This window comes from Cynocephalus volans, chromosome 1, assembly GCF_027409185.1.
Source record: "Cynocephalus volans isolate mCynVol1 chromosome 1, mCynVol1.pri, whole genome shotgun sequence".
NCBI lineage: Eukaryota > Metazoa > Chordata > Mammalia > Dermoptera > Cynocephalidae > Cynocephalus > Cynocephalus volans.
The window spans coordinates 63643125-63745305 of NC_084460.1; the positions used below are offsets into that span (position 1 = coordinate 63643125).

The 102181-nt window shown below is 38.6% G+C and overlaps 1 protein-coding gene across 1 annotated transcript; it reads right to left on the reverse strand.

The window, feature by feature from the left end:
* Window positions 1-9714: 9714 nt before the first annotated feature.
* LOC134379817 (zinc finger protein ZFP2-like) lies at window positions 9715-71619 on the reverse strand. The gene is made up of 6 exons (XM_063099071.1): window positions 71559-71619; window positions 59987-60272; window positions 56890-56947; window positions 13836-13962; window positions 13496-13588; window positions 9715-12158 (listed from the first exon to the last, which is right to left on the reverse strand). Exons 1-6 carry the CDS (start codon window positions 71617-71619, stop codon window positions 10405-10407), a joined length of 2379 nt encoding a protein of 792 aa, XP_062955141.1. The 3' UTR covers window positions 9715-10404.
* Window positions 71620-102181: the final 30562 nt, after the last annotated feature.

Consider the following 102181-nt stretch of genomic DNA (forward strand, 5'->3'; position numbering starts at 1 on the left):
ACATTTCCTCTATTCCTTTCTTTCTTCTGCTTTTGGTATTCTTATTAGGAGTACAGATGATCCCTGACTTATGATGGTTTGACACAATTTTTTTAACTTTACAATAGGTATATTGAGACATAACCCCATCATAAGTTGAGGAACATCTGTATGCTACACCTATTGTAATTGTCCCATGGTTTTTGGATATTCTGCCTTTTTATTCCTTTTTTCTCTTTGCATTTCAGTTTGGGAAGTTTCTATTGATATTTCTTCCAGATCACTGATTATTTCCTCAGTTCTGTCCTGTCTAATGATAAACCTATCAAAGGCATTGTTCACATTTTTTTTTCTTATTTCTAGAATGTCTTTTTGATTTTTTTGTTTCCATCTCTGCTTACATGATTCATCTGTTCTTGCACTGTCCACTTTTTCCACTAGAGCCCTTCACATATTAATCACAGTTGTTTTAAATTCTTCATCTGATAATTGCAACATCTCTTTCATATCTGAATCTGGTTCATATGCTTGTTTTGTCTCTTCAAACTGTGTTGTCTTTTAATATGTCTTGTCATTTTTTTGTGGAAAACCAGACACAAAGTATATGGTAAAAGATACTGAGATAGGCCTTTAGCATGAGGGGTTTTTTGGAGTTATCCTGTGTTTACTATTTGCTGTAGCAATAGGTGTCAGAGGATAAAGTTTTCTCTAATGTCCTTGTTTTTGTCTCCCGTTGTCTTTGGTTTTTTCTAGGGACTCTTTAAATAGGATCTGACTTGCTATTCTTTTATCTGCAATCCCGTTATTAAACAGAGTCCCTATGGATGTAGTGGTAAGTTGTATGTGTAGAAGTATTCTATAGAAAGATTACTATTAGGTTTCAGTCTTTTAGTGAGCCTGTCCCCCTTGGCTGTGACCTTCACAAGTGATTCCTTTTCCTCACACCCCACTTTAGGTGATGCAAAAGGCTAGAGGGGGCTGGTGTTGGGTTTTCCTCTCTTAACCCAGGTTGGTTAGGCCCTGGTAGTAAAAGCCCAGTTAGGCTATGGTACAATAGTTTTCACTGAGTGTAGTTCCTTTAAGAATAGAATGTACTGAGTATATTTTTAAATGACTGCCTTTCCCCTCCTTATCCAATCTTTACTGTGAGAACCTAGTAAGTCTCCTGGAAGTAAAACTCACAAAGGTGTTCCACACCTCCCCTGCCCCCCAAGACTAAGCTTCCCCTGGAGGTATTCACTCTCTTACCCTGGAGGTATGAGCCTCCAACAGTTCAGCAATTACATTTAAAGTTTTCCTACCCTGGTACTGGCTCTTGTGGAGATTTCTGCTCTGGTAAGATGTGTATCCACTTGTTTCTGTCTCCAATTTTGAGGGCAGCAGTTTGCCCAGTGATCTTAATTCTCTGATAGATATAAGGAGAGTTGTTGATTTTGTTTGTTCAGCTTCTGTCTTGAGTGGACGAGAGTGAACAACTTCCAACTTCTTTACATGCTGGACTGGAAACCAGAAGTTCTACTTTTAAATTTATAGTTTTTGAAAGTTGTTAGCCATCCATCCTTCTCCTACTGATTTAAAATGCCAACATTATCAAAGGAAATGTTCTTTCACTCTTTTTTTTCTTAATATATGTGTGGTTAAGAAATTGGCAATTTTCCTCATGGCCATAGATGCCAAAATCCTAAACAGGATATTAGCGAATGAAATCTAGCACTGTCTTAGAAAATAACTTGTGATTAAGTATGTTTATGCTAAGGCAAGAGTAATTCAATATAGAGTAGTTGTTTATGAAATTCACTAAATTATCATAGATATCTCAATATGCTTTAAAAATATTTGATAAAATTCAACACTTATTTCTAAGTTCATAGCAAACCAAGAACAGGAGAAAGCTTTAACTTGACCCTTCTGCAGCTATCTATTCAAAACTTCCTGCAAGGCTTACCAACCAATGAGAAGATGTGCCAAATGCAGGGAACTACAGGAAAAAAGGAACAGAAATCAGCCTAGTGCTGAACAACTTTTACAACTTTTACTATGTCTCACATTTCTTGACACATCAAAAGAAAGATATAGGGAAATCTGAATAATGTAATAAATAAGGTCAATCTATATATGGAACTTGGTGCACTACGACCAGAAAGCACACTTCTATTCAAGGCTCTCTAGGACATTTATAAGATTGACCATCTTGTAGAATACATTCATGAAAAGAGAAGAACTCTGGATCATATATATTTTTTTTTACTTTTCTTTATTTCACTGTTTTTCTTTCAGTGGTTTGGGAGCTATCTTGCCTATTTTTAATCTTTGAGCGATTTCCTTGGGTGGTGTTGCTTTTTTGTTATTAATGCCTCTCCTTGGTTTTCTTGGTGATTCTAGGCGGTTGGTTTCTTTTTGTAGGTAAACTTTCCCATTTGCCTGTCTGTGGATGCAATTTCTATTTCTATAATGTTATTCCATTTACTGATCCTAAAACATTTCTCCATGGATTTTTTTCTTTTTCTTTTTCTTTCTTTTTTTTTTTTTTGTGACCGGTAAGGGGATTGTAACCCTTGGCTTGGTGTCGTCCGCACCACACTCAGCCAGTGAGTGCACCGGCCATCCCTATATAGGATCCGCTGCGCTCCCAGCGCCGCACTCTCCCGAGTGAGCCACGAGGTCGGCCTTCTCCATGGATTTTTATTTTTTTATTTTTTTGCCATCAATGTATTTTAATGCTATGTTTATTTTATTAGAAAAGTGGTTCTTTGTATTGAGGTAAGCCTGCCATATTAGAAAAAGACCACGTTTTTACTTGGTGTGGTCATCTACATTCCCCAGCTCCCACCCAGATATCTCTGGCAAAAGGCAGCAAAAATGGCTCAAAGTATATCATGGATGAAGTCGTCTCTCCTCTCTTGCCCACCCCTGTCCACCATCTCCTCCAGCCCACACACTCTAGATGAGAGGCATACTCCAACACTAAGATGCCAAAGCTCTCTGTTGCATGCTGAAATTTTTCTTCTTCAGGTAGATTAATGTGCCATCCTAATTATGTGACAATTTTGTTTGCAAGCCCTGTCCAATTCCCTCCAGTTCCATCCACCCTTTAATGTGTCCCTATCTCTAAGATAAAGTGTTATTGTCTATTATCCCACTGGACTGCTACTTTTCTTATGGAAGCATTAAGAAAAAAGCAAAATATATTTTGAACCCATATCTCTATCTAAAGTGAAAGATAAAAGCCACTTTTGGGGGCTTCATCCAATTGCTAGTGAGGAAGCTGCACAGGGAGATGAAGAGAGTGAGTCATTGGCTACGTGAGTCCAAGTGGCCATGGCCCTGCAGACCCTTCAGGCATTTGTATCTGTGGATCCAGTATGACACAGAAAGCCAGGACCCCCAAGAGCCCACCCTTCATTTTATGAGGCTTTCCCTGGCAGCCCTGGATAGTCTGGGAATAGCAGAGGATTCTGCTAATGCTCAGTGTATGAATCAAATTCTGAGTCTCCACACATGAGACCAGGATATTAAGAAAAGACTTTCAGTTCTTAGTAAGGAAAACAAATGATCCTACATGTTCAACTCGTACATTTGGAAGTGATAATTGCAAATCTATTTGTTTAAAGAAATTCTTTAAAAATATTCCCTGAGGTATCTTGTAAGGCTACCAACTCCCACAGGAATGAGCTTCAGGGCGTTTTTTCTTTGGCTGGTAGTTGGGAACAAAAGGTGCTGAAGAAAGTATAGGTGGCCAGGGTGGACCCCTGGTTGATCTTGGAATTGTGGACAAATGATCAATGAACAGATTTCAGCAGGAGGATGGTGTCCCGGAGGCTCCTGAATTTGGCATGGAATTGCCAATCCACAGGGAAGTGAGTGCTGTGTTGGTAACATAGAAGGTGGCTTACAAAGGCCTCCCCACCCACTGGCACTTCTATGTGCTGAGAATCCAACCAGCCCTGCTGTGAGGAGGCTGAGTAACTAGTTTGTTGCCATAAAGCGAGTAAGTGGCAGAGCTGGGATTCCCACTCAGGTGGTCTAGGCCTCAAAGTCTGTGCTCGCTCTCTCTCCATATCATTCAGCTGCCACTGCTGCCCACAGAATAGTTCCCTGAAGTCCTGAGGAGGCCGAGGGGGCTTAAGACCCAGCCCCATTGCATGTGTGTGGGTGTGTATTTGTCTGTGTGTCCCTGTATGGGTTTGTGCTCCTCTCTGATGCCCATATGTGAAGAATCCACACTGCAGCTGAGACAGATGGAAAAGGAAGTGAACAAGCTGACTCGCTAAATGCCCCACCCGCCTTCACTGGGGGAGGGAGGGTGTTCATGATTGCCAAGGGAACAGCCGTCTCCAGCTGCCAAACTGGGGCCATGAAGAGGAGCCTGTGGAGAAGACCATGAGAAGCTGCTGGCTCTGCTTAGACATTTATGCAGTCCATGGTTGAGGATCTGGCGGTGGCCTGGGCTGCTGTTGGTCAGCAGGGCTGGTGTCACAGGTGGATGGGAGGGCAGTCTGAATCCATTGCGCACCTCAATAGCTGCCCTTCACCGTGTCCACCCTGTGGACCTTCAGAGGGGGATGGCTACTACTTCATTTCTCCCACACCACTAACCTGGCACCCAGGGAAGGGACTCTAGGGAGCAGGGGTGCAGCTTAATTCAGTTGATGATAGAACAATTCTGCACAGCAACCTCTCAGAGCCTTCCAAATAGTGCACTCAAGCAATGGTTATTTTAGAAGGTATGTCCTGAGCCGTGGATTGATGACATGGCCACATCACATGCAGGTGTCATTGCCTAGAAGTTCTGGGGTTCAAGGGATTTGTGGCTGATCAAGGAAAAAACTATGATCACAAGAAGCTTTATGAGGTGGCACTTGGACAGGGTTGCAGGAGAGGGAAAGTTCCCTCATGGCATGAGACCCTCTATAGGCTGCAGTGCAGTGATGAGGGGTGGGGGTGGGGGGTGTGAGGAAAATGGAGAGACTGGTCAGGCTCCCTTATCCAGCTGAACATGACTCAGCATGTGTTGTAAATATGTAAAAGTAGTATAACTGCACACCTACGCCCATATACTTCTTGGCTATTTGCCACTATTGTGTTCTCTGGTATAAAAGACAACAGCTCTGATCTACTGGCTGGCTGAGCTCATGTCTGAATAAAGCATGCCAACCTTACTAATGGCTCCCAGAATCTATTTCCAATGACCTAGCTCACGATCTGCACAGGACAGGTATGAAGGGTCTGTGACCCAGCCTGAAAGGGGGTTGGAAGTGGGGTTTACTATGTTGCTCAGTAGCACAATGGAGAGCCTCTGGGTCTGAGGGCTTGAAAGGCAACAACAGCTTGCACTTTATAACTGCAAGGCCCCATCTTATCAATGGGCAGCAGCTGTCAGTGAGGTTCCTCACAGTATGCAAAGCAGGCAGGCTCTAAATGGCTAAAAATTTGCTTGTTTGGGCTACTTTAAAAATAATCGGTGTGTGAAAATTTGAGTTTGGTGCCACAGGCTTTAGAGCTAATGGGTCTCATTTATTTAACAGGGAGTAAGACTGTCTGTCCTTATAGCTGATAGGGCCCCACTCCTTTATTGCCATGAGATGGCTTTACTATTTAGTATATAACTTTTCTCAGAGTGATTAATGCATTTGCACTTCTTACTGAGAGTGACCACCGGCATGTCACTGTTTCTGAGGCACCAGCGTGGCCCTGATAATTTGCTTGTGCTCACTCAAACATGAGCCGAGTGCTTTCCATGTGTCCAGTGGCATGCTGGGTGCTGGAGACAGGAGAGCAGGAAGCCAGGTACTGCCCCTGCCCCTGTGGAGATTAGATTCTAGTGCGACAGGCAAATAGTGATTAATCACCCAGGTGAATATCTACTACAAACCGTGGAGGGGTTTGAAGAAAGGCAGGGGATGATATTTGGAGACATGATGGGGAGATATGATTTGTATAGGGTTGGGTGGAGGTTAGGGTTGGCTTCCTGGAGGATGTGACACTTGAGTCCGTGTCTGAAAGAGATGCAGGTCAGGAGAAATGAGAATGTGCAGCGAGTCCAGACATGCAACTTGACTCCCAAAGGTCCTGAGACAAGGGTCCTGACTTACCTGAGCACCTGGAATGGAAGAGGCCAATGTGAGGAGATTTGTCACAGGGGCAGTCACCACAGAGAGCCTCCACTAGAGCAATGACAAGCAGAAATTTGGGGTAGGAGTTGCAACAGGGAACCCCCACCAGGGTGGCCCTGGGCAGTGAACCCATGAAGGTTGTCTTGGACCTGTTCCCTGAAACTATTCTGTCTACCTAGGCCTCTGGGTCTATGATGGGACGGGGAAGCCTCAAAGATCTCTGAAATGCCTTTGGGGTCTTTCTTCCATTCTCTTGATTCCTTCCTGTTGCACTAATTTTTTAGGAGACAGTTGCTGGACTACACCCTTGGTTTCCTCTCCCAAGGACACCTTTTCACTCTCTACAAGGCCAGACTGACAGTTTTCCAATTTTTTACCCTCTGCTTCCCTTTTAATTATAAATTCTGCATTCATATCATGCCTTTGCTACCACAATTTAATGTAGACTGTTAGCAGTAGACACACAGTTGCTTGAATGCTTTGCTGTTTAGAAATTTCTGGAACCAAATACAGTGGTTCATCAATTTTAAGTTCCACATTCCATAAAACCCTCCAGCACGAACACAATTCAGCCAAGTCCTTTGCCAGTTGATAACAAGGGTGACCTTTGCTCCAGTTTCCAATAAGCTCATTTGCATCTGAGCCCTCCTCAGAATGTTCTTTACAATTCATATTTCTATCAGCATTTAATCAATCTCGAAGTTCCAAAGTTTCCCTGGTCTTCTTGTCTTCTAAGCCTTCACCATAATATAGGCTGTTTCTAGGCTGCTCCTCCAAATTCTTCCAGCCTCAGCTCATCACTCAGTTCCAAAGCCATTTCCACATTTTCAGTATTGATTACTAGCAATGCCCCATTCCTGGTACCAATTTTCTGATTAGTCCATTTCTTGTTGGTTATAACAGAATACTTGAACTGCATAATTTATAAATAAATGAAATTTATTTCTTACAGTTTTAGAGGCTAGGAAGTCCATGGTCCAGGGGGCACAGCTGGCGAGGGCATTCTTCTGGGTGGGAACTCTCTTCAGGGTTCAGTGGCAACACAGGCAATCACATAGGGAGAATGGCGTGAGCAAGAGCTCTCCTTACAAAGCCACCAGCATCACTCTCTGATATCCCATTAAGCCATTGACCTATTACTCCATGAATGGATTAACCCATTCACAAAGGCATAATCATGATGATCCAACCACCTCTTAAAGACCCCACCTTTCAACACTGCCACAATCTGATTTCCCACCCTCTTAGCAGTGTTACAATGGTGATCAGTTTTGGGGGGACATTCACTCCACCACAGGGGCTAATATCCAAATATATAAAGGACTCAAACTACTCATTAAGAAAAAACCCAAATAACCCTGTGAATAATGGGCAAAGACCTGGATAGATATTTCTCAAAAGAAAACATACAAGTTGCCAGCAGATATTTTTTAAAATGCTCAATATCACTCATCATCAAGGAAATGCAAATTAAAACCACAATGAGATATCACCTCATACCTGTTAGAATGACTATAATCAAACAATGAAAGACAAGTGTCTACAGCAATGTGGAAAAAAGGGTACACTTGTACACTGTTGGTGGAAATGTAAATTAGTATGGCATTACTGGAAAATAGTTTGAAGATTCCACAAAACATGAAAAATAAAACTACAATATGACTCAGCAATCCCACTTCTGGATATATGTCCAAAGGAACTGAAATCAACATGCCTAAGAGATGTCTGCACTCCCATGTTCACTGCAGCATTATTCACAATAGCCAAGACAGGTAAACAACTGAAGTGCCCATCAACAAATAAATAGATAAAATATAATAAAAGTCTGTCACTTAAAGTCAACTCTGTCTTGAATAAGTATAGCTATTTTGGCTTTGTTTTGGTTAGTCCCCCCCCCATTAAAATTAACATAACCATCTATTTTTCTTTAAATATGTATTTACCCTGGTATTTAAGATATCTCATAATTAGCATTTGGTAGATGCCCAGGGGACATGACCAGGGCTACTGGAGCTGTCTCCAGTAGGGACCAGTATAGGCGGTAGGGGTGACATGCGGGGCTGTCACCAGGATGGGAAGTCAGGAGCACCTGCAGCCTGAACTCCCATCACTGCACTTGTAGCTTGGTCTCCTAGGAATGGCCCATATCTATGTGAAGTGTTCCATCCTGAGTGGGTAGCATGCTGAGATCTAAGCTAAACCCAAGAACAATCAGAATTCAGAAAGGACTTCATGGATGTGGAAAGGAAGTTACACAGATTTTAAATAAAACTAAGAATCTATGTGAGGGTAAATAAAATAGGCAGGTTCTATTATGACTCCCTTTTTGAATATAAGGAAACAGAATCTAAGAGAGGTTTCTATAGTCTAAAGTCATACACAATTGAAGCTGGAATTGACCGTATTGCCCCTATTAGTGGCAAAGCACACACATAGCACTCCATCAAAGGAAATAAAAATGTAGATATTCCTCAGTTACACAGCACTTGGTACATACTCATACCTATGGTGCTGCCCCATATAAGGAATAGGAATAAAGGAAATAATTTTCCTTCCAGAGACTGCTTTTCACTGAGTAGAATAAAATGGGTAGTATGATTCACAGCTGTTTAAGTTGATGCAGACTTAAGCTGTTAACAATTATGTGACTAATTTGTGCATTTCTATTTAATGTTTCTATTAGACCCACTGGCTGGCTCTGTGTTAGCTTCAAACATTAGAAAAAATTCTTCATTACTCAAGTTTTGTTATAATGGTCATGCAAATTTACATCCAATAGGAGAGTAGGAAAAATGTATGTAGTAAAACACTTTAGACTTAATATATTTAACAAGATATAAAGAGGCTAGAATGACATTTAATGTGGAAAATCCTAATGTAAGCCACAATATTTATTAGGCTAAGTGTACATATTCCTTATCCACAGTTATGCAGTTCTCCACTAAATAAAATTTCTGTTAACATAGAACACTCATCTGCTGTACACTTGAAAGGGCTGTTCTGTGCTCTGTAGGCTGTTCTGTGTTCTGTTCAGCAGCATCCCTGGCTTTTACCCACTACCACTAGATGCCAGTAGCTCCTACCAGCCTCCAGTAATGACAACTAAAACTGTCTCCAGACACAGTCAAATGTTCCTTTGCAGGCAATATCACCATTCATATGTAACAGTTGATCTATTAGTCAAATTTTTTTTTTAATTTTGATACTATATTTGACATTTCTATTTGAAAATTTACATACATATTACATAGTTTTTCTTCATCACTAATACTCTGATATATATAAGAAAGTTGAAATTTTTGTTGAAAGTTGTGACACACTAAAGATATTTATGAAGATTTACCTAATTATCAATGTTCAATGAGATGTACCAGCCTGATAAAGCATTCCCGATTTGTTGTGTTATTTCTCCCTTTGATTTCTTTGATTTTTCCATAAACTGACTTGGGGTAAAAGGTGACAACAGGTTTCTCTCCTGCGTAAATTTTCTGATAAACAACAACTGGTAACTTCTCTCAGAAAGTGCATATAGTGGGTTGGCAAGAATGGGCTGGTTGTGTTGTAATGCAAAAAGATCACACATACAGTGACTCAGCAAAGTATTTATTTCTCATTCATGTAAAGTACAATTGAATGGGATTGGGATAAACGTGAGAAGATCTCTGGTTTCTTTAATCAATTCCTTCTGTCTTAAATCACAGTGGTCTTCCTTCTCCCACCTATGGCTCCTGCTGTAGATCAGATGCCCACCCCCCAACCTCACTGAAGTTTAACCCTCACTATAACTGTTGAGGGTGGTAAAACCCATTATGGTAATTGAAAGGTGGGGCCTTGAAGAGGTGATTAGATTGTAGGACCATGCTATAGTGAATGGATTAATTATGGTGGTCAGGAGCATGGTTCTGAGGTCTTTAAAAGGATAGCATATGAGTCTCTCTGCTCCACCATTTTCTGCAATGTGAGACTTCTGCATTGCTGTAAAGTAACCAAGGAAGACCCTTACCAGATGTTTTCTGGACTTTAGACTTCTTAGCCTCTGAACTGTAAGCAATAAATTTCATTTTCTTTATAAATTACCCAGTTCCAGGTATTTTGTTATAAGCAATAGAAATGGACTAATACAGCTCCCAAGGCCACCATGGGGGTCATCTGCACTTCAGTCCCAGAGGGGATGAAAAATCAGAGAAGACTATGTGGGCATTTTTCTGTTTCCAGGCATGAAAGTAATGCTCATCACCTGTGTCCACACTCTACTGAACAGAGCTCAGTTATATGGTACTGCACAAAATAATGGGAGGCAGATAAATGCAGGCTAAGTATGTGTCCCAGAGAAAAGAGAATGATTTTTGGAGAACACATAGCCAGTTTCTGTTACACAGGAGTTTTTGCCTGTGTGAGTTCTCTGATGCCTGCTGAGGTGTGATTTCTGAGAAAAGGTTTTCAAACATTTATTACATTCAGAAGGATTTCCCCCTGTGTGAGTTCTCTGATGTTTAGTAAGGACTGACTTCAGACAAAATGTTTTCTCGCATTCATTACATTCATAGGCTTTCTCCTCTGTGTAAGTTCTCTGATGTCTGCTGAGGTGTGACTTTTGACGAAAGGTTTTTCCACATTTATTACATTCATAAGGTTTTTCCCCTGTATGAGTTCTCTGATGTTTAGTGAGGAGTGACTTCAGACAAAACATTTTTCCACAGTCACTGCATTCATAAGGTTTCTCCCCTGTATGAGTTCTGTGATGTACAATGAGGTCTGACTTGTGGTAGAAAGTTTTCCTACATTCTTTACATTCATATGGCTTCTCACCTGTGTGAGTTTTCTGGTGTGAGCTGAGATTTGACTTCACACAAAAAGTTTTTCCACATTCATTACATTCATAGGGTTTCTCCCCAGTGTGAATTCTCTCATGCCTAGCAAGGTATGACTTCTGGAAGAAGGCTTTCCCACATTCATTACATTTGTAGGGCTTCTCACCTGTGTGAGTACCCTGATGCATCCTGAGGTTTGACTTCTGGCGAAACGTTTTCCCACATTCATTACATTCATAGGGTTTTTCCCCTGTGTGAGTTCTCTGATGTATAGTGAGGTCTGACTTAAGGCAGAACAGTTTTCCACATTCATTACACTCATAGGGTTTCTCTCCTGTGTGAATTCTGTGATGTACAATAAGTGTTGACTTTTGGCAGAATGCTTTCCCACACTGATTACATTCATAGGGTTTCTCTCCTGTGTGAATTCTGTGATGTATAATAAGAGCTGACTTTTGACAGAAGGTTTTTCCACATTCACAACATTTATAGGGTTTTTCACCTCTGTGGATTCTCTGATGCATAGTAAGGCCTGACTTCTGACAGTAGGTTTTCCCACATTCATTACATGCATAGGGCTTCTCTCCTGTATGTATTCTCTGATGTACAGCAAGGACTGATTTCATGAAGAAGGATTTCTCACATTCACTACATTTATAGGGTTTCTCTCCTGTGTGTATTTTCTGATGGTTAGTGAGGTTAGACTTTTTAGAGAAAGTTTTCCCACATACATTACATTCAAATGTTTTCCTCCCTACCTGAGTTATCCCTTGGGCAATGAGAGCTGACTTATCACAGGCTTTCTCACATTCATTATATTTACAGAAGGTCTCTCCCATTTGAATCCTCTTACATGTCAATAACATGGCCCTTGTGTTGGAGGTATTCCCTTGTCCACTATATTCAAAATGCTTCTGCCCAGACTCATTCCTGTGATGCTCACTAAGATGTTCACAACACCTCAGGGACTTACCAGTTACATTACTAACATCAGGCTTCTCTCCAGTATGCATCTCATCAGGCTCTCTAGGGAAAAGAGCATGCTGACATACATTAAACTCCACAGGCCTCATTTCTGAAAACTTCCCATTATGTACAATCAAATTTGAAATATGCTTTAAGCTCACATTAAATGTTTTTCCTAATTTAACTCTTTCCTCAATTGAAGTGTCGCTGTTGGTGATTGCAACTTGCCGCAAATGTCTACCATGACTTTCTTGGCTCCTCTCAATGACGTTATTGACTATCCGGACATCTGAAAAGAGAAATAAATAATCATATCCATGAACCACACATGAGCATTTCTTACAGAATGCTCATGTAAAGAAGTTTCTTCCTATCCTAGTGGCATAAAAGTTTATAAACATCAATAGGGATATTGGTTTTACAAGTATGTTTTTTTCTCCCTGCTGACTTAAGGTAACAAATTACATTAACAGCTTTTTAAGTATTAAATCATGCTTTTCGTTGCTTCTTTAATTTTTTTTTAAATTTATGAAGAAATATGTGGCAAAAATACTCACCTACCGCCTAGTTGTAGTTTTCAACTAAGCGCTTATCACCTGCCATTTGTATTCTCTATTCTTTTTCTCCATCTAATTCTAACAACAGTGGTGCATCGTGCTAGTATTTGTCTCATTATTCTGCTTTGAAGATGGCAAGGTATGCCTGGATCAGCTACTTGCAGGGGCAATAGCCAGCCATTTTTCTGTCACTTAAGCAGAAACATGGCTTAGGATCAGGATTTTGTACCTAGGTAAGTTTAGTTTTTATTTTTCCCTGGAGCATGGCTATAGGTATCTGGGAATTTTTCAAATAAAAAAAAATAATTCTCCTTTTCGCCACAGTAAATGAAAACAATTTTCTCCAAATTCCTCATTAACGTGATTTCCACTGCTTCTCAGAAGCATAACAGGTACAGGAAAGTCCCCCACCCAGAGCATCCCCTCCCTTCTGGTCTAAAGGATTTGCTTTTGCAATCTAGGCTGTGCTCACCATCTTTGAAAAATGGTTTTCTAGTTCCTTCTGAGATCAGCTTGCATTCCCTCCCCTACTCCCATTCCTGATGCATGCATTCTTGCTTGACAATTCACTACCGCTCAAGGCTTCTGTTTTGTGCAGTGGAGTTTCAGCTACCTCCCAGCTTCATAGAAAATGGAGTCTCTTGTGCATTTCACATTCTCTTTATTGTTTTAGAATAATTTCCACAAAGAGTAGGAGAAAATGCTAACTTGAAACTCCATTCCCTAACAGAAATATGAGTCCTTTAACATGAAACCCTTGGTTCACCTGGCCTTAGGACTCAGAATATCTAGGTTGTCCTCTTAAATCCAGGACTATCCCTTTCCACTTCCTATGCTGGGTCCTTCTCAGCTTCATGATTCCTGATTTCATAGTACACAAGGCTTACTCCTGGACCTCTTTGATCATTTGCTTATCAACTCCCCAGGTAACCTCCTCTATAAGTATGGCATAAACACCACCTTTACACCACAAATTTCCAAGTATGTATCTCCAATAGTGATGTCCACTCTCAAATACAAATTTTATAGTCACTTTCCCAGCCTCCCTGCCCAGTATGTGCTGACTGACCTGGTAGGCTCTGGTTTGGGAGTTCTTCTAACGCCCATGGGTCTGTTCCTTGCTCCAACTTGAAAATCACCTCAGGTTTGGTAAGGCAGTACCCTGTTAATGGGAAATAATGTAGGACTCTGCCAAACTCCTACGTCAGGTCCTTTGAAGAATGACAACAGCTTGGCTTCAGGAGCTGGGCAATGAAGGGGCCAATGTGAACCTTTTATAGAGAAGGGTGATACACTCTTCATGGACTAGAATCTTATACTTAAATAGCATTAAGCCTTATAAATCATTCCTATATTTGTCACCAAAAATAAAGTGATGTTCCTGGGCATTAACAGGAAATTTCACTCACCCAAGGACACCAGGCAGCTATAAGTCTCCAGCATCACGTCCCTGTACATGGTCCTCTGAGCATCATCCAGGTCCTGCCACTCCTCCCAGGTAAAGTCCACAGCCACGTCCTCAAATGACACCAACTCCTGTAACAGCACATTTCTCCTCAATTCCAGTCACCAGCCCTGGGTCACAAGAACAGGAATCTAGAAATTTGTTTTTCTGTGTATTTACCTATTTTATATGTATCTTACATAAGATGTGGCTTGCATATGGTGGAAGAAAGAAAAAAAATCACAGTAGAAATAAACTGCCATTGTAATAATTTATTAATATTACTAATAATATTATTACAAAGTTTACCTTATAGATCTAGAACCATCCTTGTTGCTAGGGACTAAAGTATGAATAAAATTTTGCTCCTCCAAGGAGGTTATGATCTGGTATGAAGCCTTAAGTATAAATACACACCCGAAATAATGTGTTAGATTAACTAATTTAGGCACAAGTTCAATGTAGACTGGGGTAATAAAGAAAAAGAACATACGGTTATCTTTTGTATTATGAGGCTGCATTTCATGAAAAACCAAAGATGTTTACCCCTCCATGTGAAAGACTTGAAAGAAAAATCACATGATTTTATCAATAAATGCAGAAAAAAACATTTGACAAAATGCAGTTCCCATTCATTATAAAATTCTCAGTAAAAACATAATAGAGGGAATTTTCTCAACTTGATAAAGATTATCTCCACAAAACTACAGCTAATATGATTTTTAATGGTAAGAAACTCAAAGCTTTCCCACTAAGATCAGGTACAAAGTCAGGTTATCCCCCTTTCCCACTCCTTTTCAACATCGTACTGGTAGTACTATCTAACACATTAAGACAAGAAAATAAAATAAAAGATATACAGACTAAGAAGGAAGAGACAAAACATCTTTGTTCACAGATGACATGATCCTCTATGTTGAAAATCCAAAAGAACTGACAAAAAAATTCCTGGAACTTTTAAGTGATTATAGCAAGACTGCATAGTAAAAGGTGTATTAGCCTGTTTCATGTTGCTTATAAGATAAGACTTAAAACTGAGTAATTTATAAAGAAACAATTTATTTCTTATAGTTTTGGAGGCTCAGAAGTCCACAGTGCAGGGGGCATATCTCTGGTAAGGGCCTTCTTGGTGGTGACTCTACAGGGTGTCATATGGCAAAAATGGCCTGAGCAAGGGAACTAACCTTCTTATTTGCCCTCCCTATAAAGCCATCAAAACCATGCCCATGAGGTCACAGTCCTCAAGACCCAATCATCTCTCAAAGGCCCTACATTTGAAAAACATAATTGGATTTCCCACCCTCTTAATACTGTTACATGGAAATTAAATTTCTAACACATGAACATTTGAGGGACAAATCTGACTCAAAGCATAAGAGTAATATACAAAAGTTAATCACCTTCCTATATACAAGCAATAACCAAATGAATTTCAAAAGAAAAAAGCAGAGCAGCTCTGATCTGGCAGCCCCCACAGGATCCAGGCCAGGTGAAACCCCACCCCCGAAAGGCCCAAGTAGCAACAAGCAGCTGACCATCAGCAAAACTCCCTGCCACTGCTGCAGACACCAGAGTGGAACAAGTGGACCATGAAAGCCGCCGCCACAATGACTAAACACCAACAGAGAGATACTAGAAATATGAAAAACCAAGAAAGTACACCACCGTCAAAGGAATATAACTCTCAAGTTCTAGATTCTATAGAACAGGAAGTCTGTGAAATGAGTGACAGGGAATTTTGAGTAACAATTCTAAGGAAACTAAATGAAATATAAGAAGACTCAGTTAGACAACACAACGAAATGAGAAAAAGTATACAGGATCTGAAAGAGGAAATGTACAAAGAAATCAATGCCCTGAAAAAGAATGTAGCAGAGCTTGTGGAGCTGAAGGATTCATTCAATGAAATAAAAAACACAACAGAGAGTTTAACCAGCAGGCTAGAACAAGCAGAAGAGAGAATTTCTGACCTTGAAGATCACCTATTTGAAATCACACAGGCAGACAAAAAAAAGAGAAAAGAATTTTAAAAATTGAAGAAAATCTGAAAGAGGTAGCAGACAACCTTAAGCACTCAAATATCCAAATCATGGGTATTCCAGAAGGGGAGGAAAAAGAAAATGGCATTGAAAACACGTTCAATGAAATAACAGCAGAAAACTTCCCAGGTATAGGGAGAGATACAGATCTTCAGATTCAGGAGGTTCGAAGATCCCCAAACACATTCAACCCAAAAAGGTCTTCTCCAAGACATGTTATATAGTCAAATTGGCAAAACTCAAAGATAAAGAAAGAATCTTAAAAGCTGCAAGAGAGAAGCATCAAGTCACCTATAAGGGAGCCCCTATCGGACTAATATCAGACTTTTCATTGGAAACCCTACACACCAGAAGAGAATAGGATGATATATGCAACATACTAAAAGACAAAAATTGCCAGCCAAGAATACTTTACCCAGCAAGGCTATCCTTCCAAAATGAAGGTCAAGTACAAACAAAACTGCAGGAGTTCACTACCACACAACCAGCCTTACGAGAAATTCTCAAGGGAGTACTGGGTCTGGTACCTGAAAAACAACCACCACCACCATGAATACTCAAGAAAGAACAAAACCCAGCAGTAAAATAAAAATGCTAAAAATAAAGAGAAAAAAAAGTTTATCTACCATCCCAAGGAACCAGCAAATACAGAAGACAAACAGTAAATCAGAAAAAAAGCAACAAAAGATATTTAAAACATCCAAACAAAAATCAATAAAACACCAAGAGTAAATCAACACGTTACAATAAAAACTCTTAATGTAAAAGGATTGAATTCCCCACTCAAAAGACACTCACTGACTGATTGGATTAAAAAGATGGACCCAACAATATGCTGTCTTCAAGAGATTTACCTCACCTGAAAAGAAAAAAATACCAATTACATTAGCACCCCTAAAAATCAAAGCCTTTGGTATAAATCTAACAAAATATGTACAAGACCTATATGAAGAAAACTAAAAAACTCTGATGAACAGAATCAAAGAAAACTAAATAAACAGATATTCCATACTCATGGATTTAAAACATGCAACACTGTCAATATGTCACTTTTCCCCACTTATCTACAGATTCAATGCAATCCCAATCAAAATCCCAGCTCATATCAACAAAATAAATTAGACTGTAAAGTCCATATGGAAAGGCAAAAAAGACCCAGAATAGCCAACATAATATTGGAGGAGAACAACAAAAGTCTAAGGACTGACACTACTGAACTTTAAGACTTACTATAAAGCCACAGTAATCAAGACTGTGTATACTATGGTATGCGTCCAATCCAAAATTCAGGACTGCCGACATGACAGTATTAAGAGGTGGGGCCTCCAAAAGTTGATTAGGCCATGAAGGCTCCCCTTGCTAATAGGATTAAAGCCCTTATCAAAGAGGCTTCAGGCAGCAGTTGGTGAGCTTGCTCTTCTGCCCTCCACTATGTGAGAATAGAAGAAGGACTACAGGAGACACCAAATATGGGCACTTTGATCTTGAACTTCCCAGCCTCCAGAACTGTCAGATAATAAACTACTATTCTTTATAAATTACCTGGTGTTGGGTATTTTGTTGTAGCATCATAAGCAGAATAAGACAGTATTTATTGGCAAAAGAGTATACCAACAGGTTAATGGAATGGAATAGAGAGCCCAGGAAAGACCCTCGTAGATACAGTCAACTCATCTTTGAGAAAAGCGCAAAAAAAAACTACACACAAATCTTGCTCCCTTCATAAAAATTAACTGAAAATGAATCAAAGACCTAAAGGTAAAAGCCCAAAACTATAAATCTCCTAGAAGGTAACTTGAAAAAAAACCTAAATGACCTTGGGTATGGTGATGACTTTTTAGATACAACACAAAAGTCAAGATCCACAAAAGACATGATTGATAATCTGAACTTCATTAAAATTAAAAACTTCTGTTCTGTAAAAGACAATGTCAAAATAATAACACAAACCATTGACTGGGAAAAAATATAACCAAAAGACCTATCTGATAAAGGACGATTATCCAAAATCTACAAAAGTATTCTTAAAATTCAACAATAAGAAACAAATGTTATGAAATTTAAAAAATGAGCTGAAGACCTTAACACATACCTAACAAAAGAAGATACACAGACAGCAAGTAAACATATAAAAAGATACACTATATCATAATTATCAGGGAAATGCATATTAAAACAATGAGCTATGACTACACACTTAGTAGTATGGCCAAAATCTGGAACACTGAAAATAACAAATTCTGGTGAGGATATGGAGCAACAGGAACTCTCATTCATTGCTAGTAGAAATGCAAAATGGTACAGTCACTTTGGAAGACAGTCAGTGGATTCTTACAAAACTAAACATATTCTTACTTACCATATGATTCAGCAATCACACTCCTTGGTATTCGCCCAAAGGAGTTAAAATACTATTGACTGTATGAAAACTCATAAAGGTATTTATAGCTGCTTCATTTAAAACTGCCCAAATTTGGAAACAATGGAGATGTCCTTCAATAGGTGAATGGATAAATAAACTAAAGTACCTCCGGGCAATGGAATAATATTCAGTGCTAAAAGAAAATGAGCAATGAAAAGACACAGAGAGACCTTACATTCATATTACTAAGTGAAAGAAGCAGTCTAAAGAAAGGCTATACGATACTCTTGAACTAACAAAACTATGGAGACAATAAAAAGATCAGTAGCTTCCAGGGTTGGGAGATGGGAGGGGAAGAATAGGCAAAGCACACAGGATTTTTAGGCAGTGAAAATACTGGAATTTGGTGATATGATGCTAGATATATGTCATTTACATTTGCCTAGACACCAAGAGTGAATCCTTATGTAAAATATGAACTTATGGGTGATTACGAAGTTTCAATGTTGGTTCCTCAATTGTAAATAATGTACCACACTGGTGGGGACTGTTGACAATTGGGGAGGCTATGCATGTGTGTTGGGGAGATGGGGTATAAGGGAAATCTCTATAGCTTCCTCTTAATTCTGCTATAAATAAATTAAAACTTATCAAAAAAGTTTTAATACACCTTTCTAAAAATTAGTTTTTAATAACAAAAATAAAACCAACATTAAAATACACCATTCCATTTGTAATAAAAATTCAATAAATGAAAATTCTGTGAATTTTCTTAATATAATAAAATATATATATTTTACTCCAAAAGCAAGTAAAAACAATTAATGGGGAAACAATGGAGAAGGGTGATTCATCATCACTATTATTTAATAATGCCACTGAGAAGTGATAAACAGAGGTTAAAATGATCATGATTTGGAGATAATTCACAACTGTAAAAACCAAGAATAGCACCCATGTAACAGCTTGAACAGAAGTGACTCCGTTTTTATTAAACCTCTGAATTTAAAAGTTTGTCTTTTTCTGTAAGCAAAACCACATATCTTGCAGCTGGTTGCTAGAACACAGTGAGTCTTGTTCATATGATTGCCAAAACACAACGACTGCTGCTCACATTGTACACAAAATAATTAGAGAAAAATTATTAATCCAGATGGCCATTCTTTACTAGTTTACTAACTTGATCTTTTTTGAGATTAACAGGAACTGAACCCATGGAGAACAATGACGCTGGTCAATTCCCACCTGGGAAGTTCCTTGATGATTATCTGCAACACTCATGCATGCCTGCATGTCCCCACTTGGTCATCATGAATCAGCTTCCCACCACACATTCCTATAAAACCCTTTGGCAAACTTGAGAGAGGAGGAGATGGTCTTTGAGACATAAGTCCACCATTTCCCCAGGCTTCTGGCTTCCTGATTAAAGGCTATCTTTCCTTACACCAACTCTTGTCTCTTGATTATTGGCTACTGAGTGGAAAGCAAATGGACCTTTGGGGTCTAGGTAACAAATCTGGCAAGCCAGCCAGTGGACACAATCCAGGCAGCCTAGTCACCTCAGCTGCTGCTGACAGGCTGTGGCAGCTCGGATGCGCATGTTGCTCGTGTCTAGCTAACCCTGCGAATGTGATCTTAGGGCCTTTCCCAGTGGCTGACAGTGGGTTTTTTCCCATGGAAACACTCTCTGTTCTCCCAACCAAAGTCCCAGCTGCCTTTTTTGCTTTTAGTTGGTGAAGGAAACAAAGCCATCTGGACAAGCTGACAAGCCTTTCTGACCAGTAAGTTGCATCAGAGTGTGTGCTGAGAGCACTCTGCCCCACCATCTGAACCCTTTTTGGGTTCTCTGGACTTGGTTGGGTCATCTGCAGTACTGATTGGCTGGGGAGGAAGGGACTCAAGGACTGTAATCTGGTTCCCAGGGACGGGGAGTCTGTTTGCTAGGTGCCTGTTTCTGCTTGTCACTCCAGCTAACCAAATTCTGTGTCATGACCTATTGGGAGAGAACTCAGGGTTTTTCTACTTGTCCTGTTATACGGCAGCTGGTTCACTGTACTAAGAGTGATAAAGCTTGTCCACCTGAGTTGGCAGGAACACCTTGGGAGAATTTTGCTGTTTTAGTTAAGTGCCAGAGGACTAGCCAATCAGCGCCCCTTCTTTTCTCTTCAATAGGGGGATCTATTGGCTCTCAGTCACTGACCAAGAGTCACTGTGGCTCGACTTCTTTGAGGCAAACGAATGAAAAGAAACTTGTGTGGATGAGGGTCCTGGTTACAATACCAGACCTAGATTTCAACTCCTCAGGGCACTCACTGGGCTCTTAATTACATTGGTTACAACAGTGTGTGCCAGTCCCGAGTGCTTCCACATTTCTTTTGGGAGTTCTGTTTATTGAAGGAAGTGCAATTGTAGGGTGCAGAGACATGACCCAGTGCTGGTGGGACTCACATTTTCAAGAAATGAATAATTGGCACATGGGAAATATCCAAACTCAGAAAACATGACACCAGCATTTGTGTATTCAGTGTCTAGCTACTGCTGATCCTTTGGGAAGAGACCCCTGAATCCCCTCACTCTGTGGGTGATATTTCAGACCATCAGGATAGATAATTATATCTGGGTAAAATCTTGTAAAGTGTGTGTCCCTACTAATCATCACAATTCTCCACTATGAAGCTGGAGGCAAATTCTCTATCCTCATTCTAGGGTTTGGTGCTGCTTCTACCTCAGAAGATATGGGTGGGGGTACCTTCAATCCTGGCTAAAAGTCCCTTGGGAAGAATCTTAGCTAAATGATCCAGTTATAGTTGTAATCCGATGGCAAAAAAAGAAAATGACTTTTTACTGTAATATTACTTGGCCCATATATATTTTGGATTCAGAAGAATGCTGGCCTTTAAATGGTTCCTTTAATTACTATACTATCCTCCAATTGGAGTTGTTTTGTCAGAGGTCAGAGAAACGAGGTTGAATTCCTTATGTACAAGCTTTTATGTTGTTACAAAATTAAGACTTCTCACAGGCAGGCTCAAGGGCTATCAGAGAAAGGGAAAAGAAGAAGCTTTCAAGCCCCTCCCAGATAGCTGTTGTGCAAAAGAGGAGGAGGATGAGGAGCAGAACTTGCTAGCAACATTAAACCCTCCAGACCTACAGGGTTATCAGAATAAAGCACAAGCCACAGGGTTTTTTCCCACAGCAGCTTTGCCTTCACCACCTCCTCCCGAAAACTTTCCAGATGACTTGGAACCTTGCTGGTCTTAATGCCCCACACCAACATGATTCAGGCTATGGAATGGTTTCCCCCTCTAAGACCCAACAGGGCACCCATTTCAGTTCAGATGTTTCCCTCTATAGGGCAGGGAAATTTCCATTAGGCAATACCTGGTTGGAGGTGTTAATGCCCAAGGACAGCTGGTTGGCTACTATTGGACATATAGTCCTTTCTCCACCTCTAATTTGTTGAATTGGAAGAGATCAAATCCTGTGTATGGAGATGACCCCCGAGAGATGACAGAATTGTTTACGACTATTTTTGATACCCACTGCCCTACCTGGGTAGACATTCAGGTTCTCCTTAATATCCTCCTGATGGCAGATGAAAGGTTAGCTCCAGATAAAGCTGATGATAAGGCTAGGTGCTTCCATCAAGTAGACCCCCAGGGTACTCCTGACCCCAGTCATGCCATCCCATTAATAGAGCCCAATGGGAACCCCAATGATGGTGGCATGGATAGGCTTAATCACTACAAATGATGCATTCTGTCTGACTTAAAGCATGGGGTTCCAAAATAAAGGAGCTTAAACAAAATACAGGAAATACAACAAAGACCTAATGGAAATTCCTCAGAATGGTTAGAGAGAGTCTATCAGGCATACCAACAGTACTCAGATGCTAATCCTGAAGCTCTAGAAAATATACGAATCTTTAACATGACTTTTATCAGGCAAAGCACACCTGACATCAAAAGAATATTGCAGCAGCTAGATGGCCCTATTGGAACGAATCCATACAGCCAGTGGACTTAGCTTACAAAGTACTTAATGCCAGAGAAACAAGAAAGGCAAGACAGACCATGATTTTTCTAGAAACAGTAGGAAAGAAAGATGAAAAAAGAGTCAAAGGTGAAGGCCTAAAAAAGGACAGAAATCCCCAGGGGGAAAAAAAATGTGCCTATTATAAGGAATACAGACACTGGAAAAAGGACCGTTTAAAGCAAAACAAGGAGAGGGAGAAAAAGACTGGAAAAAAGGAAGAAGGGAGACCCAAGAGGCAGATGACAGAATAAGATGAAAACTCTGATGATGAATGAGGAGGCCCAGGAGCTCCCTTGAATATACTTGGACCTATAGTTATCTTCCCACAGAACATTTGGTTCCCCTGGTGAAATTGACAGTGGGGAACCAAATGATTGACTTCTTGGTTGATACTGCAGTGACTTTCTCAGTATTGAATATCCAAATGACTAAAAGTACAGAAAGAATGGTCCCCGTGGCTGAAGTCATAGAAAATATGCAGCAAAAATCTTTTCTCTAACCTCTAGAATGCAAACTGGATGATATGAAACTGAAGCATAGCTTCCTCTATATGTCAGAATGTCCAATCCCTCTGCTGGGCCAAGACTTTTTTTTTTTTTTTTGTGGTTTTTTCATGACCGGCACTCAGCCAGTGAGTGCACCGGTCAGTCCTATATAGGACCCGAACCCGCGGCGGGAGCGTCGCCGCGCTCCCAGCGCAGCACTCTACCGAGTGCGCCACGGGCTCGGCCCGGGCCAAGATTTTTTATGTAAATTGAATGCCCAAGTAACATTTTTCTCCTGAAAAGCAGCAACTCTATGACCAGGTGCCCCCAGAGCAAGCCCTATGGTTGCTGACACTACTCATCCAATTGAAAGAACTCATCCCACCAGAGATGTACAAAAGAGTGAGTAAGCTTGTCCGGACAGATAGGGTACCTGGTTGTGCCAAAACTGTGGAATCAGTAGCCAATGAATGAAGAAAGGGGCACATGTTCCACATTAGAGACAATACCCTCTAAACAAGGAGGCCTTAAAAGGCATCCAACCAGTCTTACAATGATTCATAAAATATGGGTTAATCCTGCCTTGCTGATCTTCCTACAATACCCCTATATTTTGCCTGTGAAAAAGCCACATTCAGATGAATATAGGTTCATTCAAGACCTCAGGGCACATCCCACTGTGACTAATCCATATACCTTGCTGACTGCAATTCCAGGGGATTACAGATGGTTTACTGTCCGGGTTTTAAAAGATGCCTTCTTCTGTATACCGATAGCAGAGAAGGCTCAGTTATTGTATACTCTTGAATGGCAAGATCCTGAATCAAAGCCTATTTTTCAGTACTGATGGACTGTGGTACCACAAGGGTTCAAAAATTCATCCACCATTTTTGGACAATTGGATGAAGGGGTATATGAAAATCAACTACAATGTATATTGAGAAGTAAAATAAAAATAAAATAATAAAATAATAAAATATATGGATGACTTGCTTACTGCCAGCCACACACAGTAAATGTCTGGATACTACTGCACTGGTTTTGAAATACGTGGCACACTGAATATAAAGTATCTCCACATAAAGCTCAAATTTGTAAGGAGGAAGTAACTTATCTTGGGTTCAGGCTATGACAAAGGTGGCAAAGCCTTCTGTGAAACATAAAACAGCCTATAGCTACTATCAAAAACTCCAGGGAATCGGAGACAGCTGAGAGGCTTCTTGGGCACGGTGGGATTTTGTCAAATCTGGGGCTAGATTCAGAGACCTTGCACTGGACAACAGAATGCCAACAAGTCTTTGAAACCATAATAGAAAAACTGGTTTCTGCACTGGCCATGGGACTTCCTAATCCCCGAAAGCCTTTTAGGCTATATGTGCATGAAAGACAAGGGCTAGGGCTGGGAGTACTAATTCTAATGGCTGGTGATACAAAGAGTGGGTAAAATGGTCAGGGGGTGGAAAAGTTTCCAGACTCCTTGATACAGGAGCCTCATGCTCTGTGGTACCAAAACACATACAGTTAGATTGAGAAACCACAAAAAAAATAAGGGTTGACTGGATTGACAGCTGAAATGTTTAAACAAAGTTTATGTAAAGAAGTTGCATTTCCTTTACCTGAATGTTTTATGGGAATAGATATTATGTATGGCTGAAAGAACACTTCCATTACCTAGTATTATAAAACTAAAATCTTGTTAATAAAGCCCTAATGGAGGTCAGAGTTAGAAAAAAAAAGTAAGGGTTGATGGAATTAAGATGTTGGTAGAAGTGGTGTATTTGAATTGGCTTTATGTGAAATGGTCACATCTCTTTCTCCTGTTTGTATTATTGCCTCTTTGTGTTATGGGGATGGACACTGTATCTCACTGGAGAATGTTTCCCTTACCTTAGTATTGTAAAATAAAAGACATGTAAATCGACCCTTCAGGATTACTAATTGGACATGACAAATGGGAACCAATATGATATATACATATTTTTAATTCAACAGTATTTTTTATCGGTTATGAATATTCATGAGGTACAAAGCTGACCAACACCACTCATGCCCAGTATGTGATGGCCAGATCAATACTGGCAGCATGCCCATTACCACAAATTGTGATTATACCCCATGTCCTCCACCCAATTAATCCCTGAACTCCCTCCCCATCCCCCTTTCCCCCAGCTCCACTTTGTATCCCTAGGTATGCTCTCTCCCTCTCCGAGTCCAACACAGCACTGTGCTGTTTGTTCCCTTCTGTTTCTCTTACTTAGCTCCCACTTATGAGTGAGGATGTGTGATATTTTTCCCTCGGTGCTTTGCTTATTTCACTCAACGTAAGTTTCTCCAAGCTCATCCATGTTGTTGCAAATGGCAGAATTTCATTCTTTTTTTTATGGCAGAGTAGTATTCCATGGTGTGTATATACCATATTTTCCTTATCCAATTTTCCATCAATGAACATTTAGGTTGATTCCATATCTTAGCTATTGTAAATAGTGCTGTGATGAACATAGGAGTGCAGGTATCCCTTTGACATGGTGATGGGAACCTATATATGATTGCCTGAGCCCACACAGTATAAAATAGAAGCTAGAATGCTAGTAGGGACAAATTCTCTGCACAACAGCCCTGTGTGAAGCATAGACTAGAACTTACTGCAAAAGCTTGTAAGCACCTCCCATTGACAATTACTGGAACTTCAGAGTGGAGAATTTCCACTTAATGTGGCATTTACTAACTTGCTATTGGGAATTAATTGAAGTGACCCCTGTGACTGAAGGAATGACATAAATAATTAAATAATTAAAAAATAATTTTGAAACTTGAAAAACCCAGGAAGTCTTGGGTGATGTCAAAGAAACACTCTAATGGGGATGGCATTAACCAGAAGAGTTCCAAAATAAAGTGAAAATGGTTTATACAGGATGACTCATGCTACCTATGGAATGCAAGGAGATACTCAGGAACAGGGAGCCTCTTTCCCCTAGCACTGAGTCTGAAAATGCATGAGCTGCTGCCAGATTCTGCCATCACTTGAACAATGCTCCGTAAACAGCTCTTCACTGACTGACAAAGAGCTCCTTGGTTTACAGAGGGCAGTTCCAAGGCACATGAACAACATTCTGTTTTAGAAGGCCATCGCTTGGACTGAACGAAGTACAAACAAATCAGCTTGGTGAGTTAAACTGCATACTGCTTGTTACCATATTTCAGTTTCACCAACTCATGGGTGAATCCAGTGGCCCAACCATATGGTCAAGCAAGCAAGAGGGCAATGGAAAACTGGTCTAACCTGAAAACCTGGAAAAGAGATGGCCTTATAGAGCATAGCCCCATGGAAATCACTATAAGAATTTGAGGGTTGCATTAAAGTAGGACATGTCAATGCCCATCAGAACACCTCTTTTCAAGGTTGAGAATGTGACTGAAGTCAACAGTCAGATATTCCCATGTGCTCACTCAAGGTGTCCACGTGCATCTGTGAAATGATGAACATGGGGGTACTACAGCAATGCAGAGATGAGCTGAATCTAGATATGTTTGTCCTGCACTATCTGAGGCACAAAATGCCAATAAGACATGTTCTGTCTGCAGCAAAGAGACAGACACTGCAGATGGCTACATGGCACATTCACAGAGGGGAAGGCCCCGAATACAGCTGGCAAGCTGGACAGATGCTAGCAGCCCTCGGGGGCTACAAATGGGTCCTGACAGGAATAGACGCTCTGGGCTGGGTTTTGCTTACCCAGCGGTTGATGCAAATGCTCAGTGTGCTATAATAGAACTAGAACAGAAGACACTGCACAAATCTGGATGGCAGACCATCATTTCTTCAGACCATGGAACACAATTTCAGACCAAGGCCCATAATGTCCAATAATGGGTACAGAGCTATGCTCCTCAGAATAATAGTTTGATTGAGAATTGAAATGAGCAATTGAAACACTGGTTGTCTAGAATGGTGGTGGTGGGGGAGATAAAAGGGCTGGCTAACACACCTTCACAAGTGTATGCTCACACCTAACATTAGGGGGACTAAGGAAAGTTCCCCACTAGATAGATTCCTCTGTTTTTCGGGTGGATCTGGAGAAGAAGTAGGGAAAGATGCTGATATACTTTTCTTTTTCCCTCAGATCATCTCACCTTTCTTCTTCCTACTTGATATAGTGGTCACAGGACCAAGGCTACAACCACAAGTCCCGGAATCAAGTATAATTTCAAAGCAAAAAACTGTAACTATATTTTAAAACCTTTGTGTCATAATCCCTAAGGGCATGATGAAACAGGTTATTCAATCTATCTGGCAAAACTGAGGTTAAAAATTAATGCAGCTACATTGCCTGGTGGTAAAAACAGCCCACTGGTTCTATACCAATGTAACCTACCTTGTATGAATGGGAGTGGACTGAGGGGGTGGCATTTGTTAAACTAATACTGCTGCCTGCAATCTAGACCAGCACAATGGACACACCTAATGTCCTTTTCAAAAGTGGTAAAGTTCGGGCATAAATGGAGAAAAAGAAGAACAGTAGCTGAAAATAAGAGAATTAATTCATGAGATATGTAATAAGGTAAATCCAATATTACATCAACACCTTGAAAGAGGCTCAGAGCAAGAGACAATATTGTCTTTTAGCTTAATTACAGCAAATGCCTGAAAGGGGGAAGCCATATATTGCTGAGATCACTCCTGCTTTTGGAACCTGACAAGATACAATGGAAGCCTGCAAACTTGAGTGGGGCTGTAGGATAAGTTAAATCACCAATGGATAATGATTTCATTAATCATGCCTATGTAAGGAAACCTCCCTAAATACCTCTAAGGGTGGGGTTCAGGCAGCTTCTGGGTTGGTGAACAAAATGAGTAGCTGGGAGGGTGGCATAACTGGAGACAGCCTGATGCATCTCTTCAGTTTGACTGCTCCTGAGTTGTATGCTTTATAATACACCAGTAATAAGATAATAGTAAGTAAGGTGCCATCCTGAGTTCTGTGAGACATTCTAGTAAATTACGAAACATGAGAGGGAGTTGTGGGGACCCCTGATTTATAGCAAAGCCAAAAAGAAGTGTGGATTACCTAAGGACCCATTTCTTACTATGGGTGTCTGAAGTCGGGAGGCAGTGTTGTGGGACCAAGCCCTTAACCTGTAGGGTCTGAGTTAATTTCAAGTAGTTAGGGTCGTAATTAAACTGAATTGAAGCACACCCAGTCAGTATCCACAGAAAACTAGAAAACTACGTGGTGAGGAAAATCTCACACATACGGTGTCAGAAGTGTTTTGGAATTGTGGATAACAAACACTTTTTATACATTTTTAAAAACTTTTTTAAAAAACCAAAAAACTAGAGTCTAAGGTATGTCTCAAAATACTGACAGATAGCAGAAACAAAAAAGATATAAATTTACCTACAATTTTGAGAGAATTATAGTATCAAAAACCAAACTGATCTAAAAAGTACTGACGGTTTAAAATTGAAACAGTGTTTGAGGGTATACACAAGAAGCATGTCAAAAGAAATGCCTAGCCCCTGCAGAGGGCATACTTTGAAGGCACTTCATCAAAAGAGGCCAACATGGATAACAGAAAAGGGAGAACAATCCAGAGGGCACAGGCAGATGCCTCCAAGAGCAACCGACTGAGGAGCTACCACAGTGCAGAATCTAGGGCCAATCAAGACGGATTTATCTTCCTAAAAGGAAAGTGGAGGAGAAAACTGGAAGTATACTCTTTAAAGGTTCTTATGGCATATGCAGTGGGTTGAATTGTGTCCCCCCAAAACTCACTCATGCTTGAATTGTGTCCCCTAAGTTTTATGTATTAGAAACTTGGTCCCCATGTGACTGTTAGGAGGGTGGAAAATCCTGTTATGGTGATTGAAGGGTGGAGCCTTGAAGAGGTGATTAGATTGTAGGACCCTGCAGTAATGAATGGATTAAAAATGGTGATCAGGTGTGTGATTCTGAGGCCTTTAAAAGAAGAGAGAAGAGAATTTGTCTTGCTGTCTCTGCTCCACCATTTCAAAATGTGATATCCTGATGTCACTGTCACCACCACCAAGACCCTCACAGGCTGTGTTCCCTAGACTTTGGACTTCCCAGCCTCAGAAACTGTAAGCAATAAATTTTGTTTTCTTATAAAATACTCAGTTCTGTGTATTTTGTTATAAGCAACAGAAACAGACTAATACAATATACATGAAGTTATACATGAAGTGGTATTATATACATGAAGTAATGATTATACATGAAATGCCATAATATCACCAAAACATAGAGTATAATAAGCTAAAGGTGCATACTATGAACCATAAACCAACCATAAAAACAATTACAGCTAATAAACTCTGGGGCCATAGAAAAGCACGCAGTGTGATGAATTTGGCCCAAAGGACATAATTTGCCAACTTCTATTTGTATGAATTACTATAATGGAAGGAAGAGTTGACTTGGGGTAGTAAAATATTAGAAGACATAATAAATATGAACAGCAGTACAGGGTAGAAAAAATGAACCTCTGATAAAGAGAGCACAGATTAAGTAGAAAAGACAGATTTTAAAATATAAATAACCTAAAAGTAGCAAGGCTTGTGTGGTAATGACAAAGTGCATGGCAAGACTAACCCTCCAAAGAAAACAACTATAAAATTGGAACAACATTCATAACATAACCATCCAAGGTACTGAAAAACAACCAAAAGCAGGCAGAAACGAATTCAGTACAAAATGCTTTATAAGTTTATGGCATTCTACTGCTGTGCACCCTCCAATGTACACACAGATCAAAGTGTTGAAAACTGCAGCTTTACCGGCTCAAGATGTCAAAGGGTGCAATTCTAGACTGGCAAGATAACCAGAAAGTTAGGGGGATTATTCATAGAAGAGAGGAAGACAAAGAATGGAAGCCCCCAGATTTACATATAAAACTCACCAAAGTTGCTGGCTAACTACTAAAATATACATATGTGGGAGATGACAGAAGGACAAATAAAAAAGCAGCCCCTAGAAGTTGACAAAAATGAATGGAGACTTCAGTTACTGATCACTGCAGGTGAGATGGAATTGGGAGTCTGAATCCACATATAACAACTGTCTTGTAACTGGGTAATATAAAAGGATCTCTATACTTGCAAGATATGATTCACAACATCCAAGATACAATTCAGACTCATCATCCAGATGAAGAAACAGGAAAATGAGACTTATAATCATTGGGGGAAAAAAAGTCAATTGAAACTGATGTCCCCAGTGACCTAAATGCTGCAATTAGCTGACGAGATTAAGCCATTTACAAATATGACCACTACTTAAAAGAAGATGATATATTAACACAATACAGATGGAGACTATGAGGGTACTTCAAAAAGTTCATGGAAAGATCCTCACTATCTTTTAATTCTATTTTTCCACAACCTTTCTGAAGTACCCTTGTACTAGAATAAAAAAAACAAAAATTTAAAAAGAGCCAAATATGAATACTAGAATTGTAAAATACATTCAAATAGTAACTGGTACAAAACATTTACTGGACAGGCTTAACAGCAGAATGGAAATGAAAAAAAAAAAATTCAGTCAGCTTGACAATGTATTAATACTCATAAATATTTTCTGATCTTTATGAAATACAGAAAAAAACAGGAAGAAAAAATGGACAGTACCTGGAACTTCCGGGAAAATATAGCAAGCTGACTAAATTATGTTGTAATTGGAATTCCAGAGGGAGCAGAGGGAGAAAGAATATAACACTAAAAAATATTATTTAAGACAATGGCTAAAATATTCCCATATTTTATGAAAGGTATCAACTTACAGACCACAAAGGTCAATGACCCCTAATCGGGGATAGACACACAAAAAAAGTACAGTACACACATCATACTCAAACTGCTGAAATACCAAGCTAAAGAAAGAATCTTGAAAGCCAACAGAGAAAAAACAGAAATGAATCTGTGGTGTTCAATCATATATGAATGATGGCTGACTTCTCATCAGAAACAAGGAAATGACATCTTTAAAGTGCTGATATAAGATATCTTCCTTCTCTTGATTCTATAGCCAGTGAATGTGAAATAAAGAAATTTTCAGATAAACAGAAAGAGAAAATTGATTACCAGTAAATCTGCACTACAAAAATGCTAAAGAAAATTCTCTAGACCGAAATAAAATGACACCAGATAGTAACTATGATCTACAGAAAAATATCATGGTCCCCAGACATGGTAAATGTGTAGGTAAATATAAAGAACTTTATATATAAGAGTATACTTTAAAAGATTCCTGGAAAAACAGAATTGAAAGATCATATAAATCTTTCCACAAACTTTTTGAAGTATCCTCATATATATGCAGGGTACTTCAAAAATATACATGCTTGTTTAAAGCAAAAATTATAGCACCACATGTGGGATTCATAACATATACAGATGGACATGTAAATATATATATATATGCACATAACAAAAACATTACAAGGAATAAAGGTCTTAAATATAACTACAGTATTGAAAAGTTCTTATATTCTGTGTGAAGCAGTACAATACCAGGTTTAAGAATACTGTGATAAATTAAGGATTCATATTGTAACTCCTTACAGCAACCATAAGAAATTAATACAAAGAGGTGTACCTAAAAAGATAACAGATAAGGCAATAATATCAGCAAAATGGTGGACTAGGAAGTTCCAGACCTTTGTACCCACATCAAGATAAGAGTTAACAGCAACACATGAACCAAAAAAATAGCTTTGTAAAAAAGTCTAGAAACACATTAAGAAGTTGTAGGACCCAAAAAAATGGAGTAGCAAGGCACCAATCTGGAGGACAACCTCCCAATTTCTGGCTCCTTCCTCAGTATGCAAAAATAGTAGAACAAGCATCATCTGTGTTGTCCGGGGCTGTTCGAGGGATTGGTTTCTGTTTTTCCTGCTTTAGAATGCTGACGGGAAGAGCTATACAGGTGAGTTACTAGGTTGGAGGCAGCTGAAAACAAAGGCAAATGCTGCAATGAGTGAGATGCATCCCTAGAAAAGGTTTGATAGGGCCCAGAATCTAAAGCCTGACAGAAGTGGCTGTTTTCCCAAAAGCCCGAGTATCAACAAAAGATCAGAAGGTATACAAAGAAACAGGAAAATACAACAAAGAAAAGAAACAAAATAAATTTCCAGAAAAAATGTCTCTATAGAAATGCATATCTCTGTCTTAAATATACTTGATTAGCTAAAAGGGGAACACAGATAGACAAGTAAACAAAATAAGGAAAAAAACGCACAAAATGAGAAGGGTATCAACAAAAAATAGAAAGTATAAAAAAGAACAAAAATTCTAGAGCTAAAAAATGCCACACAACTGAATCAAAAACTACACAAGAGGGGTTCAATACCTGACTTGATCAGATGGAAGACTCAAAAAACACGAAGTCAGGTCATCTGAAGTTATCTAGTAAGAGAAGCACTGAACCAAAAAATGAAAAAAATTGAAGAAAGTGTAAAGAACTAATGGGACACCAAGTGGACCAACAGATGCATTATGGTAGTTCCAGAGGGAATTAAAGAGAGAGAGAAGAGAGTGTATTTGAAGAAACAATGGCTTAAAATCTCCAATATTTGATGAAATGGACACACAAATTCAAGAAACTCAACAAACTACAACTAGGATAAACCCAAAGAGACCCACCTAAGACCAACCAAACCGTCCAAAGTTAAAAACAAAGAGAAAACCTTGAAAACAGCAAGAAAAAAGTGACTCCTATATATAAGGGAGCTTCTACATGATTACAAACAGGTATCTCAGCAGAAACTTTGCAGGCTGGAAGGTAATAGGATGATAATATTAAAAGTGCTGAAAGGAAAAAGAAAAAAGAAAAAAAAAAATACTCAACCAAGAATATTATATTGGCAAAAATGTCCTCCAAAAATAAAGGCAAAATCAAGACTTTTCTCAAAAACAAAAGCAGGAGTTTGTTATCCCTAAAATTGGCCCATAAGAAATGCTAAAGGTAACCAACCCTTCAATCTGAAAAGAAGGACATCAGACAGCAGCAAGAGGCCACACGAAAACATAAAGTTCTCAGATAAAGGTTAATGTATGAACAAATATGGAAACGTGGATTATTGTCATTTTGGTTAATAAATTCTCTTAAGTCGTGTGTAGAATTTTAAAAAGAAAACAAAAAACCAATAAATCTATGGTAATGCATACACAATATATAAAGATGTAATCGGGGACATCAGTAACAAAGTGCGGGCAGAGCTCTTATACGTGATTGAATTAAGTAATTTTCAGTTTAAAACAAATGGTTATACTTTTAAGGTATTTTATACAATACCCATGGTAATCCACAAAGAAAATAGCTATAGAGTACACACAAAAGCAAATGAGAAGGGAATCAAAACACCACTAAAAAAATCAACTAGCAGTTAGAGAGGAAAGGAGGGACACAAAAGTTGCAAGATGTACAGAAAAACCACAAATGGCAACAGTTATCCCTATCAGTCCCTACCAATACTACTTCATACATAAATGAATAAAACTCCCCCTATTGAAAGGATATAGATTAGCTAATTGGATAAAAAACCAAGATCCAACTATAGTAATGAGCCACAAAATGCCATTTCAGTCAGTGATGGACCAATAGTCTCGTAAGTGGTCTCGTATGGGTGCTAAAAAAAATTCCTGTTGCCTAGAAATGTAGCCATCGTAACGTCATAGTGCAACACATTATTCATGTGCTTGTAGTGATGCTGGTGTAAACAAATCTACTGCACTGCCAGTCACAGAAAAGTATAGCACATACAATTATGTACAGTTCACAACACTTAATAATAATATATGAATATGTTATTGGTTTATATATTTACTATACTATACTTTTTATTGTTAGAGTCTACTCTGTCTATTTGTGAAAATATACGTTAACTGCAAAACAGCCTCAGGCAGGTTCTTCAGGAGGTATTCCAGAAAGCATTGTTATCACAGCAGATGACAGCTCCGTGTGTCCCTGAAGACCTTAGTGGAACAAGATGTAGATGTGGAAGACAGTAATATTGATGATCCTGACCCCATGTGGACCTAAGCTAACGTGTGTATTTGTATGTTAGTTTTAAATGAAGAAGATTAAAAAGTTTTTAAAAAAATTTTAAAATGGAAAAAAGCTTATAAAACAAGGATATAAAGAATATTTTGTATAGCTGTTTTAGCTACGTGTTATTCCAAGAGTCAAAAAGTTTAAAAAAATCAAAAAGTTTATAAAGTAAAAACTTTACTTCAGCATACTGAACTTAGTTTACAGAAAGCTAAGGTTAATTTCTTATTGGAGAAAGCAATTTATAAATTTAATATAGCCTAAGTGTACAGTGCTTATAAAGTCTACAGTACATCATACAGTAATGTCCTAAGCCTTCACTTTTACTCACCACTAGTTCACTGACTCACCCATAGCAACTTCCAGTCCTGCAAGCTCCATTTACCATAAGTACCCTATACAGGAGTATCATTTTTTATCTTTATACCATATTTTTACTGTACCTTTTCTATGTTTGGATATATTTAGGTACACAAATACCATTGTGCTACAATTGCCTATAGTATTCAGTACTTTAACATGCCATCCAGGCTTGTAGCCCGGGGGCAATAAGCTATAACGTATAGACTAGGTTGTGTGTAAGTACACTCTATGATGTGTACACAATGAAATCACCTAACAATGCATTTCTCAGAACGTATTGTAAGACTAGCGCGAAGGCGCAAATCTCACTTGTTGGGATGGCTTATCTCACAAAGACCAGGAGACAGAGATCATTGCAATCAAGCAAGAGTAAGTCGCTCAGTCTCCAGGACAGAAGCGGCCCCGAGCTCTTAACTCAAGCATTTTTTATACAGTTTGGTAGGCAGACTTTGGTAACAGGATGAGTTGCACACAGCTTATTGGTCATCCGAGGTGACCTTTAATTTTATTGGTGGCACACAGACGAGGAACTGGGAGAATGGCCCATCCCTTTTGCAGTCAGGCCCTTCCTGGAACTGAGTGTACTTTGGGCTCTTTTGGAAAGTCCCTTCCCCCTGGCAACGGAAAGTCCCAAGCATCTGGTGACGGGAAGTCCCAAGCACCTGGTATTTTTTTTTTTTTACCCAAAGGTTGGGGGTCATTTTTGCCTCTACAGTATCCCCATCATTAAATGATGCATGACTATATACGCTGCAAGAGACTCACTTCAGATCTAAGGCTAAAGGTGAAAAAATGAGAAAAGAAATTCCATGCTAATAGTAACTAAAAGAGACCACTGGTGACTATATTAGTATCAGACAAAACAAACTTTAAGTCAAAACCTACTATAAGAAACAAAAAAGAACATTACATAAAGATAAAAGGGTCAATTCACCAGGAAGATAAAGCTCTTAACCATATGACATGAACATTGACAGAAATGAAAGGAGAAACAAACAGCAAGGGAAACAATCAGCAATGTGGAAAGTCAACACTATGGAATGGGAGAAAATACTGGTGGACTGTGTATCTGATAAAGGACTAACCTCCAAAATATTTACTTCTACATTTTGTTGGAAAAAAAAAATTAAAAAGTGGGTTAAAGAACAAAATAGACATTTCTCCAAATAACATGTACAAACAGCCAACAGTTAGCTATATGAAAAGGTTCTTTCACATTACTCATCAGAGAAATGCAAATCACAACCAAAATGAGATTTCTCATCAAATCTCTTAGGATGGCCATTATCAAAAAGACAATAAATAACAAGTGTCAACGAGTGTGTAGAGAAAAGAGAACCCTTGTACTCTGCTGGTGGGAAAGTAAATTGGTATAGACACTATGGAAAACAGTATGGAGATTCTTCAAAAAATTTAAAAAATAGAAATACCTAGAAGCAATGCCACTTGTAGGTATATATCAAAGGAACTGGCATCAGGATCTCAGGGGCATATGTTCATTCCTATCGCTGCAGCTTTATTGCCAAAGTCCAAAACATAGAAACAACCTAAATGTCCACCAACCAGATAAATGGATAAAACATAGTATATATATGCAAAGGCATTTTACTTAGCCTTAAAAAGTAAGAAAAATCATGCCATTGTAACAACATGAAAGTAACTGGAGAACATTACACTAAGTGAAATGAGTCAAACAGAGGAGATACTACATGATCCCACTTATATCATGAATCTAATAGAGGAGAATGGTGGTTACCAGGGGCTGAGAAAAAAAGGAATCGGGGAGTGTTAGTCAAAGGGTACATAGCTTCAATTATGCAATACAAGTAGGTCCCAGATATCTATCCTACAGCATACTGCATGAAATTAAGTACGTGTATGATACACTTTATTTGTTAAGATGATAGACTTTAAGTGAAATGGTCTTATCACAAAACGGGGGAGAGGGGAAACTTCTGGAGGTGATGTTTGTGTTTATGGCATTGTTTATGGTGATAGTTACATGGGTGTATACTTACGTCCAAAGTCATCAACATGTATACATTACCCCTTGTATTTATTAAATATGTACAATTTTTATATGTCAATCATACCTCAATTAAAAAAAAAATTATATAAGACACACCTCCCAGTATAGTAAACTTGACAGCCCAGAATCTCTCCTCTAGAAATTGCTCTTCCCCAATGGCAAGCATCACCCCATCAGGTCAATCAGAAGGTGCCTACATGTACTGATGACTGCCAAGGCTCCCTGGGAGATATGCTACCTACACTGACCATATTTGCTCCTGACCCTGGAACCTGCATTCCTCTCCCTACCAGCTGCCTTTGGTGAGGGTTCAGAGTAGAGCCACTCAGCCCATATCACAGTGCCCTTGCTCCCACCTGGGCTGGAAGGATGTGTGTGATTCTTCCCTCGTCCCAAAATAAAGAGCAAATTTCATAGGAAAAAAGTATATAATTTTTAAATTTTTAAAAAATAATTTTTACAAGTTTCTGACTCAGTACATGCTTATATTATTATTTAACATTTATCTTTCATTCTAGGCTGCTGTGTCAATACACTGAACCATATTTTCTGAACCAAAATACATATAAAGTTGTCTAGAATTTTTTCTTAAGTTTAAATTTATGTGTGGAGATATTTCCAATATTACAAATACTGAACTACATTTTTTTTTTTTTTTTTTTTAAAAGATGACTGGTAAGGGGATCTTAACCCTTGACTTGGTGTTGTCAGCACCACACTCTCCAAGTGAGCTAACCGGCCATCCCTATATAGGGATCCGAACCCGTGGCCTTGGTGTTATCAGCACCACACTCTGCCGAGTGAGCCACGGGCCGGCCCCAGAACTACAATTCTTTATGTGCTTCATTAATCAACTTTATGGAAAACAATACAATTACACTGCACTAGGAGAAAAACAGTATCTTGAGACAAATGAAAATACAACATACCAAAACTCATGGAATACAGTGAAAGCAGTACCAAGAGGGAAACTTACAGCTGTAGATGCCTACACTAAAAAAAAGAAAGATTTCAAATCAATAACCTAACATTACACTTTAAGGAACTAGAAAAACGAAGTAGTTACAACCAAGCGGAAGGAAGAAAATAATAAAAATTAAAGTACAGATAAACAAAATAGAGAGAATAGAAAACTAACCAACAAGTTGCTTTTTTAGAGGTCAATAAAACTAAGAAAAAAAAGAAGATTCAAATACTAAATCATCAGTGAAAGAGGTGACATTACATCCAATGCCGCAGAAGTAAAAAGGAATATAAAAGAATGATATGAGAAATTACAGGGCCAAAATTGGATAACCTCGATAAAACTGATACATTCTTAGAAACAAACAAGGTATCACACAATATTCATCAGTTTTCCATTGGTTGTAACAGAACCTGAAAAACTGGATAATTTATAAAAAAAATAAAATTTCTTAGTTTTGGAGGCTGGAAAGTCTAAGGTCAAGGGATACACCTGGTGAGGACATTCTTCTTGGGGGAGAATCTGCAGACTCCCAAGGTGGCACAAGGCAAGAGCACACCCTTAACATGCTTACTTGCTCTCCTTATAAAGTCACATGTGCCACTCCCATGATAACCTGCTCATCCATTAACCCATCAATGAATTAATCCATTGATGAGTGAATAGCCCTCATGATCCAAACACCTCCCAAAGGTCCCACCTCTGAACACTGCCACATGACCTTTGGAGGAGACAAACATCAGACCACAGCACATACTGAACTATAAAGGAGTAAAAAATATGAACAGAATTTTAACTGTAAGGAGACTGAACCAGTAATCAAAAACAAACCAACAAAGAAAATCCCAGATTCAGATGACTTCACTGAAGAATTCTACATAACATTTCAAAAAGAATTAACACCAATCCTCCTCAAACTATTCAAAAGAACTGAAGAGAAAGAAACACACTTCCACACTCATTCTATCAGGCCAGCATTACCTTGATATCAAAGCTAGATGAACACTTTTGATAATAAAAACACTCAACAAACTAAGAAGAGATGGAAATACCTCAAAATAATAAAGGTCACTATGAGAAGTCCACAGCTATCATCATACTCAACTGTGAAAGACTAAAACTATTCCTCTAAGATCAGGAACAAGATAAGGATGCCCACTCTTGCCACTTCTATTAACCATAGTACTGGATGTCCTAATCAGAGCAATTAGGGAAGAAAAAGAAATAAAAGGCATCCAGATTGGAAAGAAGGAAGAAAAATTACCTCTGTTCAAAGACAACGTGATCTTACATATAAATCCTGAAGATTCCACAAAAAGTAACTGATGGGACACCAGATAATAAATTAGAAAGAACACAGATCTAAATGAGAAAATCTTGGCCTAACTGATATTTATAAAATACAATGTGGAGCATTCACTAAGACAGACCAAATGTTGAGCCATAAAACATGTCTCAAGACTGAAATCTTACAAAGTATGTTCTCTGACTAGAAGAGAAAAACCAACAACAAGAAACTAACCAGAAAAGCCTCAAAGACTTGAAAATTAAATAATATACTTTGAAATAACCCATGAGTCAAAAAAGTATTCACAAAGGAAACTGGAATATATTTTGAACAAACATATTGTAACAATGACATTTCTGGCAGATTAAAGGTGGACATAACTTCATTCCTATTCCTTCTACTGTGGCGGAATCTAATTCTCCTTGAACTTCACTCAAACTTAGCAGCTTGTTTGGCCAATGGAACACAGCAAAAGTGGCATTTAAAAACTTCAGAGCCAAGGCTGCAAGAAGTCATGTAGCTTCACTGTGTCTCTTAAGACACTAATTTAGAGGGAAGTTAGGCAACATGTAGGAAACCCAACTACCCTGAGAACACTATGGTGGAGAACCACATGGAAAGGCCGTGATTAAGTATGCGCATTGATAGACCCCAAGGAGTCTCCAGCAGCACCCACTGCTAGCCACCAGTGAGTCTTCTTGGACACCATCCCAGTTGTGCTTTAGATAATCCATCCCAGTTGCTACCTTACTGCACCTGTGTGTGAGAAAAGCCAGGAGGCCAAGAACCCACAGAACCAGAGATGGTAATAATTTGATTTAAGCTGCCAGTATGAATTTTCAAGCAGAATAGATAAACAGAACAAAATTTAGTACCTGGAAATAGGGTGCTGCAGTAATAGAAAGCTACAACACATGGCACTGGTTGTGAGACTGAGAAGTTGGGCCTCAAGGAGGAAGGCATCAAGATTGCTTGTGAGGGCCTGAAGAACACTGAGAAAAAATCTCATTGGAAACTGAGGAAAAGGCATGTGCATGTGAGCTTAGCAATATTCCAGGCTTGACATCAGTGACTCCATCTCGGGCTGCTCACTCCATGTTGACCTGTTAATGAACTTTGAGACCCACAAAAGAAATATGAGAAACAAGTTCTTTCACAAACATCTGCACTCCCAACAATGCATAATACAAGAAACTAACCTAACCTTTAAGGACACTCCATATATAGCTTTTCCTTGAACACTGACCAGATGCCCTGTTTTACTAATGATTAAAGACTTCTTTGCTTAACCAATAATCTAACAATAAATTTATGTAATCTAAATAAATTTCCAATAAATGTCAGCCCCCTTACTACTCTCAGGTGGTACAATCTCTGATTGCTACCTGGGTTGGAATCCCTATTCCTAATTAAATGCTTTATTTTGCCTCTGACCTGTTTTCTCTTTTTATTTATTTTTGTTTGTTTTTTAATTTTTATTGAATAATAGTTGATTTACATATATTTGGGGTTCAACATTGACATATATTGATCAAATCAATATTACTAGCATATATAGTTACAAATCATACTTATTTTTTATGCCCCTTGTTCAATCTGTCCTTATGTCCCTCTCCCTCCCCCCTCACCCCTCTGATAACCCTAGATTTTGTCTTTCCTTCTGAAAGAGCAATGATTACTCTGTTGATTTGTTGCCTAAGATGATCTGTCCAATGCTGAGAAGTGTGTTCAGGTCCCCCAATATTATTGTAGAGCAGATGCTTCGTCTGTCACTCTGGAATGGCCTTTGTGGTGAGAGACATCCTCTTCCTTTCTTTGGTCTCTGCTGGTAACTCTCCTTGCTGTCAATGCACTCCAGTGGCTAGAGGACCATCTGTGTGGTAGTTGTGGCATCTAGCCACTTTCACGGCAGCTGTAGTTATTGAGGTGGCTGTGGTGGGCCACCCACATGGAGGTGATGTTTTGGGCATGCTCCTTGGTGCTGATGGTGTGCCTGGTTGTGTGGGGGGGATCTGGTCCCCAGATCCATGCCTCAGGACCCCAGTTGGGCCCCAAGGCACTGGCAGTGTGCCTGGTTGTGGAAGGGAGGTCCGGTCCCCAACTCCATACCTCAGGCCCCCAGGCGGGCCCTGAGGCACTGGTGGTGTGACGGGGCTAAAACTAATTTTTTGTCCTTTGCTTACTTTTAAAATGGGGGAACTTCCTGTGGGGACCAGTACTTGAACTGTGTGGTTTAGCTAAACTGCTGCTGTGTGGCCGTTTCCCTAGGGAAGGCTTTTTGTGTAGCTCAGGTTTTAATGGTTGACCTTATAGGCACTTCCAGCTCTCCAGAGACCTGGTGCACCTGGGTTGTAGAGAAACTCTGATCAGGACCTGAGTCTTTTCATCAAACTGCACCCCATGCAATTCTATATTCCTGAAGTCTCCTCTGAGTGTTCCTTTGCTGATCGGGGTGCCAATCAGCTGTCCTTGCCATGCTCCAGTGTTTCTCCAGTGGGCCTATCTCCCCCACTGCCCGTGCTGCAAACACTTCCCATGGGATGGGCCATGCACCAGTTCCTTGCATGACTCACCAGCCTCTGAGTGGCTTTTTTTCAGTTGTCTGTGGCTCCTCAGTCCTATGTGGGTCCACGGCAACCCTATTAGTGGTCTTACTGGCCTGGGGTCCACCAAGGCCCTCTTCTCCCCTGCTGCCTCCATGCAACTTCATCCAAAGGGCACAGCGGTGGCTTTTGCCAGCTCCTGTTCCGTGCACTCAGCAGCTGCAGCCTTAAAGCAGCTACAGCATGAAATGGTCGGAGCGGTTTTTTCTTTCTCTCATCATGGCTTCTCCCATCTTCATGCACTCCATAGGTCTCCCCTCCTCTTCCCCTGAGCCCCAGCAGTCCTAGCTTGGCAGTTGTTGCTTTTTTATAATTGTAAATCTGTTGATTTGTGGGCGAGAGTGATGTTGAGGACCGTCTATTCCGCCATCTTGACCGGAAGCCCCGTTTACTCTTTTAGTGTTAACATGGGTTATGTATTAGAGAGTAGTCAGCAACACTACAGCCTGTAACAACATGGAAACTTGAAAGGGTATCTTACCATCTCATAGGTCTGCCTAAAGAGATTTCTGGGAAGAATGTGAAAAGTGCTATCTGGCCTCCTCTCTGCTTTTAAGACAATATGAGAGGAAAGAAATGAATTAAAGAAAGATGTTCAGTTTTCAAAAAGAATTTAGAGAGTATACAAAGGAGTCAGATTTTGCTGGGTTTGAAATAAAAGTGTTTCTCATCCTCAGTTTTTCCCACCAAAACCTTCTCAAAATAAGAAATGGCTTGGCTCAAAGGATCAAACCAGGGTTTTAGTTAAAAAGGCAAAAGATCAAAAAGATTTTCAGCATTCTAAGAGCCCTAGGGTGTGCCTCATAGATAGTTCCAGTTACACAGCAGAGCTTCTAAAGGCATAGTTCCCAAGCAGCCTTCTTTGGAAGAGGAAGTCAGAGAACAAAGGACCTGTCTCAAAGAGTGTAGGACGGTGGTTTTAGTATACTGGAAACCTACACTTTCTAAGGAAGTGATTAAATGGAATCATTTCTTATATTAAAAGGCCTGAGTGAGAAAAAAAATGAAAAACAAGCCATTGGATCCCCAACTTCCAATAAGCAAGAAACAAGTGGAGAAAGTTGATTAAGTGCAAACCCAGGCATCTCTTTAGGAAAAACTCAGAGAATTTCAAGAGTCCAGAGGGCAGAATGAAGAGGCATGAAGCATTTTTGCAGGGACCAGGACTGGGTCTTAATCAAAGAATGGGAGCAAGCTCCCAGTGGGAATTCCTAACAGCTTAGACCAATCCCTGCAGGGTATCTCCTGCATCCCAACTGAAGGAAAGTGCCCACCATGTTCATAACAGTTTCCTCACAGTGTGCTGGGTGTATGTGGAGGAGCAGATGACAGGCCACCAGACCTTATTTAGTTGTGCTTTCTGCCAGTACCATAAGAGGAAAAGATTTCTGGGGTTCTTGAGAGAAAAGCAAAGTGTAATTTGCATGTGGGAGAAATGTAAATGATTTGTGGCTAAAGGGCAAACTGTGGTTCATTAAAGATTTCTACAAATTCCTACTATTCCACTTACTGAGAGGTGGAATCTAACTGCCCTCTTAAATTGGTCTTGTCTTAGTGATATGCTTAACTAAGAGAATGTGGTGGAAGAGATACTTTGGAACTTCTGAGGAGAGATAATAAGAAACCTTGCAGCTTCTGCCTGAGCCTCTTGGACACTTGCTCTAGAATAAGCCAGCAAGTCTGACTACCCTGAGACTGCCAGACTGTGAGGAAGTCCCACATGGGCACAAAGAGAGGGCTAACCACCTTGCACAATGACCCCAGCCATTAGTGTCCTTCCAGCTGAGACCAGAGACATCATGTAGCAGATCACACTGCCCTGAAGCAGACCAGAGACATCATGAAGCAGCCAACCCACACTGCCCTGTCCAGTGTACTCAACCCACAAAATTGTGAAATGTAGTAAATCCTGTTTTAAACCAACATGTTTTGTGGTACTTTATTATGCAGCAGATAACTGGAACACCAAAAAAGTCATTAGAGATCCCAGGTAAACATGGAGTGTGTAGGTTTAGACTGAATGTTGGGTTCAAAATAAACAAATAAAGAACATGTCATATTTTATGTTAGATCTCAAAATATAATTGTGAATGTAAAATGTTCAGTTGTCACCTTTTGTTCTTAACCAACTATTAACTACAGTTCTAGTCCATAAACATAGTTATAACTGATGGACATATCCATTTTTCCCTATTCATTTTTAAGTGGTTACCTGAAATAGGAGAACTAAATATATACAGTCTTTAAGAGACATGACAGGTCTTTTTGAACTACAAACTTACAATTGTATTTTAATAAAATCTAGAGCTAGAAATCACTGACATAAATATATATAAGCAAAGAACAGAAATTATGAAACTCTGTGCTTATTTTTATTCTTTCCATATCTTTTTACTCTATCTTATTTAATTTATTTTTTTCTCTTTCCATTTTTATTTATTTATTTTTTTTGGCAGTTGTCCAGTACAGGGATCCAAACCCTTGACCTTGGTGTTATAACAGCACACTCTAACCAACTGAGCAACCAGCCAGCCCCATATCTTCTTATTGACCCTTGTTTAAACGTGTCCCATTAACTCCTAAATTCTTTCTCGCAGTGGACTCCTAAGAATGTCACCATACATGCTGGATAAATGCATAGTCTAAGAGGGACTGAAGCTCATACTGAGCAAACAACCCTTCAGGTTTTGCCAAGAATGACATTTTCAATATAACAAAGTTACTGTGTGTATTAGTCTGTTTCTGTTGCTTACAACAAAATACATGGAACTGGGTAATTTACAAGAAAGTGAAATTTACTGCTTACATCTGAGGCCGGAAAGCCCAAAGTCCATCTGGTGGTGGTGATGACAGTGACCCAGGGGTCACACACTGCAAGATGGTAGGAGCAGAAAGACAGACTCTCCTCTTCTTTTAATGCCCTCAGAACCACACCCTGACCACCATTTTTAATCCATTCACTACAGCATGGTCCGACAATCCAATCAGCTCTTCAAGGCTCCACCTTTCAATTACCATAATAGGTAATTCACCCTCTTAACAGTCACAGTGGGGGCTAAGTTTCTAATACATAAAACTTGGGGGACAAAATTCAACCTTCAATGAGTTTGGAGTCACTGGCTGGATGGTAGTGATAGTATATGTAAGAGAAGAGAGGAGGATGAGGCTTTCATTTTGGATTTGTTGAGCTGGAGGTGCTCTTTGGATAGCTACAAAGAAGCCCTGAACAAAGAGTTCAACCAATGGTCTAACGTCTGGGGAAGTGGTGCAAGATGAGGAGAAATAGCAGTGCATACCACAGAGGACTGAATGAGTCAAGGAGAACTGCAGAGTGAGAAGAATGGCACCAGGATTAAGTACTTAGTGTAGCTATGTTAAGGAGCAAAAGAAAGCAGAACTCAGGAAAACAGAAAAGAGGCCATCAGAGAGGCCAATGCAGAAACTACCAGAGAAGAATTTCCAGAAGAGGTCACGAACAGTAGTTTCAAATATGGCAGAAGGTTCTGATTCAAAGATAATAGTCACTAAATTTAATTATTTAGGTTACTGGTGAGCTTTTGAAAAACCAAACTAAGACTACATTGCGTGGGTTAAAATGTAAATAAGCAATGAGAATATTTGCCAGAAAATATAACTTTGAGCAGTCTACTGCACAACCTGGATGTATAGATGAGATGAGAGAAATGTAAGGACCTGTAATCGACTCAATCCTCCAGATGTTCCAGGTTTTATCCATAAATCAAATATGGCCTTCAAAATCTGCCTGGGGGGCCGGCCCCATGGCGCACTCGGGAGAGTGCGGCGCTCCTGCCGCGCGCGTTCGGATCCTATATAGGAATGGCCGGTGCGCTCACTGGCTGAGCGCAGTGCGGGCGACACCAAGCCAAGGGTTGCGATCACCTTACCAGTCACAAACAGACAAAAAAAAAAATCTGCCTGGGACCACACTATTTTAGCAACTCCAGAATAATCTTATTATTTGATAATTTTGCTTTAGCACTAGGTAACTGTTTCTACTGCTGAATGCTGAAAGTGTTTGTTTCCAGACTGGCAGTGAAAAACTTTCCACTACATATAATCTATGTGACCAACAAAGACAGTGTTGCAAACTTTGGTGTCAGCAAGTTATGATGTCCCATGAGAATTTAGCATGTTCTTTTCCTAGACTGCATTCTAATCATGTAACAAATGTGTCTGCCTTCTTGCCATGACATCAGAAAGACCAGAGACAAATTTGTACTCAACTTATACTTTAAGGTTTTACAACATGTTTACATCTACATGCCAACTTTATCTTATTGACATACATTTTCCTAAAGTTTAGTTTTACTTATTTCTACTTTTCCATTTTAACTCATGGATCCCACAAAGATCATAAAAAAACACCGTAAAACAAAGTAAAGAATAAATAATTGACCAAAGATTTACTCATTTTTTGCTGCGCTTGAAAGTACAGAGGAGTGAAGTTGGAAGCATAGCTGGTAGGGAAGGCCAATGGAGTTCGTCATGAGAGAACTGGCGTGGCTCGGTCCTGGATTCTCCTGCTCAAAAAACTCTACACATCATCTGGAAAAGATGACAAACAACAACAACAACATATGGCCTCCCTATGGTAGAACAGTCTCTTAAGCAAGAAAGGGCTACAAAGACCCCATTGAAGATGTACCCACAAATATATCAATTGGTAGAGATTAAACACAATTTATTACTGGGTTACTAAAAACATACATTTCCTACTAATGTAGCAAGAATGTTCTCTAAATAAACAATTTAATAATTTAAGCCAAAGAAAAAAACATTATGTCTTCACTCTAAGCTTTAATTTTATAAAAATGAACTTGGTCTATATGAACTGTTTTCCCATCAGTATGAGAATACCACAAAGGATTCCATGTAAACACCTCTTGCTTTTATATACTTAAATTTCCTGGAAAGTATGCATGTTGCAACCCAATGTTTTTCATCCACAATTACCTAGGAAAAAAAACATGCATAATATATTCCAAATGACAAGCCTCAATGTATCCACATCCTCATATAGTCCCTCCCTCTGACAATAACCTGGGCTTTGCCAATTAATTTGCTTTGGCCATCAGTAAATGTAATGCAAACATAGTTTTGAACAATACTTCCTCACTGGCGCTTGCTTTCTTGGACAGGATCATATCTGGATGAAGCCTGGGCTACCCTGTTGCTCTGTGCAGGGCCTGGCCAGGACCCAGCACAAATCACCAGACATGTGATCAACCAGCCAAGGTACCAAGTGACTATAGCCTCATTTGTGATCCCTGGCAACACCAGCATAATAATTTCCCAAGTGATCTCAGCCCAAATGCTGATGAACAGAAACATGATCAAATCAAACGGTTCTTTTTATAAGGCAATAGATTTTTGTTGATTTATTATACAGCAGTCCAACTGACACATCTAAGAACCTGAAATTCAATGTTTTTAACAAGTTGGGGAGTGTGAGAGACAGCCTTCAACTGCATGCCAAATAGCAATAAATAAAACTTCATAACCACATTTTAAGGTTTGAAAAGCACAATAAATGTCAATGGAATGGACTTCAGTATGGTTGAAGCAATGTAACTCAAAGCAACTGTCTGCACATTAAAAGACTGTATTTTTAATTTTCCACATCATAACATAATTCTGTTATTTATATGCAAGCATTGTACTGTTTTACTGACACTTTATTGGGTTGGAGCAGAAATGTAATGCAGTTTAATTTTCCCACTTAAAATAATTTAAATAATTTAATTTAAATAATTTAAATAGGCTCATATTGTTTTCCTATAGAATTTATGGTTATTAGGATGAGATTATTGACAGTAAGTGGGAAATACTTGTATTATTAATCTGCTGAATTCACAGAATCCACAGAAAGTGTTGCAGTAAAAGAGAGGGGCGTGTTTAAAACAAGATATTTTAAAGCAATGTTTATTCTAAATCGACTTCACTCAAAAATGATCTCGAAAATAAACAAGCACTTGTTTTAACTGTGGCAAAACAGATAATACTAGTGAAAAGCAGAAATACCTTAGAATAGAGGAATTATTGGCATATTTCTAGATGCCAAACTGGTGATAGACCAGGTTTAAGAGAGCTCAGACTCTGGAAACAATCAATGAGGGGAGACTAAAAGAATGGGCATGTGTTTAAAGAACACTGTAGAGTAATCCTCTCAGGTGTGAGAGGGTACCCCTCCACCACAAACCATACCTTCAGACCCCTCCAATAAGTAATATTTCCTAGGCCCTTCTCAGCCTAACTCATCTTTCTCCTCTGAAAATTGGTCCAAACCTCCCTCTAGCTCCCAGTCACTGATAGCTTCCAGAAGAGGAGTATCACTCACACCTTGTTCGCTCTACACAGTAGAATCAATACTTGCATGGGGCATGCAAAGTTAGGATCTTCCTCTTTCTGGGTTTGCCTCTGCTCTGAAGCACTAGTGAAAGGGTTCAGGCCATAGGGATGTTCTTTCGGGTGGGAATCCTATTCTCAGGGTGCCCTCCTTCAAACTTTGTAACACCTGCTTTATTCTAAAGAAAACTGGACCATCACCCAGTACCCCAATCTCCCTTCTAAAACTGCCCCTGGAAACAAGGCCTTGTATAAAATTCTGTAAACTCAAACCAGGAGGACTAGGCAGGCTATAAAGTATAGGAGTAGACTAGAAACTTCACTTGCCGAAGAGGAACCAAGAAACCCCACAGACACAACCGCCACATGGTAACACTCGGTCTGCATACTCATCACAATTATTTCTCTACGAATTTAGGGGCATTTCACTAGTATTGTTAACGTGCACAACTTATAGATAGGTAAGCTGAATTTCATACAGGTTACTAACATTGCCTACATCCTCAGTGTCAGATGTATAATGTGAACTCATACCACAGACCTCCCATACACACACACATTGTCTGTAAGACCCCACGTCCCCATTCCTGGAGCTTCTGGAACCAGCTTTTGTACACCTGGCAGGACACACCCAGCCTTCTGGTAGCACCCAGTCTTCTGATAAAACAATCATGGAAAGCATAGCCTGAGTTCCCTCTTCACCAGCCCTGTACCTGCAGATCCTAACACTAGTGTCCTCCTCTTGGACCCAGCTGAGGTCCAAGGCTTGCACTTACATGTCAGGTCCTACCCACCTGAAATCTACCAATGTTTCTGCTCCCACAAGTGGTGTGACACACGTCTCGCTACCCAGGGTCCCTCAAGGACCCCAGAACTCTTCCTTCACCCTCATATTTACCTCCAGGGACAAAGAACCCAACCCTAGAGCTTGTGGAACAGCACTGGGAGTGCTGGCAGGGTCAGAATTTCCGGGCAAAAAGTGGTGGTGGTAGAGGAAATGGCACATGTGCAGAAGAAACCCAGAAATTCCTTTTTCATGGTCCTGTACTGGTGACTTCATTAAAGGGCTAGACTACACTTCCCATAAGTCTCTGCAACAAGTAAAGAAGTTTCATTTACTTGCTGGGGGATTCAGTCCTGCTGCAGGTAGACCAGGATCAGACATATCAGTATTGACCCCTACCCACATGACAGTGATGTGAAGTTCTACTTCTTTACTAAATATACTTTGACAACCTGACACATTGTGATCAAATGGGGAAATTAAAAGGTGGGCAAAGCAGTCGATATTAACAATTAGCTTTAAGTTTCTTAGTTCACTTAAAATCGTGTGGTAATACAACACATCTATTTTCTACAATGTGTTCTAAAGCATGAAAAATCAAGTCTCTAGTTTACCTTAAATTTGTTAACAATTGAGAAATTAATATGGTAACTCTCTTCAAACCCACTAAAAAGATGTCTGGTCTAACTCACTAATTTGTGTGTATTCAATGGATATTAACTCAGTTGGAAAAACTGCTATAGTGTACACTGTAAGTGGAATAAAATACCAGAGTCATAGGTTAGGCACACTCCATAATCCTTACTCTAATTTACACTCCAATGTCTAATTATTTGCCCAGACTCCCAAGTTCCATCCACAATCTATCGAACCTTCAGTTATTTGCTTTTATTTGTCTAATTATTTGCCCAGACTCCCAAGTTCCATCCACAATCTATCGAACCTTCAGTTATTTGCTTTTATTTGTGACATAGACCTAAACTTTACTTTTCCTTCCCTGATTTCTGCCTCAAACTAGGCAAAAAGTTTCAAAGGGGTTTCCCAGAGCTCCCACTACTAACACTGTTCCTCCTCAAAGAGAAAAATGCCCTGCTTGAGTCATCCAGGCACCCAGGTTGATGTGTGCTTAAGTGTGTGTGTTGGGGGGGAGGGTGGGTGTGAAAGCAAGGGGAAGCTTGGGGGGGGTGTGAATGGAGGGCGTATCAGAGGCTTGACTCTTGCCCAAGACCTATCACTGGTTTTCTCTTTTCCTAATTTATGTCCTGCCTTCTTCAAATTTCTGTATGTTCTCTGTTCCTACAATTGCTCCTTAGTAACTCTACGCTGCAGATTCAAAGAACTCAGCCTTGTTCTTCCCAGCGCCCTCTTGCCTCGGACTTTAGAATCCCCATCCTCCTCTCCTAAGACTCCTGGATCCCAGGCCTCTGCCTTAAACATCTATTTGTATGGTACCTGGGGATCCTTTAAATACAGGATGATTAGCAGGGTTTGGGTGGAGAGAATCAGTGCCTGATACTGTTCCCTCTGAGATATGGATTGCCATTCCTTCTCTTTGTGGGCCTTGATCTTCTATTCATAGACATCACCCTGAGCCCACCTCTAATAAACATGAAGGCCAAGAATGCAATCCCTTTCCTTTCTCTGTTAAGGTAAAGTCCTCAGAGCCAAGAAGAGGAGGCTCAATGATGATACAACACCTACATGTTTCCAACACTACCCATGTGTTACAGTTTTCAGTGCTCAAATTCATACTTCTTTTGTTAAAGTTATTCCTAAATATTTTGCTTTTTATACTGTCAAGAGCCATCTTGCTATAGGGAATGGCATAGGAGCCTAAGGAGCGACACCCCTTGCTCAGCTAGGCCGCAGGGGGATCCCACGTGTGTGGCACAGCTCCGTGGAATTTCCTGTCTGTACACCTTTTGTTGCTTGACAAAGCTGTCCAGAATTAAAAAGCCCAACCTTTTGGCTTGGCATGGCTTTGGGAAATTCCAAGGGCCCTGGAGTTTCTCAAAGGATGTGTTAAATATTTATCAGAATTAATTGGTTTATTTAAAGGGCATTGTCAGTACTAAAGGTGTTTTTGATGCATGTTCCCAGTATGGTTTGGCTTGATTTAATTTTGTTATTGATCTTTCCCATTAGTGATGTGTGCATTGATCCATTACAGCTGTAATCATGCTCTCGTACATGTGGAATGAAGATTGTGTTAAAAATTCTATCCACGTCCCCTGGGGAGACAGTGAGTGTGAGTGCAATTGTGTTTACAACTAATTGATCACAACCAGTTGCAGATTTCTTTGTTCCTTCTCCACTCCACTGCTTCATTTGACTCACCAAGAATATATCATTCCATAGTAATAATAAGAATGACGCAGTGTACTTTTATAAACTTGGGAAGGGCCATTTAACTTTTCACCTCGTTCCCTGTGCTGTTCCTGGAGTCAGTTGTCAGAGATATGAAACATTTTGTAATAGAGATAAATAAGTAAGATAGTACAAGAATATAAACAAGTTTTGATATTAACAGGTTTGTTTTAGATTAGTTTATAATTTAGAATCACTTAATAATAGAGATTTATTGTTATTTTATTATATAGAATCATGATATAAGTAATATGGTTTTAGTTAGTTAAGAATTAGCATAGCTGATATAAACATAAACATTATTAAATTGTTAAACATAAGTAAGATTAAATAAAAATTTAGAATGTAAGTTTACATATAAGTTAAGAAGGTTAAGAATTATGGTTCAAACTAAAAGTCTGATGCTTTTTAAAGCCAAGCATGCTGTTATTGTATAGTTTCCTGGCCACAAGCCACGGACTTTGGGGTGAACTATTGATGCATGAGTGGGTGTTTTTGTCAAAGTATGAGTGCTCTGGAACATTTTGACCTTTCTTTTTCAATAGAAATGAAATAAGAAATGTTTTGATTAAAAGATAAATCATTATGTAAAAGATTAAGTAAAAACATATAAATAAAGCAAGATTCATGTGGTTGACATCTGTGGTCCGCCTTTCTCTTTTTTCCTCACCGACTCCACGCCACCTATTCAGGTCCAAAGAATCTTAGGGAGCTGGACTCTGGCATTATACTTCTGTAACTAGGATTGTTTCCTTAATTTCTCTTCTAGATTGTCCATTTCTTGTGTACAAAAATACAATTGATTTTTGCATATTGATCTTGTAACTGTTACTTTCCTGAACTCGCTTATTAGGCTAATAATTTTTAGTGAATTCTTGTGATTTTTCTAAATAAAGGACTATGTCATCTGTGAATAAAATGATTGAACTTCTTCCCTTCTAATCTCGAGGCCTTTTATTTATTTCTGTTGCCAACTTGTCCAGGACAGCACCTACAGTACAAAGATGAACAGGCGTGGTAAAGACTGAATATATTGTGTCCTGATCTTAGAAAATAAGTATACAAGCCTTCACCATTAAGGATGATGTTATCTGTGGGTTGAGTATGTCCCCTTCTATTCCTACTTTGTTAAATGTTTTCCTACTGAAAGGATGTTGAATTTTGTCAAAATCATTTTTTGTATCTACTGAGATGGCCATGTGGTTTTTTTATATTATTGTATTGATATGGTATAATATATTAAATGATTTTTGGTTGTTAACCAACCTTGCATTCTTGGTATGAATCCACCTTGGTCATGGAGTATAATTATTTTTATATGTTGCTGGATTTTGTTGAAGATTTTTACATCTATATTCATAAGATACATTGGTCAGAATTTTTCTTTTCTTGTGATGTCTTTGTATAGTTTTGTAATCATGGCAACATTCGCCTCTATGTTAGTTCTTCTTCTGTTGCTTATAACAGAATACCTGAAAGAAAATGAAATTTATTTCATAGAGTTTTGAAGGCTGGGAAGTCCATGGTCCAGGGGTGCATCTGGTGAGGGTCTTCTTCTGGGTGGGAATTCTCTAGAGGGTCCTGTGGTGAGGCAGGCAATCACACAGCAAGAATGGCAAGAGCTCCCTCATGTGTTCTCCTTGTAAAGCCACTAGTCTACACCCATGATAACTCATTACTCCATGAATTGATTAATCCATTCATGAGAGTACAGTCGTCAAAGACTCAATCACCTCTCAAATGCCCAACCTTTCAAATATCATAATCGGATTTCCCACCCTCTAAACACCCTTCAATGGGGATCAATTTTCCAACACATGAACTTTTGGGGGACACATTTAAACCACCGTAGCCTTGTAGAATAAGTCTAAGTTATTTTTTGGAGAGCTTGAGAAAAATACTAAATCTTCTCTAAATGTTTGTTAGAATGCATCTTTGAAATTTGTAAACACAGGCTTCTCTTGGTGTCTTGGCAGTCCTAAATTCAACCATATTAATAGTTTAATGTAAACAGAGTGAATACCTAAGTGAAGGCAGAGACTGTCAGACTTGATAAAAACAGACTCAACAATATGCCATTCACAGAGACATACTTTAAATACAAAGACACTGACTGAAAGTAAGAGGATGGAAAAAGATATACGTTGCTAACACAAATAATAAAAAACCTCAAGTGGAGGGCTGGGCTGGCTGGTTAGCTCAGTTGGTTAGAGTGCAGCCTTGTAACACCAAGGTCGTGTGTTTGGATCCCTGTACCAGCCAGAGCCACCTCCCCCCACCCAAAAAACACGCTCAAGTGGAGATCTTACTGCCAGATGAAATAAACTTCAACACAAAATGTATTACCACAGATAAAGATAGACCTTTCATAATAATAAAAGGATTATACATCAGGATAATACCAGATATAAATAACATATGTGCCTAAAAACAAAGTCTCAAAAGATAAAAAAACAAAAAACAAAAAAAACCCCACAGAACTAAATGGGTAACTCAAAAAATTACAATTAAAAATGCAAAAAAAACATAATTACACACTCAGACAATTAAAATTCTTCTCTAGTAACAGGTGGGACAACCAGACAAAACATCAGTAAGAATAGAGACATGAATGCCACTATCTCGACCTGACTGATATTTATAAAGAACCACATGGAACACACACCAAGACAGAATACATGCTGAGTGATAAAACATGTCTGGAGTCTGAAATCCTTTAATGTGTTTTATGACCACAATGTAACTAAATTAGAAATCAACAAGAATAAGAAATCCCAGAACAGTCTCAAAGATTTAAAAATTAAATAACACACTTCTAAATAATCTGTGAGTGAAAAAAGTAAAGTCAAAGGAAATTAGAATATATGTTGATGAAAATATATTATAACAATGACATTTTTTGGTAGATTAAAGGCAACCACAACTTCTTTTCCACTCTCTCCTTTGAGACGAAAACTAATTCCCCTCGAACGCTGGCTGGCCCTAGCAACTTGCTTAACCAACAGAACCTGGCAATTCAGAATACTAATAAGGTCATTAGAGACCAAAGCGAATATCTTACTTGGAAACATGGAATGCTGAAATTTAAACTGAATATTAGTTTCTAAACAAATAAATAACAATCATCTCATATTTTGTTATGATACTAAACTGTAATTGTGAATTTAAAATGTTCAGTTAAGAAAAAACATAGGGAAGAAACTGCATAATACTGGGGTTGGCAGTAACTTATTTGATATGACACCAAAAGTACAAACAACAAAAGAAAAAAAGAGATAAGCTGAACTGTATAAAATTAAAAACTTTTGTGCATCAAACAGCACTATCAACAGAATGAAAAGGCAACACATGGAGTGGGAGAAAACATTTGCAACACATATATTTAATATATTAAAAGATTAATACCCACAATATATATTTAAAAATCTTACGGGCCGGCCCATGGCTCATTCGGGAGAGTGTTGCTGATAACACCAAGGCCATGGGTTCGGATCCCATATAGGGACGGCCGGTTAGCTCACCGGGTGGGCATGGTGCTGATAATACCAAGTCAAGGGTTAAGACCCCCTTACGGGTCACCTTTTAAAAAAATAAATAAATAAAAAATAAAAATCTTATAACTCAAAGACAAAACAAAAAACCAGATTAAAAACTGGACAAAGGATGAAGATATACAAATAACTAAATATAAACACATAAAAAACCCTCAAAATCGCTAGTCATTAGGGAAATGCAAATCAAAACCACAATGAAATATCACTTTACACTCATTACAATGGCCATTATGGAAAAAAAATAAAAACTAGAAAATAGCAAGTATTGCCAAGGATGCGGAGAAACTGCATCCCTAACGCATTGCTGGTGGGAATGTAAAATGATGGAATGTGCATGGAAGATATTACAGAGATTCCTGAAAAAACTAAACAGAGAATTATCATATAATCCATCAGTTCCATTCCTGGGTATATACCCCAAAAAAGTGAAAGCAGGAACTAAAATAGATATTTGCATTTGTGTTCATAGCAGCATTATTCACAATAGCCAAAAGGTGGAAACAACCTAAGCTTCTACTGAAAAATAAATGGATAAACAAAACGTGATATATACATATAATGAAATATTACTGACCCCTAAAAACTAAGAAAATTTTGACAAATGCTACAACATAAATGAACCTTGAAGACATTATGCCATGTGAAAGAAGCCAGTCACAAGAGAACAAATATTGTATGATTCCACTTAGATGAGGTTCCTAGAATAGATAAATTCAGGAAGATAGAAAGTAGAATACTGCTTGCCAGGGCCTGGGGAAGAGGGGAAGAAGGATTTAGTGTTTGATGAGCACAGAGTTTCATTTGGGGAAGATGAAAAATTCTGTAGATGAATGGTGGTGATGGTTGCAAATTAAAGTAACTTCCTGCCACTGAACTGTACACTTAGAAATGGATAAAAGCATCACATCTTAGGTTATGTATATTTTATCTTAAAAAGGTTTTTTTCCTCCCCTCCCCCTTAAAAGTTTTTTTTAAGCAACTATTAACCACAGTTCTAGTACATAATCATAGATATGACTGATGCACACATCTATTTTTCCCTAGTAATTTTTAAGTGAGTAGCTGAAATAAAAGAATTAAACACAATCTTTAAAAAAAGTTTAAAAACATGACAAGTCATTTTTTGAGCTAGAAATGTACAATCTTGAATGATTACAAGCTACAGTAGGACCAATGACATAAACATATATAAGCAAAAGGTACAATTATTAAAAATCTGTGCTCCCTGTTTTTATTCTTTGTGTATCTGTCTGTTGACTCTTGTTCAAACACATCCAACTCCTGAATGCTTTCTCCCACTGACTCATAAGGATGGCAACACACCTGCTGGCTAATAGCACAGCTCAAGAGAGATCATCAAACTTCATCACTGAGCAAACACACCCTTCAGGTTTTACCAAAAGTGATATTTCCAATATAAAAAAGAGAAAGTTACTGTACTTGTTTTTAAGCACCAATAGTTCCTCCACCCTTACAGGCACTGTGTGAAGGCATTAGAATGCAAATTTAAAAACAAAGAAACAAAAGTAGCAACACATGACTCCAGAAAAGATCAGACCTGAGAGAGAGGGAAGAGTTCAGAAAAAAATCCCTTTTGGTTCTTTAAGTCAAGACTAGTCAGTAATAATATCATACAAAAAAGGAGAATGGAGAATGTGGTTTTCATTTTGGATTTGTTGAGTTTGAGGTGCTTTTGGACAATTACAAAGAAGCATTCAACAGCAAGTTGAACCTATTGTCCAAAGGCTGGGAAAAGGTCCAACCTGGAGAGAAAGGACTGTCAAACCACAGAAGGCCAAATCAGCCAAGGAGAACTGCAGGGTGGGACGAATGCAGAACAAGATGAAATACTGGGATGAGCTATGTCAAGAAGGAGAAAAAAGTAGATGAATAGAGGGGATAAAGAGAAGAAACTATCAGCAAGAACATGTTAGAAATTAACAGAGAAGAATTTCCAAGACAGACAGTAGTTTAAATTCAGCAGATTAAAGTGAGGCAAAGCCTAAAAAACAGTCTTTGGATTAGACGATAAATTAAGTTACTGGTGAACTTCTGCTGAACTGAAGTAAGACTACATTAAGGGGATTGAAGTGTAAATGAGGAACAGAAATATGTGTCAACAAATATAACTTTGGACAGTCTGTGGTATAACCTGCATATACAGACTAGCTGAGAGAAATGTATGTAAAGTTATTTAAGGGCCTGCAGTAGAGTCTATCCTCCACACAGTCCAGGTTTTATACATGCATTAAACAAGTGAAGACTTCCAAAAGCTTTCTGGGTCCACACCATTTTAGTTATTTCAGAAAAAACTTAACTGATTTGTGTTTTAGCACTAGGTAATTGTTGCCACTGCAGAACGCTGTGTTTATGTCTAGGTGTGTAATGAAATACTGTACACTACATTATCTATGTGACCAGTAAAGACACTGCTTCTAACTTCATATTCCATGAGAATCCATTAAAATCACGTAACAAATGTCTTTTTGCCATGGTATCAGAAAGATCAGAGATTAGCACTCAATTTACACGGCTCTAAGGACTTGTAATCTGCCTATATCAACATGCCAATTTATCTTGTTTATGTATATTTCTCTGATGCTAAATTTTATGCATTTTTACTTTCCCATTTTAATTAATGAGCCCTCATAAAGCTCCTAAAATACTACAATGTAAAACAAGCTGAGGAATGAATAAATATATAAACAACTTACTGGAGATGTATCCATCTTCTCTGATCTGGAAAACATGTAGAGGACTCTGGAATTATAGCTAGAAGAGAAAGTGAATGGAGTTGGTCATGAGAGAAATGGTATAGCTTGATCCTAGATTCCACTGTGCAAAGCTCTCTACGTATTAGTTAGAAAAAAACAAACAAAACAACAAAAAAAGCCTCCTTTTGGGGGAATAGTCCACTACACATGAAAATGGACAGGAAAGACCTCGTTTGAAGGAGCACCCAGAGTTCTATTCATTGGTATAGATTAAACACACAATTGATTCTCGGGTTATTAAAAAACTCTTATTTTCTAGTGACTCAGTAAAAATTAATGTTACTACAAAAAATTTTAAGAATGGTTGTTTAAACAAATTACAGTACATCGAACCACTCGTGCCCTCACTAAAATTTACATTATAACAAAGTACTTGAGCAGTATTAAGTACTTTCCTATTAATACAGACCTACCACACAGAACTCCATAGTATTGTTTCCACTAGAATAACTCTTGCTTTTATATATCTAAACTTCATAGAAAGCATGCATCTCGCAACCTAACATTTTTGGCCCATGATTGTACAAGAAAAAATGTACGTAACATATATTTATTGTAGTACACTTTTCCAGTAATGATTCCCAATGACACGCTTCCTTGTATCCATGCATTCACATAGTTCCCTCCCACAATGACACCGGGCTTTGCCATTTCTCTAGATTTCACCAACAGGACATTAGTAAATGTAATACAAACATAGTTTTGAAAAACATTTGCCCGACAGTTTGCCTTCTTGGAATCCTGTCATCTCATGAAGAGGCCTGGTGCTTGCCTGTTGTATACACATGGCCTAGCCAAGAGCCAGCACAGATCACCTGACATGTGAGTGAAGTCATCTTCAAGGAACCAGCCTCAATCAGGCACCAGACAACTATAGCCTCACTTGTGATCCCAGGTAACAACAACATAAGTATTGCCCAATTGAGCCCAGCCCAAAATGCTGACTCATAGAATCATGAACAAACAAAATGGGTGTTTTCTAAACCGTTAAGTTTTTTTGATTGCTACACATCAAATGCTGATATCTCTAATCCCCCAGAATTCAACATATTTTTAACATATTGGTGAGGAGGGGGACAAAGAATTGAATTACATGCAAAATACAGTCAAGAGAACCTCACAATCACATGTAGAAGTTTTCAAAAGCACAACAAATGTCAACTAGTTGGAACTCAAGAGAAGTTGCTGACATTAAAGAAACGCCATGTGAATCATATAAAGAAATTGTCTCAAAATCACAAGACTATTTTGAATGTTTACATCATCAGTCTTCCTTACATGTGGGCACTGTATTGTGTTTCATTTATATTTTAAGAAACTAATTAGGAGTAAAAGCATGATTCAGTCTAATTTTCCCACTTCAGATAATGAAACACAGGCTCCTATTAATTTGCTGTAGAATTTATGATTTTCAGGAACAGATTACTAAGATTAAGTGGGAAAAACTTGTATTACTAACTCCATGAGCTCACACAACCAACAAAAAGCATTGAGGGAAAAAGGACAGGCAGGTTCAAAGCGAAATTTCCAAAAATGTTTATTCTAAGTTAATTGCAGTTCATGAAACTGATCTCAAAAACAAACATGAGCTTTGACTATATTGCGGCAAAACACTTAACACTAATCAAAAAGTCAGGATGCCTGACATCTACAAATTATGTGATCCTGGGCAACTCACTTACCTTTGCAAATTCAATTTTTTTCATCTTTCTTACACAGCAGGGAGATCCTGGCAAACCCTCCATGACCTACCGGGAATAACTATCGGGACAGAGGAAGCATAAATATATTTCCAGATACCAAATATGGTGACAGGCTAAGTTTGAGAGAGTTCCAATTCTGGAAAAAATGAGGGTAAAATGAAGTAACGAGTGTGTTAGGGAGCACTGTAGACTAAAATTCTCAACTATGACAGGTTATGCCTCTACTCCAAACTACACCCTGAGGACCTTTTCAACATTTAACAATTTCCTAGGCCCTTGCCTATCCCTCACCCCACTCGCATCTCCCTTCTCAAAGTTGGTCCAAGCTTTCTAGTATCACCCAGTCTTTGATAGATTCTGGAGAAGATGGTATCAATTAAGTCTTGTGCACTCTGGGCAATAGTTTCAATAATTGCTTGGGCCATGCAAAGATAACATCTTCACCCTTCTGTGAGTCTTCTTTCTCTGCTCTGAAGCACTAGAGAGACGGTTCAGGTCAGAGCGTGTTCTTTCAAGTGGAATTCCTATTCTTGAAGCCCCTTCCTTCATACTGCATAAGAACTACTTTGTTCCAAGGAAAACGGTACCATCATTCAGTACCTCAATCTCCCTCTTACGTCTTGTATAGACTTCTTTTTTTTTTTTTTTTTTTTTTGTCTTTTTCGTGGCCGGCACTCAGCCAGTGAGTGCACTGGCCATTCCTATATAGGATCCGAACCCGCGGCGGGAGCCTCGCCGCGCTCCCAGCGCCCACTCTCCCGAGTGCGCCACGGGCTCAGCCCTTGAACAGACTTCTGTAAGCTCAGTTCAGGAGTTCTAGGCAGGTTACAGAGTGCAGGGGGAAAAAACCCAGAAAATTCCCTTGTGAAAGGACACCAAAACACCCCACAAACACAAATGCCACAGTTACACCCAGTCTGCACACACTTCACAATTATTTTTCAGGAAATGGGGAATTTCACCACTATTATTAATACGTTCATCTTACAGATGGGTAAAGTGAATGTCTTACAGGTTAGCAACAGTATCTTTCAGCGGCAGAGCTGAAATGTGAACTCACACCGCACACTTTCGATGGTCAGGATGTCTGCAGCCAACCCCACCCCGTCGCCATCTTGGACTCAATCATCCCGTTCGCGGAGCTTTTGGAAGCGGCTTTTGTATACCTAAAAGCACAAACGCGGCCTTCTATGAGCGCACCATCTTCTGACAAAGCAATCGCTGAAAGCACAGTCCGAGTCGCCCTTTCCGCAACCCCGGACCTGCGAATCCCCACATGCTACTGTCGCCCTACCGGACCCGGCCCAGGCCCCGCCAGTCTAAGGCGTACCCACATTTCTGCTCCATCAGGTGGTGGGACACTTGTCCCGCTCCCCAGGCTCCCCCGAGGCCTGTGGGTCTCCTCTTTCACCCTGGCACCAACCTTTAGGAACGCAAGACCCAAACCCAGACTGGCTGAGCAGCGTGGGAGAAGCCGCAGTCCGGAAGTTCCAGGAGGAAAATAGCAGAAGTGGGCAGAGCAGCACATGCTCAGAAGAAACCAGACAGAGATCTTCCCATAGTGCTGTGCGGGTGACCTCTTGGAGGGCGAGACTACATTTCCCACAAACCTCTGCGGCCCTCCGTTAGGAACCAAAGGAGGAATCTTTGTTTATTTTCACAGCAATGAGTCCTGTTACCAGGAGAACAGGATCTGATGGATAAAGACTGGTCTCTGTCCACGTAACAGCAATGTGGAATTATGGTTCTTTCTTAAATTGTGATTTGACAACCTGGAACATTGTGGGAATAATGGGGTGATTCGAACATGGGCCAATTAGTCAATGACATTAATAAGTAACTTTATTTTGTTTAGTGCTGATAGAGGTATTGCTGTTATAGAACCCAAGTCTATTTTTCGCAGGTGCATTCTAAGCGTGAAAAAAAATCATGTCTCTATTTTACTTTAAATTAGTTAACAAACAAAGAATTAATATGGTTACTCTCCTCCAACCCGAGGATTATATTAAACAGATGAAAAACCTGCACTTATGTATATAGTGGAATAAAATAGCAGGGTCATAGGGTAGTTGTGCTCCATAATTCTTGGGAAAATTTACACTTCCAGTGTCTGAAAGTTATTTGCTCAGAAACTCCCAAGTTTCATTCATTCATTCATGTATCTATGAATCATATCTTTAGGGGGTGTGTGTGTGAGAGAGAGAGAGTGTGATGAATCTGAACTTTGCCTTTCCTTCTCTGCTTTCTGCCACAAACTAGACAAGGAGTTCTGTAAAGGGGTTTCTCAGAGCACCTGCTGCCACTGAAGTTCCTCCTCAAACAGGGAAATGCCTGCCATGAGTGATCAGTGTTGATGTGGACTTGCTAGTGGGATGGGCATTGGAATGAAAGGGGAGATGAATGGATGGGGGGGGTGCGACAGGCTTGACTCTTGCCAGAGACCCATCACTAGTTTTTTTTTTTTTTTTTCTGATGTTTTCCCTGCCTTGTTCAAATTCCTGTATCTTTTCTGATGCTACAATTCCTCCTCAGTAACTCTATGCTGCAGATCCAAGGAACTCAGTCTTGTTTTTCCCAGCACTCTCTTGCCTCAGACTTTAGAATCCCTAGCCTCTCTTCCTGGATCCCAGGCCTATCCCTTAAACACCTATTGGTATGATATCTGGGGATCCTTTATTTTGTTTTTTAATTTTTAAAAAGGATTTAGGAGCTTTTGATGCTTAGACTGAAAAATCACAGGCTGGGTCTTTCATAAATTCATTGGTCCATTTCTGGCAAGGCGAGAATTTGCACCTCACCCAGGCCACAGGTAAAGGCCCATACTCCCCCTCAGCAAGTCTTCAGAGTGGAGTGAGGCTTCCCTTGTAGTGCAGTGACTCTGGAACCCAGAGGCAAGAAAATAAAGAGAAGAGTATGTAATGAGCATATATGTGTCAGGCCTGTGCAAGGCACTTCCAAGTGTTATCTTAGTTAATACTCACACCAACCCCATGAGGTAGGCATCCCCATTTTACAGATGTGCATCCTGAGGCTCACAGAGGTTAGTCAATTTGTCCATCACAGAGTTCACAAGTTTCAAAGCTGGGTTGAAAATCCAGGTCTTCTGACTTTCCCACTTTGTCATACAGAATTCTCTCTGATCCAGCCTCACTTCCCCATAAGAAGTTCACTCTTATATCATGTTCTATGCTTTGTCCTGGCCCCTGCAAGGAAAGGGATCAACTGAAGGAAGTTGTTCTATAAGGATGAGTGGAGATCCTGGCAAGATATTTACTCTGAAACAGCAAATATGACCTTAGAAGTCATTGTCTAGGTCACTCTCAGCTGAACAGAGGCTCCCAAGGAAACAATGACGTAGAACAGTCTGCAGGTGCAACAAAGCCCACCTTCTGCTGATTCTCTGTGAAGTCAGGTATCACAAAACAAATGGGGCAATGCTCAAAGGAAGGTGAAGAAAGGGCAAACAAGAGCAGTGTCAAAACTGCCACGGCAAGTGGGAAGACAGTTCAGCCGATCAAAGAGCATGTTTCCCAGTGACCAGGGAGACTGGGAGGACATTGTTGCTCCAGTCCAGGAGGTGTATAGTCATCTGCTCATCCCAGAATGTCTTGGGGGCCTTGAATGTGTCCTGTGCTAGGCCTCTGGGGATCCTTTAAATACAGGATGATTAGCAGGTTTTGGGTGGAGAGAATCAGTGCCTGATATTTTGCCCTCTGAGACATGGATTGCCATTCCTTCTCTTTGTGGGTCTCAACCTTTTATTCATAGAAATGGAGACAGAAATCACATTTGATGTGCAGAGCTCACCCTATGGCCACCTGCAATCACATGAAGGCCAAGAATGCAATCCCTTTCCTTTCTCTGTTAAGATAAAGTCCTCAGATCCAAGGAAATGAGGCTTGGGGTGCTCAAGTTTATACTTCTTTTGTTAAGGTTATTCCTAAATATTTTGATTTTGATACTATTGTAACTAGAATTGTTTCTTTAATTTCACTTCTGGGTTGTTCATTTCTGTGTACAGAAATAAAATTGATTTTTGCATATTGATCTCGTACCTGTTACTTTCCTGAACTTATTTTTTAGTTCTGACAATATTTAGTCCTTATGATTTTCTAAATACAAGATTATGTCATCTGTGAATAAAACAATCTAACTTCTTCCTTTCTAATCTAGATCGCTTTTATTTATTCCTGTTGCCAACTTTTTCAGGTTCGCATCTATGGTACAAAGATGAATAGGCGTAGTGAAGAGGGGATATATTTGTGTTCCTGACCTAAGGAAATAAATCTACAGGCCTTCACTATTAAGCATGATGTTAGCTGTGGGTTTTTGATTTGCCTTTATTAGTTTGAGTATGTTCCCTTCTATTCCTAGTTTGTTGAATGTTTTAATTATAAATTGATGTTGGATTTTGTCAAATTCATTTTCTGCTTCTATTGAGAGAGCCATGTGGTATTGTTTGTTAGCATATTGATATGGTGCATTATGTTACATTATTTTTAGCTGTTAACCCACCTTGTATTCCTGGAATGAATTCAACTCAGGCGTGGGGTACAATTATTTTTATATGTTGCTAAATTATGTTTTCTTGTATTTTTTGAAGATTTTTGTGCCTATATTTACAAGATACATTGGTCTAAATTTTCCTTTTCTTGTGATATCTTTGTTCAGTTTTGGTATCATGGTAATACTGCCTCATAGAATGAGTTGGGAATTATCTCTACTGTGCTTCTGTTCTTTAGAGAATCTGAGAATTGATACTAAATATTCTCCAAATGTTTGGTAGAATTCAGCGGTGAAGTTTCTGGACATAAACTTTTCATGGTGTGTAGTTGATTTTTATTGTTAACGCAGTCTCTTCACTTGTGACCAGGGAGTCAAAATTCTCTTGCGAGCCAAAATTTCCGATTTTGGCTATTTGAGTCTTCTCTCTTTTTTTCTTGGTCTAACTAAAGATTTGTCAATTTTGTTGATCTTTTATGAAGCTACTTATGATTTCATTGTATTCTTTATTGTTTTTCCATTCTCTATTATATTGATTTCTGTTGTCATCTTTATTATTTCCTTCCTTCTGCCTATTTCAGGTTCTGTTTTCTCTTCTTTTTCCAGTATCTTCATGTGGAAGCTTAGATTATTGATTTGAGATCATTTTTCTTTCTTAATATGGATATTTACATCTATAAGTTTCCCTCTAATCACTGCTTTAGCTGCCTTCTAAAAAATATGGTTCTTTCTTGCTGATAGATTACCCTTTCATCACTATAAAATGTACCACATTATAGCTAATAACTTCTTTTGTTTTAAAATCTATTTTGTCATGTTTTCCAGAAGACCTGATCACTGCTGATGGATACCACTTAATGTCACCTACATCTGCTTCATACAAATGGAAGATTTAAACTGCAAGGGACTTTTTGCTACTATAAGGAATCATCACAAACATGACTTCAAACAACACAAATTTATTTTCTCACAGCTCTGGAGGACAGAAGTCCATAATTAGTCACTGGACTAACATCAAAGTGTTGGCAGGGCCACGCTCCCTCCAGAGGCTGTAGGTGAGAACTGTTCCTTGCATTTTCTAGCTTTGGATAAGCTTCTCTTCTCTATGTGTTGATGCAGCCCCAAATAGTAAGAAGGCTAACAAGTCCCTTCGCACGGAAAATGATGGAAGCCTCAGCAGAAAGCCACCTCACACCTCACAGGATGTGGCCCTCATAGCACAGGTGACGACAAATCCCTAGGGAGCTTGACCTTCCAGGAATTGGTTGATAGGACTTGAGAGAAGGCAGCTACACCCACAGGAGAGTTAGGGAGAGGAGAGGGCCTCCAGACCTGCAGAGTGGAGCAGGTGGTGAAGGAACCCCAAGAAGAAGAGAGATGGGGAGAGAAAAGCAGTGTATAGTGCCTCCAAAATGCTGCATAAAGGGTATTTGGAGACCACTAAATCCCAATGGAGCTCAGTGGAGAGGGCTGAATCCAGATGGAGAGCCTTGCCTGCATTTTCAACTAGGCCTCCTGAGTCATTTCCAAGGCCAATGGAGCCCTGGATTGTCCCAGTTCTGCTCTCTTCATCCCTTGCACATGCTTATGGTCTTCCCCCCACCCCACCCCCTCCCACCCCTGCAATGTGTGTGGGTGCTGTATTCATCCATACATTCCAGGGTATGTGCACATGTAAAGTGTTCTCTCTCTCCCTCCCTCTCTCTCTCTCTCTCTCTCTCTCTCTCTCTCTCCCCCCTCCCTCCCTCTCCCTCCCTCTCTCTCTCTCTTTCTTTGTGTGTGTGTGTGTGTGTGTGTGTGTGTGTGTGTGTGTGTGTGTGCATTGCTTCTTCCTTTCCAGGAATTTCTCCTGTAAATTCCTGTGGACTCATCTTTCCAAATTCCCACTTCTGTCATTTCAAATCAGCTCATCTCCCATGCTCCCTTCCCTGTGGTATGGAAAGCACAGGCAGATCATAAGACCCACACAATTTGACTTCACTGTTTTCTATTAAAAAAATAACCTCCTTATCTCAATGGTTGCAGAGAAGAGAACGTATTTCTTGCCAAGGGGTGCTTGATGCTCCACAGAGTGACTCAGGGACTTAAGCTGGTAGTGGCACTGCCATCTTACAGCTGCTCCACTTGAAGCATGTTCCAAGTTAGACACTGGTATTTCTGTGCTTTGCTTGGAAGTGATGCATTGGCCATGACTGATTCTCTGACCCTGCCTAACTACAAGGGAGCTTGGAAATGTGAGGATAAGACAGAGTGTTTAGCAACTTGTTTCAGCATATTAGAATGGACCCAGGCCATGAATGGAGATGTCTGCATTTCCAAAGAATGCCAATAGCCCCTTCTCCAGCCTCTAAACAGGTGGCAAAGAAAGCTCCTGTGAAAGATAAAGCTGGTCATCAGATACATTGGTAAGGACAGATTTTCATCACTAAAATCTGATAAAAATTTTATCTCCTATTTTACTAGGAGAAAGTGTGAAGTGAACTCAACTTCAATTTGTGCAGAGGTGACTGGACATTTTAAAGAGAGAGTGAAAGAAACAAGCAAGTGACCAAGGGCTCAGTAAAGTCAAGGTCATGAAAAACTACAAATCAGAAAGCGTGTTCCATGTAAAACCCATCTATAGTGGATTGAATTATGTTCCCCCAAAACTCCCTGAAGCTTGAATTGTGTCCCCCAAGTTTTATGTATTGGAAACTTAGCCCCCACTATGACTGTTAAGAGGGTGGGAAATCCTATTATGGTAATTGAAAGGTGGAGCCTTGAAGAAGTGATTGGATTGTAGGACTGTACAGTAGTGAATGGATTAAAAATGGTGGCCGAGGGTGTGGTTCTGAGGGCTTTAAAAGAAGAGTCTGTCTTTCTCTCTGCTCTCTCTGCTCCCAATGTGACAACCCTGGGTTACTGTCACCACCACCAGATGGACGTTGGACTTCTCAGCCTCAGAAACTGTAAGCAATAAATTTTATTTTTCTTTATAAATCACCTAGTTTCAGGTATTTTGTTATAAGCAGCATAAATGGACTAATACACCATCTAAGTTAACTAACTGCTACTTATGGAAGTTAGGCTCCTGCCCTTACACAGAAGCTGAAAGACAGGGGCCTATCATTAGTTGTTGGCTGCGACAAACAGGAGAATCATTCTCAGACTTCAGCTTGCTCAAGTGGGCACTTTACTGTGTGCTAGGATCATCCCTGATAGTAGATTCCTGGGTTGTTAGAAACTATGTTAATGTTTATTTTCAAGCCTTTATAGGTCACAGTTGGGGCCTAGTCCATAAGAAGGCTCAGAGGAATGAGGCTAGAGTTTGGTAAAGGAGGGATCCTTGTCACCCACAGGATAGACAACGCATACACAATTTGTTTACACAAAGTGACAGCCAAACCACTTATCTTAAACAAAAATACACACTTTTCCAAAACAGTGCTTACTCCAAACTTGAAAAGGTAGACAGGGCAATCCTAACCTCTGCTTACCAGGTTAGTGACACCTCTACTGTGCCCTCAGTTAATCTTCAGTGTCTCATTCAGCCACCAGCCTGAGAGTCACATTATGAGGAGGAGTAGGAGGAATAACTGAGTGTGGGAAGGAAGCAGATGAGAGAGATCCAAGAACCCAAAAGCAAGGAGGTAGAGACAGTGACAGGGCAACAAATAGCCGACCTCAGTGTCTGTCACTGAATCTGCAGGCTCTTTTCAGTAGTCATGGTTAATGCTGAGCAGCACACTTAGCTCTTGGCATCTCATTTTCCTTATTTCTAAATTAGAAATAAGTACTCGTACTTTACAAAGCTGTGAAGACAGAATGAGATGTGTGCATAAAACTCCCAACATGTGGTAGGTCATGCATATATTTGTGTGTTTTTTCCCTTTTTTACATCATTTGCCTCTTAGGGGAGATGGTGAATGTTTTCATTACACATGTAAATGAGTTCTTTCTTTATGTGGATATACATATAGACAGCAGGTGCTCTTCTACCTGTTGTCTGTCATGTTTGAAACAGTTAAATATATTCCCCAGTCCTTCCTTTTATTTGATTTTATTTCAAAACCTGGGTGGAAGAGCGGTCAAGTGGGGCTGTTTCTACTCCCTCACCCCCATGTGTTCCTCAGTCTACTCTAGTCTTTCACCTCCCTCACTCCATTCAACCTGCTCTGGCAAAGATCACTAATTTTTACCATATTGCTAAAGCAGCATCCTTTATCCTCACTGATTTGACTTCCCTGAGATATTCAAATGAGAAAGTGTCTCAGAGGAAAATCCCAACACATTCCAGGGGAAAAGGTGGCCTGGCTCAGTGATATCATGATCGAGAATTGTGGCAGGTGGAAGTAGAGGAAGAAGTGTCCCAGCCGTTAAATACATTATTCCTCTAACTCAATGATCCCAATACAATATCAGATTCAGCAGGGAAGTCAAATCCGGGAATAAGAGGCTGCTGCTTTAGCAGTGTGGTAAAAGTAGCAGTTTTTGTTTGTGCATTCATTGTTTGACTTTTGTTTTGTTTCTTGGCAGCTGGCCAGTATGGGGATCTAAACTCTTGACTTTGGCATTGTCAGCACTAAGCTCTAATCAACTGAGCTACCTGGCCAGCCCGCCTTGTTTGACTTTGGAGTATTGCACCCCAATAAGAATAAAACTTTTGTGTCCAAAGCCAAGTATGGAAAGGGATTAGCAGTGATGACTTTTCTTTCTGCTTGTTGGTCTGTGAGAGAAGTCCTTCTGGTTGTCATAAAGCACACTGTCTTTACACCAGGTTATAGTCTAGCCCCTGCCCCAAATAATACAGGACACCACTCTGTCCATGGGGTTGTTGAATCTCTGGCTCCTAAGTGATAGGGTCTCTTCAGGACCATCTATGGGTGGGTCAACCAACACATGTTTTCACCAATACTTGCTTTTATTGTACTTAAAACAAATTTTAATTTAATGGGTGTTTTATAAACTGTCATTATTGTTTTAATTTGCATTTTTTAGTTAGAGTATCTTTTCATACACCTATTGACCAAACAGGTATCCTATTCTGTAAACATCTTGCTTTAAGATTTTCCCCTTTGACTCCCCATTTTTCATTTCCTTAGTGATTTTTGAAGTTCTTTATATAATTGAGATATTAATTGTATGCAGTACAAATTTTTTTCATGGTCTGTAGCTTGGCATTTGCCTTTGTGTTAACTTTTGTTGTACAGAGAAATTTCCCTTTTAATGTAATAACATTTATCAATGCTTTTCTTTATTATTTATGCTTTTCCATCTTGTTTAAGAAAACTTTCCTACCATAACATCATAAAAATATTATACTATACATCATTTTAATAAAATTAAAATTTTCTTTTTATATGTAATTACTAAACAAATCTAGAATTATTTTTCTCTGATGTGAGGTAGAGATTTAATTTCAAATTTTTCCCCAGCATTATTCATTGAACAGTCTTTTCTTTCCTGAGTAAATTATGTTTCTCAATTATATTTGTATCTCTGGATCTACTTCTAGGCTCTCTGTTCTGTTCCATGTGTGAAATGCCACTATTTTAATAACTGTTATTATCCAGTCTACCGTGATATCTGACACAGAGATTTCCTTGTTATTATCACAGTGATCTTTTAAAAAAAATGTTACGTGGCTTTTTGGGCCCTTTTCCATATGAATTTAAGAATCTGCTAGTCAGGTTCCATTAAAAACACAGGTCAAAGCTTTATGTGAATTGCATACATGATGTGAATTTATACATTAACATGGGAAGAATGATTTTTGTGTTGATTCTTCCCTTCTGCTAACATATTAAATCTTTCCATTCGTTTACGTCTTATTTTATGTCCTTCAGTAGCTAATTTTCTCCCTATATGTCTTGCATAGCTTTTTTAGTTTACTTCTGAGGGCTTTATCCCTAACCATTTTTGTGTTCACCGTGACGTGATCCTACTAATTCCTGAATTTTTTCCATGATGTTTAATGAGAACGATGGGGGTAGGGATAACAGCTGTTCACTTAACACAGCTCATTGTACAATAATAATTTAGAGAATTCTCACTTCAGAAGACTGTCCAGACTATCCACTATTCTGAACATTTACAAGAAAGAGAGAGGAAATATGCTTTTAATTTGCCTATTTTGTACCAGGCAATCTGATAGGAATTCGTATATGTGGTTTAGCATTAAATTCTCTCAACAACTCCATAGGGTGGTTATTAATATTCTTATTTTCAAGGGGAAGAAACTGAAATTTGGAGACATTAATTAACCTGACAAAGGTTATCCAGTTGTGGAGCCAGGATTCAAACCCAGAACTGTTTTACTATAACAATACACTGCTTTTGGTGAACAAAACTTTCTGATCCAGGAGAGCATAGATTTCTTTGAAGTTTTGAAATGACAACAGCTATTTTAATTTCCTTAAAAGATTTCAGAGATCCACAGAAGATCTGTAGATGGGCTCACAGCTTTAACTTTGTACTGAAAAAGATTCTTTGCTTGACCAAATGTTAGCCAGCCTTCTAAATCTTCTGCTAGGCCCATCTGTGCTCTCCCTTGTAAAATCCAATTTTAGCAAGAACTTTGTTAAGTCAGCTGAGCAAGAAGCCCCCTCCCTGAATATCTGATCACCTTGAAGATCTTGTCAGGTTCCTCATCTTCCACCATTTCCCAGGTGATGTCTGATCACTCTGGCCTGTCTTTAGAAAAAATCCTGCTAGGTCAATTTAGCCAGATTCCCTCTTACTCCTGATGCTTCTTCTTAGTCATTTTTTATCTACTGATCTACACCCTGCTCTTTGGCGGTAAATTTCCACTGGCCCACCCTGTATTTGGAGTTGTGTCCAATCTCACTTGCCCACTGCAAAAGCCCATTCTAGTGGTCATTATGCCTATTGGATAGTCCTGAATAAAATATGACTTACTGTGCTTTAACAGGTATTATTGGATGATTTTTGCATTAATAGTACCAAGGGTGAGACTGAGTAGAGAGAGCACACGGGCTTGCTCCATGTCACATGGCCCGTGTGTGATACACCCACTCTCATGTCCAGAAGCCAATCCTTACTCTTTCATATTAGGCTGTGTCTCAAAGTTATTTCTGTCATTTCATGTTGCCTTCATCATGATGAAAATATTCCAGTGTATTTAGTGCCAACTTGTGGAGGACTATACACACACACACACACACACACACACACACACACACACAGTTATGACTTTCCAAAGGACCCTTCAAAATTTGGAAATAATGATAAAAACCTGCAAGTTACTTGTTGTGTTTAACATAGCAATTCCATTTCTAGAAATTCATCCTAAAGCCAAAATGAGGTGCTTTTAAATGTTCTGTACAATCTTTTCTGTAGCATTGTATGGATTAGAAAAACACTGAAAATGACTAAAATGTCCAACAATAAGAGATTGGCTAAATTAGAGTATGCTTACAGAATGAGAAAGTACTTGCTAATGAAGACCCATTTTTTGTGAAAATACGTAATAATGTGAAATAAGCCCATAATATAGTACTAAGTAATAAAATAAGACAACACTGCAGTATGATTTTAACATTGCTTGCAAAATGTGCACATATGCACAGAAAGAGGGTGAGCAGGAGACCGTCCCAATATAAGTAGGAACTGTTTTCTGAATAGTAGTATTACCACTGAATGTTAAAAATTTTGTCTTCATAATTACCTGTATTTTCCAATTGTTATGAGATAGACCTGTATTAATTACCCTTTCAATCAGGGAAAACTATTCCATTAAGAAGGTGGAACTAGCTTGTACTGGATTGAATGTCCCCTCAAACTCATGAAGCTTGAATTGTGTCTTTATCGCCCCCAAGTTTTATGTATCAGAAACTTTGCCTCAACTGTTACTGTGGTGAGGGTGGGAAATCCTATTATCATAATTGAAAGGTGGGGTCTTGAAGAAATGATTAGACTACAGAACCATGCAGTAGTGGATGGATTAAAAATGGTGGTCAGGGCATGGTTCTGAGGACTTTAAAAGAAGAGCACATGAGAGGATGGTCTTTCTGCTCTGCTATTTTCTACCATGTGAGACCCCTAAATTGCTGTAAAGCCACCACCAAAGAAGGCCCTCACCATAAGTGTTCCCTGACCTTTTTTTTTTTTTTTTTGGTTTGTTTTTGTTTTAAAAGATGACCAGTAAGGGGATCTGAACCCTTGACTTGATGTTATCAGCACCACACTCTCCCAAATGAGCTGTGGGCCGACCTGTTCCCTGGACTTTGGACTTCCCAGTCTCTGAAACTGTAAGCAACAAATTTCATTTTATTATGAATTACCCAGTTTCGTGTATTTTGTTATAAGCAACAGAAATGGAATAATACATAGCTATATAGGAGAAGAGGGATGGCTGTCTCTGCTCGTGTGTCAGCTGTTTCGAGCCCAGCAGAACTTCCTTACCTCCCAACTCCAGCTGCTTCAGCAGGAGCAGCTGCTCAAACTGCAGCGTGTTAGAGACCATCTCTGTGCCAGTGCTAAAGAGATTCAACCCAGCAACTTTGACGGTTTCCAAGTTAAACTCAGACTATGTATGGCTTGTGTTTTTCTTGTAGTTAATGGAGTTATCAGAACATGATTTCATAATAGGTCACTTTTCAGCAACATTTTATCTGTAAATAGGTAATTCCCAGTGAAAATTCATAGTGGCTATGAATGAATAACTTTTAAAAATAAATTTCTTTTGAGTATGTGATTTTCACTTGATGCCTGTATTAGTCCACTTCTGTTGCCTAAACAGAATACTTGAAACTGGGTATGGAATTTATTTTTACAGTTTGGAGGCTGGGAAGTCCAAGGTTCAGGGAATACATCTGGTGAGGGCCTTTTTTTTGGTGATGACTCTCTACAGCAATGCAGGATATCACATGGAGAGAATGGGATGAGCAGGATAGTTAACCTTCCCACTCTCCTTATAAAGCCATGACTACCCATTAAACCATTGGTGGATTAATCTATTCATGATGGCATAATCCTCACAATCTAATCACCTCTTAAAGGCCCCACCTTTCAATTACCATAATAGGATTTCCCACCCTCTTAACACTGTCACCGTGGGGGTTAAGCTTCTAATACATGAACTTTTGGGGGACACATTTGAACCATAGCACCTGGGAAGAGCTTAACACTGAAGATTTTTCATGAAACAACTTATTCAGATACAGCAAATCCTCAGAATACAACAGCACAGCAAAAAGATTATACACCATGATCATATGGGATTCATCCCAGGGATGCAAGGATGGTTCTGTTGTGAGATTGTTGCTCAGGAAAGGAAACAAATGTTTAATTAAGAATTTTAACAGAATCTTTATTAGCCAGCTGGTGACTGCCTCCCCTAGGTATTTTGGGAGAGCAACAACTAGCCTTGGTCTGGTGGAGTTTATAAAGGCAAAAACCACATCCCATTGGCACATGGGTTTGTCCAGGTGCAAAAAGCAAGCTAAGTAGCTATGGTACAGAAGCCAAAGTGAGCAGTTAAAGCAATCAAGCATAAAAATTTTCATTGTGTATGGCTCTTGTTCCTATGTAATGGTTCACTGTTTATGGTTCCTGTTTCTATGCAATGGTTTTGTTTCCATGAGAAGGTCAATGGTTTCTCACACAGAGGCAGGCAGTCTGACAATGAAAATGGAGCACCTACCCAAGATGGCATTGGTATTGCTCAGGATTCTCTTCTACTTCTACAGTTCAACATACACAAATCAATAAATGTGATTCATCACATCAACAAAATCAAGGACAAAATCGTATTGTTATCTCAACAGATGCATAAAAAGCATTTGACATCCCTTCATGATAAAGGTTTCAGCAAATTAGGTATAGATGGAAAGTATCCCAACACAATAAAAGCCATGTACCACAAAGCAATAGCCAATACCATCCTGAATGGGGAAAAGCTGAAAGCTCTTCCCTTATGAATAGGAACAAGGCAATGATGCACACTCTCACAACTCCTATTTAACATAGTATTGGAGACACTAGCCAGGGCAATCAGGTAAGAGAAGGAAATAAAAGGCATCCAGATAGGAAAGGATGAAGTCGAACTGTCCCTATTTGCAGATGACATGATCCCATATACAGAAAAACCTGAAGAGTCCACTAAAAAACTCTTAGAGCTGATTAAGAACTTCAGTAAGGTAGCAGGATACAAAATCAACATGCAAAAATCAGTAACATTTGTATACTCCAACAGCAAAGTAACAGAAAAAGAAATCAGGAAAACAAGCCCATTTACAGTAGTCACATTTTAATTCTCATTTTAAAGATGAAGAAATGGCACTCAGAGAATTTGAATAACTTGCACAGATCACAAAATATTAATGAGCAAAGCTGAGACTTACCCTGCCTATGTGACACCATCTCACTCTCTTCTATCCTGTATCACAACTTCACACCTGCATGCTTGCTACTGCCCTCTCTCACCCTCAAAAATCCAGGTAAGTTGACTTATTTGGGGAAAAAAATGAAGAGAAACAGGAGAGTAAAATTGGGTGGATTTAAGTGAATGTGGCACAGTGCCACTGGGCTGGGGTGAAGCTGCTAAGGGGTAATGGTGACTCTGGTGTCTGGAACTGGTGCCCAGCACACTGCACACTCCAGCCACTCAGGAAGAGCTGTTTGCAAAGAAAATGGACAAGTCTGAGGCCTGATTGACTGTTGCTGACTGGAGACATACCATATCCTTTGAGGGTGTTATCCATAATTAGGAATCTCCTTATGCCTTCAAAGTTGACAAACTGTCTGCAGAGAGTGTCCTTCAGAGCTTCATGTCCTTGTAGCAGCCAGCTGGGGAGAGAGGCAGAGGACTGCTGAGAAACACGCTCACCTCTTAATGGATTCATGGGTGGAAGTGAGAGATGAAAAAACCACTCCCTCTCACCAGCCCCACAGGTCTGCTCATTATTGTTCCACAGCTCCTCACTATCATGGGCACTGTGCTGCAGTGAACCATGCCAAGATTAGGACTGAAAATTTCTGGGGCCACAGAGGGCTTGGGGTGGGTGACTGGGAGAAGATGGCTTAGTATATGGGACTTCTTCATTTTACACTTGTATCATTATTTTCATCTCATTTTCTCATAATTTAGTGTTCTTTAATGTAGTTTATTTTTAAAAAACTAAGCAGGAGTTTATTTATTTATTATTATTTTATACTTTTTCATTGAAGCATAATTATATATATTTTGGGGATAGAGCATTGACTACCATCACTGTGTACAACATGTGAAGATCCAATCAATATTATTTGCATATTCATTATTACAAATTGTAATTAGTCTTTGTGCCCCTTACACAATATCTTCCCAATCCCCCTCTCCCTCATCCACTCTCACCTCTAGAAAACATAGATTTGTTCTCCCCTTCTGAAAGTTCAATGTATTATTAAGGTCTTCTCTCTCTCTCTCTCTCTCTCTCTCTCTCTCTCTCTCTCTCCCCCCTCCATCTCTCTCCCCCGCTCTCCTTTCTTAGAACTCACTAATGAGTGAGGACATGCAGTCTTTATTTTTCTGTGTCTGGCGTATTTCACTTAAATAGTTTTCTCCAAGCTAATCCATGCTGCTGCAAATGGCAGAATTTCATTCTTTCTTTATGGCTGAGTACTACTCCATTGTGTATATATACCACATTTTTCTTATTCAGTCATCCATCAATGGACATTTAGGTGGGCTCCATATTTTGGCTATTGTAAATAGAGCTGCAATGAACATGGGAGTGCCGGTATCTCTTCCGCATAATGACTTCTATTCCTTTGGTTGTATACCCAATAGTGGGATTGCTGGATCATATGGTAGTTCTATCTGTAGTTGTCTGAGAAACCTCCATACAGTTGTCCATAATGGCTGTACTACTTTACAGTCCCAGCAACAGTGTACAAGATTTCTCTTTTCTCCACATCCTTGCCCACATTTGTTATTCTCAGTCATTTTAGTAATGGCCAGTCTAATTGGGGTGAGATGATATCTCAATGTGGTCTCGATTTGCATATCCCTGATGATTTGTGATGTTGAGCATTTTTTTCATGTACCTGTTAGCCATTTGTGTGTCTATTTTCGAGAAATATCTCCTCAGATCCTTTGCCCATTTTTTAATTGGATTATTTGATTTTTTACTGTCAAGTTGTTTGGCTTCCTTATACATTCTGGATATTAATCCCTTGTTGGACATATAGTTTGCAAATATTTTCTCCAATTCCATAGGTCATCTTTCAGCTCTGATGATTGTTTACTTTGCTGCACGGTGCCTTTTAGTTTGATAAAATCCCATTTGTTTGTTTTTTTCTTTTGTTGTTTGTGCTTGGGGGACTTATTCATAAAGTCTTTACCCAGTCCTACTTCCTGAAGTGCCTCCCCTGTGTTTTCTTTTAGTAGTTTTATGGTTTCAGGTCTTATACTCAAGTCTTTAATCCATTTTGAGTTTAATCCATTTTGGCATATGGTGAGATGTACAGTCCAGTTTCATTCTTCCACATACGGATGTCCAATTTTCCCAGCACCATTTGTTGAAGAGGCAGTGTTTTCCCCAATGTATGTTCTTGTTGCGTTTGTCAAAGATCAGTTGGCTGTAAGTGTGTGGGTTGTTTTCTGGGTTCTCTATTCTGTTCTATTGGTCCAAGTGTCTATTTTTATACCAGTAATGTGGTTTTGGTTACAATAGCCTTGTTATGTAATTTGAAGTCAGGTATTATTGCCTCTGTCCTCATTTTGCTCAGGATTACTTTGACTCTTCAGGGTCTTTTGTTGTTCCATATGAATGTTAGGATTGTTTTTTCTATTTCTGTGAAGAATGCCATTGGTATTTTGATGGGGATTGCATTGAATTTGTAGATAGCTTTGGCTAGTATGGACATTTTCACAACGTTAATTCTTCCAAGCCAAGAGCACAGAATGTCTTTCCATCTTTTTCTGTCCTCTTATAATTTCTTCGAGTGGTGTTTTGTATTTCTTATTATAGAGACCTTTCACCCATTTGGTTAAATTGGTTCCTAGGTATTTATTTTTTTGGTGACTACTGTAAATGGGTTTGTTTTCGTGATTTCTTTTTTCTGTTACTTTGTTATTGGAGTATACAAACGTTACTGATTTTCGCATGTTGATTTTGTATCCTGCTACCTTACTGAAGTTCTTAATCAGCTCTAAGAGTTTTTTGGTGGACTCTTCAGGTTTTTCTGTATATGGGATCATGTCATCTGCAAATAGGGACAGTTCGACTTCATCCTTTCCTATCTGGATGCCTTTTATTTCCTTCTCTTACCTGATTGCCCTGGCTAGTGTCTCCAATACTATGTTAAATAGGAGTTGTGAGAGTGTGCATCATTGCCTTGTTCCTATTCATAAGGGAAGAGCTTTCAGCTTTTCCCCATTCAGGATGGTATTGGCTATTGCTTTGTGGTACATGGCTTTTATTGTGTTGGGATACTTTCCATCTATACCTAATTTGCTGAAACCTTTATCATGAAGGGATGTCAAATGCTTTTTATGCATCTATTGAGATAATGATACGATTTTGTCCTTGATTTTGTTGATGTGGTGTATCACATTTATTGATTTGCATATATTGAACCATCCTTGCATCCCTGGGATGAATCCTTTTTGATCATGCTGTATGATCTTTTTGCTGTGCTTTTGTATTATGATTACTAGCATTTCATTGAGGATTTTTGTATGAATGTTCATCAAGGATATTTTCCTGTAGGTTTCTTTTTTGTTGTATCTTCATCTTGTTTTGGTATCAGCATGATGCTGGTGTCACAGAATGACGTTGGGAGAATCAATATTCAATATTGTGGAATAGTTTGAAGTGAATTGATATTAATTCCTTTTTAAAGGTTTGGTAGAATTCAGCAGTAAAGCCATCCAGTCCTGGGCTTTTCTTTGTTGGGAGAGTGCTGATTACTGTTTCAATTTCATTGCTAATTATTGCTTTGTTCAAGTTTTATATTTCTTCTGGGTCCACTCTTGGTTGTATGTGTCTAGAAATTTATCCATTTCCTCCAGGTTTTCATATTTGTTGTCATATAGATGTTTATAATAGTCTCTGATGATTCTTTGTATTTCTGTGGTATTGTTTATAATGTCTCCTTTTTCATTTCTGATTTTTGTTATTTGGGTCTTCTCACTACATTTTGTTGTTGTTGTTGTTGTTGTTGTTGTTAACCTAGCTAATGGTTTTTCTATTTTATTTATCTTCTCAAAAATCCAACTTTTGTTTCATTGATCTTTTATATCATTCTTTGGGTCTCCGTTTCATTTAGTTCTGCTCTAATATTATTATTTCTTCCCGTCTACTACTCTTAGGATGGATTGTTTTTGTTTTTCTAGTTATTTGAGTTGTACCATTAGGTTATTTATTTGAAGTCCTTCTATTCTTCTGAAGTAAGCATTTATTGCAATAAACTTCCCTCTTAGTACTACTTTTGCTTTATCCCACAGGTTTGGGTTTGATGTGTCTTAATTTTCGTTAGTTTCAAGACATTTTTTGATTTTCTGTTTAATTTCTTCTTGGACCCATAGGTCATTCAGGAGCCTATTGTTTGGTTTCTATGTATTTGTATAGTTTTCAGAGATTTGCTTGTTATTGACTTCCAGTTTTAATCCATTGTGGTCTGAAAAGATACTTGAAATGATCTCAATTTTTAAAAATTTGCTGAGACTTGATTTGCAACCTAACATGTGGTCTATCCTGGAGAATGTTCCATGTGCTGATGAGAAGAATGTATATTCTGTAGTTGTTGGATGAAATATTCTGTAGATATCTGCCAGGTTCAATTGGTATAAGATGTAGTTTAGATCCTGAGTTTCTCTGTTGATCTGTTGCCTAGATGATCTGTCCAGTGGTGACATAGGGGTGTTCAGATCTCCAACTATTATTGTATTGGGGTCTATCTCTTCCTTAAGGTCAAATAGTGTTTGCTTTATATATCTGCATTCTCTGGTATTGGATGCATACCTATTTATGATTATTATGTCTTCTTGCTGGATAGATCCCTTTATTACTACATACTGGCCTTCTTTGTCTCTTTTTATGGTTTTTGGTTTAAAGTCTTGTGAGGAAAGTGGAGTTAGTTTGGGCAGGCCCCCTCACCTCATATCTGGCTGGGTATGATTCAGCACATCCTTTGTAAACAAATTACGTAAGAGTAGAGTTAGTGTGCATGTGCACCTGTGTATCTCTTGGATCATTGCCGCTATTGTGTACTCTTTCAGTATGGAAGGCAGCGGCTCTGAACCACTGGTAGGCAGAGATCATGTCTAAAAATAAAGCCTGTCCATGTTTCCCATGGCTACTCAGATTTTCTGTTGATTACCTGACTCAGGACCTGCACGGGATGGGGCAAAGTGGTCTATGATTCCAGCCTGACAAGTCTATTTTATCCAATGTAAGAATAGCTACTCCTGCTCATTTTTGGTTTCCATTTGCATGGTATATCTCTTTCCATCCTTTAACTTTTAGTCTGTGTGTGTCTTTACAGGTGAGGTGAGTCTCTTGAAAACAGCATAGAGTTTGGTCTAGCTTTTTAATCCAGTCAGTCTTTGTCTTTTGAATGGGGAATCTAATCCATTTACATTTAGGGTTGTTATTGAGAGGTATTGTGTTCATCCTGGCATTTATCACTTTTTGTTTAGATGTTTTAAGTATCTTTTATTCATTTTTTTGGCTTTTATTGTTTATCCTCAATATCTGATGTTTTCTTCAGGTGGCAAGATTTTGTTTTCATTTTCTTTCTCCTTTGCATTTGTTTTTTGCCAGTGAGTTTGTTCTTTCTTGTGTATTCATGGTAGTGGTTATTGTTTTTCAAATTCTAGAGGGGGGACTTCCTTAAGAATTTATTCCAGGGCTTGTCATGTGGTGGTGAACTCCTGCAGCTTTTGTTTTTCAGAGAAATACACTATTTCTTTTTTTTTTTTTTTTTTTTTTTTGTCCTTTTCATGACCGGCACTCAGCCAGTGAGTGCACCGGCCAGTTCTATATAGGATCCGAACCCGCGGCGGGAGCGTCGCAGCGCTCCCAGCGCTGCACTCTACCAAGTGCGCCACGGGCTCGGCCCGAAATACACTATTTCTTCCTCTTTTCTGAAGGATAATCTTGCTGGGTATAGTATTCTTGGCTGGCAGTTTTTTCTTTTCTTTTTTTGAAAACGTCACCCCATTTTCTTCTTGCCTGTAAAGTTTCAGTTGAGGAGTCTTCTGTTAATCTGATAGGGGTTCCCTTATAAGTGACTTGAAGCTTTTCTCTTGCTGCTTTAAGGATCCTCTCTTTGTCTATGAGCTTTGCCAGTTTGACTGTAATGTGTCTTGGAAGGATGCTTTTGGATTGAATCTTTTTTGGGATCTTTGAGCTTCTTGGATCTGAAGGTCTGTGTCTCTTCCTATACCTGGGTCTTTTCCTGTTATTATTTTATTGGATAGATTTTCAATGCCTTTACCTTTCGCCTCCCCTTTTGGAATGCCCATGATTTGATATTCATGCACTTAAGGTTGTCTGCTATCTCTCATAGACTTTCTTCATTTTTCTTTATTCTTTTTTCTTCTCACCTGTTTTATTTCATAAAGACCATCTGTGAAATCAAAAATTCTTTCTTCTGCTTGCTCTAATCTGCAGCTTAAGCTCTTGGTTGTGTTTTTTATTTCATTAATGAATCTTTCAGTTTCAGGAGTTCCGCTACATTCTTTTTTAAGGTATTAATCTCTTTATAAATTTCCTCCTTCATATCCTGGATATTTTTCCTCATTTCATGTTGTTGTTTAACTGAGTATTCTCTTATCTCATTGAATTTATTTAAGATTGTTAGTCAAAATTCCTTTTCAGTCATTTCAAGGGTTTCCTGTTCTGTGGGGTCTGGAACTTGAGAATTATTGAATTCCTTTGGTGGTGTCATATATATTTTTTAAATTCATATTTCTAGTATCTCTATGTTGATTTCTGGTAGATCAGTTGTGTCTTATTTTACTCTGGAGTGGACTTTAAGAAAGACTTCCTCTTCTCTTTCTGGGTTGCTCTGGTGAGTCCCCTGGTGTCAGTGCAGTCAAATACATGGCAGACCACCTGTGCAGTGGTTGTGGCTACTACCATGGTGGCAAACTGTCCTCATGCAAGTTGAAGCTATGGTGGCTGCTGTTGTTGACCACCCCCATGGAAGCAGTTCAAGTCCTCCCTGTCACAATGTTAGCATTTAGCCTTCCTCTTGCATGGGTAGGAGGGGTGGGTTGTGGCTGGGGCTGGGACATTTCTCTTCCCTGGGCCTCCCTGTCTTGTCATCAGCACTCTTCCTGTCTCCTGCACTGGTGGGGGTGGGTTGGAGCCAGGGCATGAGCACTCCCCTGCCCTGGGCTTCCCTGTTGTGGTGTCAGTGCTTTTTCTGCCTCTTATGTGGGCAGGGGCTGGAGCATTTTCCTGTCCTGGACCTCCCTGTAGTGGTGGCATGAATCTTCCTGCCTCCTGCATGGGTGGGGGTGACTTTAATGTAATTTAAAAAATCATTTGTCAAGCATTCAACAAAGATTTTTGAGTATCTGTTAGGTGTCACATAGTGCTTTAGGACTGGAGACAAAATAGGCTAGAGAGCAGCACATGCTCATGAGAAATGAAGCGAAGAGGTGTGAAAGGCTGGGTGCATGTGGTCTGTTGCTCTGGATTAGGTAGCCAGGAAAGGCTCATGAGGAGGTGACATTTAATTACAGATTGAAAGGAGAGGACGAGGGCAAGTGGACATGTGCTGAAAGATTCATTCCTGCAGAGGGAGGAATAAAGGCCCAAGACAGACAGGTGCCTGAGTGTGGGAAGGCTGTGAGGAGCCTGGTGGCCCATGTGGGCTGAATGAGGGTGGGAGGAGAAAAAGAGGCAGGGGGTGGACAATTCCCATGCAGATGCCTGCAGCCATGGAAAGGCTCTGCCTCTTGATGTGGTGTGATGGGCGGAACTGAGAAAATGCAGTTCAGAAGCTTGATGGAGAAAACCCACTCCTCACAGCTGTCCATTTTTTCTTCCTACCTCTAACATGTGGAAGGGTGGCTCCCACCATATCCTGGGAAAGGAGAGATAAGGCAGCTTGTTTAATTATACAGAAGTTCAGAAATTACAGACATCAAAGAGAAGAAAAGAAAAAAATTCTTCCCTGGCCATATCTACCCCTAGAAGTATATGCTCCTGGGTGTTTTATGGGGATTTTCAAGTTTAAGCAAAAGTGGAAAGAATTGTATGTGAAACTTCTGCATGCCCATCATTTAGCTTGTTGACTCTCTGCTCTTGTTTGCTCATCTATATCCTCTCATTAAAATGCTAAAGTCACGCATATGTTGACTGCTTCTTTCAGACCTGACCACAGTAATGCAGACTTGGTATATAGTAGGTGCTCTGTAATGGTTTAACAAAATAGAAATTTGAATAGTAAAATAAGCTTAGCACAGAAAGCTTGCTTGGAGCAGGGTGTGGTACCCAGCCCTCAGCTAAGGCAAAGAGGAAGTAAACTGAACAATTGCATATATATTCCTTTTATTGGGCACCTACAGTGGACTCCACTGTGCTAAGGAAGACATTCAATTTCAAGTTCCTCAAATAAGCTAGTATATTTAGATGAAGATTTAATCAATTTCACCAGCAATGGAAAAAAATTTAAAGAACACAAGATTCCATTTTCAGCCCACTGTATTGTTTCAAAGCGGAGACAAGGGTACTGCCTAGTGACTAACATCCTGGAGCACAGGCCTTCCTGTTCTAAGCTGGGAGGAAGACCAGTGGGTAAAGGCTCTGCGGTCACCTATTGGGCAAGAAGTTTAGCATTAAATTTGCTTTTTCCCTTTCTCAGTCACCTTCCCAGGGGATCTCACAAAAACACACAGATGTATGAACTTAATACAGTTGCTGGAGCCTGGATGGTAGTAGAAAAACATGGGGAAAGAATGGCAAAATCAAGCTATACCCACGCACACTTTAAAATACCTGTGCCATGGATTTCTAAAATGAGGAAGAATCTGAATTAAAATTTAGTTACACTTCAATTAGCTAAAATCAACTTTTAAATTATTAGATATATTTGTGCTGATCTGCAAAGGAGATATTTGTATGACAGAAAAGTATGTTGGAAAAATTATGTCAATTATAGCCATGTGTAGGCTGCACAGGAAAGCTTCTGGTGGCTGCTTTCCTAACTGATGACTCTGGGGAAGGCATCTGAATGTTAAGGAGCAGGCAAGGTGCATAAAATTTTAATGCCATTTGAGAATCAGATGTTGATATCTATCACTGTTATTCTCTTGGTTTTGATTGCTGTATGTAGTTACCATATAGATATCTTTGTATTTTGGAAGTTCACACTAGAGTAATTAGGGGGCATTGTGTTTGCAACCCAGTCACAAACCTCAGAAATGTTAGCAAGTGGGGAATCTGGTGAAGGGCATATGAAAACTCTATGTCTTATTTCTGAAACTTTTATGTAAATTTGAAATTAGTTAAAAATATGTCAATAACTCCGATTTGACTATTGTACGTTGTATATACGTATTGAAACCTAACATTGTACCCCACAAATACGTGCAATTATTATGTGTCAAGTAAAAAATTAAAAACGGTAAAAGCAGGGTGCTCATATTATACAGCCTGTTTTGTACCCTGAACTTTTTTTCTTTTAACAAGATATTAGTTGGGATAGATATGCTAACTATTTTGATTAGATCACTATACAATATATGCATGTACTGAAATAACAAACTGTACTCCATAAACATGTACAATGGAATAAATTTTTTTTAAAAAAGCACAGGGGGAAAAAAGATATTAGTTGGCTCATTCACAGATATTTCCTGCTTTCTCACTCCATGTCTTGCCTATGAGAAGCACTAGACATGCAATGGAGAATAAAAGCAGAGGTGCAGCTCACTGCCTCATCTATTAATAATAATATTTGGACAAATGATTGTTCAAACTGTCAAAGTCATTTTGGGGTTATTGAGAAAAAATTGAATATGGTGTGGGTATTATTAAATGATTTTGTGAAACCATTATTCATATAATAGGTGTGATTTTGGGGATTGGATTATGTAGAAAAAAAGTCCTTCCTTTTTAGAGAGGCATGCTAAAGTATTTGGGGTGAAATATCAGAAAACTTCAGTCGTCTTTGAAAAGATGTCAGCAGAAAAAAAAACAAAGCAAATATGGAAAAATGGTAGTTTTCAGATCTACGTGATGAGTCTATTGGGCTTATTGCAGTATCCTTTCTAACTTAATATGTGTATAAAATTTTCCATAATACAAATGAAACCGAAAACAATCACACACACTTTTCCTTGTCATTATTAGAGTAGACTTAATTTTTGGAAAGAGTTCAGGAAATAGACATACAAGCCTGTCCGTGGTGGTTTGCTCCAGAGAAAGCAGAGAGATTTAGAGCCAAAAGGTCACAAGGAAAGTTAAATTCACATAATTTTGTATTGTTTGCAAATTTTAAGACTGAAAATTTATTCATGTGTAACTTGAGTAAAAAAGTAAAGCTTAAAGCACTACAGGAAATGCATTTTAGGAAAAAGTCCACTAGTCTTCACCAAATTGGCTGCAGTTATTTCTAGAAAGAGGAATAACTGGGAAACAGGGTGTTGGCATTTCACTTTTTGCTCCACGTTTTTATACTTATGTCAGTTACTTGAATAATTTAAATTTTTAATGCAAAAAAGATAAGCTTAAAACCTGATGATTTACAAAATTTTATGCAGGATTTTTAATGGCTGTAAAGTATTTCACCCTATGGGTGTGTGCTAGAATTAATTTAACAAATTCTCTAGGGCACTTTTAGGCTGCTTTTAGTTTTTATCATTATAAACATTATCATTCACTATTTTATTAGAATATAGTACTAGAATGGGTGATATTTAAGATTTGATATTTACCACCAGAAAGTTTGTAAAGAGTCACTACTTTTGCGTATGTGGTTGACAAGGATAAAAACGTATAAAAACATAACTGGCTGGTAAGAGTGGAAAATGGGGCATGTTGTACATACTTATAAGCTTACAGTAGGTGCACAACATCTTTTTTTTTTTTTTTAACTTTTATTTTGTCGCTATACATTGTGGTTGATTATTGTTGCCCCCACAACATCTTTGGAGGGCAATATGGTAATGTCAGTCAAAAGTGTGACAAAGACTACTTCCTTGAGCAAACTTCAGTCAGACTCATTTAAGCCCTCTTCTTGACTAGGCCATGACCTTAGCCTGCTTTTAGCAGAAATCCTGCCAAGTCAGTTTAACAATAATCCCCTCATTCGATATCTTCTTTTAGTGATTTCCAGCTACTGACCCTCCTCACGTTGCCATTGGCTATAAATTCCAACTTATCCCTTTTGTATTAGGAGCTGAGCTCAATATCTCTTCCCCATTGTAGTAGAGTTGGCTCCTATTGCAAGTCTTGAATAAAATCTTCCTTACATTTTTTTTAAAAAGTGTCAAAGTAATTTTTCTATATGACTACTATTAATATACTTGCCCTTTGATACAGCAGGTAGACTACACAAAATTTATGATATATTCTCCTGTGTATGCACAAAGATGAATGTACAAGAATGGTCTTCACAGCATCATTTGTAACAGCAAAATATGTGAAACAACCTAAATGTCCACCAATAGCAAAGTGCAGTTAAATTATAGTTCACCCATATAGTGGACCACCACGCAGTCTTTAAAAGTGTAAAGGATTCCATATATACTAACAAGAAAAGACCCCAAAGATGTACTGTTACATGAAAAAATCAAGGTGTATGATGTTATCTCTAACATGACACAATTCCTTGAAGAAAAAGGACCAGGGCTGGGGGTGGGGGTAGGTAGAAGAAGACACAGGCTTGCCTATGAATTAAATTAAGAAGGACACATAAATAGCTGGTTAAGGTAGTTTCCGCAGTGGAGAGGAATTGGGGAGCTGGTGCAAGAGGGAGAGGGCTCGCTGCACACTATGTGGGTAAACAGTTCTTCAACTACTTCATGGTCATCACGTCTTCTGCAAGCTTCCTTTCAGTGTGCTCTACTCATTTTTTTTTGAAATGGAAGCCCCATAAAGCTTTGGCCTTTTCTCATTGACCTTCAGGAGTTTGAACATGATAGAAAATTATTTCTAATATTAACATTTTAATTAAAATATGCAAAAGTATATGTGGTGAACAGTAAATATCCTCCTTCCTGTCGCTAACCAGCCCGTCTTATGCTACCCAGGTAACAACTTTGGACAGCTTGGGGTTTTGTTTTTTGTGATTCTGGCCAAAGATTATGTAGACATGGTATCTACATATTTGTTGGCTAAGGTTCTTTTCACCTCTTTTTGTAGCCACATAGGATTCTATAATACACCATTTTGCACTTTCTTTCCCTTAACATATCTAGGATCTCGTTCCATATTAACATATGAATCTACCTTCTTTTCAACAGCTACACAGTATTTTGTCAGGGACATAAACCATAAATTCCTTACTGATGGACTACAGATTCCAGTTCCTTTCTGCTTTTGCTTTGACAGATACAGCTTCAGTGTCATTAAAAATGCCTTTTGCGTACTTCACTGAGGTTATCTGATGGATTGATGCTGTCTTGTGCCCTGCCTGCCATGTTGCTCCTGTTTAACCTCATTCTTTTGTTTTACTGATCAGTTATAGATTAACCGTAGGGCAAGCATAAGGGAACACAGGTTTCAGGGAGTGAATGACTTATTAACAGCAGGTAGCATCAGTGGTCTGCAGACTAACATCAAAAGACAACCTGTATTATAGATCACAAGACACCTAGTGAATGATGTTATCAGTTTATTTTTCTTAAGCTGTCTCCTTGAATCCAGTTTTAGTAACAGAGCTTTTGCTATATAAACTTTGCCTAAACCCTGAGAACAAGAGCTCTCATCTGCTGTAGATGTCTGATTCTTCACTGTGTGTAACTTTCCTGTGTGTAAGTTACCCCTGTAATAAATATTTTTGTATAGTGTATGGACTTGCCTGTGACCTTCATCAGTCTCAAAATACCTTATCAGTTCAGAGGGAATTATACGTCAACTCCCTTCTCACACATGGATAAATTCCTACAAGTGAAATTATGTTTTTAAAATGTTGATGTAGCTAAACCACCCTTTAAAAGGTTGCATTAGTGTCCACAGTCTCTATTAGGGGAGATAAGTGCCTATTTCCATACATCATAACAAATACTGGACATTATCAGACTTAATAATCTTTATCAATTGGCTAGGTGCTGTATGTTAATTTGCATTTATTTAATTATGACTGTGGTTGTACATATTTTCAAATATTTATAGGCCATTTGTGTATGTTTTTGTTAGCTGTTCTCGCCTATTCTCTGCTTTTCTATAGACATAGTTTATGTTTTTGTAGAGGATACCAACATTAATAAAGCAAATGTAGTTTTAGCAAGGCCACAGCCCTATAGTTTAAGGTATAGCCTAACCTTTTAGTATTGCATATAGAAATGCTAAGCTTGGGAAAAACAGAAAACTTTCCCAGGACTAAAGTCTCTGTTGTATATAAAAAAAATTGTAACACAGCAAAAATGCTTGCTCTGAGGTTAGATGCCCTTGGTGCAGCTAAACCTAATGATGGGAAAGTACGTGAGCTAAAAGCTTCAAGGTTGTTGTTGGTTGTGGGATGTTCCACATCTTGCCTCCAGTTGTTTCTTTAAGTTTCTTAGGGAACTGAGTGTTGCCATGATAAATATCTCATTGTTATTTTTGTAACCACCTACATTCCTTTTCTGTAACTTTCTTGCCTGGATAATAAAAATGGAGAGAAAACCTCATTCGGGGTTATTTCCTGGGAATTCTTCTCTCTTGAAGGAATTGCCTGGGATTAACCCTTCTGGGCCTCTCACTGCTCTGGAGAAATGGGCTTTGAGTAATCCTTAGCGTCTCTGTCACCCTGGGAGAGGTGACATCTTTTCTATATTAATTGATTTACTTTTTAGAGGATTTATTATTTTCTTATTGAAGCATAATTGACTATACATATTTTTGACTGACTTACTGATTTTTAAAAACTTTTTATTGTGGAAAAATTTAAGCATATACAAATGTATAAACAAACTATAATTACCCCATGAACCCATCTTCCAGCATTAACAATTATCAAGTCTTTGCAATCTTGTTTCTTCTTTATCCTTACCTACTCCACTATTTCATTTTAAAGCATCCCAGGCTTCACAGCATATCACCCATAAATATTCATCTTTTCCTTATATATCTGTAAAAGATAAGTACTCTTCAGAAAAGTAATAGTGTTGTCACATGTAAATAATAGTAATAATAATTTCTTTACTTTATGAAACATCTAGTCAATGTTCAAATTTCTCTGTGTCATCAATATTTTTTTCAGTGCATTTGGTTAAATCTAGATCCAATTACAAACCACTTATAGGAAATGGTTAATATATAAATGTAAAAGCAAATTATAAAACTTAACAGTAGTTATGAGAGGGGGAATCATTTATTTTAAAAAACACACTAAACTATTAACGTTAAAATATTCATAAGTTGAACTACATTAAAATAAAAATTTTATTCATCAAATGACACTATTAAGGGTGCAAGGAGAAGCGATGGAGTAAGAGAAAATAATTGTCTCACATAAAAATGACAAGAAGAGACTTCAATGAAAAAGGAGGCCAAGAGACATAAATAAGTCACTTCACATACAAGATTTCTGAATGTTCAATAATCATATGAAATGTTCAATATCTAGGAATTAGGGTAATGCAAACTAAAACCACATCAGATAGATAAAATTAAACAGTGTCAATGAAGATGTGGAACAACAGGTAAACGCTCATAAACTGAAGTTGAAGTGTAAATTGTGATATCCATTTCGGGAAGATGCTTGGCTGTCGAAGACACTTGATACTCCCCTATCACAGATATAGACTTACAGAAATCCCTGCACATGTGTACCATGATAACACATGAGGATATTTATAACAGTGTTAGTCCAAACAGTTGAAACTGAGGAGGAGGAGACAAGAGGAGCGACATTCAGGAAGAGATAAATGGGAAGGTGTGGGGAAGAGCAGTGGTTTCTAAAGGCCAGCCACATTCTAGGCCTTAAATATCCAGTTTAATAAGCAGTAAAAATGACTACATAGTCTTATATACATGTTATGTGCTCACATGCATGCATAGTTTTAAAAAGAAATATGTAGAACTTATGAGAAAATAAAAATTTACAGAGGAACATAATAAGACTTGATTACACAAACCATTTGTGTAGGTAAGGAAACTAAGCATTACAAAGATGACCATTTTCCCAAAATTAATCTATAAATATGTTATCCCATCAAAATTTCAACATGCTATATTTATTTATTTTTTTTAATGGGAGAAGGGACCAAAACAAAAATTTCTAAAATTCATCTGGAAAATTAAATATATGTATATAACATATATCATATATATATATATATATATATATATATATATATAATTGGCCAAGAAACTTCTGAATTATGATAGCAATGGGAAAAACAATGGGGTAACTACCATTACCTGACACTAATGTATATTATGAAACTATAATATTTCAATAATAGACAAAGACTGAGGAAACAGAATATAAACAAAATTCATAGATGGATCCACATGGGTGTAGGAATTGTTTATATGTTACAAGTAGTACTTAAGACCAATAGAAAGACATATATGAATCCAACCAATCCAAAGAAAAACATTAAATGCAAATGGACTAAACAACCCAATGAAAAGGAAGATGTTAAGAGGGAGTGACATCAGTACATTGGCAAACTCATGACTCTCCCTCCATCCATGGGTGCACTGAATAAACATCTATTCACACTTCAATTCCCTCTGAGAGAAAGGCATAAATGAGTTTAGAGACCCTATACACCAGGCAAGTAAGAAAATATCCACACTGAACAAGTAGGAAAAGCTGAGGCTCACTTGGGCATGAACCCTGCCTGGGCACTATGCCATACAATTGGGAAGGAATCCCCAACACCTAGCATCTCCCTGAGCAGAGGAGGGTTTGGACCACAAATATAGCACCCTAACTCTAAAGTTCCCCATGGTTTGACTCTTGATTCATCTAGCTCTGAGAGTGGAAGGGACTAGGCATACACGAATCTCCCTAGACCACAGAACAAAGTGGCAGTTTTATACAGTCATGAAAGTACTTCCATGGGCTTCATCACCCTGCAGCAGGGCACAGAAGGTTGTAAACCTCAAAGGTCTCAATTTTTCCCTGGAAGGAATGTGCCAGCATACTCTGCCAACTGCTGCTGCTTGACAATTCAGCTTCTAACTAGCCTGCATCAGAGAGTAAATAAAACCAACAAACAGTAGACCTCAGGCAATCTGAGCAGGAGCTCAGAACCTACCAGGCCCTCTCCCATTTCACCTCAGTGGTAACTCCAGGTCTACCAATTCCTCCTGGAAAGAGCTGGTCCACGCATTCAATGTCCCAACTTTTACAGCTTCCATCTGATGGACTGAATCCTAATCCTCCAAGATCTGGAAGTGGAGGGGACTGGGCATGCACAAGCCTCCCTGGATCACAAAGAAGTGTTTTAAATAGGTGTGCAGGCACTTACAGAGGCTACAAACCCCAAGAGCAGTGCAGAGAAGGGCTAACAAGCACAGCTCTCTGACTCCCCCTGGAAAAAGTTTACAGCACTCTTCCAGTGGCCACTTGATGCCTGGCTTCTAACTAACTTGCACGAGGAGTTAAGGAAGCAGACAATTAGTAGACATCCGGCAGCCTGAGCAGAAGCTTGGCATGTACTTGCCTTCTCCCCTGGCTTGCTCCATTGATAAATCCAGTTTTACCTGTTCTTCCTGAAGAGTTTGTCCACAAACCAAATGCCACAACTTCCATAGCTGCCCATAAAGGACTGCCTCTTTAACCATCTCTCTCTGGGAATCAAGGGGCCCTGCATTCTCAATTCTCCTTAGATCACAGAAAACACAAGTGGACACACAATGGGCTCACTTGCAGTGGCTATCTCCCCAGTATCAGAGAGTGCAGTCTAAATGTGAGGGCCCCAGCTAAGTGCAGAGAGAGTGAGAGATAAATGTCCACTCTCATCTTCACTGTAATAGAAGGAACTAGAACACACTCTGACCTTTCCAGCTACATCTAGAGTGTCTGGCTTCTACCTTACTGTCTTGTGGTACTGTAATGGTTAATATTAGGTGTCAAGTTGACTGGACTGAGGGATGCCTAGATGGTTGGTTAAGCAATGTTTCTGGGTATGTCTGTAAGAGTGTTTCCAGAGGAGATTAAATAGTCGATCAGTGGACTGAGAGAAAGATCAGTCCTCAGTGTGGGCTGGCACCATCCAATTGGCCTTGGGCCTGGATAGGACAAAGCAGGTGGCAGAAGGGGAATACTCAACTTGCACTGGCTTTCTCTCTCTCTCCCTTTCAGAGTGGATCGCCTTTTTCTTTTCCTGCCCTTGGACATCAGACTCCAGGTTTTTCAGCTTTTGGACTCTGAGACTTGCACCAGTGGCATCCTGGGGGCTTTCAGGCCTTCTACCTCAGACTGGGGGATACACTGTTGGCTTCACTGGTTCTGAGCCTTTTGGACTTAGGCTGAGCTATGCTATTTGCTTCCTTGGGGGCAATGCTACTGGCTTCTATAGTTCCCCAGCTTGCAGATGACCTATTGTGGGACTTCACCTTTGTGACTGTGTAAGCCAGTTCCCCTAGTAATCCCCTTTCATATACATATCCTATTGATTCTGTTTCTCTGGAGAACCCTGACTAATACAAGTAATGACAGAACATTGTGCATCTCAATCACCTGGGATGCCACCAAATAGAGAGAGACAGAAGTTTGGACAAACACAAATTTGAAGCACCTTAGAATCTCTTGCCAAGTGGATTGATGAAATCCTTCTACTATACGAGGCCAGTCTGACAATGGGAGAGGCAGTTGTCTTAACTAACATACAGAAACAAACAGAGTGTCAGGGAAAATGAAGAAAATTGAAAATAAGTTTCCAATAAAAAAAACAAGATAAATCTCCAGAATTTAACCCTAGCAAAATGGATATATGTGATTTTCCCAAAAGGAAATTCAAAATACAGATGGTCTCTGACCTATGATGGTGTGACTTACCAATTTTTGACTTTATAGTGGTGTAAAAGTGATACACATACAGTAAAAACTGCATTGGAATACCCATACATCCATTCTGTTTTTTACTTTCACTACAGTGTTTGATAAATTACATAATGTATTCAAACTTTATTATATGATTTTGCCCAAATGTAAGTTAATGTAAGTGTTCTGAGTATATGTAAGGAAGGCTAAGTTAAGCTGTGAAGTCTGGTAGGTATGTACATTAAATACATTTTCAATTGACAATATTTTCAACTTACAATGGGTTTATTGAGATGTAACCCATCATAAGTCAAGAACATCTGTATGGGTCATAAGGGTGCTTACTAAAATCAGGTGAGCAATGTGAGAACAAACTGAGCATTTCAAGAAAGAGAAAGAAAATACAAAAAATTCCAAACAGAAAGCACAGAGCTGAAGAATACTATAAATAAACTGAAAATCCAATACAAGGGTTCAATAGTACACTAGATAAAAAAAAAAAATCAGAATCAGTGAACATTAAGACTGGTCACTAAAAATCATCAATCTGAGGAGCAAAAAAAAAAAAGACACCCATGGCACACCATCGAGAGGAACAACATGCATATTATTGTTGTAACAAAAGGAGAAGAGAAAGAGATAGAGACAGAAAATGTATTCAAAGAAAGAATGGCAGAAAATATCCCAAGCCTAAGGAAGAAAACAGAAATCAACATCCAGGAATATCAAAGAACACAAAATAAGATAAATCAAAAGAGACCAACCCACATCAAGACACATCATAATCAAGGGTTAAAAGTTGAAGACAAAGTGATAATTCTGAAATCAGCAAGGGAAAGGTGACTTGTCACATACAAGGAAATCCCCAGAAGACTATCAGGGAATTTTCTAGCAGAATCCTTATGGGCCAGAAATGAGTGGGGTGATATATTACAAATCATAAAAGAACAAAACTGCCAACCAAAAATACTATGCAAAAAAATCTTGTCTATCAATATGGAAGGGGAGAGAAAGACTTTCTCAGACAAACAAAGCTGAGGAAGTTTATCATCACAGACATGCCTTACAACAATGCTAAAAATAGCTCTTCAAGCTGAAAGAAGAGGATGCTAATTAGTAACATAAAAACATATGAAAGTATAAAACTCACTGGTTATAAAGTAAGTACATAGTCAAATTAAAAACACTAGTACTGTAATGGTGGTAGGTAAATATATTATACCTCTAGCATAAAGTTAAAAGACAAAAATATTAAAAACAACTATATCTACAATATTTTGCAAAGAAATACAAATGATAAAAATATGTAAATTGCAACATCAAAAACATAAAACATGGCAGGGGGAGTACAAAGGTAGTTTGTGTATGTGATCAAAATTAAGTTGTTATCAGCTTAAAGTAGCATGCTATAAGAATAAAATGTTCTATGTAGCCTGAAGCTACTCACAAAGCTAAAGACTATAATAGATACACAAAACATGTTAAGAGCATACCACTACAGAAAACCATCAAATCAGAAAAGAAGGAAACAAGAGATGAAGAAACAAACAAAGGGCCTACAAAACAATCACAAAACAATGAACAAAATGGCACTAGTGAGTTCTTACCTATCAACAATTACTCTGAATATAAATGGACAAAATTCTCCAATTACAAAACATACAGTGGCTTAATAGATTACAAAATAAAAGACTCAACTATATCCTGCCCACAAGGGACTCCCTTCAACTTAAAAGACATACCTATAATAAAAGTAAAAGGATGGAAAGATGTTCCATGAAATTGAAAACCAAAAGAAAGCAGGGATATATATACTTACAATGCACAGAATAGACTTTAGGTAAAAACAAACAAACAAACAAACAAAAAACCCCAGAAAACCATAAAAAGAGACAAGAGAGACAAGGAAGGCCATTACATAGTGATAAAGGGGTCAGTTCATCAAGAGGCTATAACAATTGTAAATATATATGCATCCAACATCAGAGCACCTGAATATATAAAACATACATTAAGGAATCTGAAGGGAGACATAGATTGCAACACAATAAAACTAGGGAATTCAAACCCCGCTTCGAGCAATAGATATATCATCCAGACAGAAAATCAGTAAGCAAACATTGGACTAGAACTACACTTTAGACCAAATGGAATTAACAAACACATTTGGAACATTCCATCCAATAGCAACAGAATGCATATTCTTCTCAAGTGCATATGAAACATTCTCTAGGACAGAACAAAAGTTAGGCCACAAACTAGTCTTACCAAATTTTAATAAACTAAAATCATATTAAGTATCTTTTCAGATCACAATGGTATAAAACCAAAAATCAACAACAGAAGGAATCATGAAATATGTCAACATTAAACAATATGCTCCTGAACAGCTACTGGGTCAAAGAAAAAAATTAAAAGAAAAATTAAAAATACATACTAAGACAAACAAAAATGTAAACAAACATGAAAAACTTATGGGATGCAACTAAAGCAGTTGTAGTAGGGAAGTTTATACTATTTAAAACCTGCATCAAAAAAGAAGAAAGATCTCAAATAAACAACCTAATGTTACAATGTGGAGTACACTAACATTTATAAAGCAAATGTATTTCACAGGGCCTAGCTTCCAAGACCCTGTAGTTTCAGGTATAGCCTAACTTTTTAGAATTACACATTGAAATGTTAAGCTTGTGAAAGAAAACTTTCCCCAGGCTAATGTCTCTGTTGTAGATAAAGAATTGTAACACAGCAAAATTGCTGGCCCTAAGAGCAGATGTCATTGGTGCAGCTAAACCTAATGATTGTTGCCATGACAATTACTTTACTGGTCTTTTTGTAACCACCTATGTTCCTTTTCTGTAACTTTCTGGCCTGGAGAATAAATACTGAGAGAAGACTGTAGTTCAGGGTTATTTTTCCAAGGAATGCTTCTCTCTTGAGGGTTCCTGGAAATTAACTCCTTTGGGGCCTCCCACTGCTCAGAAGAAATGGGCTTTGAGTAATCCTTTGCATCTCCATCACCTTGGGAGAGGTGACAAATGGTGCCCCGTGTGAAGAATTCTGACTCCACAGATCAGAGACTGACCTGCCAAGACTTGGAAAGTAAAGGAGGTCCGACATTTATATTTGTGCATCTGGTAAGGGAATACTCATCCCAGTAAGGGAATCACATGTGGCTCTTGATTAGCATTGCACGCCTGCGGCAAGTCAAGCTAGCTTTCAACCCAAAGGTTTTTTTCTTTTTCTTTCACTTATAAAATATGGAAAATTCTTTTTTTTTTTTTTAAAAGATGATCGGTAAGGGGATCTTAACCCTTGACTTGGTGTTGTCAGCACCACGCTCAGCCAGTGAGCTAACCGGCCATCCCTATATGGGATCCAAACCCGGGGCCTTGGTGTTATCAGCACCACACTCTCCCAAGTGAGCCACGGGCTGACCCAAAGATTTTTTTTTTTTTTTTTTTTGTCTTTTTGTGACCAGCCGCACCGCGCTCAGCCAGTGAGAGCACCGGCCATCCTTATATAGGATCCGAACCTGCAGCGGGAGCACTGCTGCGCTCCCAGCGCCGCACTCTCCCAAGTGCGCCATGGGGTTGGCCCAAAATATGGAAAATTCTTTAACAAAAGTGGAGATTCAACATAAATTACAACTCCAATGTCTCCTTAAAGCAACTGGCTGTAAAGTAACCGAATGGCAGCTTGTAAAACGGTTAGTGGTTATTAGACAGCTATGTCCTTGGTACCCCAAGGAAGGGAGGCTTGACATAAAAATTTGGGAACAAATTAGTCACTGGTTAAAAAATACTATGGGTCTCGTCAAGGCGTCCCATCTAACAGTTTGGAATCTATGTCAAGTTGCTCTGAGACCTATCCTAGACCTTAACAAAAAACAAAGACACGTTTATGTCACTGAAAAAGGATAAAACTTAATCTTTGCCAGTAACTGAAAAAACTTTAAATTGGACAAACTAAAGTAAAAGAAGTTAATATTTCTTTGCAATGTTGGTTTTGTTTGAGCATGTCTTTTCTTAACTGCATGTGCTTCTCTTCTTCACCAAAGACTCTGAGGCTTTATAGGAAATGCAGCCCTGGTGCCAACCAGACCCCATTTTGGGTCTGCTGCCTTTCTCTGGAAACCCCAGAAGGCAAATGGCTTCATTTCTATCTGTTTAATAGCTCAGCCCTTAAGCTCAGTAACCCATTTGAGAAACAAAAACTCGACTAAAATCTACTTGTTTTTGTTACCTTACTTTCTCTGAAACAGGGTGAGGCCTCACAGATAAGCTTTAACATTCTTTAGAAACACAACTTAAACCTGACTGTCCTTTTATACTAGTGAGTTTTCTATTTTATCTGTCTCCTTATTATATTTTAAACAAAATCTATAAAATCCTTATTGTTTCTGTTTATGTCTGCATATATATGCACATAAATGTATGTTATGTCTACATGTTCATGTCTATATGTGTTTGTATTATCTGCATGGCACCAAATTGGCTTATAATTAATGCATGCTCATTAAATAAATGAGTATACTTTTCAAGTTCATGTTATTTTAATTTTCTAAAGTTTTGATAAAATAAATATATTTTCAAAATTTGATTTAAACCTTTTGCCTAAATTTGTCTTTAGGCCAGCATATTTTGTGGTATGTTTAATGCTTGTTTAATTTGTTTAAGGATGAAAAATTGTAGAAGAACTGGCTTCTGTGCTTCTCCCAAAGCCCTGCACATGTCTTATTAGCTTGTGTTTGGTTTTAAGCCTCTAAATTCTGGACACTGAACAGAGGGCCATGGTGAGATCAGAGGACATAATGTGTCCACAGCACATGAGCCATCAGCTGCAGGACAAAACCCAATACATGTCCTCCTTATCTCAGCTCTGCCTCCTGGCCATGCTGGGAGAAACAATATCTTTTAGACATTATCTTTATGAATGCTGCCCTCTGCCTTAAGCTACATATGGCCTCTCTTGATTCCACATGACCCTAAATGCCACGTGGATACTTGGGACCCAGGATGGCTAATGAGAGGGGACCTATGCCCAATATCTCATAGGCTCTAGTTAACATTAACTGATAAGGGTATAGCCTGATGTGAGTAAATTAAACAAATGTGAATGGGTTAAATGCTTATAAATGGGATCATTACAGTTTCAAAATTTCTTCTCAGTAATTTAAAAATCTTAAAGTTGTGTTATATTGATAAAATACAGAAATGTTAGTTTTATACAAAAAAAAATAAGTATATCTAGATCTGTTAAAATTAAAAACATTTCAGAATTAGAAATTTTTTTTTTAATCTACAGATATTAATATAAAACAATTCAAAACTGCTTACTTCCTAAGTTTAATAATCTTGATTGGTCAAAATTAACTGTAATATCGACAGCACACTGGTCCTTCTTTAAATTTTCATGTAAACTATAAAAGGTAAACAATAAATAGAAGATATTTTCCATAACTCATGGAGATTCAAGATTGCTCCTTCATAACTTTAACCTTTGCTAGAGACCTTTGGAACTACTTAATACACCAAATTTTTGGCTGAGTAACCATGAATATCTATTTGGTAGAAATAGCTGAGGCTCAAACTGGTGTTTGTGTAATCTGCTCTAACAAATGGACCCCCGTTTACTAACCTGAATGTATAAAAATGTTCTTATCAGCACACATCTTTGCCTGGGTTTACTAATCAAACAGGATGACATTTGTCTTTGCTAGAGGCTTTTAAGTTGTGAACCCAGCCAAAACCAGAAAAACCTTTCTGTATATAATTTTTAGGCAAATGAGGCCAATTTAACTTCGACCAAAAAAAAAAAAAAAAAAAAAAAAAAAGACAAGTATGTAAAAAGAAAAGAGATGATATTTAAAAAGCTATGGATGTAAAGATGTAGTTGTGGTTAGAAAGGCTAAGGGAAAGAAAATATTTTTATATGAAAAGGCATCTGGTACAATGTATTTTTGTCCTAGAGTAAAATAACTGGCTATTTAGGAAGTAGGAAGTATAGAACAAAAACAGAAAGTCTAAATAAGTCATGATAATGGTTTGTATGGGTTAATTTGTAAAAGAAATTCTAAAAAATTGGCTAAAATTAAAAACAAATTATGTATAAGATTTTCTAAAAATTAATATCAAAAGTATTCTGATACAGAGTTAAAGTTTGTTCTCCTGCATTGGAACAACCAGATTTCCTGAAAACACTTAACTGCTCCTAATAAAAAATTGTAAACAGTGTCTTTATCTTTTACATAACTGGCTGGGAAAACTTATTTCATGTTTTATCATAATTTCTTGTGCTTTCTGCCTTTAAAATCCTTTTGTCACTTTGGTTTTATTTTTGTAGTGATTTGTGATCTTATTTAGCTAAGTGTTTTAAGCCTTTGTTATTTGACAAACTTTCCAAAACTAAATTCTGAAAGCTCAACCTTTTGACTTAGAAACTAACTTTGAGGGGTTCCAAGGGCCCTGGAGCTTCTCAAAGGATAAAGGATATATATATCAAAACCAATTGGCTTATTTGATAAATTAAGATGATATGAAAAACATTGTCAAAACAAAAAATAATATCTGACCTTCTTTGCTTATACTAAGATGTTATTAATATGTGTTCCAAAATCTTGTAAGGTTCTTGGAAATCTTTGTCTTGATGTAAATGCTACTCATCATATCTTTGTTCAATTATAATTTTAAAATGTTATTTCTTCAAATATTTCATGAAAAAACTCACAGTAACAGTTTCCTGACAAACTGTGAGTTCATACCTTTGAACTGAATTTCCAAAATTCTAATGACAAAACTGATGGGTTTGTGAAATTAGTCACCAAGGCCAAAACAACAAAAGTTAATTACATAAAACTAATGAACTGATTAAAAGGAATTATAGGTTTTTACAATTTTTATTTTGAAACATCGCTCATTCATGTCTTGTTTCCAGATTTAAGAAAACTCTCTCTCTTAAGCTATCTGTAACTAACAGCAGTTTGGTAAAATATCATTTAAAACAGAGATAAAAGCATTTGTTTTCTCCTTATTTGATCCCTCCCAAATTTAAAAACTTTGAGTATCTTTATGATTATTACGGCAATGTGGCTATTTTCATAAGTTCAATAAAAATTGACTCTCTCTTTATAACAGGATATAATTTAAAACTTTGGTTATAAAATAGCATGTCTCTTCTAAGTTCCTCACCCCTCTTCATGTTGCTCTAACTTGGCCTAACTGCTGTTTCATTTTTTCCCCTGATGTGGGACATGACAACCTGGCAATGAGCCTTCCCAGCACTGAGGGATCTATACAAAGAAAAGTAAAACCTTTTCAATCAGAAAATTGATCATTGCTTTTATGAGGGATGTGTTAATTGAGAAGGGGGAAATAATACCTTGTCTACAAAAGCAGTTCTCTAAAGTTTCACAGCCTTAAAGGGGTGCTTATGATTTGGATACAACATCCTGTCCCTTAACAAACGATTTGTACTTGATCAAGAAATTTTACAAAGATTAGATGCTTTGGAAGCAGTGATGTCCTGGATGGGTGAACACCAGCAAACTCTCTGGACTCAAAATCAACTATTACACAGAACAGAACCTCATTCCAGAGTTTCAACAACTGGCAATAACACCCCAATTCACACCACCAGGAATGATGCCAATGCAACAGCCCCAAGAGACAACTACATCATCAGTCCCCACCTGGGATAAATTAAAAGGACTTGTCATGCTAAAATGATACTAACTTTGCTTTAACAAAATGTTTTTGTCTTAACTGTGAAACCTTGATCTATAGCTTTTGCTTTTTCTTTAAAAACAAACAAACAAACAAACAAATAAATAAAGGGGCATATGTGGAGTATACTAACATTTATAAAGTAAATGTATTTCACATGGCCCAGCTTCCAAGGCCTTGCAGTTTCAGGTATAGCCTAACTTTTTAGAATTACACATAGAAATGTTAAGCTTGCGAAAGAGAAAACTTTCTCTGGGCTATGGCATGGACATGACAATTTTCTTACTGGTCTTTTTGTAACCACCTATGTTCCTTTTCTTTAACTTTCTGGCCTGGAGAATAAATACTAAGGGCCGGTCCGTGGCTCACTCGGGAGAGTGTGGTGCTGATAACACCAAGGCCATGTGTTCGGATCCCATATAAGGATGGCCGGTTGCTCACTGGGTGAGCGTGGTGCTGACAACACCAAGTCAAGGGTTAAGATCCCCTTACCGGTCATATTTAAAAAAAAAAAAAAAAGAATAAATACTGAGAGAAGACCCTAGTTCGGGGTTATTTTTCCAAGGAATGCTTCTCTCTTGAGGGTTCCTGGAAATTAACTCCTTGGGGCCTCTCACTGCTCAGAAGAAATGGGCTTTGAGTAATCCTTTGCATCTCCATCACCCTGGGAGAGGCGACATTACAATTCAAGAAGAAAAAGAATAGACTAAGCCAAAGGCTAGCAGAAGGAAGGAAATGACAAGATCAGGGCAAAGATAAACAAAATAGAGATGAGAAAAGTAATAGAGAAGATCAACAAAACTAAGAGTGGATTTTTGAAAAGCTAAACAACTGACAAACCAGTAGCTAGACTAAGAAAAAAATAGAGAAGATTTAAATAAGTAAGTCAGAAATGAAAGATGAGACATTACAACTGATAACAGAAGGACCATAAGAGATTGTTATGAACAATTACACACCAATAGGATAACCTAAAAAAAAAAAAAAAAATGGACAAATTCCTAGAAACATATAATCCACCAAGACTGAGCCATGAAGAAATCAGAGATCTGAACAAAGAAGTAATGAATAAACAGAGTAAATGAGTAATAAAAGGTTTCTCATCAAATAAAAGCCCAGGACCAGATTGCTTCATGACTGAATTCTACCAAACATTTAAAGAATTACTATCAATTATGCTCAAGCTCTTCCAAAAAATAGATAGGGAGGGGATATTTCCAAATTGATTTTACAAGGCCGTCATTATCCTAATACCAAAGCAAGACACAGACACTTTAAGAAAACTACAAGCCAACATCCCAGATGAACACAGATGTAAAAATCCTCCACAAAATACTAGCAAACCCTATTCAACAGTATGTTAAAAGAATCATTTACCATTACGAAGTGAGATTTATCCCTGGGATGCAAGGATGATTGAACATACCCAAATCAATAAATGTGTTTCTCCATATCAACAGAATGAAGAATGAAAACCATATGATCATCTCAGCAGATGCAGAAAAAGCATTTTACAAAATTCAACATATGCTGATGACAAAAACTCTTCATCTTAACACAATAAATGCCATATATGACAAGCCCACAGCTAACACTATCCTCAACTGTGAAAAAGTGAAAGATTTTCCTCTGAGATCAGAAACAAGATAAGGATTCCACTCTCCCTACTTCTCTTCTACATAGTACTAAAATTCCTAGCCAGAGAAAACAGGCAAGAAAAAGAAAAAAAAGGTAACCAAAAAGGAAAGGAAGAAGTGAAATTGTCTCTATATGCTGATGTCATGATCTTATATTTAGAAAACTCTAATGACTCCACCAATAAAACAAATAAAAATTTTAAAAACCTCTAAGAACTCAAACAAATTCAATAAAGCTGCACGATACAAAATTGACATAATGAAAATCAGTATTGTGTCTATACATTCACAGTGAACTATCTGGAAAAAAACATATTGAAAAACCCACTTAAGAGTAAATTTAACCAAGAATGTGAATGGTGAATGATTGGTACAGTGAAGATTATAAAGAATTGATAAAGGAAATTAAAGCTGAAAATAATAAAAAGATATCTCTTGTTTATGGATTGGAAGAATATTATTAAAATATCCATAGTAACCAATCAATGTACAGATTCAATGCAATCCCAATCAAAATTTGAGTCATTCTTCACAGAAATAGAAACAAAATCTTAAAATTCATATAGAATCACAAAAGACCAAAAATAGCCAAAGCAATCTTGAGCAAAAAGAACAAAGAGGCATCACACTACCTGATTTCAAAATATACTGCAAAGCCACTGTAATCAAAATGGCATGGTACTGGCATAAAAACAGATACATCTACCAAACGGAATAGGAATAGCCCATAAATATGTCCATGCATCTACAGTCAATTGATTTGCAACAAAGGTGCCAGGTTCACACAATGGGGGGAAAACTGTCTCTTCAGTAAATGATACTGGGAAAACTGGCTATCCACATGCATAAGAAAAAAATTAAACCCTTATCTCAATCATTGTACAAGAACAATTCAAAATGGATTAAAGACAAATGTAAGACCTAAAACTGTAAAAAATGCTAGAAGAAAACACAGGGAGAAAGGTCCATGACATTAGTCTGACCACTGATTTTTTGAATATAACCCCAAAAGCACAAGCAATAAAAGCTAAAACAGACCAATGAGATTTCATTAAACTAAAAACTTCTGCACAGCAAAGGAAACAATCAACAGAATAAAGAGACATCTACATATTAGGAGAAAACACTTGCAAATCTCACATCTGATAAGGGTCTAGTATCCAAAATATATAAAAGACTCAAACTACTTAATAGCAGAAAAACAAATAATCCTGTTTAAAAATGGGCAAAGGACCTAAATGGACATTTCTCATAAAATAATCAAATGGCTTAGATATAAACAAAAAAAACTTCAATATCACTAATCAAAAGGAAAATGCAAATTAAAACCACAATGAGGTATCAACACACACCTGTTAGAATGGCTATTAAAAAGATGAATGACGATAACAAGAGTTTGCAAGGATGTGGAGAAAAGAGAACCTTTGTATATACTGTTGGCCCAAATGTAAATTAACATAGATATTTGGGAAAATGAAATGAAGGTTCTTTAAAAAACTAAAAATAGAACTCCCATATAATCCAGCAATTGCCCCTCTGGGAATATCTAAAGGAATTGAAATTAGTGTGTCAAAGA

Excerpts from the sequence above, each read along its gene's own strand:
- LOC134379817 (XM_063099071.1), bottom strand. The coding sequence starts at position 71,619 with ATGGTCTCTAACACGCTGCAGTTTGAGCAGCTGCTCCTGCTGAAGCAG. Across the intron at positions 60,273-71,558 it reads GAAGCAGCTGGAGTTGGGAG|GGCCGCAGAGGTTTGTGGGA; the intron begins GTAAGGAAGTTC and ends TTCCTAACGGAG. Across the intron at positions 56,948-59,986 it reads CCACCTGATGGAGCAGAAAT|CTATAATTCCAGAGTCCTCT; the intron begins GTGGGTACGCCT and ends TTTCTCTTCTAG.